A 144,179-nucleotide genomic window follows, 5' to 3' on the forward strand; every position below is an offset into this window, starting at 1 on the left:
CTGAGCAGTCTTATTTCTAAATTCTGGAGAGTTTGTTAAATTGTTTGATACATATATATTGCTGTAGTTACTGCTGAATCTTTGGGAATCTTAATTATTACTTTACAGGTTAGTTGTATATACTTTTCTCAAATTATTTTAATAGTCTTAGAGTTTTTAACAGAGTATGCAAGATTTGGTTAGCTTGATTGATTGAATGGAGAAATGAATCTGTAGTGTGAATCTGATCTTTATGAATGATAAATACAATTAATTAATCATAAAATGCTTTAAAGTCATTAAAGATAGATAAATGATTAAAATATTAAATAATCTTAAATAATAGATTATAATGGAGTGAAATGATATAAAACAGAAAGAAAGAGTTTTCTTGTGTAGAAATAAGAAGTAGTTAAATGGTAAAATATTCATTTAAAAACCTTTATTATTTTTAGCATCTAAGGGAACAGATTTTCGTATGTTTAGTATGTGTTCATATAATGAGGTCATATTGTAAACATTGAACACATTAATTATAAATTCATATTTATCTTCAGGTTAATATTTGATGATGTAACCATGTGATGTACATATAAGTCTTGTGACCTTCAAATTAACACTTGAGGTAAGCAAAGAGTTGTATTATGTAGTTTTATAATTTAGTTAATAATTTGCTAATTTTGCTTACTATACTTTGCTTAGTTGATGCATGTAGATATTTTAATGCTTTGCTGTTTTGTTTCATTTACTAATATTTATGAATTCATGTAGAGTATATTTTTTACACGGTAACAGAATATTTATCGCAGTTAAGTTTATGAGATACATAAACTAATACATGTAAGACTCAGGTTTAAGTTGAGTCTTTGAGACAGAAAATATAGATGTGAAAGAAAATGACAATATTATTTTACTTAGAATGTTATACAGTGCAATGTACTTGTGTTCATAGACATGTCAGAGTTTTTTTTCTTTGCACTAGTATCTAAAGTATTTTATGATTGTGTTTTGTAGGGTCTTTATATGAGACTGTTATTTTGTTGAAGTCACCTAAGACCTTTAATAAAGAATCCACATATATTTATAACCGAGTGCTTGTTATACTCATGCCTATTTCCACCCGGTTTCAATAAGACAAAAATAGTTATATTCAGAAACGGGGGGAATATTAGAGAAGACGAACAATGTTTTACAACGGCAAAAGCATAGAAATAGTGGACACGTTTTGTTATCTAGGATTTATTTTAAACTTCAACGGAAAATTTACAAGTGCACAAAAGAAACTTGCTGAATAAGAAAAAAAATCGATGTTTGCACTGCTTTCTAATTGCAGAAACTGTCATCTAAACATAAATACTCTGTTGTTACTTTTTTATATTTATGTTGGTGGTGTTTTAACTTATGCCGGTGAAGTCTGGGGATTTTCCAAAGCAGATGATATTGAAAAAGTCCATTTATGTTTTTGTAAAAGATTACTCGGAGTGAAGCAATCAACCAATACTGATATGGTGTATTTTGAGCTGTGACGTATTCCCTTGATACTGAAACGTAAACCGCAGATTTTTAAATATTGGCTCAAACTTTTGAACACAAATAACTGTATTCTGAAAGGTGTCTACGAGGATCTTAGAGCTTCTTGTGCAAATACCATTCGCAGGTCGATGAATTGGGTAAAACGGATTAAAGATGAATTACACAACATCGGACTCGGTGAATTGTGGCTACGCAAGACTGAACTGACATTTGAAAACGCTTCTTCACTAATAAAACAGCGTCTACTAGATATAAAAACTCAAGAACTATATTCTTTGCTGGAAAACAGTAGCAAGTGTGTTATTTACAGAAATATAATCACAAACCTAGATTTACAATATTACTTGACTAAATATATCCCTCCTTTATACCGGAAGGCTACTTACAAAAATAAGACTATCTTCACATTCATTAAATATTGAGACTGGTCGTTTTCTGAATGTGTAATGGATCGTTTATGCATAGTATAAGTCAATGTATTGATGACGAGTTCCACTTTATTCTTGTGTGTTCGGCATATAGAGACTTGCGGGCAAAACAATACTACTGGTATAGACCGAGCGTATTTAAACTTATACAGTTGTTTACTCTACAAAATGTTAAGCAGTTGACTTTTTTTGGAAAATTTATTATCGTGGATTTTAAAATGAGGAACAGTTTTTACAAAATAATTAACATTTTCTGTCTACATGTTTTATTGCAATTATAACTTGTTGTTTCTTGTTTGCACCGATGAGCTCTAAAGCTTAAGGTAATAAAGTTTATACTGAGTTTTGCCTTAAACTGTGATTCCTAACAATACAGGAATAAGTCTGCAATAAGTGCCACTAGCAATACCTATAACCTGTTGGTAAACTTTATTGCCGAAATGTATATGATATTGTCAAGAAGAAAATGTACAGTTTAAATCATCTCATCACAGTTCCAGAAAGTATATAGCACATTCACCTTTTTTCATTACGGAAAAAGGCTTTAGATGAGTTGCAGCATAAATTTGCAGTCAGATTTTTCAACAAACCATTTAATTTTATGTAAATAAGAAAACATAAATAAATAAGAAGATGTGGTTTGATAAGATAATGTGAAAGTGTATAGTGTCAAAAGGACATAACTCAGTGGAATTGAAAGGACCATCAAAAGCACGTAATTTACCAAAAACTTCTGAAGAGTTTTCATACTCCAAAAATAGTAATTTCCATAATTTGTATGTGCTTTATTAGAAAAGTTAATATCAGTTCGTTAATTTTAGTAAGGGAACTAGTATAAAGTAGTTAAAACTTCGGAACAGAAAGATAAGAAGTAGAAAATTTACTAGAATCTGAGATGAAACGATATTTGACAGTTTTTGTTTTGTGTAGTTTAAGTAGCCAATACATTGCACGGACCTTTAAATGATCAGAGGAGGCCTAAAGCTGATATGTTGACAAGCAAACGTTTTAGATTATTGAAACAACAGAAAAGAGGGGATAAAAATTAAAAAAAACTGCTACAGTTTGACTCTTCATTCAAGTGGTAATGAATTCAACTTAGCAGGTTTGTCCATGTCATCAACTGAAAAAAACTTAGCAGAGCGGAGCGAGGCGAAAAAAAATTTTGGACCCTTTTTTACAGAAAATGAATCTTTTTTCGATCTAAGATGGTTAATTTTGAAGTGAAGTATGCACAGTTGAGTGTTTTGTTATACTAGTATATCAAATCAAAGACCTAAAACTGACTAAAAAATTCAAAAAACTTTGCAATGCTCGCCAATTTATTATGCTTCAAAGAAAGAAAGGGCTAGAGAACTGGATCCTCTCATGACATATATGTTAACATACGAAAACAAAGCAATTCAAACAATCAATTTTTAATTTGGTGATATATGAATGTGACGTTCGTATGTAAGACCGTGGCGTATGTAAGACTGAAGTTAACAACCGAGGTCCTTTAGGAGAGTAATATTTTTATTTTCCTAGCATTGTTAAACGTGTCAATAACTTCTTTAGTGTCAATGTCAAAATCAGAATGAACGTGCAGCAGTGCAAGTGAAGAAAGTCTTTCTTGTCCCATGGTCGATCTCAGATACGTTTTTATGCCTTTCAGAGCGCTGAAAGAGCGTTCTAGGGGTTGAGGGTGGCATGGTGAGAAGTATTTGCAGAATACAGAATATATTTGGGCAAAGTTCTTTCGGCGTCATCTTCAATATTGCACAGAGATGGTCTGGTTTCTTAGATGGATAAATATCCCATCGCGCAACCCACCTTTTAATTTTGAGAAGAAACTGATCTTCTGATTGAAGATCGGACTCGTAGGTGCGAAATATGCGAATTTGGTGGTCCCGATTCAAACTTTTCAGATTGTTTGGAAGAAGCATCTGGGCAAGAAAACGTTCTTCCGAATTGACAAGACGATCTCGTAGTTCGTTTTAAATTAGTAGATGATATATCTAAAAATTGTATATACACCGATGTACGCACAACAAAACTGAACTGATAGAAAACACGGAAACCTTTCTGACAAGTTGAAACACCTATATATACAAAGTGACAGTCAATCACACTCTTTCTTTTTTTGACTGCTATGATTTTTTAATTATGATTTTTTTTTGGGCCATTTCGTTTGTGCACGCAAGTGCGTCGTTGCGTCAATGGTAGCTACGCCACTGGTATAATTTCATATAATAGAGACTATAAAGATATTTTTTATTCATATTTGGAGAAACGTATTTAATGATAAATGATAAAGTATACATTTACATTTAAATAATAATAAACGATTCGCTGTTTAATAATTTTTTTTCACCCGTGAAACATTTTCCATCATTTGTATTTCGATAATATTTAAAGAAAATGAAAAGGTGGTATATTAAAAAAGTTCGAAATTGATATATTGTCAAATGAATTTTATTATCAGCAGGCACCCTGTCGCTTGATTGTCTTTCCTATCTCCAATTACGATGTCTTATATATGCTCAACAGGATGCCACTGTTTGTTTTATCATGGAAGTATTATATTGACAATATAATACTTCCATGGTTTTATTAAATTGAATCTGATACAATACAACTTGTGTTAATTGGTGACATATGTACATGTAATGAATGTATACACGGATTGTTGTGGAAGTATCATCCTGTAATGACATTACATCAATGTGGTGGAACTATTAAAACAACTTTGAGAACTCGAAAACTAATGCAAAAAATATTTCAAATCACTCTTTTTTAGGGAATCGTGTTCCTCGCTCTTTAGTTTGACCATGGAAGTAAATTGATTAGTGTCATCTATGTATAGATAGTTAAATTTGCTGCTTTTATTTTTTTATTTCTTCTTTTAATTTGTCATTTTCTATATATATGTTTTTTTTAATTACTTAAAGGTGCAATACAAAACACATGTAAGTTGTCTCTCGGTCATTTTAGAAATACACTGTTCAAAATGTTCTTGTGTGAAAAAATGTAACGATTACAACACATTGAATGTTGGTTTCTGTTATAATGATGAATGTGTCGTCATTGTGAATGAATATTAAAAAGCCGATTGCTGAAAACCTGGTGACAAGTTTTAATTTTATGCACAGCAAAAGAGGCCCTTCTTCGTTGATATGTTGGATTTTCCTTGTATTTCAAAACAACTTTTCTCTGGTGCATATGCCACGACTCATAAAAACTAACTTATATTTATTAATTTTGTTTTGTCCGACGACTTTGTGTCCGTGATTTTTTTTAATTTAAATTTTCGATCTTTCTTGCTGTTTGGAAAAAAATCTCAAACAAGAAAAATGTTTCCCAAGTTTTTATAATCAATTGTTCATGAACAATGTAAATTGCTTTTTTTTAAAGGCGATTTATTTATCAAAGACAAACTATGAATCGCATAAATGAGCTTTGATTTAGGGACTACATCAAAAGATCAATGTAGGATAAAAAAACTTAATTCAAATAGTGTGTGTGTGTGGGGGGGGGGGGGGGGGGGGGGGGTAAAAATTGCTCCAAGTTTTGTTTATTTGACATCGATTTTACATATATCTGTATTGGTCAATCAATTTTTCCCAAATTCAGTTAAGAGGGGGTGGGGGTCAGTGAAAAAACTACGTGAATTAAGTTTGTTTATCCTACATAGAACTTTTGATGTCGTCCCTTATTGTCCTGTGAATTTTTATCCGTGACTTAATTCAGGCAAATTTTAAACCTTTCTTGCACTGTTGAAAATAAGGACAGAGGGACATCAGATATAAATACTGTTAGTATTAAATCGCACTGATAGCATTTAGAAAATTTTAGATGGGAGAAAATAAGTTGAAATATTCTTTCAAATAAGAATTACTCCTAAACACACATAAAAATGGAGACCCACTATAAAAGCGCTTGCGACCTAACTCGCTTCATGATGATGTCTTTAGTTATTACAATTGATAAATCTTCACTTATCAATCAGAGAGAGAGCTCTACTTATCAATATCAATAAAAATATATTTTAACTGTTGAATGACTTATTCTTCAATTATTTAGTCTTAGAATTTATATCTTTAATTTTCACCAATTGTCTAAATTTGATTTATTGAACCTTTTTGTCTGCTTACGCCTTACCTAACTAAAGATGGTTGAGATATGTTTAGCCGTTTTGACATAAAACATTTAAAAAATGAAAAACATCTAGCTTGTAAGTTATTTCTTCAAAAACATATATAGCATCATTTTAAAGCAAACTTATTTGTCCAAGGAATAAATGAATGATTGTACTGAAATGAATGAATGTATATAGCCTATTGTTAGAAAGCAGGACAAACGTGTGTTTGCTGGTGTTAATATGTTTATAAAAAATACAGCTGATATTATGCCATATAATTATTTCATTACTAATGGTGATTAAACTGCAATAAGCTACGGTTCGGTACCAATTTCGTCGTCAGCTCTGTTGCATAAGGACAAATGAAAATATTTAATTTCTTGGTAACAAGGATGTCATATAACCTCCTAAATGGTATTTTTTAAGATATATGAACATCAAAACTCATGAGATACGTTTTATGACTGTTTGTTAAAAAATGCCATTCAAGATCAATTAACAAAAATTATGGATTTTTTCCCTAATTTTTCAAAATAATTTCCCCTTCGTACATTGATTTATAATCTCGACGAGGTTTTGATCTCAATATCATAGTCCTTTTAAAGACCACTAACTCAAGTATCGTAATTTATAACTCCCGTGAAGACACTAATTATTTTTTATCAGAGACATGTCTCTGTTGTATTTAACAAGATTAGTAAATGCAACGACATCTATTGGAAGGAGTTAAGAGTTATCGTTAATTATCTACTGTCCAATATAAACAGATTGGGTTATCTCGCTTGGAAATGTGACATATTCTTGCACGATAGTTAGTCTCAGTTATAAGTAATCTAATCCTCGGTGGTAGAAAATCATTATAACTTTGAACAATTCAAAGTTTTGCAAAACAGTTAATCTATAATTTTGACCATATCAATAAAAATTCCTGTCAACACAGAATTGCTGACTTCTGGGCTGGTGATACCTTCTTACTAGTTTACAGAGGAATCTGTATGACTTATAGAACTTTGAATGTGTTCCACAATATGTTTTTAACGTGTTTTTTTCAAAATTTTAATCATCTTAAAAATAAATTTCAGTGTTCTTTTCTGAACAGAGGATAAATAGTTTAATAATCATGGAAATAATGTTAAAAACAAATTACTTATAAAATGAAGGAAGTTGATATTTGACAGAACAAAATTTTGCTGATTTTACAGTAATGTAAATTATTTCCCTTTAATATTAGCAGATTAGTAATTGCTTTAGAAGAAAAATATCCAAACTACAATTACGCACTAACTTGCTGTTAGAAAACAGATCTATAAATTATTGACCTACAAAACAATGTTTTGAACTATTTATTTATAGAACTTATTTATGATAGAAGTTTTCATGTCAAAGTTATACCTTTTTAAACCAGTGACTCAGTCATTATTTTGTTTGAAATTCAAGACATAGAAACTTACCGACCGTGCGAGGGATGTACATCCAGTCAAGGTCGTTAAACACTTCCAGTTAGTTAGACAGCAACTAACTAGAGCTGGATGGTATTACTTTTTACTTCACTGAAGCAATTTATTTTATCTACCAAATATATTACCAGTTGATGAATATGTGGCACAGGCACTTGTCTCAGAATAAAATTTTCTGATATACCTTAATGTTTTATATCTTTTTTTTTCTGAGACAAGTGCCTGTGGTTTGTGGGACAAGAATTCAAACTGCAATTTGGTAAACTGTTTTAACCATTGCTATTGTGATACCCCAAAGCCCACCGAATAAGCACAGTGATACCAGTAATCAGTAATAATTTAAGGGGCAAACTAAGTCGAATATCCGTCTGATAAGGATCATCAATGCTCCTCAACTTCTTTCCTTATTTGGCCTTTTTAACTTAATTCATTCGATCGTCTTTAATGAGTCTTTTGTACACGAAACGTGAGTCTGGCCATGGCGTACAAAATTTTAATCCTGGTATCTATGATGAGTTTATTCACACATCTTCTCATGAATCATTGAAGAAATTTTAAATTCTAATTCGTAAACTCAAACGAACATAAAATATTTATCAAATAACCACAAACTCTTACATGGCAGACGCCACTTGCAGAGACAAGCGCAAATTTTATTATAAATATGAGTATAAATATGAGTATAATATTGTGGAAAGTTCATATAAATACACAGGTATTAAGTAGCTTGTACATGTACTGGTTTCCCCATACTAGTGGTCTACAAATCTGAAAATAAATAATATAATTAATAATATTATTTTTTGGAAAAATGCTACTGTACACTTTGACTGCAATGGCTCGAATGACTTTAAACCACCTAAGTTCACTCGTGCATGAACTCAATATCCCAATCGAACCGACCTTACTATAATTAACCAAACACTAGTCAACTATAAACAAACAACATTTTTACATGTTCGATTTTTGTACAACTTTGATAAATACATGAAACCAAAAATAAAACGAAACTTGACAAAGATGTTCTTGTAAAAATGTGAAAAAGAGATGTTACTTTTTTAAGTCAATCGGAAATTCACAACTGTCGCCAGCCGAAGTCAAACTCAACAATGAAAGCATTTTACTTTTTTCAACGAAATAAAAACAAACTAAAAAGAAAATCATTTAAACAGTTGATACAAAATTTTATAACAGAAGCTTTCAATAAAACTGTATCCCCATGCTCCTGTTAATCTCTTTTGACTCACCTGAACAGGATTCAAACCCTTGTGACCTGTTTACTAGGGGCTTGTTTTTTTGTTCTCCGGTAGTGAGCCAGAAGAGGTCCATTTCTGTTTTTTGCATAGGGAAGATCTTCTGGCTCTCTTCCACCTCTTCTTTTTTGATAGGTAGTTTAGACGGCAGAGGCACATAACAAACATGGCGTCGTTTAGTCTAAATGACATTAATAAATTTATGAATGCAGATATATTAGAATGTGAGCTGTGTTATAAACGTTTTTATGGTATGACAGTTTAGTAGGACATCCCTGTAGGACGATAAGCTGGATAAATATAAGAACTACACGGACAATAACAGTGAAGGGACGACTATTTGATATTCTAGGGAAGGGATTTTGATTGATTGGTGTTTAACGCTACTTTCAACACTAAGTTGGGCTATTCCGTGGTCAGTGGTCAGTTTAAATTTATAGATGAAGGATGGGGAAGGGAAGAGTGCATTATTAACTTTTTTAATCTGTCGCTAATTATGCCTATTTTTCAGCTCTTACCAGCCAACCATATTCATATATGAAATCCTCCTGCCCCCCACCCGAATAAATGAATGGTTGTTCTTCTTATTTAACACAAGTTTAAATTGATTGATTGTTTGTTTCTAATTTTTGTTCACGCCCAGTGTTGACAAATATGTCATGCATGTTCAGGACTCGGTTCAGGAAACACGAGTTTAAAAGTCAGGTAAATAAATAAAAACGAAGAAATGTATGATTGCTAATGAGGCAACTATCCACCGGAGTTCAAATATGAAGTGGATGTAAGCAATTATAGGCAACCGTAATTAAGGCCTTCAACAATGACAAAACCCGATACTGTCAAAAGGCCCGACGTGAAAAATGTGAGAAACAATTCATACGAAAAAACTTACGGCCTAATTATACATAACAAAATAATTTACAAAATATCAAATATGAGTCGAGACATGAACCAACGACAACAACTAAACTACAGGCTCCTGACTTGGGACAGGCACACAAAGAATATGGCAGGGTTGATATAAAAACGAAGATTGCCAATGAGACAACCCTCCACAAGAGACCAAATGACACAGCAATTAACAGCTATAGGTCACAGTACGACCTTCAACAATAAGCAAAGCCCATACTGCATAGTCAGCTATAAAAGGCTCCGAAATCACAAATGTAAAACAATTCAAACGAGAAAACTAAATTTTTAGACTAACGGTCTAATTAATGTACAAAAAAATGAACGAAAAACAAATATGTAACACAGCAACAAACGACAACCACTGAATTACAGACTCCTGACTTGTGACAGGCACATACATACAGAATGTGGCGGGGTTAAACATGTTAGCGGGATCCGGCCCAGCCAGCCCCCTAACCTTGGACAGTGGTATAACAGTACAATAACATGTTTGTGAGCGTTCAACCCTCCCGAAGCTGGGACAGTGGTGTAACAGTACAATATAAGAATAACCTGCACAAATCAATTGCAATTAGATTAACTCAAAAGATCAGTACGAGACACACAAAAAAACTTACATTAAGACAATAGACACAAAGCACCGAAATAGGAGTATTTGCAATTACTGGAAGTTTGTTCAAAGCTAATTGCAACTATAGAACTGAAATAAATCTTGTTCTCCCAGACTGAAGTATCAATCAGTACACAACCAACGGATTTAGTCATAAACAGTCTGAGAAACGCCGTGACCTTTTATACCTAATGGTGGTCCGAAGGTTATGACCATCAAAATTTTGCAAAAGAAATAATTGTTAGAACCAGCAGATTTTCCTCAAGGACCACCAGGGAAAAAAATTATGAGAACTCGTTGATATCTTTGCTATATACAAAAATAATCCAGTTTGGTTACTTAAAAAAAAAATGATAGACAAGATTTATTAAAAAAAAAGAAGAAAAACAGTCTGAGAAATGTCTGGTATACATTGTATACTTGCATATAGATCCATATACAATGAAAATTTTTTAAAAGTGGTGGTCCGAAGGTTTTGACCATCGAAATTATGCAATAGAAATAATAGTTAGGACCAGAAGATTTTCTTCAAGGACCACCAGAGAAAAATGATATTGAGAACTTTCCGATATCTTTGCATTATACAAAAATAATCCAGTTTGGTTACTTTAAAAAATTGGATAGACAAGATGTCCTTTTTGATCATATTCGAGACAAACATTGACGAATTTTTGTGCAGTTTAAGATTATTCTTAAAATTCGAGTAGTGGGTGTTTACGCCTGATTTGTCTAGCAAAATTGAGTTAGAGGAAAGAACAAAGAAAAATGTCACGAACAGAGCACACTTTTACAGTCATGTCTACCGGACGTATATTAATTTTCTATAAACTTCATTTAATATGTCATCCAACATAACAAAAATCTGCTATATTCGACGGCAAATTGATTTTTTGTTTTATTGATCTTCCGTAGAATATCTCCAGAAGAGGTCCAGATTCATTTTTTTGGACTCTTCACCAGAAGACATTCTGGAGATGTGCAGAAGAGACCAATAAAACACGCCCCTACATACACCTCTAAAATCACCTGTTACATTTAAAACTACCAAAGGGAAGGTAATACTCTAGGGGACTATAAGTCCAACAGCAGAAGTATCAAATAAATGTTTCATTTTTTTTTGCATTAAAATTATATTCCATCTATTACATATTAGGCATTTCACAAGAACTTCCTATACAGTCACTAATATTAGAAGAAAACTGGAGAATGCAAAAGGGACATTCAAACTAATAAGTCGATGACAAACTGACAAGGCCATGGCAGTAACGAAAAACGACCAAAAGACAAACAACAGTTTACAAAACACAACAAATAAAACCTGAAGTGTAGTTCGACAAACAAACCAAATAATGCTAAGGATAAGCGCTTCTGAGCATTATTTGATTTGGTATTGTTACTCACTTTGGTTTTCCTGTATTGACTTTTCTGGTATATTCTTTACTGATTCTTATGTTATTCTTAAAAAAAAATAATAAAAGAGCGTGTGTGTGTGTGTGTGTGTGTGGGTGGGGGGGAACAAAACCAAAAACCAAAATAATATATGTACATTTGAAAAATAACATAATCCTTATCGATTTTCTGTTATTGATAGCAGATCTTTTATAGCCTCTTTTTCATGTCTTTTTCAACTTTTTTCAGACAAAGGGGGATTTAGAGCTTGATATATTAATAACACTTGTTTATTGTTATTGACCTCAAGATGTTCATTGTTTTTTTGTGTTGATAGATTATTGTCTCATTGACTCATACCCAACATAGTCAATTTTTTTTAGAGCACCAGTTTTAAACTAATAATAGCAAAGGCTTATAACCAACAAATAATTTATTTGTTTGTGACCAAAAATAAGACAAATGTAAGATTTGAAAAACAAGAATATGTGTCCATCGGATATCTTGCCAAGCTCACACTATACTGGATCTCATCTATGTTCAGTGAACTATAATATCAGGTTCAAAATTGTAATTTGACATCTAACTTCAAAATTTCCTATCATAATGAACATTTGTAATTAGTTTCAAGTTGATGGGACCACACCTTCATGGTTAACTTCCTTAACTCTAAAACTTGACATGGGACAGACAAAAAAAACAAAAACAGAGACACAGACCAGAAAACATAACACCCTCCACTATCCTAGGCAGGGCATAGAAAATAGTATTCAAAATATTTTGCAACAAGATGTCTTATGCAAAGACATTTATGTGAATAAACATTTTTCTTTGGTGAGGTACTGACTTATCTCTAATTTGGCCACATAATATATGTAAAATGGCCACTTTAATCAAATATGTCATTACAACATTAATGATGTCATAGTGACCTTACAACTAACAATTATTTGTTTAAGGTGTCCAGATTATATCCTCCTGTTCATTAATGAATAGAACTGATATAATTTTAAAAGGGTTATCTACTTTTTTGAATTTCCAGTTTAAAGTTGAAGGGATTTGACAGATGATGGCTCTTATCACATCTTCTCCTTTTCAAAAGGATAAAAATAGGCAGATAATTTGAAATGATTGAGTTTGTATATATTTAATAAATAAAACAAATATCAGTCAATATCACATTATTTATACAATTATAAAATGCTGATTTTCATTAAACTACAGAAAAATATAGTAATATTTACAATATCATTTTCCAGGAATATGCTGTAACAAGAATTAGTTTTGCACTGGAAGTGATTCCAATACTTTAATGTTTTTTTAGTTAATCATATACAAATGCCTATGCATTTTCAATATCTGAATTTTGAAAAAGTTTTTAGAGATTAGATTGAAAGGAAAACTAAATTAAATTACATCTGAATGCGTTCAGACTTTTTTAATTCTGTTTATGACTATGTTGACTTAGTCACAATTATTTCTACAAAATCTGTTCAAACTCCATTCTTTTCTAAATCTACTTTTATTTCCGAAAGAGTAAAAGTGAATCCCATTCTTAAGTAAGATTGGAGCTGATTGACACAAACATATATGGAGACCACCATTCTGGGTATCTTGCTCAGCCATGCTATTCTTTCTTTCAATTTGGAAACAGTCAAATAAATTTAGAATTCTTTCCCCCCCCCTTTAAAATTGATAACATATCTTATATTCCTTAAATATTAAAACTTGTTCTTGAAAAGAAAAATGTTTTTTTTTTATATTTCCTACACACATCAGAATAAAATTCTTTCTCGTAAATCCAAGAATATTGATTTTGTCAGGGGGCGTGATTTCTTCCGGAGAGATAATTCAGCTTGATTTTTTTGTAAATCAAACACTATTTTGTTGAAACAACAAGAAAACAACAATAGTGATAGCTACTACATGTATTCTACCTATTTCCTAAAAGAAGTGTTCTAAAAAAACAAAACAGTTTTTATGGGTAAATTTTTGCTTACTTCTCCAAACCCTGGTAATCTATATAAAATCATTTTTGTTCCAAAATGATGTCACACAATATATTTGAATATTTCTGGATATGGTACATATACAGATATATAAAATTCATGTTCAATTTCAAATAAAAAATTAAAACCCAGTTTATACCAAACTAAAGAGCCTAAAAACAGAAGAACAAGTATTTTTTTTTTATTTCGGTAAGATTTTTTTTTTTTTATACATATAAAATATAAACATCAATAACATCTTAAAGTACTAGAATGCATACTGACCTATATACTATAGCAGCAAATCAATACAGATAATTGAAAAATGCAGAAGCTATACAAAACAACTTTTAAAATTCATATTGAGATAAGCAGACACTTATATTTACATGTAACCAGGAATAATATCAGTAATGCTAATATTTAAGTCATAATCGACTAATTCTTGCATTTTTTTTTTATTAAAACAAACAAAAATAAACAATGTCTTAGAAGCTAAATATTAGCCTAACCTTTCAGCCTTCCATGTAAATATCAAAATCTATACAAATAAATTGCACATAAGATAATTAGTTTCTCAGCAGTTAATAATTTGACACAACATTTATTTTAAATCTCATAGAACCAGTTTGGCATAATCATATTAAAAAAAAATATAATGTTAAATCACAGCAGAATCTGAAGTCAAAATCACAGCAATATTTGGCAAACTTAGTTATCCAAAAACAACAATCACCATGAAAAAATATAATGAAAAACAAAAATACTTAAAATAGTAATGTATATATATTTCTATCAATAATACAATATTTATTGAACAAAACTGTATCCAAAAATTAAAATAACAAAAAATTCCCCCAAAATGTACATTGTCATAGAAAAAAACATGAAAATGAGTTAAAATCCGCAATACTATAGAGCCACTCAATTGGCCATTTAAGTACAACAGCCATTTTTAATTTTTCAATGAATATTCAATACAGAGATCATTCTGAGATGAATATATATGTTGTTAACTGTGAAGATGAATTATTGAAGATGAACTGCATAATTTTATAATTCAGCATCCTTCACAAAAAAAAGGGTTTCAGATCTTAAATAATCATGTTACCTGTGAAATTTTAGCTGATGGTGTAAAATTAACTGTTTTTTAACTAGACACAGCTAAATACATCATGGTTAAAAATATCATATATATATATATATATATATATATATATCTGCTAAGAATTATTTTGGAAAATAAAACGCTTAACAAAGAAAAAAAATTAAATGAAAAATGAAACTCAAGTTACAATGATTAATAGAATTTAGAACTGAGGATAAAAACCATCTTTGCCTGGAAGTTTTACAACATTCCACGATGAGGAAAGCATAGCTATACTAACGGACTTGGACATATTAAAAACTTAACAATATCACAGCAATAAATCAAATAACAATATTTTGAAGAAAAAATAATAATAGTAATGACATAAAAACTAATGTGCATTTGTAAACACATGTTTCATATAAACCATGTATGCTTACTTTTTTCTCTTGGGGCAAATGTTACGTCATATTTTAAAGTATGTTCAACAAAACAATTCACACTGATAATTTAATGCTTTGAAATAGTTTCAATAAGTTTTACGGTTTCTGAAATTTTGACTTAAAATCCATAAAACTCAATTCCCCAAAACAGCATATCAATTACTAATGACTAACCATTATGCAATTTTATACTAAAGGTTTAAATCAGACATGCACATTTAACAAAGAAATCATCATTTGCTGCCATCCATCTAATAACCTGAGTTCTCATCACACATCATTCATACATGAAGGAAAGGCAGTGATCTGTATGTAATTTCCTCCTATATCTTGAGTGGTGCAGGAATAGAATTTTTTTCTACTGAATGTTCTATATAACTCCATGTTGAGTAATGTTTTGTAGTCTTGCACAAACATCTGGGTCATATTCATAAGACTGAAAAAATAAGAAAATAATGTTCAACAAAATTTTAAACACTTTACAATATTCAATTCTCTAATTATGTGTGCATTTAAAGCAGTTCTGGCCATGCAATCTGACAAGTTTTGACCTGTGTTTATAAACTTAGACCAAGACTTGTCCCCAGCACCATAGTTGACATTAAAACAAATGTCAAGTCTCAGTGGTGACTGTTTTACTGTAAAATATGTGTACATGAACTTTATTTTCAAAGAGAATCCTTTTCTTTCTTACCGAAATTTTTCAGAAATGTGCTGCTATTGAATTATTGTCTTCCGGTACTCCGATAATTTGCCGATAGCTTTTTCGTATGCAGTGACCTTAACCACAAGACCTTAATGATAGGACTTCTGCAACCACACAGTGCAAATGCGCGGGAAAAACCATGATTGAAAGAATGTAAACAAATGTGCACTGGAGGTTTAATAGATTCTGAATGAACAATTTTATATACCAAATCATGGAAAAATTATTACGACAATGTTTAATTTAGAAATAGTAATGTTAGGGCAATTATAAAAAAATATAAATATTGCATGTCTATCCTCTCATTTATTTTAACCAGGACTCTGTGTTGACTGTTTATCAAGGTTACGTTCATTAAACTAAAATCAACAATATAAAAATATAGCAAAATATTATTTCATTAGTACAATACCTACTTTTGAGTAATACTTTTGAGCATCTGCAGGTTCTTTCTTGACGCCATGTCCTTCATGTAAACACCGAGCATAGTAAAAACAACCCAAAGCAATGCCCTTAGAAATATAACCAGGTAGACAGCCAGTTTCATTGGCAAGTAATGGAACATCGTGGAACTGAGCTACTCTATAAAAAATAATAGTCTTAATCATAATATTTAACTTCAGGAAAAATTAAAATAAATTAATCAACATAGTTCAAAACTAACATAATTTGATATCATAAATTGTTTACACAGAGATATGTTTTATCTTTATGACCTAATCACAACCGTAAACAATTGTAGACCGTAGTAATGATGAAAAAGTGAATACCCTTTATTATGGTTCAAGGCTGCCCTACTTATTCTCTTACTGCTAAATGGTTAATGATGAAGCAGCAAATACAATCTTTAAACTCCTTAATCTTTATGTAATTTCAACAAAAAGAAAAATCTTTATAATTGTAAATTTGCATTAATTGAAGTTGTCAACAACAAAAAATCTTTTTTTTTTGGTTTGTTGATAAGATATTTCATAGATACATTCAAATATAAAAAAAATAAAGGGTATTGGTGCTGTTTCAATTCCAGAAACATCATTTTTTTTTATAAATATTTACCGAATTCAGGCTTGTATAGTCCACGGTTTTATTTTCAAAATTGAACCTGCCAGACAGGAGTGCGGACTATAGAGTACGATAAGCAAGAAATAAGAGAAAAAAATTGTGAGGTTTGTTAACGTTCTGCCATGTTTGTTATTGAAATTGTAGAGGGCGCTCTTATCATTTTGAAAACTAATAATTTTATCTAATCCATATTAATATGTAATTTTTATTCAAAATCAAATATAAACTGTTAAATTTCAAAATTAAATGCTTCACTACAAATTTATAGTTTCTTTCCACTGCATTGCTTAAAATAAACTGGAATCTGCTTGAATTTAACAGAACAAAAAAAGTGTACAAGTCAACCGGGAACCAGCTTATGCATAACGATGTTTAAACTACAAAACGTAATCAGTTATTCATTCCGTTTTGTGTTTTGTTTTAGCTTAAGATCCTTCAAACATTAATGTGATAGATATGTTAAACATTATTTTACTCAAGGATGGACATGTTTTACTTTCAAAGTCGTATTCTAGTGATATCTATTAAGTACGGATTTTCCGTACACTCTCACGGTATTTATTTTCATTTACAAGTGCTATTCGAACTTCCGGTTTAAACACACACAAGTTTCTAAATTGGTTTTTTTTGTGATTTTGACTTATTTTAACACTCGTGAAGGGTTCTAGAATCATTTACAAGCATTTTCAACTTCTATTTGATGATGGAAAACGGGTTTTTCCATGAAAATACCGCAAACGATCACATACGATTTGAAATTACCATAGTTTCATTAGACGTTTTCTGACAGTTACAAAAGGTTTTTACCTAAATTCTCGTGGCGAGAAGTGGGGTGCGGACAATGTACCAGTGCGAACTATACAAGGCCGATTACAGTATAAAGAATAGATAGTGAAATTTCTTTTTAATTACAGATTTTTATTATGAATATAAAGATATTTTATTTGGTCTATATTTATTTGAAATCTGGAATACTTTGGCCATATAGATATGCCATACTAAAATCCTAAAATATTTGGGAATAATTGTACTATGTGCCTTGCTCTTTCCAAATATTCAATGATTTATATATATTTTATTGTAAAATTGAATAGAGGTTTATTGAAGTTGAAGTTTTGAAAGCTGATTTTTTTTTATAAAGTGATTAACATATCAATGTCCAACAAAATTTCAACTGTAACCTTTCATCCCCAAAAGATATTAATAAGTCTAACTGAACCTTTATGCATAACTAACCTTGAAGCCAAATCCGCAGCTTTGGTATATAGTTTTCTCCTGTAATAATGACCGACTAGATTTCCCATGGCGTACACATTTCCACGGTCGGAGGCTTCCTTCAAACAAACATATGCTGAATCCATGTCTTGTTTTACACCAATTCCAAATTCATACATTATCCCTAAACAACCTAGAATATAAAAACAATGTGTTTATAAAATCTGCATCGACTTTAAAAGATCAAAATTTAACAAAAAACTCAAGATTCAAATTAGATTATCCTCTTGATTTTTAATGCATTACTCATACAAAGAAAACACAGATTTAAGTCATAACTTGTTTGCACATTAAGACCCTGATTTTTCGTAAAAATTTATCACTTGCTAAAATTTGAAATTTAGTTAGTTTTTGCAACTGTAACTGAACCAAAAATTAGAAAAAATATTCTTATGGTTATGGCCTGTTATTAATTTCCTGCATGAAAGAATATTTCTTGTATCACATCGACATGGGTGATATGGATAAGTGAAACAAAAATGTGTTAATTTGGTAGTCTTATCCTGCAATGTGTTACGAAATTGCAAGGATTTCCATTGGGTATTTTTTAACATCTATGATGACCATCAAAGATCACAATGGACCCTTGACAACAATTATTTGTGATTTGTGAATGATATACAAAACATTCACATGTTTTACCTGAAAATATAATTTGGTCAAATTTGAATCCAATCTAAAGTGACAAAATAGAAAATGTCTGATTAAAAAGTAGGCTGGGTTCCTGACACAATATTCTTACTACCTTAAAGGGAAACTCCGCAAAAAAATGAAAAATTGATATTTTGTTCTTTAAGCATAAAAAACCACATGTTCATGGATAAAAAACTTTTATTCTCTATGTAAAGAGATCAAAACCGATTTTTGAAATTCACTATCAGTTCTCGACATATCGCCATCTTGTCGGCATGTTCGATCTAAAAAGTCACGTGATATCTATAAACTACAAAGAACAAAAAGAATCGGGGATTTACCGACCGTGCGTTAAAAACTCCCATCATCAATTGGGGATTACCGTAGACAGTTATTCAGTGTCAAAATGTCAAAATGTCTTGTCAAGCATACGGTTGTTATGTCAGACAAGGTTATGACAAAAGTCTACATAGTTTTCCCAATCCCACAAAAAAAGAAAGAATTGTATCAGACATGGTTGTACAACCTTAAACTAACAGCAAATAGTTGCATCTATAGCAAGCACAAGTTGGTGTGTGTTTTGTCATGATTCTGGACCATATTTTTGAGAAAAAAAAATTCTTCATGCAAATACAAGCTTTTGTCGATTGGCAAACATGCAGATATATAAAGTAATGCAGCACTTATAGTCACTATCAATATTAATTCATTGAAGATAAGAGAGCCCCTTCTTTGTCTAATGTCCCTATCTTTATAAGGATTAGGACGACAGGGGAAAAAGGAGCGGAGATAGAGTGGCATAGTGAAAAAAAATAACAGAATAGAGAACAATATAGAGAATGATCGACGAAAAGCGAAATAGTTATTGTAAAAGAGCGGAGATAAAGAGAGGCATAGTGAAAAAAAATGTTTGCTTGACAAAGTTATTGCTCGCTTTGATATTTTTAGTTATTCAAAATCACACATCGTGTTCCTTATTGGTATTCACGTGCACTAACTTGATGCTGGGAACAGTATATTAATATATATGTTCCTGCCTGATGTATTAAGTTTCTGCATAGCATGGTTAAAATAATTAGTATCCCATTTGTTATATCGTAGTGTGTTAAATTTATTTAGTTTGTTAATGATTGTGTAAATAAGAATAAATCTGTATAAAAACTTCATACCATTTTAGTGATTGCCTATAGGCGTTTGATTATTGTTACATTTAAGATATATATATATATTTAGAGTCTTTCATACATCTTAAAGTAAAAGATGTGTGTCTGAGTTAAACGACACAAGAACCCTGTAATACTAGATCGAGAGTAAAGCATGTAAAAATTTCTACTCAATATGGTTGTATTGGAAATCTTTTCATACTGACTGACAACTAATGGTCCGACATGCATGTAATATTTGCCACATGACGCTCATAGTTCTTTCTACCATCATCATCTTATTCATTAAATATTGCTGTAAACATCGATGGTTCACACCCAAACAAAATGGGAGTAATATACCTTCAGATCTTCTCCGTGGTATACACTTGTGAAATATATAGACGAAATTCGGTATTGAAGTGAATCTACATCTCACAAACACAATTTTTGAATTACGATTTTGAGTGAACACCCACCAAACCAAAACGAACGTATGGCAAGATATAACCATGCAGGCATTTAGTTTTCGACAGACACAAGATAAATAATCACTCTCATAAACATATATATGCATGCAGTTTCAAATATCAAAGAACAAGCGGTCGATGTCTATAGATCATTGTTAAGTCCGTTTACTAACTGTTCAGAGTCAGGCATGTCAATAGTTCATTCTTGGAACCTTCATATACCCCACTCGACGATGGGAACTTTTTCTGATAGTGTTGACAACATAAGCTTGTTTATCTGTACAAGTGGTTGCATGGCCTCTCCTGCCCCAACAAACAAATACGCAACTAGTCTGCTATCTCTGGAGCTCATCCTCAATGGCGCTTATACGTCAGGAAACTTACAAGTATACTAGTAAAGATTGTTTCAAGAACAACGAGGTTGGGACGAACTGTTCTAAAATCGTCAATATCAGTAATACATTACTAAGATATGCCTTTAATTACAACAACTGTATTACTAATTTGGATTAATGACGGCTATCCTAAAAAAAATCCTCAAACAAATTAATGTATTAGCTTAGATTTATAATGTATGTATATATTCATTAATGAAATAAACGATAATTGGTATTCTTTTCACAAACAATTTGTCTAAGTGATTGTCAAATGAATTTAATTATGTAAGAATGAAATGTTAATAAGAAAATTTAAAAAAATCATGCATGTTGTACTGTTGTATTTTTTCAATTAAAAACTTTAAAATTGCGATAGTTTTACGATTGTTAGCATTTAAACATCGCCAGATTTAAATACAAGTTAAAGAATTCCGGTAAAGTAAATTAAACAGATGTGCAATGATTACTAATTGGGAAATGTAACATTTAATTTTTAAGATTAAAAGTACTATTCTTTTAACTTCATATCTTAACTTTATGCTAATTGCATAGAACGTAACCGAAAATTTTTCCATTTTAATATTGTAACACTTCCGGAATTAAAAAGTTGAATGTTAATTTTCAATTAATTTATACAATTTAATTATTGTTTCTCTGTTGTCATCGGGTATTTCATCTGGGTATATTAAACACGCTATACTCTTTCTGTTAATCCATTCAAAATGACAATATTCACACCTGTGTACACTTGAATTCACACCTGTGTACGCCTGAGACTAAATTGCTGCAAGGTAAAGTTCAAACGAATTCTCCTCAAATCGAGAAATAAACAATGACTTAACAAAATAATATACACACTCTGTTCACAAATATTTTGCATTGAAATGGTTATCAAAGTTATAACGGTAAATAAAACTTCATTATATTTTCAGTTCAATATCAGTAAAAATGTTCTATAGATATTTTATGAAAAAATCTCAATAATTTATGAAATTAATTCGAAAATATTTATATTTAGATAACTTCATATAGGAAGTTTTATTCAATCAATACAAAACGGTACACACATATTCATTTTCTTTCATTCTTATATTGTGGTTATTAACTACGACCAATGGTCATCTGTGCACTTTTAATAAAGTAAAATTCTGATAAGCAATTAAGACTTTAACAGATTTTATTTTTTCCCATGATTCAACAAATCGGGTTAAAACGTCACAACCCAGTGACATAGGTCAACCAAAAAAGTTACAAATACTTGATTTTCTCGGTTATTAGAAAGAATATAAATTTAAAGCTTTGTGAATGTGTTTTTTATGTAAAGATGAACATATTTAGATGATAAGTAAAAAATCGCGGACTTTCCCTTTAAGTAGACTTATATTTGAAGCTTGCAAAATCAAAATATTTCACCAGAAATTTGTTTTTACCATAAGAGAAATAGGTTTAACGACTCAGGATAATTGAATATCACTTGATATCAACTCTTGTTTTTTAGTTTCAATAATGATAATAAACTCACCAAAGGCTTGTTTATTATTATCATATTGAAATTAAATAACTCAAGTTGATATCAATTAAGCCATATCCAATTCTCATTCATTATGAAACCTGTAATTCAAAAATTAATGCATGATGTCTGTATAATGATTATATTTCTATTAGCTATAGAGACATCTAAAGAAGTGATATACCTTATACATAAATCATAAGTAACAGAAGTATTAGACATGTAATGTAACATAGTTCAAATTGGGTTATCTCCCTTTTAACACAAACAAATCTCAACTAAAACTCAAATTCAAATGTAAAACATGTTCCATTGCCCATTTCAAATGCATTATATGTTGTCTGATATATCATATCATTAAGTTAAGTATCACATTTTACTTGTACAGACCCCTCTTATTTTTACATCAATATGTTTTTTTTTCTATTGTTTCTCTAATGTTGTCAAACATGCTTATGTATCATTTTAAAAATTTTATTAAAACAGGCCTTTGTACTAAAAGATAGGTAAAACAGATCAGCAAATGTTGTGAATAAGGAAAAAATATTGATTTCACAATAGCTCTGACTAATCACTTTCAGATGGCAATACGTATGTGGACTATATATTTATTTGTAAGGTCTTAAAGGTGGTAATTAAATGCCATGATTAATTGATTATACTTTTGATTGTAAAGGTTCCACTATCTGGGAACATTTATCTTAAACATATTATGTAAAAACTTGCCCTGAGACTCAATACTTCCATTCCCACAAGCCTCTGAATGCCAGAAGAAAGCTTTCTTCAGATCCTGAGTATCAGCACGTGAGTAATACATCCCTAATATTGTCTGAGCAAGTATGCTGGCTTTAGGATTTCCATCATCAGCAGCCATTAACCAGTACCTAAAAACAATTTGATAAAATTAAATACAAATACAAAAAAAAGATCATATGGTACGATTACCAATGAGACAACTTTCCTCCAAAGACCAAATGTAGCAGAAGAATGTACATTGTAGATTGCAGCTGAGAAATGGAAGGGTAGTAGTTTTGACTTGTTGTTGCACTGTAGTTAAGCAAAGGCATAACTTAGTGAAGTTTAAGACTTGTTTAGCTTTTCTACTGTTTCGTAGCAAGTACAAATAAATTTTATATCTTTCGACAATATATGATTGATTGATTGTTAGTTGCCTAACGTTCAGTGGCAAATATGACAATGAATGATTATTGTTTTTATCCTGCACTATCATATTGACACTAAAAAATGTTTAGTTTTTAATATCCACAGTCATTTAAGCAATTACCATTACATAGACACAGACTGTGTGTGAAAAGACCACCATTATGAAGTGATATAAACAGGAAGTTGAATGTGACAAATCAATTGCCACAGGAGAAGAATATATCTATACGTATATCTCTTCAAGTAAAATGTTAGATTGCAGGATAAAACAGTATTTCTAAAGCCAGTGTTTCAATGCTGTTGCTTTCCATGTAATTGATGGTAAAATAAAATGCCTTAAATCTTATACATGGGGAATAATAAAATTTCCCTGCAAAAACGTTATCAATATACATGATATAAGTACATTAAAACAATGGCCAGAAAAGGGGTAACAGAGAAACTGGCCTTGAGTAAATACTTATGAGTTAAGCCCTTTTCAACTGATTTTTATAATTTGTTCTTATGTTGTGCTTAACACCACAGTCCCAGGTTAGGGGGATAGTTGAGTGTTCACAAACATGTTTAACCCAGCCACATTCTGTATGTACCTGTCCCAAGTCAGGAGCCTGTAGTTCAATTGTTGTCGTTGGTTTATGTCTATCATATTTGTTTTTCGTAAATTGTTTTGTTATAAATTAGGCTGTATAAGTTTTCTCAATTGAATTGTTTCATATTTTTCATGTCATGCCTATGGTAGCTGACTATACGGTATGGGTTTTTCTCATTGTTGAAGGCCCTACGTTTGTCTATAATTGCTTACATCCACTTCATTTGAACTTTGGTGGATAGTTGTCTCATTGGCAATCGTACCACATCTCCTTATTTTTATAAGCTGAGAAAAACCAGATTTCATTACATTTATTGGATTTGTAAACAGAACATGTTTATCTCCCAAGACCTTACCTTTCTGCCTCTTCATCAGACTGTCTTCCAACTCCATATCCTTCAAAAAAAGCTCTCCCTAGATTGAACTGTGCTGCTCTTTTTATGTGTTGTGTTTGTCTGGAATCTGAGTGAGCAATCTTCTTTAAATATTCTACTGCACATTTCTGTAATTTATGTGAAAGGATTCAGCATTATAAATACACAAAATTATAGAATGAAATTGACATATAAATGTGATTTACAAAAATTGTTAGTTAAGGACAATTCAGTCAATATTAAAGCTTATATTAAGCTAAACTTAATTAAAATAACAATGTAGCAATAGCCAAAATTGAAGGATGGCACATTTCTGAGAATTGGAATTTTTTCGTTACATAGTTATCATTAGGAAGTATTTCTTATAAAATCAAAATTCTAAAAGGAATTATTTTGTTACCTCCCTTAAAATTAAATTTATACTGCCAACAGCTAAAATCAAATTTCACTAACTTATATCAATCTTAGATTAAAGTGGAACTATGGAGCAATCTTTTAGATTCATTTTCAATAAGGAAACTTAGTCATCAAAAATTTATTGTGTCATATATCTTAATTTTGTGTAGTATTTTTACCTTTTGAAAAGACTGAAAAAAACATACTTTTGATATTTTTTCTTTGAGGTGGTAGCACGGCAGAATTTTATTGATTTTATACTTATTCAGAATCAATATTATTAGAGAATGAGGCTAGCTATATATATATATAGTGATCTGAAGATTGTTTTGCCAGTAGATATGGAAATTGATTTCTTCAATATACCTAGCTGCAAATTTATATATGGTCTGCAAAAAATATCACAAGGACAATAATAGCTACGATTCAGCAGCTATGATATACCTTGATAATTGATATATTTTGTTAGTCCTTCTTCTGGTAACATCTTGAAGTAATAAACATTTTTTAACTAACAGAAAAAGAGTTTTAGTTCATGAAGGTTAATAAGTAGAATGGCTAGGGAGTTTTTCTTTTAGATAAGCAAACCTATTTGTGAATAATTACTAAAATGCTTGGAATTATTCTTAACAAATGATGAATATACTCAATATAGTATAAGATACCTGCTAATAAATATATGTTAACCTAAATTTTTGTTAAAAAAAAACCAAACTATGTGAATATACTACTTTAGCAAAACCTAATGTAAATTTGTGATTCTATGGTAAAATTGAGAATGGAAACAGGGAATGTGTCAAAGAGACAACAACCCGACCAAAGAGCAGAAAACAGCCCAAGGCCACCAATGGGTCTTCAACACAGAGAGAAAATTCCACATCCGGAGGTGGGCTACAGCTGGCCCCTAAACAAAAATGTATAGTAGTTTTAGTTCTGATAGTTCAAAGTCTAACAGTTTATAAAAACATATCCTAGGAACATTAGTTTGCTTTTAAAGTATCTGACATATTTCAAAACTTGAAAAATGAACAATGAAAATTATGTCAAGGTCAGATGAATTCTGCAATATACATAGGAATCAATGCATATGGGATAGATATATTCAATAATAAACTTAAACATATGTGGAGGGGATAAGTAAAGCTACATGGATGATTTAGTAACTATGATTTAAGTAAAATAAAATGCAAAAACAGTGATAACTCTATATAAGAGATAGTTGGTCTCAGAAAAAATAGCAGGCTTTTAGTGTTATTCATTAAAATAGTATATAATTAAAACTGTTGTCATAACTAACCTTACAGTAATCCTGAAATATTGTAAAAAGTTAACTACAAAATACCCCAAAGAACACCTTTTTTAAATTTTACTTCTTTTCTTAAATTGTTACCATACTTATGAGTTCTCTCTGTTACATGATAGGTTGACAAATAACATTTTTATGATTGATAGATTGGTGTTTGCTTTACACCGTATCAGCATTTTTATGCATTAGATAGTTATTTTTGATACTTTAAATGGGAATGATCAATGGCTATGAGTGTGAAACAGAATTTTTAGCATATGTACTATAGTTACAAATGCACACCAACATCAATCTGCAATAAAATGCATCCAGAATTTTTTTCTGAAATAAGTAATATATATTTGTACAGAATGTATACAATTAATCTGTGAATTAAGTTTATTAAGAAGAATAGAAAAGAACGTTATTGATTGACAAAATACATTAAGATCTGCTGAATTGCACAACTCTTTCTTTGATTTTAGCAATAATGCCCACTAAACTCAGTGTATATTGCATTTTTGAGCTAAATTTACATTTAGCAATCATCAATCAATACCAGATAATTCCAAGCATTGATCTGCAAACAACAGTGTATTGAATTCATTTTTACATATTCGTAACTCGTAAATAATTTTTGATTTTTAAGGAAAAATATTTCCATAACTGTAAATAACAAAAATGAAATGGGAATTTTTTAAAAGGCTTCAAACTCCATTATCCCAATTTTTGTTTCTCTAATTCCTGAATTATTTATATCTTACTTCATCTGCCTCTCCACCGATTCCATCATACAACATACATGATAGCATGTACAGGGACTGGTAATCAAAATCTTTAGATCTCTCAAAATATGTCCTGGCCTTCTCAAACATGTCCTAAAGAAAAACACAGAATTAATTTATAAATAAATCCCAGTCCATTATCCTGTTCTTCATCCAAGTCTTCCTAATCTGCAGGACTTTAAAATTAAATAATTGCTTAATATGTACTAGTTTTGAATATACATGAAATATAAGTCAATGTTAGAAAATTTAAGCAAACAGCAATCTTGTAAACACTGAATTATCTCCCATTTTTGTGATAAATATCATTTTTACTCAAACCTGTTTCTTTTTAGCCCTTCCAAAAAGTTCATAATATAATAAACATAAACATGTGTATTGAGTTTCAAATTGATGTTTTAACATATTTTATTGTCCAAAAACATTGACAATAGGATCAGACACAAGTTTTGCAACTTAGAATGTCTTACAAACTTACCACAACTTCATGGTAAACTAACTTTATCCTGACACAGGAAGGAGGGACTAGCAGACAGACACACACAAAAGAAAACATCAAGACTCCCTATTATCATAGGCAAAGCATAACAAATTGGCAAAAGCAACAGATATATGCCCTGCAGTCTTCATGGAAGGAAATAATGAGTTCCCCTTTTAAAGGAATAACAAATCAGCAATCCAATATCCCTCACAGTTTACAAATATTTTATCTCCCTAATGGCAATATTAACTAAAACATTTTTTTCTTCTTTTTACTTTTTAATAAATATCTTACAATAAATATAAGCATGAGATCAATAACAATTAACAAAATTAACTCTTTGAAAAATAGTTGATTGGCACTGATTTTCAAATTTTTCGGAGGCATTGCTGATATAAAATTTTAATATAGATTTCCTACATATTTGGCAAGAATTGTAAACTTGAGAGCACATACATGCAATTTTCTATAGAATTTACATTTCTAACAGACACAACTCCTGTAAAAATAATTGATCAGCACTATTTTAAAACTTAAATTTGTATCTGAGACATTGCTGATATAAATTTCATAAATATCTGGAATGAATTGTACACTTGAGAGCACTCACAATGCAATTATCTATAGCATTTATATTTCTAAAGGACATAACTTAAAAGATCAGTGCTGATTTTAGATTTTTTCCCAGAGATTGCTGACATAAACCTTCAACATAAATTTCATAACAATCCTACAAGAAATGTAGGCCTTGAGAGTGCTTACAAATTTATGCAATTTTTCATAATTTGTTTGGAACTGGTTTTTGAACTCGTCCAAGACATTGCTGATAAAAACTTTTGATACGAATTTCATAATAAACTGTTAACACAGAAATATGTCTTGCCTTTTTGTTATTTTGATAGTAAAATGCAAATGATGAAGTTAAAATAGCAATACTTTAACATGAAAGTTTGTGACAATATGATGGGCTTAAAATATATATATATATTTATATATATATATATTTATATTTATATTTATGATTATATATTCTCAAAATGTTTATTAAATTGAATAAAATAAATACAGGCGAATATCTATTAAGAAAATCATGACCTTGGGAAAGGTTGTTTTAATTGACCACTACGTTGCATATAACTTTAAAAACATGTTTACATGCAAACCAGATGGTGACATGTTGTAATAACAATTAGTTAAAAGACTGGACATACGTGTATTCTACAACTATCAATTTCCAGCTTGGTCAAAACATGTCAATTAGAGTCAACTTAATAGATATTCATCCATGTACCTTTAGAATTAAAACTATTATTGTCAAATTAATAGAAACTTTGACAAACTGTTATATTCTGTATATATACCTATGTATTTACTGTATGGGGCACATCGGCTCATTTGGCGTAAATAAATAAACTGTTAACTAACTATCTTGTTGTGTTACACAGTCTTTGTGGTGTACCGTGCCAGGACAAATTCTAAAGAAAGGTACAGTGAAATTTTATTTGATAATCTTAATTATTATATTCTCAAAAATGGCTGAACAAGAATTTAATGTAGGGTTAGTTTTTCAAAATTTAGCAACACAAGTTCAAAGTCTTACTCAAAAATTAACTGCAAACGGTGTCAATTCGATAGTTGAAGGCTTTGATGGTTCAAATTCAGAAAAATATTCTCAATGGATTCGATCCATAGAAAAATATGCAATGATTACCAATTTAAATCCGAACGATTGTAAAATGGTATGTTATCAAACTTCTGTAGGGCCAGTAAGTGACTTCATTGCTAGGTGGTTAAGAGAAACAGATGCCGGAAATAACAGTTGGGATAATCTAAAAACTCAATTGAATTTTCGTTATGGGCATATTCCTGATGCATCATATGCATTTGAACTTCTGAATAAGGTTCATCAGAAAGTTGGCGAAAATGTTCCCATATTTGGAGAACGAATTTTAACTTTAGCAACAGATGCTTTTAGAGGGCAAGATATCAATCAACCAATTGTTCAACTTCAATTAGTTAACTTTTTCATAAACGGGTTGTATCAAGATTATTTGAGAATGAAAATAATGCGTGAAAATCCACAAACTTTGGCTCAAGCAGTAAACTCGGCAATGGCTGAAACGCAATTAAGACGAAAATTTGACTTGAAAAAAAGTAACGGTAATGAGCGTAATATTACACCAATGGACGTATCACATTACCGAGAAATAGGTGTAAAATGTAACTATTGTAAGCGATTTGGCCATAAGGCAAAATATTGTAGGGATAATAATGCAAAATTTCATGTAAACACAGTAAGTTCGCGTGCCGAATTACATGTGCCCCGAAGGAATTTTAATGACAACACGCTAAGTAATAATGTAAATTCATATCCTCCTAGAAGGTTTAATTCTGTCCAAAATAAACCTAACTTAACAGGACAATCAAGAGGAACATTCTTCTGTTGGAATTGTGGTAAACCAGGTCATTATCAAAGAAATTGTAGAGCAAGACCAAATGAACAATTCGGGAAACCAAGGGAAAATTTAAACTAAGACGGTCTCTTTATGCTGAAGCCAATAGGGAGACTTTTAAGGGAATAAGGGGAAATAAGATGTTTGAGAGAAAAATTAATTATGGAAATACAAAACCTGTATATAATATATATGAATCATGGTTAAAAAAATTAAATAACAAATCAACAAACTTTAATAATGCATGTTCTAACAATTTTACCTATCACTGGAATCAAAGTTATTATAAACATTCTAACGATCGTAATTCAAAACCGGAAGTAAACAAAGTAAAAATGGCGCGAAATTTTAATTCAAAACCGGAAGTAAACAAAGTAAAAATGGCGCGAAATTTTAATTCAAAACCGGAAGTAAACAAAGTAAAAATGGTGCGAAATTTTAATTCAAACCGGAAGTAAACGAAGTACAAATGGCGCGAAATTCAAAATTTAACAGAAATAAAGTAGTTAGAGCGCGAAATTCAAACGTACAAAATAGAAACATTGAAATTTATCATGAACAAATACCTTTGGGTAACATAACCGAAAACATAACTCAAAGTGAAACTGATCAAGTCGAAACTTATGAAATTAATTTGGCGGGAAATCCAAATTCTTGTTTGATTAAAATAGCACATATGAAAGTTAGAAGTTTAATTGACAGTGGAGCTTCAGTATCTTTATTGCATAATAAAATTTACAATTCAATTAAAGGATTACCAAAATTAGAAAAAAGAAAAGTCAATTTACAAGGAGTTAACGGGGCTTCTTTAAATGTTTTGGGAAGTATAAATTTAGACTTTAACATGAAAGGAAACAAAATGAATCATACCTTTTATGTGGTATCTGACATGAACAGAAATGCAATTTTGGGCCGTGATTGGTTAGTTAAATTTGGTGTTAGAGTTTATTTTGATTTGGGGTGTTTAAGGGTAAATAAAACTTATGTACCATTAGTAGAAGATATTCACATAGCTTCAATTGTTAGACTTGCTCGTACCACTGTCTTTAAACCTCAGACTAGCAATATCTGTTATGTAAAAGGTAATAAAAATTATACCTTTTCAAGTTCTAAATCTTTTGAAATTTCACCAATTACTAAGGGGCATTTGAGTTCTCAACCAGGTTTAATGGTTGCTAATTCAGTTGCAAAGATTAATGAAAAACGTCAAATGCCAGTTCTTATAGTTAATACTACGAATAGAACTTATAAATTTAGAAGGGGCATAGCAATAGGCAGGGCTTCACCGGTTTTAGAAGAAAATGTTGTCTCACTTGAATCTACTCAAGAACACTCTGAAATTGAGAATGTTTTTGAAACTGATCTTAATGTTCCTGATGCTTATAGGGGTAGGGTGTTACAAATATTGAACAATAATAGAGATGTTTTTGCTTTTAAGGATACTGAATTAGGTCAAACTGACACTGTAAAAATGAGGATTGACACGGGTGATAATCCCCTGGTTAAATTGAAACCATATAGAACTCCATTACATAAAAGGGAAATAGTCAATAAGGCAATAACTGACATGTTAGAAGCAAACATTATTCGAAGGTCTAACAGTAATTATTCGTCACCAGTAGTATTAGTGGATAAAAAGGATAAAACCACACGTTTCTGTATTGATTTCAGAAATTTAAACTCTAATACATTAGCGATCCGATATCCGTTACCGGTTATCGACGATATATTGACCCTTTTAGGGGCTGCAAAGTTCTACAGCCTAATCGATCTTCGCAGTGGATTTTGGCAAGTCCAGATGGCAGACGAAGATAAATCAAAAACAGCATTTGTTTGTCATCGAGGATTGTTTGAATTTAATGTTATGCCATTTGGGTTACAAAATAGTCCTGCTGTATTTAGTCAATTGATGGAGATAGTCTTACAAGACCTAAAATTTGCTATCTCGTATATAGATGATATTTTGATATTTTCTGAAACTCTAGAAGAACATTTTGATCATATTCAGCAAGTATTTGATAGATTAAGGCAACATAATTTGAAGTTGAAATTAAAGAAATGTCAATTTTTACAGAAAGAAACCAATTATTTAGGATTTAAAATCAATATCGACGGTGTAAAACCGGACGATGGCAAAGTCGAAGCAATTAAAACTTTACCAAACCCTGTTACGGTTAAGGAAGTAAGAAGTTTTATAGGGGCGTGTTCATACTATAGACGATTTATTCCAAATTTTTCAAAAATTTCTATACCTTTAGTTGCTCTAACAAAAAAATATGCTAAGTGTCAATGGGATGAAGAATGTCAAAAAGCTTTTGATTTTTTAAAATATAGTTTAACTGTGACTCCTTTATTAGCATACCAAGACTTGAAGAAACCTTATGTTTTATATACTGATGCGTCTAATGATACCATAGGTGCATGTCTTACGCAACCTTGCGAGGAGGAAGAAACTCATTTACCATGTTTAAGAAAAGAAAAACCTATTTATTTTTTATCTCATAAATTGTCTGATACACAGTCTAGATGGTCTACTATCGAAAAAGAAGCATTTAGCATTCATTATGCATTACAGAAATTAGATCATTATCTTCATGGGGCTGAATTAATAATCAGAACTGACCACAAACCTTTAAAGTACCTTTTGCTCTCGCCACAATGTAACAAGAAATTACAGCTTTGGGCTTTAGGTATTGCAAGTTATAATTGCAAGATTGAATGGCTTGCGGGCACTGATAACACTATTGCTGACTATCTTTCAAGAAGAACTCCGGGTCAAGAAAACAATCAATACCAAAATGAAACAATTGAAGTAGATATAAGTGACAAGGCTTTTCAGATCAATACTTTGAACTCAAATCAGTTCAATCCAAAAGATTTTGCAAGTTGTGACTATAAGGAAGATGACCAATTAAGCGTTAAGGAATGCACGATTCCTGGTTATGACATGAAAATTGAACAATCTTTAGACATAGAACTTTCGGAAATTATTAATCAAATTAACACAGGTAGAGCTTCAAGGAGTGTTGATAATAAACATATTATTATCAATGATATACTTTATTACATTTCTACCCCGATGATGATTTAAAATTAAGGCTTTACATTCCATTACAATTAAGAAATGAGGTCATTAAAAGTTATCATGACAACCTAAGTCATTTAGGCATCGACAAATGTCACGATTCAATTAGGCAAAAATATTTTTGGCCAAAGTTATATAAAGAACTAAATTCATATATTAATTCCTGTGTTATCTGTCAATCTCAAAGTGCAGGTAAAACAAAACCTTTATTACAAATATCTGATGTACCACCATTTCCATTTGCTAAGATAGGGGTAGATCTATCTGGACCTTATCCTACATCATTGTCAGGAAATAAGTATATTGCTAGCTTTGTTTGTCATTACAGCGGGTGGCCTTTGGCTTTTCCTGTTCCAAATAAAACTTTGGAAAATGTTGTTCATTTATTAATTGAAGAAATAATTCCAAACTTTTCTGTGCCTTTGGTTATAGTGTCAGACAATGGCGGCGAATTCACCTCCAAAATATTTGAAGAAACTTTAAAAGAATTGAATATAAGTCACATAACAACTTCTTTTTATCATCCACAGGGAAACGCGAAAGTAGAAAGATTTCACAGGACGCTTCATGACGTCATGGCAAAGAAATTGCAAAGTGACGCGTCTACTTGGGACGTATGCTTAAATCAAACAATAGCAGCTATTAGGTTTCAAAAAAATGAATCAACAAAATTTTCTCCATTTTTTCTTTTATACAATAGAGATCCTGTTCTTCCAATTGATAATCTGTTAAAACCTAGAAGGAAATATGTAGGTGAAGATCCGCACAAGATTTTGTTAGAACAACAACATAAATCTTTCGTTTTAGTTCATAGAAATTTGAAGAAATCTAAAGAAAAACAAAAACAAAACGCAGATAAAAATAGACAAGAAATAAATTTAGAAATTGGTGATCCAGTATATTACAAAAATCATTTAAGAAAAAGTAAATTAGACACTAAGTGGAAACCTTATTACAGAATAATTGAGAAAACTTCTCCGGTAACTTTTGTCCTTAAAAACCAATTAGATGGGTCTGTCGCTAGAAAAGTCCATTTAGAACACCTTAAAAAAGCTAAGATTGATGAATGGGTTATTCCAACAAATATAGAAGGTAGGCAATTAAGGAAAACAAATTATGTTGTACCTCCCGAGGACAGTGACGGTAGTGAAAGTGAACTTCCGGACGCTAATCCTCGAGAAAGACTCATAAATCGTTACCGACAAGAACGAGAAACATCGTCCGACGAGGACAATATTCCGCTCGCTGAATTAAAACAGAAAATAGCAAACAGAAACCGACGCGAAAAGGAGGATGAAAATTCTTCCGTTACTTCCGGTTCCGGTTATAGAATGTCAGATAATAATAGTTCCGATGGGTATAATTCAGAAAGTAGTCAAAAAATGTCTGTTGATGAAATTAGAATACCAAAGAAAACTAAACGAATTGTTAAAAAGTCTGCAAAGAAAGACGAATTAATTTTAAGTTTTCTCTCAAACATTTCTTGTTATCTTAATAAAATGCACGACTAACACGACGTAGACGTAGGCTTCGTGATGATTGTTTTTAAATAAATATATGTGTATATAAAATAATTTTGTTTTGATTAATCATTCTAATTCTCGCTTCAGATGGATCGCTGAAAAAATGTTGATTGTTTAGAAATCCTATTAATATCAGTAATCTCTGAATCACAGCTTTGTTTATGAAAAAGGAAGGAAAGTGTTGGTTGAATATCAAATCTTATTCAAACCATTTTCAGTCCTTCCGAGAGAAAAAAATATTTTTTATTTTTTTTCCATAAAACTTTAGAGGTTTTTTTTTTTGTTCTTATTTAAAATAGATAACACATTGATAATTTCATTTGCCAAATTAAAGCAGTAAGAACTTATTGAGGATGACTTTGAACTATCAAATTTATTAAATGCATTAATTTATGTTTTGTTGCTTTTAAAAACTATAGGGATTATGTTATATTTATTTTGTAAATATCGTCAAAATATTAAGAATAGGTGTTTAGCCAAGAGAATGAATAATAATAAAGAGGTTCAAATAGTCACAAGATACCTTGGTGGCGATCAAGTGGTGTCAACTAATGTTGAGGGCGATGGTACTGCCTCCAGAGATGTTAAAATAGCTTCTGCACCACTATTAGAACCAGCCACTAAGAACCATTATCCAGTACTCAACTTGTCAAACAATGAGTAGTAGCAATCAAGTTAACTGACCACAAGAATGATGATTGGAAAAGAACACTGGATATTGGCTTCGATTTTTGGACACAACGCAGACGTTTAGATGTAAATAAAACTATACGATCACATAACTTTATATTGGTAGAGGGAATCGTTCTACAACATCACAGGTAGATTTGCCTGAATTGTTTCAGCCGGTGATAACTGAGCAACCTAGTCAGGGACCCTGAATCAACAGGGTAGGTAAGCTAGGTCAGTTAGGAGTAATATCAACGACTAATGGTGGATCACGTGGAGGTCGGAGTATATCAACGACTGATGGTGGATCACATGGAGGTCGGAGTATATCAACGACTGATGGTGGATCACATGGAGGTCGGAGTATATCAACGACTAAGGGTGGATCATATGGAAGTCGGAGTTATCAACGACTGATGGTGGATCACATGGAGGTCGGAGTTATCAACGACCGATGGTTGATCACGTGGAGGTCGGAGTTATCAACGATAGTCGGGGTAGTTGCAGTACTTCTGAATGACGGGAATTGGCGTTGCAGATAAACAAACGGATTGTTGGAGTTGACAACGACGATCGGAGGAGAAGTTCACCGGAGTCTGGGTTATGAAGACAGTCCGCAGTTGATAGTTGCGCCTTTTTCTAGAATTAAGAAGTTCCGATATTTGATGTTACGAGGAGTGTTATGATAGAACTATAACAACTTAGTTATTCACACAAGAATTGTATGAACTATACATTGCTGGACATTTAGATGTTGTTGAACTTTTGAAATGATTTTGTTTTTTTTTGTGGAATTTGTAAGCATTCATATTGTCACCGATTTAAACTAAAATATAAAATTATATTTCTTAAGAAAGAGAGGAATGTGACAATATGATGGGCTTAAAATATATATATATATTTATATATATATATATTTATATTTATATTTATGATTATATATTCTCAAAATGTTTATTAAATTGAATAAAATAAATACAGGGGAATATCTATTAAGAAAATCATGACCTTGGGAAAGGTTGTTTTAATTGACCACTACGTTGCATATAACTTTAAAAACATGTTTACATGCAAACCAGATGGTGACATGTTGTAATAACAATTAGTTAAAAGACTGGACATACGTGTATTCTACAACTATCAATTTCCAGCTTGGTCAAAACATGTCAATTAGAGTCAACTTAATAGATATTCATCCATGTACCTTTAGAATTAAAACTATTATTGTCAAATTAATAGAAACTTTGACAAACTGTTATATTCTGTATATATACCTATGTATTTACTGTATGGGGCACATTGGCTCATTTGGCGTAAATAAATAAACTGTTAACTAACTATCTTGTTGTGTTACAAGTTATGCAAACTCAGCGACTCATTTCACAAAAAATCTGAACAGAAAAAATACTCATAAGTCATGAACAGTTTAGTATAATGTATGATCAATTTTTATTGTAAGATTTTTGTGAAAAGAGCCCCAAGCCCCCCTCCCCTCCCTAAATCCGCTTATGCATTCAACTTAAAAAAAGTTTCAAAGTCATTAGAACCAGCTGACAGATCAGGGCCAAACAGTCTCCATAGAAATTAGATGTGTCAAGGCTAATACAACTGAATACCAAATATCATTGACCTACCACTAGTGGTTCCCTATAAACTGACCTAATCACAAACTAATACATGTTAACTTAGCAAAAGTTTCAAAGTTAATAGAGCATGACTGAGGGGGCAGGGCCAAATAATCACCATGGAAATGAGACGTCCCAATGCTTATATAAATGCATAACAAATATCATTGACCTACAAATGTACCACTAGTGGTTCCCCATAATCATAATGATGATTATCTGACCTAATCACAAACTAATACATGTAAACCGCCTCTGACACCGCCTCCAGAAACAGCATACCTATGTCTCAGTTTTTACCTCCATCAAGGCAAGACAAAAAAATGGGCTAGAATTGGACATGTTTGAGCGCTAACTGTTGAAGACCAGAGGGACACCTGGTATTTCTATGTCCCCTGTCCTTCCAACACAAGAAAAAACAAAGTTGAAACAATATAATCACTTAAAAGTTTTCATTAAAAAACCTATATGAATGGCATTCTATGAATATGACATAATATAATTTTTATTTTTGTCATTTTGTGAATCAAGATGACTGCCTGGATTATGCAACTCATTCAAATTCAAATTTTACCTGTTCATAATAAAATAATCCAAGCTGGAAATAAGCTTTTTTGTCTCCATTTTTTATTCTCTCCAACAGAATAGTTTCAACTTTCTCCATAAGTTCTTCTTCAGTAAGGTTTCCATAGCCAGGTTTGTCCTTAGTTTCCTGAGCAATGTCATTCAGGATACTCTTTTCCTTTGTGAATGGCACCTTCTCCGCAGACAAAGTTCCCTTCATATCCATCTGTAAAAAAAGGAAGGTAAATGGATTATACATTTGTACATTTGTGTAGATGTCTGAGGATTGAAGTTTTCTGTCATTGGGTTACTGTCTCATTGACGTATATACATGTATACCACATGCACACCACTTTCATTCAGACATTTATAAATATGTATAAGCCCCTGCTTTAAAAACAATTTTTAAATGAAAAACCTTTCATTTTCCTAAATTTTGTAAGGCAGTTCAAAATATATATTTTCAGATGAACCAGTGAGGCCCTTTTTACATTCAAATATATACTATTTTACATCACTCAGTAAAAACAACACTTGAATTTTAAACTCCCAACATGCATTTTTTTTCATTTAACATGTTCAATGTCAACAATTCTAAAGATTTGATCTTGACTTTCATATCAAAATAAGAAGAAACATGCTAGCATGGTTGCCAATGATACACTATCCCTTGATGAAAAGGACAAAAATGTGATTACAAATGTACATGTCACTGTTTCATTTTAAAGCTGATTTTCTACTTCTATTAGTATGACAGCAAAAAGCATTTAACATGAAAATTATTCAAACGGTTTTAAATGATTCAAACTGTTTTATGGTCGAACAAATAAGTTTCCAAATTGTAAAAAATAAACTTAACAACAAAATGAAACATTAAAAATATATAAATGTTACCTGTAAACAGTACAATTTAATATTGTATCCAAGTGGAGATAGAGATAATCTTTTTTTTTAAACTAATAGTTACAGAAGTTCCTTTTAAATATTTAATATGGTAACATACATATATAAATTACATTAGATGTCATTTTAGTCAGGATTTAAGTCAATAAATCACATCGATTTTAATGCATAAATTTTCTTTTCGAAGTATTTATGTCAAGTGTAGCAACATTGCCATTTAAATCTAATTTTATGATATGGAGTTATAATGAAATTTAAAGTTAAAGTTACATTGTACTTTATTGGAATTAACTATATCTTTTGAATTTAAAAAATCAAATATTTACACATAGCAATTAACTCTGGTGGGTTAGAAAGCCTCAATTTAATTATCAAATGGGTTTTTAATATCTTAGAATGAATTTCTTTTTCAAAATAATTGTTTAGGAAGTTCTTATTAAATAAAATAATATTGAACAGCCGTTGTCGGTTAAAGATTTTTCCATGCAAAGTTTGATGTCTGTTGACGTGCTACAATGTACATAAATGAGGCATGTACTAAAAGGTTGAGTGGAGTGGAGTGGAGTATTGGAGTGGAGTGGTGGAGTGTTGGAGTGTTGGAGTATTGGAGTGGTTGATTGTTGTAGTGGAGTCATGGAGTGAAATACTTAACGAATCCACAAATCAATCACACTTTGTATCAAATGAAATTTTTAACGAATTCAAATGAAAATCTCAAATTAAAATCATTTATAATTGTTTTTTTTTTTCTTCTTTTTTCTTTAATTGCAACACACAATGATTTTATATTATTTCATTTTTCATATTTGATTATTCATCAAAGTCGGATAATGTTTTGGGTAGCATTTTATGACAGCTTACATGTAGTTGGAGGTTTGATAATATTGTCCATCTAGTAATTTTTTTGGCTATTCTGAATTGTAGTGTATTTCTTATTAGTAGGGAAAAAGAAAAGCAAAGGCCCAGTAGCCTATGCTACTAGAGTTAATTTTTTGACAAGCTCACAAAACTTATATCATAATGCACATAGTGCTTATGTTAATTTTCACATTGTGGCAGGTTTAGCCCTAGTTAAAAAATGTATAATGTCTTATTCCCGGCAAAATATGTCAGAATCAAGCAGAGGCTGAAAAATCATCTTGTCGTAAAGATATTAAATTATTATTATTTTTGTTAACAATGGACTATGATATACTAGTAATAAAATTTTGTTATAATAAAACACCAATGCAACCACGCATCCCAAGATTATCCCCCGAATCTGATGTGAAGGCCAAGATTCTTAAATATTGAAAAGTAGAAAAAATCATTAATGGATCATTGAATAAAAATATATCATTTATTTCAAACATAGAAAGTTTTGATTCTTGATTTAATAAAAGAACAGAATTCCAATGCCACCTGCGTTGCACACATTTTATATTTCATATATTTATATGGTAAACGGACAGAAAGTCACAGGACAAAATGTCACAGGACAAAAAGTCACAGGACAGAAATTCACAAAATTGATAGGACAAAAAGTCCCAGGACAAAAAGACACAAATAGTTTGTTGACAATTATTTGAATATATAAGAGAAAGATCTTCAAATATATTCTTTTTATTTTATATATTCATTTTACAGAGAAGGAAATTGTTCATTAGCTGTGATAAATGAAAAATTATTAAATTTTAAACATGCAAAGGATAAATTTCTTGGCACCATGAAGCCATTTGAGTACCAAGCCACTTTGAAAAAAATTTTCTTAACAATTATTTGATACTTATTGAAATTTATTAAAAAAAAATTAATGACAAAGTTGTCTTATATATAATAGTTCCAAGAAAAAAACAAAAATGATTTTATAAAAATAAGTGTTTTCTAATTTAAAGAAAAATAACCCAAAAACTGAATAGTGACTTTTTGTCCTTTGACTTTTTGTCCGTGACTTTTTGTCCTCTGACTTTCTGTCCTGTGACTTTCTGTCCTACATTCATTTATATAAGGGCATAACTCTTTTAAAAAAAGGCGATCGTCCACCATTATAAAATGTGTCCGAGATATTACAGATATTAACCTATAGTATAAGTTTTATAAAAATCTGGCAAGAATTGTACCCGTTAGACGCTAACAAGACCAGACGGACACACAGACGGACGGACGTTCGGACGCCCTGTATTTCCATGCCCCTCGCAACGTGTTACGCGGAGGACAAAATAACTTAAATGAATGATATATTGATCTCCATAGATACATAGATCTTTTACCAACTAATCAAATTCATACCTTTTTCAAATGAAACATACAAAATCCAAGTGTCTTTTTTCTTTCAAAAGACTGTTCTGTTGATGCTGTTGTTTTGTATATACTTGAAGTTTAAAACTTTAACTTTGCCTAGCATGTAAAATTGTTTACACCAGAATGTTGTTAATTAAGGTAAAATTGCTGAAAGACCCCTCCTAAATTATAGAAATCTATCATTTAACATTAATCATAATATTTTGTGGTGTAAATTAGATATACCTACTCGGGCTAAGGCCCAAATGGTGCATCTTACACATTTCAGGACATCTTTAAATATGTGTGACTGCATGTTTGGAGATATAACCTTAAATAATACCCATGACACATCCAAGATGAATTATATTGGTATAATTCACATGAATGCAGTTGGATGCTGTTGAGACCAAACATTCATTCTATGATTTTTATAGCTACACATGTATAAAAAAATTATCTTATAAATTGGTTTAATTTCAAAACTATTGACCCCACAACTCAACTACACTCCATTTCCTAACTCCATGTTTTTACTCCATGACTCCACTCCAACACTCCACCACTCCACTCCACTCAACCTTTTAGTACATGCCCATAAATGATCAAACATGATGAAATATACGTTTTATTATCAACTTCCTTTTGCAGGAGTTCTGACAGACAAAATAAAATAAATGAGAATCATTAATTGGTAACAACCTCAATTTAATGTGATTTCTTTGTTTTATTCTCACTGCATTGTGCTCTAACATGTCTTTGGCCAAGTTAAGTGCAAATAGGATAAACTGACAATTTAAGCCAAAATATTTTTCAAATTCATCTTTGACAAGCTATTAATTTATGTTCCTAAATGAACTTAATGACCCTCATCAATTTAGACATGCAGGATAATTGCATGTATGTGCTGAGCAATAAAGTGCTTGGAATTTAGATCACATTGCATAATTAAATGATGATGTCATAATAGTTCGCTGATATCAGTGAATCCTCATATTTCCAGGTCCTAAATGATTGGAAACTCATATAAAACAACTATAAAAACTATAAAATCTATGATAATATGGCAAAATCCTTTGAATTCATTTTCCCAAAACAAATGTTTATTAAACCTGATGATGTCTTAAAATGAAGGATATATCATAGAAAATTTTAATTTGAGTTTCATTCATGAAGAAAAAAAGAAAAGCAAAAAAGTCTCAAATTTCCCTCTTTAATGATCATGATTGGGAATCTTATGGGTTTGAGTATTTTGACAGTTTTTTGTTAAAAGCCAGCTGAAGCCCCCTCAGGGTGCAGGATTTCCTCACTGTGTTGAATACCAACTGGTGGCCTTGGGTTGTTTTCTGCTCTTTTGTTGGGTTGTTGTCTCTTTGACACAATCCCTGTTTCCATTCTCTATTCTATTTGTTGAAAATTGTGAATTTTTACTGACATTGTAAAGCATAGATTAATTCTTATTTTTAATCAACCTTTCTATGATTTTTTGTCCATAGAAAACACCCCTGATATTATAAACTCAAAGCCTATGAAAGGATATAAGAAATGATAAAATAATTGTTCTCCTTACTATTGGACATCCTTGCTTACATTTTCAGTGGGGTTTAGCTTTGCATATTTCTTGGACTAAAACTTTACTATGCTAACATGGATGGATGCCCCACATGTTAAATGTTTTTTCTATTCTAAATGTATACATGTACATGTATATAAAACAGTAACTATTCTATAACAGTAACAAACATTTTTTGTTGGCTTAGCACAAAATTATTTCATTAAATTGATTAATAGCTTCTCTGGACAGATATTAATTTTGCATTTAAAAAAGTAAGTCATGTGCATAAAATATTTATGAAACTTATTTTTGAAAGGTTTTCACCAAAAATAACACTGTAACAGTTTTAAATTTTTCAAATGACAATTTGAAATTTTTTTACAATTGATTGATTTTCAAAAATAATCTTTTAATAATGGATACTCTGAATATCGCTTTTTTTGGTATTTATTGTTCAGGCCTTAATCACCATTGTGAAGCCAATGTCATAGGTTGATAACTTTCACTCATGTAAGTAACTGATTATTGGTACATTTTGTATTTTTAAAGTTTTTATAAAATTACAGATGTGGGTCTTACAATACATAAACATTTTTAGCGCCAAAAAGCTACTGTAAAACAAATTTCAGTTTCAAATAAAATGCTTCGCAGAGCACAGCCTGATATGGCCGCAGAGGTCGAACCCTGAACAGTTGGGGCAAGTTTGGAAACAATATTCAAGCTTGATACTGTCTGAATTTGGATTGTGATCAAATTTTTGACATAATATAGGTTTCTGACACAAAATAAATGTGGTCAAAGATCTTAAAAATTTGAAATGGGACATTTAATTTACCTAGAATGGTCTGATATCCAAAATCTAACAACATGGTTAGATTCAGCATATAAAAAAACACCAAAAATTTAATTTTAGTTGAAATCAAACAAAGTTTAATTTTGGACCCTTCAAACCTTAATATGGACTAATTTGAAAACAGGGCCCAAAATAAAAATCTAAATGCACAATAAGATTCAGCATATCATACAGCCGCAATAATTCAGCTTTTGATGAAATAAAACAAAGTTTAATTTTGGACCCCTTTGACCTCAATGTAGACTAATTTAAAAATGGGACCCAATATCCAAACTAGTAATACAAGATTAGAACCCCCAAAAATTAAAGACTTTAAATTAATCCCATTGAAATTGGTTAAAAGATTTGTATTTATTTTTAATTGAAGATTACTTGCTATTGCACAATACTGTGCTATTGCGCAATACTGTGCTTTTGTGCAATACTGTGCAATTGAAGATTTCTTGCTATTGCGCAATACTGTGCAAGTGAAGATTTCTTGCTATTGCGCAATACTGTGCTATTGTGCAATACTGTGTTATTGCGCAATACTGTGCAATTGAAGATTTCTTGCTATTGCGCAATACTGTGCAGTTGAAGATTTCTTGCTATTGCGCAATACTGTGCAATTGAAGATTTCTTCTGGAAACTTTTCAAAAAATTTGAAATTTCAAAAATTTTGAAGAAAAAAAAAAAAATCCAAACTTTTTTACCCCCCCCCCCCCCCCCCCCCCCCCCCTTGGAGTAATTACCCCCAAACTCAATCCGAAGCCTTCCCTTTGTGGTATGGAACCTTGTAGTACAATTTTAGAGAGATCCATACACTTACACACAAGTTATTGTCCGGAAACTACAAAAATGCTTGTTGTTGGCCACTTTTTGGCCCCCAATTCCTAAACTGTTGGTACCATAACCCCCAAAATCAATCCAAACCTTCCTTTTGTAGTATTGAACCTTCTGGTAAAATTTCATAGAGATCCATTCACTTAAACTAAATTTGTCTTCGGACAACAACGACGATAGCATTATACGAACCCAAAAAATTTTTGCATTAGTATAAAAATCTAACCATGAATTATATTATATTCACTTAATACATATAAAATAAATAATCTTAATGTCTTTTAATATATATTATACTTGTATTAAAGTGATTTTCAATATTTCATTATAATGACAGAAGATTGAGACAATGAACATTTGTTGAAAGGGAAGTTGAGTTTTTTTATTATCAAGGATATTTATAAGAAAATTTAAGTATTTATTTCATCAGCCGTTCAAAAAAGCCAAACCTTATCAATGTGAACATTGTGCTTTCACCAGTAAATTTAAATTAGACATACTTATTTATGATGTAATCTCCAGAGAAAATATGGCATGGAAGAAATATATTTAATTAGAAAGGACACTTCTGACAACATATGTGATCAGTGTGGAAAAATATATGTACGACAATAGGGGAATCCAGATGCATGTAAAATATATGCAATTCTGGGTAGTACTCAATTCAAATGTTCAATATGTTCGAAACAGTATATGTCTCAAACTGGATATGTAGGGCTCTTAACTTCTTGTCGCTTCTTTGAAACTAAAAGGTCACTTGTCACTAATAGTAGAAATTACACTTTTGGGTATTTATTATAGCTGAATTTGGGCCGAATATGCTTCTGACGTCATGCAAAACTCACTTATAATTATGACATCAAATGTTTTATTTGTGACTCAAAATTTTGCAGGAACTTGTTTGACTTTTAGTAAAATGGTGGACAAATTTGCATACAAGACTTAGTGTAAATATGTCTAAACACAAAATTTCAATTTCAATGTAATATGAATGACCTGCCCTTGTTGACTGTAGGTAATTTGGAGGAAAATGTGTCATAGGATATTGTGACTTGAAATTTTTCTGGGAAAAGCATATTAATACATGTACACCAATCACAAGTTTTTATGAAAGAATAACTCCAGTTGATCAGAGGTCAATCTGTGTAGATGGCATAATCTAACAATCGGTTCTAACTGTGACATAATAACATAAGCATTGTGACCTACAAAATTTGAAATTTACGGGAAAGTGCACAAATTCGAAAGTTGTCTATTGGAAGATCGGATCTCCTGTAGTTGGTGATCGCAATACTAGTATACTAGTATTGTGCACAATACTGGTATAAAAATTTTGTACCAGTATTGTATTCCAGTATTGTACCAGTATTGTGTTTTTTTAAAATAAACAATACATATAGGTAATTAATCTTTCATTAAAGGTGTCACATATATATGCATAATGATATTAACATATGACATGACAATTTTATATGGAATGATTGTATGTTTAACTGATGATGCCATTGATGGTACACTGTGATTGTAATCAAAGAAAAATTTAATTTTTCTGATGTTTTTTTCTTAAGGGAACTGTACTGTCTCAGCATTTTAACAAACTCTTTACTTTCTTCTATGTTTTCTTCCAGCTCTCTCCTTCAAGTCTCAATAGTATATTTCAGTGAATTTTATATTGACATTAATGCTGTTATAGCTTCTGTATCATCAGCATTGGTATTGTTTATTTCTTCTTCAGATGGCATTTCAGCAACCCCCACTTCCTATATTGATATTTATGTATTCAGTCTGTGGACTTTCTCTTACGCTTACTAGATTACAGGCTTGTTTAGATAGCACCTGTACGGCTCTCTTACTGTAGGAGTGCTTGTCTAGTATTAGTATTTGAGTATTTGTACCAGTAGATATATCTGCTACAAATTGTATTGCCCATGGTTCTGAATCAACTGCTTTAACTACCCTTAACATTCATGTAGACAAACTAGTTAATTTAATTATAATCAGGTTCCCCTATTAAGCAACTTTTTATGTTTAATGGATATTGATATCTTTTATCATGTTTATTGTGAAAGATTGATAAGAAAATAAAGACAAACAAATGCTTAGAATCTTAGTATACATGTATTAAAATATCTGTAAAAAATATACGATGGCATACATGTAAATGCTGAATTTACAGTGTTATAGTGTAAAAATTTGCTTGAATTTATTAAATAATAACTCAGATAATAAAGCTTTTATTTTTTTATCTGAATTGAATTAAATAAAATATAGAAATATGATAAAAATTTTAGCAATTATTTATATAATTAACAATTGTTTGAATAAGATGAGTTAATTACAATAATTTTTGTTTATTTGTACAAGTATAGTTATTATTTTTAACTGGTTGTTAATTGATTTCACAATTATCCTCTATAATCTTTTTGAGTTCATTTAATCTCCCTTTGATCTTCAATATCTAATTTTGCTTAAAATTCATTTTTCATTATACACCTTAAAGTATAGTGAACAATACAACTACAGTACTGGTATATCAGTAATGTACCAGTATTGTTGTTTTTTAAAAAAAAAGTTACAATACTGGTACAAAATTTTTATACCAGTATTGTGGACAATACTGGTATACCAGTATTGCGATCACCAACTACAGGAGATCCGGAAGATCTGACATGATTCGATCATGTTAGACCTTGATTTTTTGTAATTTGTCTGACTGTGTGTCATTTTTCATTGCAAGTCCGTTAATTTAGTATGTTTTGAAAATTTTGTACATAAGTTAATAATGTTATTGTAGTAAACAGCCCAGAAAAAAACCTCATATCCAACTATTTTGTCATTATGATGCATCCCATCCTATTCCTAACTTTAATCTATTTTATCAGTTTATGTTTTGGCTCTAAATTTTTAGAATACCTCTGACAGTTTTTAAATTGGCAGACAAGACATTACTGATCTTATGTACCTTTGAACCTATAATTTATCTGGTCAATTTCATAGTTTATCACACCAAAACAATAGTACTGTGTCTGTCAAAGCGTGCCTGGCGACAAAGTTCATGACCCCGTTTAGCAGGACAGCAGTGAATTAATATAAAATCATAATAAATCAAAACAAAGCTTGTTTTATAAAAAAAAGTACAGATAGAGAATATAACTAGCAATCAATTAAAAATTAAATCGAACAATTAAATTTTTATCAGATTTATTTTATATTTTGAAGCTCGGAATATCCGGAAGTGTAAATTTTGCAGATGACACATGTCAACAAAATATTTTTTGTAGGATTCTGTAGCTTAAATATATAGTATGGACCGTTGTTACAATGGTAAAATTGAAATGTTTAAACATATGCCTGCGTTATTTTCACTTTTTCATTATTCTAGCAATGCATTTTTTAAAAGTAGTAGAGCTAGAGCTCAATGTTTACCACAAACAAGTTTACATTTTCAGTTGATATTTTATTAATAATCAGGAAATGTAAATTATCTTCAAACTATGTAACGAGATCCTGTGATTTTATTGAAATATCGAAAAACCAACAACAAAAAACTGTCGTAAATGAGGCAGGTACCACCTGATGATCTTCCAAACGTTATTGATTTTTATCAAGTGGATTTTCCATGTTTGTTTTTCTTATTATATTTTTAGCAATCAGATACATTTTTACCTTATCATGTGATTCTGTGTCAAAAGCAATTTTCTGATTTAAATCAGAAACCGTTAACAACATGATCAAGCCCTTTTAAAATATATACACGCAAATTTTAAGTTTACAGTTAGTACATGTAGAAAATACAATATACATTCTGACTTAAAAGTACATGTAGAAAATGCAATATACATTCCGACTTACAAACTTATTTACACATACATGTATATGCCACACCATTAATGTTAAATGATAATGACTAGCACATAATACCAGAGCTGTTGATAATCGTCAGATCTGTCTGATCGGACCCAACCAACAAAAATTGACACAGTCTGATTGACATTGTCATGTTTGACCATTTGTCCAGTAAACAATTTCGATCTATTAGGTTTGATAAAAAAATTATATAAATCCTAGTTTTTTTTTAAGTCTGCGTTCAAGATTTCAGTGTTGACAGATAATTTTGACAGGTCCTGCAGTCAATATTGTGCAAACAGATAAGTAGAACATACAGTGCAAAATTTGACATCTGGGATTCAGTGCATTAGGTCAATGTGCACAATCAATCAATATGTACACTCGAGTCATCCTTAATCACAGTTCCTACGTTTGTTCTTGTAAATCTGTCATGATATGTCTCCAATATTGTTCAACACATAACATGCATAATATCACATTAAAATTCTGAGTTTTAAACATGGTAACAATAAAGATATCAAAGTTGAAGCATCATATACGCATTTTGTCGTTTTATTTGTCTTTTCCTTATAACTTGTCCATCAATAGATGCCAGAGATTTACAATGAGGCGAGTGTTACATATTTGAAAATATGTTGTCACCAATTGAAAAATGACTGCCTGTCAGTTTTTGTCGAGCCTGCGACTTTTGGTCGCAGAAAGCTCGATATAGGGATAGTGATCCGGCGGCGGCGGCGGCGGCGGCTACGGCGGCGGCGGCGTTAGCTAACTTCTTAAAAGCTTTATATTTCAGAAGGTGGAAGACCTGGATGCTTCATACTTTGTATATGGATGCCTCATGTTACGAAGTTTCCGTCAGTCACATGTCCAATGTCCTTGACCTCATTTTCATGGTTCAGTGACTACTTGAAAAAAAAGTTAACATTTTTTGTAATGTTAAATTCTCTCTTATTATAAGTAGTAGGATAACTATATTTGGTATGTGCGTACCTTGCAAGGTCCTCATGCCCGTCAGACAGTTTTCACTTGACCTCGACCTCATTTCATGGATCAGTGAACAAGGTTAAGTTTTGGTGGTCAAATCCATATCTCAGATACTATAAGCAATAGGTCTAGTATATTCGGTGTATGGAAGGACTGTAAGGTGTACATGTCCAACTGGCAGGTGTCATCTGACCTTGACCTCATTTTCATGGTTCAGTGGTTATAGTTAAGTTTTTGTGTTTTGGTCTGTTTTTCTTATACTGTGTGCAATAGGTCTACTATATTTGGTGTATGGAATGATTGTAAGGTGTACATGTCTAGCTGGCAGGTGTCATCTGACCTTGACCTCGTTTTCATGGTTCAGTGGTCAAAGTTAAGTTTTTGAGTTTTGGTCTTTTTTTCTAATACTATATGCCATAGGTCAACTATATTTGGTGTATGGAAATATTTTATGATCTATATGTCAGTCACGTAGGTTTTATATGACCTTGACCTCATTTTCACGGTTCATTGATCAGTGTTAAGTTTTTGTGTTTTGGTCTGTTTTTCTTAAACTATAAGCAATAGGTCAACTATATTTGTTATATGGAAGAATTGTTAACTGTACATGTCTGCCTGGCACGGTTCATCTGACCTTGACCTCATTTTCATGGTTCATTGGTCAATGTTTAGTTTTCTTGGTTAATGTTAAGTTTATGTGACAGTTGTAATAAAGCTTTATATTTAGGACTATCAACATAATATCAATGATTAGTAAAGAAGGCGAGACATTTCAGTGTGTGCACTCTTGTTGTTTGTATTTACTAGTTTCACCTTTCTTTAGCAAACTTGACCAGTGTTTTTGTCAATTTCTTGAAAACTAGTACAGTAAATGACAGTGAGTTCCCTAGTAATTTTTATTTATGATTTTTAAAACTTTCTGCAATCTGAATTGGAGCAGAGTGTGATCTATTTTGCATCTGGTAAATCATGTAAATCTTCTGTTTTTAGGCAGTTAAGCTGCCTTATGCTAGCACACTAGATTTGCTTTTCCCCTTGGGAAGTCTGAAATATGTGCCATTGCCCTTATCTAACAGGCTGGTAGGTTATATTACTGTTATTATGTATGACTAATTGGACACTTTTTTCATGCTTTTAGCTCTGGAACACAAAAAATATGTCTAGAATAACCTTATTGATAAATGATTGTCAAAGAACCCAAAATCTTTGACGTTGCACATTGGAAATAGTCCTCAATGGATTGCCTTACTTTATTTTTTTTATCCTATGTGATTTTTAATTTAATAACGATGTTAAAGAACAATTGTATGAAATATTTCATTGCCAAAAATTTCTATATACAAGTCGTTTACATGGCCCTAACTGTTTAAGAACTAGGGGTCAAAAGGGTCGAAAAACAAGCATTTTATAGAACTTTGTTAATATTGCTTATTTCTTGACCTATTTCAATGGGGTTCTTTAATATGCTGGATCTAATCCTGTTTTTAGACTTTTTTTTACTGTATTTTGGTTACCGTTTTCAACTTGGTCTAAATTGGGGTTTAAAATTGAACTTTGTTTTATTTCAACAAAAAATGAAATCTTAGCATGCTTAGTGTTCTTTGATATGATGATTCTAACCATACTTTTAATTTTTCGATTTTGAACCCGGTATTCATATTGGTCCACATTGATATCTAAAGAATCCAAAATTAAAGTTTGTTTTATTTCGACAAAAGTTGAATTCTTAGTGTTTTTTAAATGCTGATTTAAACCGTATAATCAGAATTAAAAATTTTTGGCATCCTTGTCCAAAGGGTTGAAAATAAACTTTGTTTAATTTCAACAAAAATTAAATTCTTGGTGTACTTGAATATGCTGAATCTAACCGTGTATTTAGATTTTGGATATTAGACCATAATAGATAAAAGTCCAATTTCAAATTTTTCTGTTCTTTGACAACATTCATTCTGTGTCAGAAACCTATTCTGTGTCAAATATTAAATCAACAATCCAAATTCAGAGCTGTACCAAGCTTGAATGTAGTGTCCATACTTTCCCCAACTGTTCAGGGTTTAACCTCTGCTGTCGTATCAAGCTGTTTCCTGCGATGTGATGAATAATTAAAGCAACTCTTCCACAATTTTCATCATTTCTTTTGCCTTGGTTTTCTATTAACTGCCTACAGCACTCACAATGCTTTGATTAATTCTTTCAAGTGATTCATTAGTCTATTTTGATTGCATGTTGTTGCAACTACCAATGGTTTATTTTCCGCTATATTATTATCTCTTAACAGGTCTGCTCTACTTGTAATAAATGTCTGCTTACATTGAGCTGAAAACACACGAGAAGAATTCATTCTCTGAAAAATCAACAGCAAATCATAGCTGTCCCATAAATTCTAAATTTTTGAAACTTATAGCATGTATAGTACTTTGAAGTGGCTTTTTGGTTAATTTTTATGATTACATGACTTGATCCATTTCTTATGTTGGTAATGGGGGTGTGTAAGATTCAACATTCAAGATTTATTGACCCATCATGCACTCTTTGTTTTTTCCTTTATCAAGTTTATTGTAATACTTAACTTATTAACTTCAACGATGCATGCAAGTATATGTCTTATTGAAATGCTTCAATTTATATAAAAAACTGTAGGTCTAGCAAATACTCAAAGGGTCTGACAAGGTGGACAAGTCTGTCAGATCCATTGTCTGACAGACCAACAGATTTCAACAGCTCTGTAATACAACATGTATATGTAGGCCTAGGGTATACAACAACTTGTACCTTTGCCAACTCAGCACTCAACCGACCCATACTTTTACCAACTTGTCCTTCTACCAGCTTGTACCTATTTTTATAGCATTGTTATGTATCATTTTTTGAGGTAAATTGTCAACTTAATGGTAATTTTGTATTGAATTATTGATCTTGTCTGAGACATGTATAGTAAACATGTCTAGGGTCCAGTAATAAAAAAAAAAAAGAAAGAATTATTGACAAACATGACTTTGTGGAATGCAGCTTAGATATCTTGTGAAGTAACAAATTCATCAGTTTTCTCCTGCCTTGTTTGTACCTGAGAATATACGGCACTTCATCTTGAAGCTTGAAATATGCAGAGAATTTTAGAAATTAATTTTTTGACCAAATTCTTTGTTTGATGTGTGCTTAAGAAGATTTGTTTAAATGAATTTACAATGACAAACTTTAATACCATACTTTTTCTTTTTCGATGAAAATGATGATTGTAAAAGTCTACTTCAATCAGCAAAGTTTGATATTCAAAGTGCTGCGTTTCCTCTGAAATTTATGTTTTTATTATCCTCTAAGTTTGTTTTTTTAATCAACCCCAATCTAATCATTTTGTTGGTCCACCAGAATGATTCCTTATAAGTTTATCTTATAATTATAATTTCAAATCAACATATATTTTCTATTTTTTTTTTTTTTATTTTATGGGTTAGAAAATAACTTTCATGATACATATGAATAATATCTAATAAAAGTATGAGTTAGTAATAATTCAGTTAAAGTTGGTCCAGTTCTAGTTGACATGAATCCTATTCATGCTATAAGTATATCAACCTTGACAACTCTTTTTGTCCCTAACACACAATGGATGTAGTTTTAATATTTTTGTAGGATAATGGCCACTGAAGCTGCAACAGATAGTAAAAAGTTATTGAGGAGATCGTCATCAAATAAGATGGGACTGAAAGAAAAAGTTGTACAGATTTATGAAATATTCTTTCAGGTGAGAGAATTTATACAGCAATCCGATAACTTAAAGAAGAATTTAATATTCTAGTTTTAAACTCTTTATTTATCTTACTAATTCTAAAGATGTTTTTTTTGCGAAACAAAAAAAAAATCCGAAGATGTAGCATGATTGCTAATGAAACAGCTCTTCACCAGAGAACAAATGATGCAGAAGCCAATAACTGTAGGTCACTTAAGCCTTTAACAATGATCAAAACCCATACCACATAGCAAGCTATAAAAGGCTTTGAAATGACAAATGTAAAACAATTCAAACGAGAAAACTGACGGCCTTATTCAAGTGCAAAACAAACGAAAAACAAATATGATATGATACTAGAATGCAGCAACAAACGACAACCACTGAATTACAGGCTCCTGACTTGGGAAAGGCACATACAGAATGGTGCAGGGTCAAGATAAGTGAACTTAGATGTTTAAAATGAATTCAAGTTATTTCAACTTTCTAAGTAAATGAGGAAAAGTTATAAAAAAATACATGTCAATCTTTGAAGGCACTATCACAGAAATGTATATACTACATTTGTAGTTCCTTTTTTTACCCACTTATGTTTAATGATTGCCCCTTGGTTTCCTTCTTCCCTTTTTTAAATCCTCGGGTTTTGTGTATGGTTAAGAAAATGGCCCAAATGCAATGTTCATCCATATTATATTTTTGCATTGAATTGAACACATTACTAACTTTTTTATCCAAAGTACAACCTAATATATACATTTCAGGGAGATGACCCATCCTGCAACAAACCAAATTTCTGGGATGAATTTTTCCTTCTTAAAGTAAGTACTATATCTATCATATATATGCAAGTCTTTCACTTGAATGGATGCATTCAGTATTACAAGTTCAACTGAAAGGAATTCTGATAGAAGCATCAATGACATAACGAGTGAAAAGTCCCAAGTTGTATGAATTTTTATAATTTTAAAAAGGGGGAATTCAAAATATGTATTCTGACTAGGGTTGACTGAACTTACAACTGATTTAAGCAGACAAGGGGCAGGTAGAAGAGGCTTTAGGAGGTTTGGGAAAATTACAGAATAGTGCAGGAACTGCAGTAAGAAAAAAATGTATGAATCTCTTCTTTATGATGAACATCAAAGTATAAAAAAAATCATTCAATACATGTTCAATGAGTAAAAGTAGTTCAATCATACCTGTCAGCCTTTGGAACTACAAAGTGGGAGATTCACCTCTTTCCAGCTCAACTTAAGGGGAGATTATATGTGTAGACTTTTCTCATTCAAAATTTTGTTCTATGGTATAAAGTATTACAATATTCAAGCACACAAGAATACAATTTAAGCTACGACTATAATGCCAAAAAATATTTTAGTACTTTTAGGAAAATCTCAAGTTTACCAAGTATGACTTCAAGAGATCAACACATTGTCTTGCATGCTGAACAAGTGCTCTTATTATATGCATGCAAGTTTTGAAAGAATGCAGAATTGAAGACCAATGATCTGAAATCAACACCTAATTTCACATTTACTTGTGATGCTGTTTAAAGCTTACAAATATTCCTGTGAAATACTACAATATTTAGTATGTAAAATATCAATCATGTGACTTGTCTTTGAATTTTTGTGTTGTCAAAAGTTTGTTTTCAAATTTTTTCACATATGTTTATTATTATTTTATTATCTTATTTAGGTTAACATTGGTCACATAGAGAGTGAATTTGATAAACTGTCCAATGAAAGCCTGCTTGGTTTAAAGGTAATATGTGAAAATATACTTTCCTATAAAAATTCCTGCATACTAAAAGTTTACTATATAATATTTCTAAAAGGTTTTGGCTTCATGCATTACATGTATCTACAAGCTCATGTTTGTTTTTTTTTTTATGCCCCACCTAGGGGCATTATGTTTTTTGGTCTGTGCATCCGTTCATCCGTCCGTCTGTCCCGCTTCAGGTTAAAGTTTTTGGTCAAGGTAGTTTTTGATGAAATTGAAGTCCAATCAACTTGAAACCTAGTACACATGTTCCTTATGATATAATCTTCCCAATTTTAATACCAAATTAGAGTTTTGACCCGAATTTCACAGTCCACTGAACATAGAAAATGATAGTGCGAGTGGGCCATCCATGTACTATGGACACAATCATGTTTATTAGTCCCCTACCGACGAAGTCGAAGGGGACTTTAGGTTTGCACTCTGTCTGTCTGTCCGTCCATCCATCCGTCTGTCCGTCCGTCCATCCGTCTGTCCATCCGTCAGTCTGGCAACTCAGCTTTCCGCACTTTTTTTCTTCTTTCTTGAAGATATTGATTTGATATTTGGTATATAGTTTTATCATTACAAGTTATAGATCAAGTTCGAATTTTGTTCCGGTCTGATGATTTAGTCCAGAGTTATGGTCCATAAAAAAACTCCATAACTAATGTTAGAGTACTATGTTAAACCATATAATCTATACAAAGGGAGATAACTCATTTTTTAAAAGACATTCTTTGGTAAATTGTTTGAGGAATTTTGTGGCAGGTTTATATGTTATTTTGTATAAACTAATTTTCTGAATGCTACATGTATATATATATATATTTTTTTTTTTTATTAAGTGAAATCCTTTAATTAGATAATAATCTATTTTTATTAAGGTATATATTTCATTACATTACATTGTGTAGATAAAAGTTGTTGACATTTTATAGATAAGTTACAAATCTATATTAGTTTGTGACAAATGAAAGAAAAAATATTTGGAACTATTAATAATATTTGATTGTAATTTGAAAATAGATATACATTGTATTACATCATATCTAATTTTAGAGAACTATTAATCATATCTAATGTTAGAGTGTTATAGGTTTTCCACACTTTTTTTCATCATGCTTGAAGATATTGATTGACAATTGGTTTATAGTTTTATCATGACAAGTTACAAATCAAGTTCAAATTTTTGTTTCGGTCTGATAATTTTGTGCAGAGTTATGGTCCTTAGACTTGAAAAAATTCATTCATCTATTCAGTTTTCCACACTGTTTTTAGTCATGCTTGAATTGACTTGATATTTTCTTTTTGTTTACACCATGACAAGTTATAGAACAAGTTAGCATTTTGTTCCAGTATAATGAATTTTTACCCTGTAGGGGACTATGTATTGCCATGCAATACTCTCAGAATGCTTGTTATTCATCAAATCACTTAAAATTTTTAGGACCACAGTAAAAATATTGTACTTTTCATTATTGAAACTAGAGTAAATGAATATGATAGGAGTGTAGTGGCTGACAGAACCAATTACATTGGTTGATTGATTGATTGTTGTTTGTTTAATATCCAGTGGCAATTATTTCATGCTTATTCAGGACAAGAAACTTTTAACTATTAATATAATACATGTAGGTAGGTTCTTAAAATTGGATCACAGGGATGATTTAGACTACCCTGGAAAACAATGGTATGTTGGATCGGGACAGACATTTTGTCTTTCAACAGGTCACCTACAGACCCATCAAAGTGTGGTTGCAACATTGGTTAACATCTGACTACTAGATGGTTATATCTCTCAGATAAAGGACATTCCATTGATTGCTTGAAAAGAGATTTAATTTACTTGACATGAATTTTCTTTTTTGAATTAGATGTAATTTTAATTAATGCCTTTTAATGCACCATTTAGAAATAAAAAAAGGATGAATTTTGTAAATGTGAATAATATTAATAGATGAAACATGTGCAGAAATACATTTTATTTTCATTTTTCTTTGCAGGAGAATTTAAACTTGCTGTTTTATAAAGCTGTACAGGCACTGAAAGAAGAAAATCCAATTAGAGTTATAAATGCATTACATGTAAGAAAAAAATATATTGATAATCAGTGTAAGCTTAAATATAATGAATATGAATAAAATGAAAATTGATAATTATATCCAATACTAAATTTGTTGTGCAAAACAGAAAGTTTTATAGAAGGTCAAACACAGATAAATCATTGATTGATTGTTTGGTGTTTAAGGCCACTCTCAGCTGCCAGGTTTCATTGGTGGAGGAAGACTGAGTAAATGGAGAGAACCAAAAACTTCAGTAGAAAAACTAACCTAAACTAAACAGCTAAAAGGCAAGAAAAATTCCAATTAGACTGCAACATTGCACAAAATTGTCAAAAAATAGAGTTCTACAGGTCATTTAATTTTTATAACCACAGACAGGAAAATGTCTCGCCTTCAAACACGCCATCATACATTTCCCATGCTTACTATATGGACAGTTGAATTTTAAAAAATGTTCAAACTACTGCTTACCTGAAATTAATTGCACATATTGACCCATATATTAAAAACTTGCTATAGAAATCCAAGTTAAATCTGTATACAAAATACTTGTATTTGTTTGGTTTTCAGACCTTATGTGCCCTGATCAGAGGTGTGTTTAAGAAGAGTGTAGGTGATTTTGGATTTGATGTTATTAATATCCTGATAGGATTTGATTCTGCTGAGACAGTAATGCAGGTAAATATAGTTTTTGTGAGGGGGTATTTTTTCACTTATAGTAATATGCTGTTCAGATTAAAATTTAGAACATATTGTCTTTTGTCTCATAATTGTGTGGTTGTAATTTTCGTGGATTCTTTGGGTATAGGGTAATTTAACCATGAGTTTGAGTGTTAAATACAATACAAATTTACAAATGATTTGTCTGCAGTATTTGTTAAACCATAAAATTTAAGTATGCATGAACACAATTATCATTGTATATTCATCAGTCCACACTTATTTTTAAATGAATTTATCAAGTATGGTATTTAAAAAAATTGTTATGAAACATAATTTAAATAACATATACTAAAAATGACCTTGTGACAGTTTAAAAGATCAGAATGTACACGCAAGACATACAATTATTATTCAGACTGTTAAATAATGGACAAAAATGCAAGATAAATTATTGCAATTTTAAGAAAAATGCACATATAAATAATGCCTTCAAAATATAAAATGTGAGGTTTTATATTTGCTTAACCTATCCTGCTGCAATTTCTGCAATACAAACATCACTAAGATTACTGAATTAACAGTAACAAATTCTGTAAACTTTGGTATTTTTGGCAAGCATGAAAACCTGTACATGTCTTGTTTATTTATATAGAAACTCGAGGAGAAAGTCTAGTACTAAAAGGCTTAATTAAGTTTTAAATTATAACAAAATGTTATTGGAAATGTAAAATTAGATTGATACAAACCAAACAGTATGTAATGCCTAATTAATACTGGTTTTTATGACATTGTACATTTGTATTTTTATTACAGCTAATGGTGGAGAATTTAAACAGAATTTTAACAGAAGAATATCCAGTCATCTTAAAGCTCCAAGTTTTGAAGTTTTTACAAGTTTTAGCCACAGTAAGTTGATGTCTTCCCAAGAACCTCACCAGTGTCACATGCTATAAGATTTAATTGTAGAAATAAAGTAGTTCATGTAAATCTTAATGTATCTACATGAGCCATCTTGATTGACATATTATTCTTAAACTCCTTGAACTTTCCAATAGTTACTGTTTTTTTTTTCTGATTCTGTTGTTTTGGAATTGGAGCTAAAGAAACCAGTAAAAAAAGTTGGTTAAATAAAGCTTTAGGGTTTAATAGTAACCAACAAAAACTTATTTTTTTAATTCTTTGTTTTATCACTGGAACTATAAGTTGTATAAATCATACATAAGGGGAAATAACTCTAGAAATAAATAATTTATTCTACTAAAAAAATGTTTTTAGCTACTAGGTCAGCAGAAGCAAAATACTTGACATTATAAAGAAACCTTGGCAAGATCAAAATTATATTGGTTTTTAAAGATTTTTGATTTAAAAATTTCATTTATTACTTGATAAGAACAAATCCTGAATATGTATAGATCTTTTAATTAATAGTCTCATCCTTAATATGCATGAAATATTTGCCCCTTGACATTAAGCAAACATTATCTAGGAACAGAATTTGTTTCACAAAAAAGAATGCTACTCTAAAATAATGATTTTTCTTTTGTAGGCAACAGATAACATTAGCCAGAATACTCTTTTAGAATATATTTTAATCAACAGTGTATTTGAATCTTTGATCCAGGTAAATATTTGTTAAGTAATATTGTATTACCTGATTGTAAAATGAAACTATTTCCCGATACAAGGGTTAAGAAATATATACTGAGTGCCTTTAGAAACACAAGCAAATTATATTCTTAGCTGCTATTGGTCCTTTTTTGTATAGCTTGCGAAGAAAGTCACAGAAACTAGACATAGAGATCCTACACTCTGTCATCAGTGTCGTCAATATTTAGGTTTAGTTTGTGGTTAAAATCTTTGAAAACGTCAATAAATTTGTTCAAAATCTTAGTAGAATTTTATGAAACATGGGCAGAAGCTTTTTCGTAATCCAAAAATAGTATAAAAAATAAAATTTTCGAATTTATTTTTTCATTTTCCCATATTTTACTGGTAAATGAACTGACTGTTTTTGCTGTTAATATTTAGACAGAGTCTATCATTAAAGTATTTGAGACATTTATAACTTTTCAATTTTCATGGAATTTTATGAAGCTTGGACATCTGGTTCTTCATGATGAAAAGACAGCATCAATGAAAAATTTTGAACAGTGCAAATATACTCAATAACTTTATTTCAAGTAAAAGATAACATCCTTCAGTTATAATCTACATTGAAATTTCATTCCATATTATGTTGTTATTTACATGTATATTATTCTAAATACTGCATAAAGATTCCATAACCTATTCTATTATATTGTATTGTATATATTCCATGCAAACAATCTATAACACCAAAACAATGGTAAGAGATAAATTCATAATTATATTGAATGATATTTTTGTAGATTTTAGGGAATGCTGCATTAAGACAGATTTTGGGTCATGACACTGTGTTGGTTCTAACACTTTTCATACAGTACAGAAAGTATGAGGTATACCAATTTATATAGAGTAAAAAGATTTTTTCAAGAGAATTATTTTATTTTATTTCATTTCTGAGATGTTTTTTTTTTTTATTTGTAAGTTGATGTAAAAGGTCACCTTTCTTTTATCACTTCATCATTATATTCATAAATGTATACTTAATATTGAGTGGCAAATATTTAATGTGTATTCAGGAAGATCAGATGTCAATGAAAAAGGAATATATCCTTTTGTATACAAGACAGATATGTTGAGTCAGCTTTTAACATGCTAGCACATTAGGTTACAGTCAGCATTTAACATGACATCATATCTTGACACTTTGATTAAACCCGTAGATATAACTCACTGTAACAAAAACGATTTTCAAAACAATTTTTATGCCCCTGCCGTAGCGGAGGGGGCATTAAGTTTTACCCTTGTCTGTCCGTACGTCCCCAAGTTGGTTTCCATTCTCTCAACCAAATGTTATGAAACTTATACACAATGCTTATTACCACAAAATACAGATCATGTATGAATTTTGGTGGTGTCACTTTTACTATTATAGAGTTATGCCCCTTTATAAATGGAAAAATTGCTGAATTTTTTCTTTCTGTACTCTAACTTAAGTTTGCCTCAACCAAATATTATGAAACTTATACACAATACTTATTACCACAAAACTCAGATCAAGTACAAATTTGGGTAGCGTCACTTTTACTGTTATTCAGATATGTCCCTTTATAACTTTATATGATATGCAAGCGGGGGCATCATCTGTGTCCCATGGACACATTTCCCATTTTTCTTTTTAAGTCATACCTTCTAGCAGGCCAATTACTTCATGATACATTTTATAAAGCAACATGATGAACAGTTTTTTGTACATTGCCCAGAGTATTAAGTGCAAATATTGGAATAAAAAAGAATGATAGACCTGATTAGTTGCTTTTCAGTATTAAGTAAACATTTGATATTATTAAATTTTTTGTTTCAGTCTGCAAATCAGTATATTGTAAAGTTGTCAATTTTGGATGATGAACTAGCTCTTACGGTAAGTTGAAGTTAGTTGTAACAAATTAGTTCTGCATGCTTATTTTTGAGGAATCCAGCTTGTTGCCCATCTTAAATACAATTTTCACATAAAAATCATGTCTAAACTTTTCTTGAAAAAGTATTGAAAGAACTTAATGTAAAAAATGTAAGAAATATAAAATTAATTTCAAAAATTGCAAACCAATTTTGTCCATTGTGTTTTAAAAAATGAAACCTAGGAAGTATGCATTTTTTAGGAAGGTTTACCGTAGTAACAATGTATGTTGATTGCTTGATTTATTGTAGGCTTTAAATCTAAAGACCACTTAAAGACATAAGAGATATATCCTTGTGAGAAATTTTGGAGAGATGAAAATATTTATTGTAAATATCCTTAATGTCATGGAGGTTGATTCCACAAGTTTTATATTTTAGTTAATTACCATTGAAATACTGCAAAAGAAGTGGAAAGAAAAGAAAATTTCATGTACATAATTATATAAGTTATTTGTTTTCTTTCAGGGTTATGCACAAGTGGTCCATAATGCATTGTTTGATTTCAATAGGTATGTAAATTATTAGGTAGTTTTAGCTAATCTTTTTAGGTCCCTCTTGTTCATATAATTCCTCTAGTATTTATACATCCATAGTTTCTGGTTTTAATACTTCCTGATGATGAAGGTAAATACAGAAAAGTGCATTGGACACACTAAATTTATAAAGTGTTAATATACACTTGGTATATAAATTCATTGACTTTGCCATTGGTTAATGTAGGGGTGGGGATATAAATTTATGAGCTACTGGTGGACTGTTAATCCCCAAAGGTATCATGAGCCCAGTTGTCAGTGCTTTGCCGCTGACATGATTTTCATAGACATTTCTTAAAGGTTGAATTTCTCATTTATAATTACATTTGTATAAAGAAACTAAGCTTCCAACTCCCTCAGGCAAAGTTGACCTTCGACTTTTTGGCTCCTTTTTGTCATATTATTTCCTCAAATATTTACATCTAAGGCTTTTGAATATTATATGGATTTAAACTTTCCTGATGAAGATAAATCCAGAAAAGTACATGTGACGCACCAAATTGATAGGGCCACCCTTCAAAATTCTTTGTTTGATGTTGCCTACCCATGCCTTGTAGAGTCGGGTAGGTAGGTAGGGATTTTTTTTTTACCAACAACATAAGTTACATGTTTTAGACAAAACAAACAACGTCAGAGCAGATACAAATCTTTAAAAAAAAATTGAAACGATTTGTGTAATGAATTTTTTTGGGGTAGGCTGCTTTTTAGGTGGGTAGATGGCCAACTTCAAACAATTTAAATTTTATTTTTTGGCCTAGTTATATTCTCTTTATGTAATTCATAGCATTCCTTATTTCCAGTTTCTGTTTCTGTTTCTGTCGCAATTCAATATTTCAAAAGATTTAGAGTTTGGAATGAAAATCAATATTCAAGTTTATGCAAAAAATCCTAACAATTATGTTATAATGTTAATGTAATTATACATTACACGCACTACTTCATATACTAAGAGTTTGGCTTTATTGCAATCACATTTTGTTCAACAAATATGTAAGTAATGATTGTCTCAGATAGTAATGATTATAGTGATTTCATATTTGGTCAGCAGCTTTACAGTGTGGAGTTGTAATGTAGGAGCACTTTTTTTGATCTGTCAGACACCTATCGTTTGCTAATTCGATTGTTTCAATATGTTGAATGAACTAAATAATTTCATCACACATTTCTAGTTCTACTGAGCAGAATGACTTCATATCTGGTCAGCAGCTTGACCATTATCATGAAAACTATTATGAATACACACAGATATACCAAGGTGACTAATTTGTTAGTTGTTACACATCTAATAAGGCTATGTTTGTTTCTCAGATACTGTAAGCAATAGGTCAACTTCATTTTGTGTATTGAATGATTGCATCTTGTATATGTTGTCTGTCATGGTTTGACCTTCACCTGATTTTCATGGTTTTTTGGTCAATGTTTAATCATGATAAGCAAAGCAGGCAAGACTTTTCAGTGTGTGCACTCTTGTGTTATATACAAGTATATAGTGTTGTGGAAAGGGCTTACATAGGCTTGGCCTGTTGCCCAATCCAATTCAATTTATTTTAATATTTAGGCTTTACTATGTGATTATAACAAAATTTTACATATATGATGGAAAGACTGACAGAACAAATAACTTTTTTATATACAGTCAAACCTGCCTTAACGGTCACCTTGTTTCAGCAGTCACCTACCTCTAACGGTCACTTTCAGACCCTCCTAAACGTTTTCTATATATAATTTAACTCTTTTAAGCAGTCACCTAATTTTCACATGAAATCGTCATTTTCATGTTATATACAACCAAAATATAATCATGACGAAAATATATGTGTTCAGTATTGAGGTCAAAATGAGAATTGGAACCCGTTTGAAACCAAGATCAAACAAAAGGAGGTGATTTTTTTTGGAAACCTCATTTAAAAGGTCACCTCTCTTGAGCGGTCACTTCTATACTTCCCATGAGTGACTACTTAATACAGGTTTGACTGTATATATATGGTATATACATAAAAATATACTTTACCTACAACTTCTTATCCACAGCCTTAAAAGTTCAAATGACCTGTCCCTTCTTATTGTCTCACATCGACAAGGTAAAAAAAGTGAGGCTTAAGCATGCTGTTTCCGACAGCAGTGTTGGCGGCTGCAGCAGCATCAACAATGTATTAGTTTTTGATTAGGTCACATTTATGGTGAACCACTAGTGGTAGATCAAGATATTTGGTATGCAGTTGAATTAACATTGGCACATCTCATTTCTTTTTGGCCCCACTCCCTCAGTCATGGCCAATTGACTTTAAAACTTTTTCTTGTATACAACTGCAAAAATTTGAAGCCTTATAATTGTATGGCTATATCGTCATCAATGCTGAAGACATGGTTTCCAGACAATAACTTGAGTATTAGTGTATGGATAATAAGGAAATTGTACTGCAAGGTTTCATACCACAAAAGAAATGGCATTTGGTGTGCAGTTTTATAAGCATTGGCATTTCACATTTCCATGGAGGTTATTTGGACCTGCACCTTTAATCATGATTCATTGACTGCATGATTTGCATAGTTTACATGTTTAAACTATGCCATTTTAATTTCAACATTTGCATTATACCATCAAAATTACAAAATGTGAGACATATCTCTGTGTCAACAGTTAATTTTATTTACTGTAATCAAGATGTTTTATATTTGATGAAATTCTATTCCAAAAGAAAGTTCATTTACATAGTTGGAAGTTATGCGAGGAAAAACTGTGTATGAAACACATATGAAAATAGTCAACAGACCATTACCATGAATGTTTTTATTGGATGATTGAATGGTAATTATGATTTTACAGTTGAGATAGCAAGCAAGGTAACCAAAGATACTACTTTTACCTACACACTCAAGTAATATAATTTTTCATAAAATAAAATCATAAACATACTCATGACTAAGCACACAATGACAAGTAAATGATTTTCTTTACTTCTAAAAACTATGATACAATGTTGATTAGCTAGTATGGTGCACTGGGCATCAAGCTGAATCAGAATGGAACAGTCTTGTTTACAATATATGCTAACAGCATAATGTTCTGGTGTTGATTTTGTTGTCCCAGTTTCTTGTTCTTTTTGTTCCTTCAGGAAATTGATAGAAAGGGAATAATTTATAATTTCTTTTGCTATTTACTAGTTGTTTGACAAGTACTTGGATCCTTTATTTGTTGTTAGTTCACTCTCATTCCAGTTTTCCATTAAATATATATGTATGAATATTATCAGGACCTATTTTATTCATAAGATAAACTGAATTTTGCCAAGTTTGTGGCACTGTTATTACAGATATAACCTTTAGACTCATTTTTTTTTAAACAAACACACCTGAGTTCTTTTAGTCCATCCTCCTCTTCGCTAACAAGTACTTTACTATCCTGTCCATCTTTTGATATTACTATTATTCTGCGAGCGTAATAGTCTACTACAATGACATTACCAAAGGTATCTATGCAAAGTCCTGCTGGTCCTAATAAATCCTCTTCATATTTCCAGATCTGTTGACCTGATTCATCAAAACAGGATACTGCTTGGCCTTCAAAATCACTATAAATTACTCTGTTATTACGGTAAACAAGGTATTCTGGTCCTGAATTACTCTCAATTTCTATTGACTTAAGTGTATTTCCTTCCAAGTCTATGATACGGATTTCATCTTTACCCAAACCTACAGCCAAAGAATTATTTGAGAAGGATAGACCACTGCATAATTTGTCAAATGGGATAACTGTGGTAACTTTTTCATTCTCCATATTGAAGAACCTAATGGCTTTCTTCTGAGGAAAAGTTAAGGCAATAGTGTCGTGATTGATCTGTGTTGCACTCCAGGATTCATCAGGTATTGGTAACTTTTTAATAAATTTGCCATCGGCAGTAAGTAAGTCAACATTACCTATTCCTTCACCTAGAATAACTCTTCCGTCTATCAGACAAATGGTCTCACATATACCAGCAATTATGTTCAGCTTTATCTGTTCCTCGATATTCATTTTCATCTTGTTTATGTTAGATTGTTTTTGTACTTGTACTTGTGCTTCTTTACTCAAATTTTCTTCTGTGTTCAAGTTGTTTTCTTTTTTAACAACGATTACTTCTCCTAAGGATTCTAATGGTCCTAGTTCGCTTACTATCATTTCTATCTCATCATTTTGCTTCAATTTGATGTCAACTTCTTTGGCTCTCTCATCGTTTTCGAGACCTTCAGCATATTGCTGACATTGATGCACTTCTTGTTCAATCTGATGGACACCTAGAAAAGATTGGAGTTTTGATTTATGTGTTATGACTGTATGTAAATGGTCTTTCATTTCCTCTAAGTTTTTCTTTTTTCCTTCAATTTCAGTAATGAAATCTGTTGCTTTTGACTTTTCCTTGTCCCAGATGGTATCTGTCTCTTGACAGAACTTCTTCTCTAGGTTGTCTAAATGTTGATCCATTTCATTCCTGGGTTCAACTACTGATTTCTTTATGTCTTCACATTGCTGTTCTATTGTTTTGATGTTTCTTGATTTGTTATTTACCATTTCAGCCAAGAGATGTATTAGGGAGTTGATATCTTTCTCTAAAGATTCTTTTGATTTTTGAATCGTTGTTTCCTCCACTACCCTAGCTAAACTTTTTATTCCAGTACACTTTGAATGACTGGTGGAAATACATTCATCACAGCAAGGCTTTAAATGACAGGGGCAGTACCAGTTGAACTGTTGACTATGTTTGTCACACTCTGTGTTCAAACAAGGTGTAGGTTTACTGGATGCCATGACCTAAACATATGCAAAATAAGTTATTTAACTATTGTAACTAGGTCTACATGGTTCAGATTTAATTAATGCTATGAAATATAAATAAAAGATACCAAAATAAAATATTTATAAGAGACAGTTACTTCCATCCTTTCTTTGAATCCTGGATCCACAACCCCTGTGAATGTAGCCTGAGAGACAAGCTTTTACCTCAGGAATAGATCACCTTAGCTGTATTTGACAAAACTTTTAGGAATTTTTGGTCCTCAATGCTCTTCAACTTTGTACTTTATTTTGCCTTTTTAAATTTGTTTGATTCGAGCGTCACTGATGAGTCTTTAGTAGACGAAACGCCCGTCTGGCGCAAATACAAAATTTCAATCCTGGTATCTATGGAGTTTAGTATGGCGTTCATTATCACTGAACTAGTATATATATTTGTTTATGGGCCAGCTGAAGGACGCCTTTCCGGGTGCGGGAATTTCTCGCTGCATTGAAGACCTGTTGGTGACCTTCTGCTGTTGTCTGTTCTATGGTCGGGTTGTTGTCTCTTTGACACATTCCCCATTTCCATTCTCAATTTTATCTATGATGAGTTTATTTATATGCTACAACATTTTTTAAGCCATGGTAGAAAAACATGTAATTTCCTATCCAGCTGCATCATATTGTATCTGCTTCTTAGACTATCCAAGGTCGAATTTTAAAAAGGAATTGTCTTAAAAGTATGTTTTGCCTGGATTTTTTTTAATGCCCACCTGGCCAAAAACAGCCAGTGTATACATGAACTTGATTTATCACTTGGCATCTTTCATCCCTTTTTCAGTGTGAATTTGTTAAAGTCATATACTCAAAGTGTCTAGTTTGAAAATTTTCTCTGATATTTCTGCCAATTTAACAACAGCAGCTGTGACAAAAATAGAACATTGGAGTTACATTATTGAAAAATTTGATTTAAAATTTGTCAAAGGTTATATAGCTACTTAACTTCAGGAAAATACTTTTTGCATTGTAATCCCTTGAAAGGACCATGATTGATGACCCCAAATTGCTTTCAAACATGATAAATCTTTTAAAGGTTGTATATTGCTGCTTAACTGTGGAAAATGATACAGTGATGATATCTTTACAGAATAATAGTTGATGGCCAAAAAACGATGACATAATCATTGTCGGAGGATGTACCGTGACCTAAAGTTGCTTAAATCCATGTCATTTGGACTTCAGTGGATAGTTGTCTCATTGGCAATCATACCACATTGATTTCCTTATTTATAATTACTGCCATCATATATATACAGCTGACACAGTTACAAAATTTTGGAAAACTGGCACAAAAGTTCGTTAAAAAGATTCTGTTAAGTGATACCTCTATGATGCTTTTTGAGTATTTTGGTTGATTACCCATCCACCAAACCACTTAAAACAGGATTGGCCTCTTACTATTTATAGAAAATTGAACAAAAAAATTATCATTTAATAGTACTATTGATGACAATTCAATGGCTGCTGTAATCGTAAAATATCCATCAATTTCATTGAATTGATGGCGAAGTACAATGATTTATTAAATGACGAAACATTCTTGTTATCAGTCATCAAGAATCATATGAGTTGTGTCCCTAAGGAAGTACATAAATTTTCATTAAAAATTAAGAGCTAGGGAAAATAGCATACTGATTGGAGTTTAATCTTTATGTTTTTTCAAAACATTTAATCACACTTGTGAAGCTAAAAACTATTGAAGTCAATAGTTATATTTCATTTAAAATTGGTTAAAAACATTATATTACTTTAAACTTATCATGCTTTGCATGGAAAGCAGCCCATATTGTCCAGTTTAGAACTATTTTACTATTGGCAAAGGGAAACAAGTTGTGTTAAAAGTGTGTAAAAATTGAATCAACTCTTTAATTGACAAAAAGGCTATTTTCATACAAATTATCTGTATGTACAGCTACTTATATATGACAAACAAAGATCTGTCATCAGTGTCATGTTTAGGGTCAGGCTATCCATAGGGGGTGGGTAGAATGGGATCACATTCCCAATTCCTGTGAAAATAAATACCAAATCCTTAATTCCCATGAAAAAATGTGTCCGTTCCTGAAACAGGATATAATATTAAATCATGAATTCCTGAATTCCTGCGAAATAAACGGCTCAATCGAGAATTCCTGAAAAATGTCCGTCAGCCCCTCTTTTCTATTTTTGATTTATTAAAATATTCTACTTAGGTTCTTTACACAGAGTAGATTTTTTCTTCGTAGAAAATGAATAGAAAATAGATATCTTTGGCTTCTAGTAGATTTAATAAATTTTTTCACATTGTTTATTACACAGTAAAAGTCAATATTTAGTTCAAGTGGTCCAATGTGCATTGTTAGCTATTGCTATCACATGGCCTCCATTGTTGTTGATATTTTAATTTTTTTATAAAAAATCTTCTCCTTTGAAAACTCATGACGAATTTCAGCAAAGCTGGCTGAATGATCCTTGGGATATTTAGTATAAAGTTGCGATTTTTGTTCCTCCAAGTTAACCAACATGGACACCATGATGGCTATAAATAGAAAGTATGGGGAAATTGCAAATCATTGCTTAAAATCAAGAAAATCATAAAAGATAGAAAAAAATCTGACCGTTTATTAAATGCTCGGAATTTCATGGTCTATCTACCTCTCTTGTCCAGTTTTATTATCAGATGACTTTAAATCACAATTTTTTACCAATTTTAGTGGATTTTGCAGATTGTCTTAAAAAGTATGATTAGATACTCAGAAACTACAAAAATGATCATCAATATAAGATCTATAAAAACCCTTATAGAGAACAATCGGGCATATTAACAAAAACATAAGTTTCAAGTGATTTTTTCTTTTCTGCAGGAGTTATGCAGTTAGGAACATAGAGCCACAAGGAGGATGGTTTTCAGCATTAGCCTCAATGGTTGGTATATAGTTTTATTTTATGAAAGGCTAAACCAGTGCAATTTTCAGTTCTTGACATTTTTTGGATAAAATTATGAGTAAAAATGAGAATTTATTTTATTAAAATTTTTCCACAGAATATTTTTAGAGGTAGTGAGTGGTAAAATACTCTGAAATATTATTTCCACTGGAGGAAATATTACAGCATTTATCAGAGGAACTTCTTTTAAGAGAAACATATATATTGACAGACAGATATATGCTTGTGACAAAAAGCTTTGGAAATTGAATATTAATTGTTCCAAAGCACCAAACTGCAATTGCTATATTCTTATATCAAACTTTCTAAATACTTTGTGAACAGTACTTTGTAATTTCCATTAAATAGGTATGAAGTGTGGGTATTCTTTAATATTTCTATTCTTCATGCTGCATTACATCCAGGAGTTTTTATACCAAGGTCTTTCCTAATTTATTCTAGTGAAATCATTGAGGGATAGAAGTATTTTAAGAAGTAATGCCTCCTTGGTTATTCAGATGGGTTCATGCCTTCTGCGTAACAAGTTAGAAGGAGACATGTCTCATGCAGTCACATGATTACCCTATTCATCATTATGTATAAACCAGGAAGGCCATTACAAAGTTATAATAGGTTGTAAATCCATCTTATAATTAGCATATATCTTACTGAAATAGGTGGAGAATGAACATCCAATTAGCTAAAAACTTTAGACAAATATGTATAAACTGTAAGAAGTCATATATTTCAATAGAATAGAGATATTTAATTGTAATTAATACAATAAATTTTCAAGTTTTTACTTTTAACTTCAAGTTATTCCTTTCTTTGAAAAAAATACAAAGGGAGGTAATTAATGTTAGAAATTTGATAACAACAAAGATTAGAACTGGTATCAACTATATTATCTATTTGAAATGTTAAACAGTGTTAAATCCTGGTGCCCAATTATTACTGAAAAAACCTATGCATGTAACTAAAATGTTATTTTTTTATTTGTTAAATTATGATCCTTTTAAGTTTTATATGGCATATAGGATTTAAATTTCCAAGCTGTGCTTTTGGACTTAAAACTGCAAGTTTAAAAAAAAACATGCATTGACAGGTGATCATAGATAGATGTCTTACATAAAATTGTATTTTACTGTAAAAAAATATATATAATCTATACCCTATAGTTAAAAGCCTGTCCTGCCCTTTTAAAATTTTCTTTCTAGTTGCTCATTTTTATTGTTATCCTTATCGCTATTTATTCCAATCTGGATAAGTTCTGAAATTACACAACGTTTTCATCCAGTTGAAGCTACTTGGGGCCCTGTTTAAACAATGTATTATACATAAAACTTCTCAAAGAGACATGTTTAAACCATTGAACACACCTCATTCAAAGCATTTAATTGATGATTTTAATTTGTGTTTTAAAAAAGTCGATTATAATTTTTCATAGTTCCAAAATGTCCGCTTTCGAACATTTCCTTTCTCATCTCATTACTGATGACCTTTATTTTTGCAACACTTGACCCAAACAGGAAGTTGGCTAAATGGTGTTTTTTACCGGATTGGACTAAATAGCAATAGGGTGTATTAAGTTATAGAAGCTCTTTGAAAAAATACTTACAGCTGTTGCAAAGGCAATTAATATTTGAGTCAGTAAAACTAGATTGCTTAGTCATTTTATATTTCAATTATCAAACTATTTTTCATAACTAGATTTAATAATTTGAATAGAATTGACCATATCATGATGCTAACAAATTGTTTTAGGTACGGTCCAATCTTTATGGTAATATAGATTAGGCTTTATATGTTTAATATTTATTTTAGGTTGGCAATATGTTTGTAGCAGATGAAAAGCAAATTGCTGCAGTTAGGTAAGGCAAAATAAATGTAGGTGTTTCTTGATGAAAAATTATAGAGTCATTAGGTGGAGAACAATTATGTTGCATATTTTGATAGAATAATTAAGCTAGCAGATAGAACAACTGATTTGTTAAAGAAAACTTTATGGTTAAGAAATCATCATAAAAAAGTTAGTAGTCACATTGAACAGTTAAAAAATTACTGACAAATGTCCCCACAAAAGAAAAGAGGTGATTCTGAAAGTTATTTGAATGTTACATCAAATGTATTTGATACATCATTGCTATGGCTGTAGATGCCATTTACTCTTTTAAAAGAGCAAGAGTATGTGAGAGCCCGAGTAATAGTAAAACATATAAGTGTACAATGTTTATTTCCTGTTTTCCTGTTTGTCAATATATTTTTGCCTGGCATGATTATTTTTTAGGTTAAATCATATATATGGTTCATAAAAAAGAAGAAAAATGAGGAATAGACGTCTATATATAATTGTATTTATTACAGGTCAAATGACTCAATATTACTGGCATTGTATGAAGCTATCCATCTCAACAGAAATTTCATTACAGCTCTTACTCATGTAAGTTAATCATAGCTTGGATAATATTAAATTTCAGTTTCCATGAAATTATCACATTATTGTTTCAGAATAATCTGACACCCCTTTGAAAATTTTTATCTCTAAAAACAGACGTAACCAACCAGTGATGAGGATTTTTTTATTCATGCTCATGCAATGCACCAAAAATTAGTGGCCAATTTTTATTTTGAAAGAATACAATCCAATGGTTTCAGAAAATGGAAAAGCAAGTGTAGATTTATAATCCTATTCAAATGCTAGACTTATCAGCTATCAGTTTAAGAAACTTTTTCATTATACCTGCCTTTTCGGTAACGATCACAGGGTCATTTGGAGCAGGCTTACCAATGATGTAAGTAAAACAATGTATAATTGATTTTTTAACATAATATAGCAGGTCTGTTGCAGCATATAATTATCCCAAACTATTTAACTTAAAAAAAGTAGAAATAATATTGCTGTACTATTTATCTATTTTTTCCTCTTTCAGACTCATACTCCATCTACCCCTGCCACACCCCCATCATCACCTGTTCTCTCACCTGGAAATCCTTTACTCAATCAAGGTATGTTTTTATATCCATTAAATTTTAATTAGGAACACTGATATTCAGAAAGTTCTTCATTAGTGTTGCAAAGGCGTAAATGCCAGGTGTAGTCATTTGAAGAATAGGAAATTAACAAATATGCTGAACATTCAAGGAATTTTACCTTTTAAGAATCTAATGCATTCTGGGTAATGTTTTAAAAAATGTACAACAAAACATTGTGATTGGTTAGATATATTCACAACACTTGCAGTATTTGTATAGGATTTTTGAGTGTTCAGTGAGTAACGTCTGATAAATTATGATAAATTCTGTATTCAATTTAATTTTAAATTTAATTTAGTTTAAATCAATAAAGTTTTTGTGGATAAGGTGACAGTTTTAAGATGTATAAAAAATTGCTGAATATATTATACTACTTTGTTTTATTGAACTTTTACCTTATTATTGATTAAATATCTTTTTCTCTTTATAGTGCCCAAAACAGATCCGGCTTTGTTAGAACCAACATGTCAGCCCACAAATTTACTGGTTACATTCCTGGAATATAGTTCTGTAGTCCTCCAAGATACCAAAGGTCAGAATTATTTACAAATATTTAGACCATGTTTGATTTTCAATGGTCAACTATTAAAATAACTTTTCAACTTACTGGCTGGAAATACATTTCACAATATGTTACAGGAGAATAGGGAACTTTTAACTGGCCTAACTAGGTTTTTTTCCCAGTATTTATATATGGTATTTTGAACCCCATCTGCCCTGAAAATTACCCTGGGCATCAAAACACCATATGACAGTGGTCTGGACCATCAGGCTTTTGGCTAATCATGAATACTGAGTTATACATGTAGCACATCAGAATAAAATACTTAACATCGGTCAACTGAAGAAGCCATCAGAAGCAAACACAAAATATTCTTGAACAAAAACCATAGAGTGTAGTTTGATAAACTGTGATTTACCTTACATAGATTTTTTGCCACAATTAAATTAACTCAGATTGAGCCATTCTAAAGTTCATGATAGAGGCTCAGTGGCAGTTATTTTACTTCAAAATCTTATATAACATTATTATTGGTATTCCCTATATTTGATTTTTTCACAGCTATCACACTTCTCATCAGATTCTATTTATAGTGCCATCTGTCTAAAATTGCATTAGCCATTGGGAACCATAGGCAAATACAAAAAATCCTTCCAACTCTGTAACATTGATTTAAATGGAATGACACAAAATTAAAAAAAATAGTAATGTATCTTGAAGTGCTTGTGTCATAATCTTATTATTTGAAATTATTTTTTTTCATTGCAGATGAAACACAACACAACAATGCCAAATTATGTTTGATTATTTTAACTTGTATATCTGAGGTAAGTTATGGTAAAGTTTGAAATCATAATAGAAAATGCTCTTTGATCTGATATATAAAATACCACTAGATGGGTTTATTTTATTATGAATTTACCATGCATATGAAAAGTTGACGATCATTTATATGTTGAAAAGTGATGTCAACATTTGAGAAAGAAAATAACACTTATAATATATATATATAATATAAATGTGTTGCCTCCGCAGCACTTTTCTGGATTAACCTTCATTAGGAACGCTCATACACCAAAAATTGGAAAGCCAAGGATGTATAACTATCTAAATAGGTGAAGAGCTATATGATCAAAGGAGAATACAAAAATAACCAAATCCATGTAAGGTCAGCTTTGCCTGAGAGAGTTGGAACATTCAATTTTTAATGATTTAAAATTTTCTCAAACAAGGGAGAATTTAATAACAAAAGTATTTTGTAAATCATGTTAGTATAGAAGCACCTACTACTGAGCTGATGATACCTTTGGGGACAAACAGTCTACCAGCAGGGGTATCGACCCAGGGATTTAAGGGTTAATTGCTGAATGTAATTCGATGGAAAGTATACATAATAATCCTCTTTAATAATTATGTTTGTTGAGTCCAACTGCCATCAAACATGCAGGCCTCTGCTGGTGGACTGATAGTCCCTGAGGGTATCACCAGCCCAGTAGCCAGTACTTCGGTACTGGCATGAAAATACGGATTTTGTGTTATTAAAATTTGCTTTTACAAAATTTTGGAAATTATTTAAAATTAAGGAATGTATCTCCCTCATGCAAAGCTCTGATTCCTTGCCCAGCTTTGGCTATACTTTTTGTCATTTTGGTTTATTGCTCTTCATGTTTTTAATAAGCTTTAGATTTTCAAATATTTTGGCCTCGAGCATCACTGAAGAGACATTGATTGTTGAAATGCTCATCTGGTGCAGAAAAATTGGCACCGTTTATGTTATTAAAGATAAAAAAAAATGTCCTAGAATTCCTTTAAATGGCCAATAATTACCAAATTATTGGAGTATTTACATTTGTAATAACCTTTCAGAATTATTATTGATAACACCAATTACTAACTTTCAATGCGACCAACAGTAACAGAAATGAAAAAAAGATTGATCAAAAAGTGATTTTTGAAGAAAAAAAATGAAAAATTCTCCTAGGAAAAATTCTACTGGGAGATTGTAAGCTTTATTGGGTGGATAGAATGTTCATTCTTGATATAGGGGAAAGATAGCAGATGGGTTATAAATATTCTTTGGAGCATTTAGTTTTACATAGTATAAAATATGCCAAATTATTAAACTTGCAATATTGCTTTTTAGGATCAGTATGCTAATTCACTGATGCATGACATCAATATGAACTTCAGAGTTCCTTTACACAGAATGGTATGTTATTTAATGGTTTCTTATAATTTTCTGTACACATGCTTGTTGCTCAGTGCATTTTTTTTTCTCTCACTAATATGAAAATACGGGGATGTGGTATGATTGTCAATGAGACGACGTTTAACAAGAGACCAAAGATGATGATGTTATAAATAACTATAGGTCCTTGTAGGGCCATCAACAATGAGCAAAATTCACACTGTATAGTTAACTATAAAAGACCCTTGCATGTCAAAATGTGAAACAATTCAAAAGAGAAAACCAGCAGACTGACTTAAAGCTCCTAAATTATAGTTGATATCATAAAAAAGTTAAACAACCATTTGAATCAATACAGAAACATGCATTAAAATAACAAAATAAGCAAGTGACTATTCCTGAAAAAACAAGGGTACAACTTATAAACTAAAAATATATCATCCACACACAAAAGTTTGTAAATTTGTTAATGATGTCTGATGATTTTGAAAATATTTTATTTTTTATCTTTTAAAGATTCACTTGTTTGTTCTAAAATTATTTTTATTATATTTTATAGCTTTAAATGATTTTATTTCCTTTTAGCCTATGAGACACAGGAAAATGAAAGTAGAGAAAGATATTTCATCAAGACCATTAGTGTGTGCAGTATTAGGTTTGTTTGCTTTAGGTCCATTGTGTCTGTTCCATAAAAACATTGACATTCATTAATAATTTCAATGTATTACATTTGCCAATAGATTCTACAAGTTGAACTCTTCTTTAAAGTGGTTCCTTTCCTCTAAACTAAAATCAATAGAATCTTTAAATTTTTAACTAAAATGGTTTTACCTCCATGTTCCTTTTTCTATGGTGGGTCTCGTTGGCAATTATACCACACATCTCAATTTTTATAGCATCATCTAATTAAAAAAATTAGTTAAATAAATAAGTCCCTGACCTTGTTTTTAAAGGCAGTGCTTTAATGCCTTTCTGGTTGCCGGGTTAATCCTTCCTTCCGCGATAGCCAACTTATCTACGTGGGGGGTCATTAGGCTCCAAGTAGATCCGGAAATGTTGAATTCTCTCCTCTTCTTATTGTGATATAAAATGTTTTTTGTTTTATTTCATTTACATTGGGAAAAAGAGAAACGATCATTGTGTTTTGTTAGTTTTAAAAAATTTTGATATATTTGTATTTTGCATTATAAACAGTCAACCGATTGACAAACTAGAATTATTTGAATTCCGTGTGGAAAGAGCTCGGGTTAATTTCGAGTGTTATCTGCAATCTATATGTTTATAAATCATTTCAGTCGTTGATATAATAATAAAAGGTCGACTGAACATGAATTATATTATACAATTTTTAAGCGCATTTCTGTTTTACTTTATGCACGTGAACCCGTCTAACATTATTGTTATTTCGCAGTTATATAAAGTAGCAAATTATCGTTCCTGAATAGGTGGGCGCCGTGGTAGCCGATCCTGTTCCTCAACTTCCGGTTTCTGTACTGTGCAACTATTTCAGTTACATTTTTAATTAACGATGCCAAGTACTTGTTGTTGTGTACCTGGATGTCATTTAAGAGGAGGACATGCATTTCCAAATGACTTAAAAAGAAGGAAAAGTTGGATCAACGCCATGGCCCATACGCAGATTGGACGAGAACACGATGAAATCGTGGAGTCCATCTCAATCAGCTGTTGTTTGCAAGGCACATTTTACTGAAAAAGACTACGTGCAGGAAACTATTCATGGTAAAACTCTATTTAGTTATATATGTAATCGCCATGCGAATTTAAACCAAAGTCTGTTTACAACCGCAATTATCGTTTTAGAATGAAAGGCCAAAGGGGGTGGTTAAGTCAAGACGTCATAATTTTTTGGATTACGATTCAATGTGATCTGTTTGAGATTTTTTGGTGATTGCTACAAATATAATGATTTCTTACAAGAGGTATATCATACTGAGAATTATTTTAGCAGTAATTATGCTAATGTAGTAATGACAGGAATGCATAAGCTATGCCTCATAGACTTTCTTGAAAAATATCAATGACAATGTTAACAGGAACAAAACAATGACATGCTCTCATCTATATTATAGTTATTTAGGTACAAACAATGTACGTTTGTTGCATAAGTCTCTCATTGTTTGTCCTTTGGATTTACATAACATACATTGATTTGAATCAGGCAAACATAGTTTTATCCAGATTGTAATGAATAAATCTAGTTAATATTTCGCCAGGTAATACAAAGTATACATTGCTAATGGAAGTTCATTTAATTATCAAAAAACTAATGTTTTATAACCATTTTCAGGGCGCAAATCCACCATACAGAGACTTAAGTCTACTGCCATTCCCAGCCTATTTTCCTGGACCAAGCAAGAGACTGAATCGTCCGCAAAAAGAAAAATCAGGGCAGTTTCCTGTGAAAACAAAAGAACTAAACTTGATGAATATTGTAGTAGAAATCTAGAGGAAAGTTTTGATTGTAAAGTTGGTTTTCCTGAAGAAGTCATTCATACTGCAGAAAGGATTTATGACTGTCCACCACCAACTGCCGGGCTAATGTTGAGCTTCACAGATGGAATTACGCAAACACCATCAATGCCTATGTTTTCAGCAGAGAATTTTGAAATGAAGACACGTGACACAGCCATGCATTTTTATACCGGTTTAGAGTTGTATACTAAATTTTTATTTGTTTTGACCACACTTGGTCCAGCAGCACATTGTTTGAGATACATATATTTTCAAATTGATAGACATAATAAACATGTGCACATAGAGCGAATTATTGGACTTGGCAAAACATACAAAATTCTAATAAATCCTATGAATGGAACTGAAACAAAACTTTCATCTGAAATAACATTTAGTTGTTTTATGTTGTGTAATTTTAGAACTTGTATTGTGCCAAAGGATGCATAAATAAAAGTGACGCAATGAATTTTGTTCTGATATATATATATTTATAATTACATGCACATGTAAATTGTAATGCATATAAAAATAAGGAGATGTGGTATGATATTCAGTGAGTTTATCGAACTAAAGTGCATAAGAAATGGGTTTAAGCAGTTACAGGTGTTACTGTCACCGTACAATCTCCAACAATGAGAAAACTTGTACCGTGTAAAAAACGTCAGAGATCTTACCACTAACTTCTTAAAAGCTTTATATTTTAGAAGGTGGAAGACCTGGATGCTTCATACTTTGTATATGGATGCCTCATGTTACGAAGTTTCCGTCAGTCACATGTCTAATGTCCTTGACCTCATTTTCATGGTTCAGTGACTACTTGAAAAAAAAGTTAACATTTTTTGTAATGTTAAATTCTCTCTTATTATAAGTAGTAGGATAACTATATTTGGTATGTGCGTACCTTGCAAGGTCCTCATGCCCGTCAGACAGTTTTCACTTTACCTCGACCTCACTTCATGGATCAGTGAACAAGGTTAAGTTTTGGTGGTCAAGTCCATATCTCAGATACTATAAGCAATAGGTCAAGTATATTCAGTGTATGGAAGGACTGTAAGGCGTACATGTTCAACTGGCAGGTGTCATCTGACCTTGACCTCATTTTCATGGTTCAGTGGTTATAGTTAAGTTTTTGTGTTTTGGTCTGTTTTTCTTATACTGTATGCAATAGGTCTACTATATATGGTGTATGGAATGATTGTTAGGTGTACATGTCTAGCTGGCAGGTCTCATTTGACCTTGACCTCATTTTCATGGTTCAGTGGTCAAAAAAAAAGTTAAGATTTTGAGTTTTGGTCTTTTTTTCTAATACTATATGCAATAGGTCAACTATATTTGGTGTATGGAAATATTTTATGATCTATATGTCAGTCGCGCAGGTTTTATTTGACCTTGACCTCATTTTCACAGTTCATTGCTCAGTGTTAAGTTTTTGTGTTTTGGTCTGTTTTTCTTAAACTATAAGCAATAGGTCAACTATATTTGTTGTATGGAAGAATTGTTAGCTGTACATGCCTGCCTGGCATGGTTCATCTGACCTTGACCTCATTTTCATGGTTCATTGGTCAATGTTTAGTTTTCTTGGTTAATGTTAAGTTTATGTGACAGTTGTAATAAAGCTTTATATTAAGGACTATCAACATAATATCAGTGATTAGTAAAAGAAGGCGAGACATTTCAGCGTGTGCACTCTTGTTGGACAACAACTCAAAAATGCTTTAAGCAGTTCGCATGAAACTTTGGTGAATTATTTATAGCTATTGATGTAATCTCCCTATAGATTTTCATAAATTTCAAATATGACATTGAGAAGAAATTGAACTTTATTTGTTTATAGTCTGGCAACAGATTTATTAAGTATTGCGCAACAGCACAGTGTATTGCACAACAGCAAGAAATCTTTAATTGAATATAAATTCAATTCATATAACCGATTTCAAGTTCTTTGACTACATTTATTTAGAAACTATAATATGTCAAATATTTGATTACAATCCAAATTCAGACCTGTATCAAGCTTGAATATTGTGTTCATTTTTGCCCCAACTGTTCAGGGTTGGACCTCTGCGGGTGTATCCAGCTGCGCTCAGCGAATCAGTTTATTTCTTAATTAAGAACTCCTTTTTTCATTCATAAATTACTTGAAACTTGGAAATATAATTTTGCTTGGAGTTATAGTTTCTAAAAAAAGTATTGTCATTGAAAGAGTTGACATGTTGCAATGTACATTTATTCTACATAGTTCTATGGTACCAAATCAAAAGTTTATATAAAAGAAAGAAGTCAAAGGTTTCCCATCATAGTTTAGTTACATACATTTGTTTTGTACCTGAGGTCGTTGAATATAGATCATTATATAAATAAGGAGATGTGTTATGATTGCCAATGAAACAACTATCATCCATACTTAACAGAAACAAACCACATTTGCAGAGTTGAATAAAATACAGTTGATAACATTTACTTATTACTAAAAAGAAAATGCCTAACTATTATAAACAGTATTTGAATATCAATTATATGGTCATTTTTAAGTCCCCGAGGGTATCATCAGCCCAGTAGTCAGCACTTCGGTGTTGACATGAATATCAATTATATGGTCATTTTTATAAATTTCCTGTTACAAAACTTTGAATTTTTTCGAAAAACTAAGGATTTTCTTATTCAAGGAATAGATTACCTTAGCCGTATTTGGCACAACTTTTTGGAATTTTGGGTCCTCAATGCACTTCAACTTTGTACTTGTTTGGCTTTATAACTATTTTGATCTGAGCGTCACTGATGAGTCTTATGTAGATGAAACGCGTGTCTGGCGTATTAAATTATAATCCTGGTACCTTTGATAACTAATTTGACTATAAACAGAGATAAAAAAAAGGTACAAACTGGACATAATGCACTAGTTCATAAACAAGTGAGAACAATCACCTTCATATAGTGCTCAGAATATGACATTCATATAACTTGTTCCTGAAAGCCACCTCTGATAAGTACACTGTACTATGCAAGATAATGATATAACTGGACTAAAAATACACACAACCTGTAATTAACTGCCTTTACAGCGCTTTCGCGCTTTGATTAACTACAGGTTGTGGAAAGCCCTTTATATTGTTACTATTATGTGGTGAAAAAATGAAAACTATGATATAATTTTAAAATAACATCTGAGGAGGTAGCTTTCATTGAGTATTTTCAGAAATAAAAATAGGGTCTATAATCTCCACTTGCTACACAGAAAAATTGCTTTATTTACAGTTATTCCAAAAATCTGGCATCATACTTTTTAAAATTTTTATGCCCCCCGCGAAGCGGAGGGGGCATTAAGTTTTACCCTTGTACGTCCGTCCGTACGTCCCAAAATTGGTTTCTGTTCTCTAACTAAAGTTTGCCTCAACCAAATGTTATCAAACTTATACACAATGCTTATTACCACAAAACACAGATCAAGTTTGAATTTTGGTAACGTCACTTTAACCGTTCTAGAGTTATGCCCCTTTATAAATGGAAAAATTGCAAAATTTTTCATTTCTGTTCTCTAACTTAAGTTTGCCTCTGACATCCAAATTGCTAAATTTTTCATTTTTTTTCTAAAAATATTAATGTCATTTTTCAAGTAACTTTTAAAATTGGAGTTATCTTCCTTTGTCCATGATTATAGTTGAATCAACTACAATCAATGCTTTATACAATGCAATGTTTAATTTTGCCTTCCGCTGATAAAACACAGATCAAGTTGAATTTGGGTAGTGTCACTTTAACCCATGGCTTCCAAAACGGTCATATATTCCGGACTTGACTGAAATTTATATAAAAAGTCCGGCTGCTCTCAGCCTCAAACGGTCAAATATCATAGGTTTGCCACTTTTGTTATTCAAGGCATTTTCATAAAACGGTCATTTCACTTTTTTTACCAACTATCGATCGGTAAAAATGTCCGTTTGGGCATTATAGTTTATAATTGTGGCAATCTATTTCACAAAGATATTTCGGTCATATTTGGGTTTAATTAAACAGATGCAGCATATTTCATACTTTGAAGTGTCTCAGTTAGTCTAATCATCTGGGTACACAAATGCACAGCTTGGTACATCAATAAAAAGTAGAAAAAAACATTTGTTCTTTTATTTAAAAAACAACAAGCTGTCAAACAATTATCCCTTCAATAAGTAATATTGAAGCCATAAATCATTCACTGATTACAGGTTATTACCTTTGATGAGAGACCTTAGCTTGTCTTAATCAATAGAATTGATGATGCATAACAAAGAACATAAACAGGTGATAAAGGTGATCAGGTAAACGAGGTCAAACATGTAAGCGTGTATGGAACAACATCCTATTTAATTACGCTTTGTAGATATTATTATAAATGAGCATTCAGTTTTAAAAAAGTATCCTTAGATTTTAAGATAATTCTTCAAATAAGAATATTTATAAATGAATTCGAATTTGTATGATATTCATTATTATATTTAAAAACACTGTACATCGTGTTAAATACTGGGGTACGCTAAAGGGTATTCAAAGTTATTTTCTTACATTTCAGCGGGTTGCATCTAATTAATTTAGTCTAAAAGATTGAAATTATAAGAAATACGTTAATAAATATGATTTGATGAAAAATTTGAAAAGGTTTTAAACTAATAATCGTCAGAACCACGTTGTTTGAACTAATACACGTGTGCGCATGTGTCTATTGTCCGCTGGTTGGAAATTTAATTATGCATCCTAATTCTTCAATAATGCTAAAATTATCATTGGTACCTTTATCTAACGTTCATTTCGAGTATTTTCTTGAAGAAAAACTTGAAAAGGCTACTTAACTCAATTGTAAACTTACACGGATATTACGTATCCGTCTCTGATCCGTGATTTACCATTATCAAGTCAACATCCGGCATTAGGAAAATGTGATTTTAAAAACAAAAGTAAGGCTTTTGACAGCGTTATTTTGCACAAATAAAGAGTCTAAAGCAGAATTAAGCAGAAATAGTACGCTGATGTTGCACACTTCGAATGCTGCACTTTCAATTTAACACTTTACGCCAGAACATCGAATTTATATCAAAGTAAAGTTTAATATCGTTTTAATGTCAATCATTGGTTTTATCATATATGATGGCCAACTGATTATCATAGTTGCCTTATTTACTAAGTCTAAAGGGATAAAAAATCGGGATAAGATATGAAATGTCCGGCTGGCTCAAAAAAATTTTGGAAGCCCTGCTTTAACCATAATTGAGTTATGCCCCTTTATAAATCGAAAAATTGCAAAAATTTTAGTTTCCATTCTGTAATTTAAGTTTGCCCCAACCAAACATTATAAAACCTATACACAATACACATTACCACAAAACTAAGATCAAGTACAAATTTTTTGTTTCCATTCTCTTACTTTAGTTTGCCTCAACCAAATGTTATGAAACTTATACACAATGCTTATTATTACATAATACAGTTTAAGTACGAAATTCTGTGGCGTCACTTTTACCATTCTTGAGTTATGCCCCTTTATAAACATAAAAATTGCTGAATTTTTGTTTTCTGTTCTCTAACTTTAGTTTGTCTCAACCAAATGTTATAAAACTTATACACAATGCTTTTTACCACAAAACTCAGATCAAGATCAAATTTGGGTAGTGTCACCTTTACCATTCTTTGGTTATGTCGCTTTATAACTGTATGATATGCATCATCTGTGTCCACATGTGGACACAATCCACATTTATTTATTATGAAATCAAATTGATTGAGTTACCTCCCTTTTTCGATTCAAATTCTTTATATTTCTTAATTAGTCCAAGCAAAATTCTCTATATGTGTTACAAAGATAAGCATCAGATGAAAATGTAGGTGTCTTAGATATATCAATTTATTGAATTTTATATTTAAGTTAGTAACTTTCAGTAAAAATCTATATCAGCCATTTTGCAACCACAATTTAAACACCCAAACCTGAAATATTTTTTTGGGACATAGTATTACTAGAATTGACCTAATGTGAACATATGCGGTTTCCATTAATCCTCCTTTAGATAAATATAGTTTAACATTTTTTTTCAATTTTACATTTCAGATTTAATGGTTGAATTTATAATGAGTCACATGATGAAAACTTTTCCATTAGAATTATATCTGTAAGTAACAATGTTAAAAAGTGTTCATCTTCCTGAATAAGCATCAAATGTTTGCCACTGGACTTTAAGCAATCTACAATCAGTCAATATAAAGCATTCCAGAAAATGTAATGGCAATTTAATGAAGTTCATATGGTCTTAATAGTTGTACTGCTTGTAACTTACATTGATGAGAACTTCACTCACCATTTTTACTTTGCATTCTACATTGATTACAAGTTTTGGAATATCAGTATTGTATTTGAAGAGTTGCTGTAGTCACTCTCAAATTTGATAGGATGCAGATGCAGTTGCCCTGGCAGTATCATAGATAAATTTATGCATGTCAAGGTGATTTTGAATATATCTAAATACTTTCATATGAAAATGAAGAAAGAAATGAAAAGAAAACTCACCACTTTTAAATTATAAATCAGAAAAAAAATTGAGATTAATGTGATTCAGGAAAGGTTTTAAATGCAGTCAGGTACAATTTTTTATGTTACATATGCTGTGAGTTTGATCCTAGTTCTTGTATAGAATTGTGAGGTATGATTTATTGTATGATTGATTTGTTTGTTTGTATTGACAGAAAATGTTTAGGGATTACTCACAGGGTACTGTGTTACCAGAAGAAATGTAGAGTCAGAATTCAGTATCCATGGAAAGAATTATGGACTGGTAAGATTGATATTTTGGTATACTCCTATGGTATTGATAATACAAGTTGTAGCCTAAACATCAAATGAGTTGTCTATTTTAACCATTTTTTTGTATGTCTTTATTTTTAAACAAGATCAACTGCTTAGAAAAGCCAGACTTGCACACAAATAAATGCATTCACAATAAACAAATTTACACACACAAATTTTGAAATTCTTCTGTTGACCTTAAATATAACAATTGGATTGGAGAATAAACACATTACAACTTTACTTAGGCAGGTTTGATGTTTGTTTACAATTTCCTTTAGTTTTTAAGGTATATATTATGTACATTGTTTGTTTTCTATTGAAATTTGTAAAAATATCAAATAGAATTTGAAATGAAAACATTTAGTAACAGGTACAATATTCTACTCTTTCTGTAGACATCATTGGAAAACTAAAGATTTATGCAAAACAAGTAATTACTGGTCACAATGATAATAAAAAATCACTTGAAACCCCTGATAATGGTTCCTGGATACTATCTTTATACTTTCTGCAGTTGAATGAGAAATTTATCTTGTTCTTGTTCTGTTATTTCAGCTTTAATCAACTTACTGAAGTTCATTCTGTCAAATGAAGGCAGTCTGGTGAAGAGACAGAACAATATATTCCATCTTAGTTCTAAGGTAAATATGTTTTTCACTCTAAAATTGATAATTCATCCCACCACACAATTATTTCTACATTTTTTGTTTTCTCTATTACAAAATTTGTAGGAGCATTTAGTCCAGTCCTTCCATGCCTTTATTTATTCGTCTGTTTGACTAATACAAAAAGTTTAAAGATGATAATTCAAGCTTGCCTTTTTTCAATATATTTTGGGGTAAAAATGTTTTTATTATAAAATAATAGTTTAAAAGTAAGGTTATCAAGTTTGATATCTATTATAACTGCTTATCTTTCAGCTGTTATGTTCCTCGAAATGGGTAAAAATAGCAAAATTGATCATTTCTAGATGATTTATTTTATACCCCTGCTTTAACAAAGTGGGGGTATACTGATTTACCTCTGTCTGTCCACCCATCTGTCCATCTGTTAGTCCGTCCATCCGTCCCATGAATATTTTTCGTCGCATCTTTCTCAGGATCTACAACATAAGGATTACTGAAATTTGGTTTCAGGGTTTATATAAGTCAGCTATACCGTGTGATACGTTTTCAGATTTATCACTCAACAACTTCCTGTTGACCGAATTATTTGGGCGGGGGTATCATCAGTGATCAGTAGCTCGCAGTTTCACTTGTTATTTTTGGGAGTATCAAGTAACAATAAAAACAGTTCAAGTTTAATTTTCAGCATTGCAGTTTTACAGCATAGGAGTTTCTAACAAAGTATTGCAAATTGGCAACAACAAACAGATAACTCAAAAACCCTTTTGATTGTTTTGATCTGACAAGAGCTTTAACATTTAAAAACAAAGGATAAATGTTGTTTCAACTTGTTCTTGCTCCATTATTCTTCCACTATATTATTTAGGTCATAAATAGACCATGTTGAATTCAGGGAACATTCTGACTAGATTGTAAAATACCAGAATAGAGAATCTTGCAAAATGAATATAAGAGTACCTGCATAGTCAACCAAGAGAAACTTCTATATGCAGAAAAAAGAATGAGCACACTCTTATTGGGAATAAATAAATGGTTCTATGGTGCTTAATCAAACTTTTTATAACCCCTTATGTGTAAAACTAGAACACTTTCAAATGAACTTTCTGTGAAATTAAAACTGTGAATTTTTAAAAGAAACTGGAACTAGACGAGTACAGTCTTTTTACATAATATATTACACTTCTGCATTACTTAATTATATCTTCATTCTGAAATCACCAGAAAATTATGTGGTTGGAAAGTTTATGTAATTGGGACAGTATAAAAATAAGGAGATGTGACATGATTGCTAATGAGACAACTATCTACCAGAGACAAAATGACAAGAATGTTAACAACTACACATCACAGTATATATGACCTTCCAATTATGTACAAAACCTACACTGTATAGTAATCTATAAAAGGTCCTGGCATGTCAAATGTGAAACAATTCAAGGGAGCAAACACACAGACTCAGTTCAAAGTTCATTCTTTTTTTGCTTTATGATATATAGGGTATGATATTGCCTACTGGACATATAGCTTGCAGTTGTCTATTTGTTTGGTTTTCTTTTTATGTCTAAAGTTATATTTAAAGAACAGTTATTGTTTTGTTATTTATGTTTTGTTTCATTACAGATAATGAATATTTTTAACACCTTTATCACCTATGGAGACACATTTCTGCCAAACCCAAACAGCTATGATGAACTGTATTATGAAATTATAAGAATGCATCAAGTATTTGATAATATTTATTCAATGGGTGAGTTTTGTTGATCAAATATGTGTTCATTTCATCGTTTGATCTATAGATGGCCTTTTGCAAGGCAAATTTCTGTCCCTATCCAATATACCCTCATTTTCAAGTGGCAGTCCAAATTTCCCCTTTCTTCATCCAGAACAGCCTCTATTACAGGACCTACCTATTGCATTTATTGTCAAGTTTATTCTCATCCTGAACATGCATGAAATATTTGCCACTGGACTTTAAGCAACCAACAATAAATCAATATCAGATCCTGATAGACAGAAAAGCTTTAAATTATCTCCTCTTGATTTATACTGGGTTGAAGATTACTGTAAATTCAGAAATTATTGCGAGTTTTTTTATTAATGCGAATAACGCGACTACTTGAGTATCGCAATAATAAAAACTCGCATTCTGATATCAAATACATATATCTGTATGTAGTTTTTCCAAAATTCGCAATAGTTAAACTCGCATTTTTGTTAATTTTTCAAAAATCGCAATAATAAATGCACGCAATAATTTCTGAATTTACAGTACTTAGGGGAAAAAATGTATATAATTTCATCGTTTATTGAATTGACAATCAGTGCATGAAGAAAATGTCATAGTAGTTATGTCAATATATTGTATGTATTAAGATATTAATTTAGCTATCAATGATTTGAATTATTTATGATATAGGGTCAAATAGCTCTGTTTAAGCTGTTAAGGTTTTATAATATTACAAATGTGAATAACTGAATAATAATACGCATTTTATAACGGACGCGGGTTGTAGAAGCAGGGGAAAACTTTTTCTGCCTTCTACCTCGGGAAGAAATTTTCATAGGTGGACGTGGGTCTCCAAAGCAGGGGAAAAAATAACTCATTACAGGATCAGTAGGATTGTGTAATTGTTTAAACATATTTTCCTTGTTTTAGCCCTTCGTTACACAACCAATGATGGTGAAAGTAAAGATTCTGCTGCTAGGCTGACTAATCATCTAGTTAATATAAGGTAGGTCAAGAAATTTGTTGTTTTAATTTTATATACTGTGAACCAACTTATTTTCACATAGTTTAGTCCTTTTTAGCCAACTTTGGGCAATTTATTATTGTGATTTTCCTACAGTGTTGAAGTATTCATATTTGAGAAGATATATCTAATATTTACATTATTCATCTATTGAATAGTGTAAGAAGTGTAAATAAATCTCTTATGTAAATTAGTTGGTTTACAGTATATACAATGGTGACCACCTCCTTGAACTTTTGAACATAGTAACAGAGACAAAAATAAAGCAAAAATTCTTAGAATGGTTTGAATTAGGATTTTTTAATAATCCCCCTTTCTTTCAGATTGAAATATTGAAGAGTAATTGATTGAAAATTAACATATTGTATTATGCAATTACAATCGCTTTTTAAAAAAATATAATATTGACCAATATTTTTTATGTGTAGAATACTATTTAAAGTAACAAAATGGCAAGAACATCATGTTTTTCTTTTTTTATAAAATTACCATTTTGAAGTGATATAGATACTGATAGAGGTGCACTCTAACTTTTGGTTATGTACTACAGAGAATAGGACATTGCTATACAATAAATACATATATATAAATTTTTTCAAGGTTAACAATGTTGAAATTTGTGAACTAGCTTTCATATTTATAGTTTAAAGAGGATTATTCAGTTATTGATAACTTGAAAGCATGCATAACATTTTGTAAGGTAAAATCAACATTTTCATAAAATATCTGCAGTATACATAATTTGTATTTAAACTTTTGGGGAAAATAAAACATTTACTCTGCTGAAGTATTTACTGGGCATGGCATCAAATTTACTCTGTTGAAGTATCTACTGGACATGCCATCAAGTTATCAGGAAAGGTTGTTTAAGATTATTATTTTGTTAACACAAATAGCTATACAAACCCGTTGTATATTTACAGGGCCATTGTCAATCACTTCACTCCAAAAGTAGATGCCTGGTCTGCAGCCAAACAATTGTCTTCCTTAACTGAAGAACAGGTATGTTATTACTGTAATTCAGAAATTATTGTAGGCCTTTATTATTGCCATTTTTGAAGAATGGACAAAAATATGAGGTTAATGTGATTTCAGGACAATCTGCATACAGAGATGTATATATCAGAATGTGAGTTCTTAACATTGTGATACTCACCCAATCCCATTTTTCGCAATAACAAAAACCTTGCACTAATTTCTGAATTTATAGTATTCAGGTTTATCAATTTCTCAGAATGATATATTTATGTACAAAACGGAATATTCCAACAGATTTATAAAAAATAAGTGCTATTTAAAAATGCACACTTTTTAAGGCAGTTCATGGATTTAGATAGGAATATATCCACTTTTGGATTTGCTTGTATTTGCATATTATTTTTTATTTTTTTATTTAAAATGCATGACTGATAAAAAATTCCATTTGCCTGTTTGTACAAATTTTAATTGTATGTTGCTAATTTACTGTCATCCTGATGAATATGCCACAAACTACATGTAGCTACAAGTGAAATATATGGCCATACAAAAATGCATTTGGTTCTCAGATAACACTTCATCATTAAAAAATGCCTCTGGCTGGTGAATTCATTGACAAACATAAATATAGAGCCATGTGTTTAAATTTTCTGCTGTTCAATTAAGGGAGATAACTCTAATTTGCTACATGATGAAAGAACAGCTCATGACTTTTTTTAATTTTAATGTAAGTTTCATGATCTGTGTGATAGCAATATGATAATATGATAATAGCATAAACAGGATGGAAAACTTCATTCTAAATTCTTTGTCTTCACAGGGATTAATGAAAATATAATGATAAGTTTCATATCAATCTCTTTCGGATGATTGCTGTCTGATAAATGCATAAATTAGAAACCCCTTGTTTCTTTTTAAATAAAAGTTATCTGAGAACTTAAGAACTTATTTTACATTGCATATGAATTAAAACTTAAAAACTTAATTTTTATGTAATTTTCATGAAAACTGCATTAAAAAATGTGTCTAAATTTATTCTTGGATGACCTATTTTAAATTGCAACTCTGATTTCATTTTTTCAGTCACCAAAATAAGTTTCTGTTAAAGCATATAACTACTGCTTTGTTATGTTTGTACGTTCTAACTATCCAGTAAGCACATTCTTAAATGTTTTCTTTTTACTATATGTTTGTAGGTTTTAGAAGTTGTTAGAGCTAACTATGATACCTTGACATTGAAACTACAGGATAATTTAGATCAGTTTGATAGATATTCAGAGAAACCAAGAGAAATGGGCTACTTTACACAGCTGGTGAGTTTTTTGTAGCCAAACCTATACAGTAATAAGCTTAAAAAAAAATAATTTCCATATTAACTTTAAGATATCTGCATATTTAGGCAAAGTATGAATAATTTGGTGGTATTCAGATAATTATGAATTCAGTACATGTAACTGCATCGAAATTTCTAAAAATGTAGTAAATGTATTTCCAGTGATACTATCAATTAGAAATGTGTGAAATAGATCAACAAATGTATAGAATACACATAAAAGTGTCATAAAAGATTCAGACAAACCCTACCGGAAAACAAGAGACATCCTTGCTTCAGGCCTGAATATGCCTTCTTTTCATAATGAGCATAATGTCTTGACAGCATCACTTTTTTATCATGATTTACTCTAAGGTTTGAGTAGATTATGAAAAACAAATGATGCTGTCAAGACATTGTGCTTAATTAATGAACTTGATGATAAATTATAAATTTTATATCCATAAAATGGAAATCTTCATAAGAATAACATGTTGTATTTTTAATAAATTCTGTGGAAAGCAGTTGGAGAAATTGAGAGATTTCGGCTCGCTGCTTTTTCTAGTTTCTTTCATCAAATGGTTTTTCTTTTGTAGGTTAGATCAATCACTGTAGAAGTAAGGAAAACAACAAACAGTATCTGGACTACACAGACTGAAGTTCTTCATAGCCTGTCTTCCATTACATGAATTATTTATTAGGAACGAACCATATTATTGCAATATAATACCTTCAAAAAAATGAACATAGCCATAATAATTTATAATTTATTCTGCTAGTCTTTCAGATGTGTTCCTTATCATGATAACAGAACAGTAGGAATTAGTTATTTATTGGTTTTTAATAGTGTGTAAATATTGAATATTAGTCCTGTCCATGAAATATTTATGATGCAAAATAGATGAGAATAGCACAAATCTGAATGAGTAAGAAAATTTAGATTCAGAATTGTATTCAGTGTATGAAGTTGATCGGGTACAGTACAGATATATATGGGATGTATTTAGCTGTGTAAATTTGTTAACATAATAACAGTAGCACAGACAAAATCTTTTAATCATTAATTTGAAAACTAGGTATGAAAGGTGGAGATATGATAAGAGCTATTATTTAGCCCCTGAATTTGCCAAAATAATATTATTAAAGAATAGTTCTAGCTTTCAAAATTGTGTAAATTTTATTGATAATTGAACAAGTTGATATAAACTGGACACATTAGTGCAGAAAGGTCAGTTGTAATGTAAACATGTTGAAATAGTTATATTTGACCTAAAAATATCCTTTATATACACAGTTTTTGGTCAAAATTAATGTGAGCCAAGGCCACCCAAAAGAGATATTTTTGGCACATTAGCATCTTTGTTAAAAAAAATCTTGTAGCAAAACATCTTTTTGGGTAAATGTAAAACTGAGATTATATCAGTAGTTGTTGCACTCAATGCAAGAAATTAAAAGCTAAATGGAAATATGTAAAGCAGAATTCAAAAATATGAGTATTGGTGTATGACAGGATATTACATGTTTTATGAACATCTGAAGATATGCTAGGCAGATTTATAATACTTTTTGCTGTTCTGGGCCAAAAAAAGTGGTCTTATCATACTTTCTCCTTTAAAGGAAAATATTTTTTCCAATGTTTGTTATGATGTTTCACTGTACCTTGATGTCAACATTGTCAGATCAACATAAATGTGAGATGACAACATTTGGTTGAATTTGTAAATTGTGCAGCTCTAACTTAAAACTAAATTTTAATAGGCTAGATTGTGATGAGATTAAAAAATTGATAATATCTGGGTGCACAACATCATTACATAATATTATTTCTCAAAATTATTAATGAAACAAGTCATTTTATTATTTGTTTTTTTCAAATATTTCTGCAACTATAGAGGTCTTATCTTTTGACTTAATTGACTTGGATTGCCAAGTTTTGTGCTGAAAGTGAGTAGTTTTCTCCAGGTTCTTGGACTGCCTCCACCAACAAAAAATCTGGTCACTATGATGTAGCCAAGAGTGATGAAAATGCCATCAAACACAAACAAACAAACAATCAATGATACTAAACTATTCTTAAAAACTTTAGAATTAATTGACTGGGGGACTTTGGAGGGTAAATATATAAGACCAGTTTGAAGGATACAGGTTCCATTAAACCCATATGTTCACATTTGTCATATATTAGTGTCTGTTTGTGTCAGGATTAATATGTTTTCTTTGGTTGGTGTCTCATTGATATATATTCATTTTATTCATGTCTATTATCTTGTAATGATATCCCTTTCATTTTATTGAAGATATCATTTGATTTTTTACCTTTCATACTAATTACTGAACTTTATTGAAGTTTAATTCATTTCCTTCTGCTTAAGTTAGTTCCAACAAATTATGTTTTATCCACATGTTTCCTGTGCTTGCAATGGTAAAATAAAAGTAATTTGAATTAAAGAATGTGTGATCACAAATATGTAGACAGATTTGATTTGAAGTAAAACACGGAAGAAATCTGTCATATTTTCTTATTTTCTATACATCTGATCATGTCCTCAATTTTGAACTTTGGATGCTTTCTTACTTCAGTCAGTTATGACCTTGGAGACCCTGCAGGGTAGTCATGGCCACTAAACACCCCCATAGTTGTAACTGAGCTATTGTCTTTGTTAATTCCTTTCATGAGAATTCCAGACACAAGGTGAGCTAAGAATACCGCTCAAGCCGGTGCCCAGTGCCGTCTTAAACTTGCAGTGAGTTGAGAGTTTTTTTGTTCCGTGTTGAAGGCCGCACTGTGACTTTGAGATGAAGAACAGCAATAAAAGCGCTGTTTTTTTTGCTGTGCATGTACTGATTTTGTGTCATGGATGGATACCCCATATCCTTTGTTTTTCTATTTCTATAATACTCTTTAATTTTGTCAGTATGACATTGTATAGTTTTTGATAACAGTTGATAATAGAAGTTAAAAGTCAGAAACCTATTATAATTTATCAAAACTCAATTATCCAATCTTATAAATTGTGGACCTTATCTTATATAGGATTGGTCTGTGAATTCAAAGGATCCTGGCATTAGTGATGAAAATTAGATTTTTTAAAACTATTTTTAAAGGGTAAATGTAAATTGTTATATTTGTCATAGAAAGAGTTGACAGTTTAACATACTGTAAATTCAGAAATTTTGTGATGCTTTTATAATTGAGAAACAATGTGATGACTCACACTTCAAATAGTGATAGCAGTTCCCTGAAAATTTAATAACTAATCTTGCATGTGTCTACTGTTTGACAATATTAAATGCCCACCAAAATTTCTGAATTTACAATTATTGATAGCTAAGGAAGTAACCTTTTAACTTCAAAGGGGGATGAGGGTTAGGGTTTTTTGTCTGAGTCAGAAATATTTTCGCGCAAAGCACGAAATTTTTTTTTTTAGTTTTTAATGCCATCAATCAAATTATTTTGTTCAAAATTTAACACTTTATGGTATGGGGAAAATCTGAATTCAGAACATTTTTTTTGTCATCTGCTTGACCACTATTTTTTCTCATCAAATTGGGGATCAGAATATTTTTTTAGGAAAAAACCATACCCCCCCCCCCCCTTGAAGTTAAATGGTCGTTCCCTAAGTGTTGCATTTAATTGGTAAAAGTATTGTTTAGATGTACAGATAATCTATGTTATTGTCATTATGGATACATACTTGTATACTTGTGTTGTTGTTAGGTTAGAGGATTAATGTTATTGTTTAAAGATGCAATGTTTATTTGGAAATAAATGTCTTATTACTAGACTGTCATCCACAAGCATGTTCATAGTTTCATTGACATAAAAATCTCCTACTACAGTTTTTGAGACATGAAAGAAAGAAGGTGGTTAGATAAGACTCGCGTAGTAACCAAGAATAAAAAAATGAGAGCATGCGGAGATTTAATTTTGATTAGATTGACACTGACCTCAATTTCATGCTTGTTTGGTCAACATTAGTTTTTCTGTAAATAGGTATATCTCAGATACTATAAGAAATATGTCATCTATTTTTGGTGTATAGAATGATTGAAAGGTGTGCATGTCTGTCCAGTAAGGTTCATGTTACCTTGAATTCATTTTCATGGTTCATTAGTCAGAATAATAATATCTTGATTAGGTCTATTTCTCAGAAACTACATATTGTAAAGGCCATGATCTATGTTTGTAGTAAATGAACTTCAGGGAGGGGAAGTCATTTCAAAAAGAGGGACGAAAGATACCAGAGGGACAGTCAAACTCATAGATCGAAAACAAACTGACAACGCCATGGCCAAAAATAAAAAGACAAACAGACAAATAATAGTACAGATGACACAACATATAAAACTAAAGACTAAGCAACACGAACCCCACCAAAAACTGGGGGTGATCTCAGGTGCTCCGGAAGGGTAAGCAGATACTGCTCCACATGTGGCACCCGTCGTGTTGCTTATGTTATTACAAATCCGGTAAATAGTCGAATTCGGTAGGTCACATTCGTGATAAGGGAAGGGTATTGAAGTTACAACATAAGGAACATATCCAATATCATCTGTGAAACGGTTATTCCATAACGGTCAACCAACTCGTGATGGCGTCCATAAAATTTACGAAGGGATGATTTCAACTTCACCATTTGGAACTCTTGGTTTAATAGCTTCCGTGTGAGCAGCAATCCTCTATCAAGGAAATCATGATAGGCAATACAAGCCCGGGAATATCGTATCAATTGGGAGATATATACTCCGTATGCAGGCGCTGCTGGAATGTTGCTACATAGAAATGGAAAGATCACAATTGGGAAGCTGAAATCATCTCTTTTGTCGTAAAGTTTTGTTTTCAACCGACCCTCATTGTCAATTTCTAGATGTAAGTCAAGATATGAGGCAGACTTAACTGTATCTGTAGTATCCTTTATCTCTAGTTCGATGGGATAGATTCGTTTTGTATGAAATTATTTAAAATTTATGTAATTTAGGGAAATACCATTTAACTCTCAGGGAGGGGATTATGGTTATTTCCGAAAAAACATTAAAGAAGAAAAAATATTATGATGCAGGTTTTCATATGAACAGTTTAAACAGAGAAATACTCATTACATTATTACTGGTGATTTGTCACCCTGTTGCCCTGCAATTTTTAGTTTTTTCTGTGTCGTCCCTCGAGCTTTGCTCTGTAATGCAATTTTCCTCTTATATTGACAATCTCTGCCATAACATGTTGCACAATATCGTCTGGTTTTATCGCATGCTTCGGATCCTGATCCTAAGGTCAAAACGTTGTCAAAACATGTCTCATTTTCAATGGTACTATTAATTTCATCTTAATCTGGTGCTCTAATTTCTCTTAGTAATAACTCGCGGTACATATGTACTTTGGTATAGTTTTTTTAGGCGCAAGATACAGATTCAGGGCTTGCTAGATCTCGAAATCGCCTTGTCGCCCTGTACTAATATTCTCATATAATATAGGTCTCTTTTGTTGATGGTGCCAGTAGTGTTTTCATATCTATCGGGATGTTCAATGTGTCCAACATTCTCATAATTTCTTTTCTTGTTGGTATCTTCTTTTTTTTCTTCACCACATTCACAATATGGCGTGAGGGATCGACCTATTTGATGGCCGTGTTTATTTAGCCTGTTATAGCCTGTGCTTAGTTCTGACAGAATTCTTCCTGTTTCAGGATTCGGGTAATCAAAGTTGGACAACAATAGGTACCAGCTCTAACAGGTGTCTATCAGTTTCACTCATGATCTACTACTCTGCAATTTCATTTTTGTTGACATCCTGACTGTGCTCTTATATCTGACATCGTTATCACATTGTTTTGGTCATTTAAGGCCTCCTTTGCTGCATCTTTTGGCCAACTGGTCAGCTTTTTCGTTCCCGGCTATATTAGCAGTCTTAGCATGACCTGGGATCCAAGATAGGGCAGTGGGTATGCCGTGTCTCAGGAGTGTCCCCATACTTGCCTTAATGTTTGTAATGGTGTCAATGTAATTAGTAGATTTCCAATTGAAAGTCAGGATGCCAACAGCTGTCTGGCTATCTGAAAGTATTTTTTTACCTCCGTGAACTGGTCTCTGATTGTGACAATGCTTCATTGCTTTTCTACCTGATATCCCTGGTAGTCCTAGGCAAACTGATAGGCCTTTTCTTTGAATGGTTTAAGTTTTTTTCTGTTGATGTGATCTGCCAAAACTGGACATGTATATTCGATAATGGACCGCACCATGCTGTTGTAAATTTGTAGTACTTTTGATTTTGATATTTTCCCTCCTCCTTTTATTTCTCTGATTGCTTTTATGGCTCTTTTCTGTATCTGATTGGTGTGCATGTCAAACTTTATTTTTTCATCCAGAATTACACCGAGTAGTTTGGGCGTAGAACTGTATTTAAATGTGAAAGGGTTGACAGTAAGTGTTTTCTGTGCCATATGCAGGTCGTCTCTCGGAAATAGACACATTTCACATTTTTCCATGTTGACATTTATTCTCCATTTTTCAGTCTATTTTAAGATTATATTAACATCGTCTGCTGTCTTTTCTTTTAATTCCCTGATATCTTGTCCCTTGTGCCATAATATGCCATCGTCTGCAAACTTGCAGTTTTGTCCTGTAGTGTTGTCCAAAGTGGCGTAGCTAGACAAAAGTTGAAGCTGAAGCCCAAATCGGCAGGGAAGCCCCCCTTTAAACTCCTGGATTTTAGGGTTTTAGACCCACAAATATGAAATGAAAATATTGTGAATATTAAGGTGTAGTCAAAAGCATTTTTGTTTGATACAAGTCAAATAATTTTGTGAAAAAATTTTTTTTTTCCTCAAAGAAACTGTAAAAACTAGGACATTCGAGAGGGGTAAAAAGGTTATATTTACTGAGACCAGTATAATAAAAACCACAAAATTATAAATTGTTTGGAGATTAAATGTAAACAATATATCCAGTATAGTGGGTACCCAGGTTAGGACAGGGTTGGCGCCTTCAAATTAGTTTAACAACGCCACATTCTGTATGTGCATGTCCCAAGTCAGGATCATGTCATTCAGTGTACTGGTTGTCGTTTATTGCTGTATATCATATTTGTTTTTCTTTCATTATTTTGTACATAAATCACGGAAAACAACTTACGAGGTCAACTAGATGGAAAAAGACGAACAAATGGATATATAGGTGATGGTTTGCCCTTGCCTTTGTCTGTATTAAGCAAACATCGTGTAAAAGCTGAGCAATATTTATGACACATCATTATGCGTGAGTCTAAGTTTCCTCCCTTTTTTTCAGTGAATAAACTAAAAAATCTGTTTTGTTTTATGTCAAAAATACAAACTCAGTAAGGTAATTGTTCTAGGAACATTTCACTTTGTAGATAGCCAGTCAAAACCTTATGCGTTGATATGAATTATTATAGAATCACGAGTCAATCTCTCTCACCAGTGACTTTAAACAAAGAAGCCTCCTGACCTTTTTGGTTGCAAAACAGTCAATAACTTTATCTATGTCAATGGGCGTCTCATTGTATGCGTGAAGTATACATAGCCCCGAGAGTGGTTCTGTTGTCATCGTAGAACGCAGATATGTTTTTACCCGGCGCATGACACTGAAACTGCGTTCAGCGGTGGCAGTGGTCACTGGCATTGTCAAAAGAATGAACAAACAAGTGTAAATGTTTGGAAACAGGTCAACATTGGTCAAATTCAAGCTTTCTGCAAGAGTATCAGGGATTTGTCCCTCTGCAATAGCCCACCGTGCTTTCCACCTTTCTACCTCGATGTTAAAAGTTTCATGGTCAGATAGAAGGTCATCCGCAAATGTGTTGAAAAGATGGCCTACAACCTGTAAAGAGCAACTCTCTTGACGGAATCAAATATTGCGCTACAAACCTGTCTTCATTTTTTATTTACCTATCTCTTAGTTCCTGAAGTAGATGGTCAATAAACGGGATCAATAACGCTCGTTTCAAATACTCCTTCGGTCCGGCAGCTGGAACATTTACCCGATGCTGTTGTCTTGTTGCCCCTCGTGGCATCGACGGTACTACATCAACTCTATTAGTAAGTGTTACGGCACTGTTGAACAATTGGTCCCAATTGTCGTCGGATTCGCGTTTTCTTGGCAGCATTTCGACAACGACTTTGCTTTCCTCGACAGCCTGAATTAAGTCCGAAAGTCTTTAGTTTGCAAGATCGCAGACAGAGGATCCAAAGGTTGTAAAATAACCTGAGCGACAACAAGACCAACAATGAAATCAAATTTAGTTATTGAACATCGATAACTTCTGGCTTTAGCATCCTCATCTTGCTCGAGATCCTCAAGAGAATCACATACCACAGAGCATGCATGAAGAAAAGTGAACAAAGAATCAGACCTACTAGCCCACCGTGTCTCGCATAAGGTCTTCAACTCCTGTCGTCTACCCATTTCCTCCTTAACCTCATTTGGGGCAGTACCTAAACTTTCTTTGATTGAGGTAAAACGCTTCGCTGAATAATTAAAAGCGAACGCGATCGCCTGCACGGTTTCCATAAGATTTCGAACGAGTGCTTCCTTACAAGCATATACTAAGGCTAAATTAAGATTGTGTGCTTTACAGTGTACATATGAAGCAAGCGGTACTCTTTCGCGTACTCTAGCCTGGACGCCACGATGAACCCCTGACACATTTGCCGCACCATCGTATCCTTGTGCTCTCATGTTTGCTATGATAATGCCATATTTCTCTAGTTGAGTGAGAAATATATCTGATAACGCTTCTCCTGTAGTTTTCTTACCTTCTGCAAACCTAAGAAATCCTCGTGAATGAGTTTGTCCATCCTATCATAAAATCTAACACAAAGTGAAATTTGTGTTTTTGTGGAGCAGTCGGTTGCCTCGTCCGCGTGAAATGCGAGGTAGCGAGAACTGTTGCATCGGGCAACAATGTCAGATGATATTTGATCCGCACACAGCATAATAAGGGGACGACCATTTGATATTCTGGGGGGGGGGGAGGGGCCAGGAGGATTTGTTTTGGATCGGTTATTTATTTTTGTAAACTAAGAGGACAGATTATTTATTTTCTGCACTGTTGAAGCAAGATTTTTCATTTTCATTAAAACAAGGGACTGATTATTCATTTTCATAACTATATTGATAATATTTGAAAACATACAATTTTTATTATAAATAATACATGTACAGTCAACTTGAGTCAAGTCATTAATGTACCATTTAATCAGAATTAATCATCATCCTCTGCGGAAATGAATCTTCTGAATTCCAAACTGCATATACATGTATTGCATACATACACGGTATTTGAGTTGGGGCTGTGACTAGCCTCTTTTAAAAGTATTGCCAAATATATATACGCCGAGCGGAGCGAGGCAAAAAAATTATGTAGGGTTTTGAAGCCGCTGAAGGCCCAAAGAAACTATAGAACAAATGATGCAAAATCGTGCTTTCTGGGCATTCCCAGACCCTTTCTTATTCTGAAAACGCAAGTTCTGTTTTAATAATTTTTTGACAATATTTTGGTCTCAAAGCAAAATGTATAGATTCAGCGTAAGACTTAAGTTTTTATGGACAACATCAAAAGACCAATATGAAGAATAAAGTAAAAATGTAATTCACATAGTTAAGTATGTGGCTGCTGTTTTTTTTTTTTTGTTTTTTTTTTTGTTGTTGTTTCGGCATGCAGAATTTAAATCTTTTATACCTGTAAATTATATGGGGTTTTATTCAAATTAAGTTAAGAGGGGGCTGATTATCAGTGATATAACTTTGTCAAGTAATTTTTAATAACACATTTCAATTACAACTTGATGTAGCTCTTAACTGGGATACAATTTAAAGTAGTTAAGTTGTAAAATTAGCTAAAAAGTCTTAAATAAAATAAAACTCATGATCAAGTTGAAAACAAAATTACTAAATCACAAAACAAAAGAAATGTAACACTAAGAGAATACAGAAGGGCAATCAATGAACAAAAGAAAAATTTAAAGAAACATTGATCCTGAAAAAACAGGTGCTACATCCAAGATTCAAGTAATTCAAGTAATTACTAAATAATTAATATTATAACTAATTCATAGGATTTAGAATTCTAAATTCTTATTTGTAAATATATCCAGTTCCCACTTAACTTATTCTTACACTTCAGCACATTATGAATATTATTTTAAAAATTTTATGATGACAATCCTATGAATTAGTTATAATATTAATTATTTAGTAATTACTATTGCCTAAATTCAGTCATCTGTACATAATTAAATGGTTCCTTATGTTCTAAGGTGTATATAGTTGCTACAATTATACCCTATGGGTAGTGCTCCACAATTAATGGAGGAATATACATGAAACTGAACTGAATTACCAATTAGCAAATTAGCCAATAATTAAAAAGATTTAAGAAAGTTTTAAATTAAAAATATTACAATATTGTTATTATTAGATGAACAATTTGATCATTTTTAAATAATAACTTTAACTTTTTCATTTAAACTAATTAATTTAAACGAACACGTTATAACCATATATATTTACACCAGGTACGAAACGTCTCAGTTACAAAACAACGTAGTTACGAATCGACCAGGTACGAAACGACCAGGTTACGAAACGACGTGCATTCAAATGAAACCCATTTTCAGACATTTCAAGTATATTTGAATAATATTTATACCTTTATTATTAAAAGATTTGGGAAGTGTTATCCCGAATTTTTTTTTGAAAAAAGATGAATTTTATGAAGAATCTGGTGCCACCTCATACTTTCGAATAGCATTTATAAAATGGCTTAAAGACCAGCCGAGTTATTCATTTTCAATACATTGTAAGTCAGGTTATTTATTTTCGAACTACCACAGGACAAACTATTTATTTTTGTGATTATCAAGGCTGAGTTATTTATTTTCAAAATCCTCCTGCCACCCCCCCCCCCCCCCCCCCCCCCCCCCCCCCCCCCCCCCCCCCCCCCCCCACCAGAATATCAAATGGTCGTCCCCTAAGTTCGTTTTGTATGTCGGGAGACGTATTTTTGGTTCTAAGGATCGCAATATGCTAAATGATTAGCCAGAACTTCGTTACCCTTTGTCTTGTCGTGAAGAATAGCAATGAAATTGCTATCCTTTTCCTAATGACCCCTGAGCGCTTAATTCTGTTTGCCGTATAACAGGATGACTTCAATGATACTCTTTAAGATATTTCGATTTTTTAATAACTACTTGGTTATATCTTCTAGAAAGTTACTGCAAAATATCATGTGATTTTCCACTTCTTATACGAATAAATGACATAACGTACTCGTGATGCTTAGAGCCCCGTTGCAAGTGACGGCTGATAGATCGGCCGACATTGGTCCAATCAGTACACGGGGACTGAAACCCGAATATGTTTTCTCTTTTGTGTCGGATCTTTGTGAGCCAAATAAAACATAGGGAGTGCAGTATAATGCGTCAAGGGATACAGAATACTTCAACCAAGGATTAACTATCAACTATGACAACTGACAAGCGCGGCCGGTCCTCCCACATAGGGTTCTGGAAAATGAAAAAAAATATATCAGAAGGTCCAAGTACACAGTTATTTCGTAGTGCATTTCTTTTAGACAATAAATGAAAATAAAAAAATCCCACCTGCGCTTTCTCAATAATAATTGTACAGTGTGTAGTACTACTTTTGGGACAAATTATATCAAAATTATAGCTTCATCGGCTCTAACTCAAAATATGGACAATTTTATGTTAATTAAGGGGGTCTTGAAATCTTTTGACAGCTTCTGAAGTGCTAATTTTTAACCTTTTTCAGCTGGACCAAATCACCACTTGACTTTAAAATTCATGACCCAAATTTTTTTTACAGTGTAATTTCATCCCCCTACTTGCTATTTGAGGCATAAAACATGAAGAAATACATTTGGAAGAGGTATAAAAAAAAAATTGGCAAGTAACACACTGTCCACACTAGGGACTATAACTATTTAAGGTTAGGATGAAGGATGCTAAGTGTTGGTATTAAGCTACTTTTCAGCAGAAATTGTGTATTTTGTATGAAAATGAATGTTTTTTTTTTTTTGTTCAACTGATATACAAGACACAATCAATAGGCAATACACAATCTGTTCCTTGACCTGCTTTTTCAAATTAACATGTGACACAAGTCACACAACATACATGTACACACACTGGCCTTTAAAAACACTGCAAAGGATCTCATTTGTGTGGAGAGCACAATGTAGCACAAAAGTGAATAAAATGCTGCGCTGGGTGCAGCTTGATACGACCGCAGAGGTCGAACCCTGAACAGTTGGGGCAAGTATGGACACAACATTCAAGCTTGATACAGCTCTGAATTTGGATTGTGATCGATTAAATAGGTTTCTGACACAGAATGAATGTGGTCTAAGAACTTAAAATTTTTTAATTTACCTATTATGGTCCAATATCTAAAACTAAATACATACACGGTTAGATTCAGTATATCAAAGAACCCCAAGAATTCAACTTTTGCAAAAATTTTTGCGCTCGTATAATAAACAAGAGTGCACACACTGAAAAGTCTCGCCTTCTTTACTGACCATTTCATGTTGATAGTCCTTAATATAAAGCTTTACTAAAAGTATCACATAAACATAACATGATCCAAGAAAATAAGGCCACGGTCAGATAAACCAAACCGAAAGTACATGTACACCTACCAAAGATCTTTTAGAGTACATACAATCTAAGACTCTCTCATCTTGCAATAGTATTAAACATTTGACTTTTCTACACTTTACACAAGTATTCCCCATTCCAAACTAAAAGACAAATTGAAAGAGTTGGTATTACTTTGTTTCATTAAAAAGAATGGCGAACATAGATACAAGTATCTTGTCTTGGGGAGGGATAAATCCTACTTTGTAAAGAATCACTCTGATTCAAACAAAAAATTCTCTGAAACTGACATTATCAAGATGCATGATTTCTTGATTGATAACATATTTGTTACGTTTGGAGGACATGTTTTTCAACAGACTGTCAGAATTCCAATGGGAACCAATTGTGCCCCTCTTCTTGCCGACTTGTTTCTTTATTATTATGAGGCTGACTTCATACAGGAACTTCTTAGGAAGAAAGATAAGAAGTTAGCAATATCCTTTGACTCTACGTTCCGCTATATAGATGATGTTCTCTTACTAAATAATACAAAATTTGGTGACTATGGTGAACGAATCTATCCCATCGAACTGGAGATAAAGGATACTACAGATACAGTTAAGTCTGCATCATATCTTGACTTGCATCTAGAAATTGACAATGAGGGTTGGTTGAAAACAAAACTTTACGACAAAAGAGATGATTTCAGCTTCGCAATTGTGAACTTTCCATTTCTATGTAGCAACATTCCAGCAGCACCTGCATACGGAGTATATATCTCCCAATTGATACGATATTCCCGGGCTTGTGTTTCCTATCATGATTTCCTTGATAGTGGATTGCTGCTCACAAGGAAGCTATTAAACTAAGAGTTCCAAATGGTGAAGTTGAAGTCATTCCTTCGTAAATTTTACGGACGCCATCACGAGTTGGTTGACCGTTATGGAATAACTGTTTCACAGATGATATCGGATATGTTCCTTATGTCGTAACTACAATACCCTCCCTTTTCACGAGCAGGATCTGCTTACCCTTCCGGAGCACCTGAGATCACCCCCAGTTTTTGGTGGGGTTAGTGTTGCTTAGTCTTTGGTTTTCTATGTTGTGTCATCTGTACTATTATTTGTCTGTTTGTCTTTTTATTTTTGGCCATGGCGTTGTCAGTTTGTTTTCGATCTATGAGTTTGACTGTCCCTCTGGTATCTTTTGTCCCTCTTTTACAATCATTCAATACACCAAATATAGTTGACCTATAGCTTATAGTTTCTAAGAAACAGACTTAAACAGGAAAACTAAACATTGACCAATGAACCATGAAAATAAGGTCAAGGTCAGATGAACCATGCCAGACAGACATGTACACCTTACAATCAATCTATGCATTAAATATAGTTGACCTATTGCTTATAGTATCTAAGAAACAAACTTTACCATGAAAACTTAACATTGACCAATGGACCATGAAAATGAGGTCAAGGTCAGATTATACCTGCCAGACAGACATATACACCTTACAATCATTCCATACAACAAATATAGTTGACCTATTGGTTATAGTTTAAGAAAAACAGACCAAAACACAAAAACTAAACACTGAGCAATGAACCGTGAAAATGAGGTCATGGTAAAATAAAACCTGCCAGACTAACATGTACATTGTAAAATATTTCCATACATCAAATATAGTTGACCTCTTGCATATAGTATCAGAAAAAAAGACCAAAACACAAAAACTTAACTTTAACCACTGAACCATGAAAATGAGGTCAAGGTCAGATGACACCTGCCAGTTGGACATGTACACCTTACAATCATTCCATACACCAAATATAGAAGACCTATTGCTTATAGTATCTGATATATGGACTTGACCACGAAAACTAAACCTTGTTCACTGATCCATGAAATGAGGTCTAGGTCAGATGAAAACTGTCTGACGGGCATGAGGACCTTGCAAGGTATGCATATATTATATATGGTTATCCTATTACTCATAATAAGAGAGAAATTAACATTATAAAAAATCTTAACTTTTTTTTCAAGTAGTCACTGAACCATGAAAATGAGGTGAAGGACAATGGACATATGACAGACGGCAACTTCATATCATAAGGCATCTATATACAAAGAATGAAGCATCCAGGTCTTCCACCTTGGAAAATATAAAGCTTTTAGGAAGTTAGCTAACGCCGCCGCCGCCGCCACCACCGGATCACTATCCCTATGTTGAGCTTTCTGCGACAAAAGTCGCAGGCTTGACAAAAACCACAAAGGACCTAAACGTGTTTTTATCCCATATGTATGCAGTGAGCGTCTTTCAAAATATTAACTTGAGTCCATTTAAACAACTTCTACAAGTTCATAAGTTGTGGCTATCCCTTTTGTCTCGTTGATCAGAAATAAATTAGTCATAAACTAAACTAAACCGAGTGACTGAAAAATAAAATCATGTGAAATACCCCTAATTTCAGAAAGCTCTTTCCTGTTACTGGCAATTGCCATCCAGATTCAAACTAGAATAAGTGATAAGATCTAATAATTGAGCAGATACACCTGCTTGCAGAAAAAAAAACAGTAAATGAAATACCAAAATTAAAAATGAATGTGACCAGTATTTTGTGTTTCATAAATTAAGTGTTAAAATCAAAAAAGCTTTTGTCAAACATTACTTCATTATCATCTGGAAATAAGAAAGTTAAATGTTTAAGGTAACTAAGGGGCATAACTCTTGAACGGTTATTCTCAAAACCATCAAAATGGACCTTGAACAGTTTTTCGATGATCCATGATATTATGTATAATTTCAAAGGATTGGGTCAAGTGGTACTATGATTATCATCCAGAAATCAAAGAAATAACATTTTCAAAGGCAAGCCGCAAATCTTGCATAGTAATTGTGAAAAAAATCAAAATCTAACTTGACCTGTACTTTTATGGTCCATGACATTCTCAAATAAATTTCATTATCGAGACTATTCATATAATATTACTATAACTTCTATCCCTTAAATATTTAGGCTTAAACAAAACTAACAATATATTCATGTAGCTGATAACCCAGACATCTCGTCTGGGCACCAGATTTTAATGATTTAAAAAAAAATATCCATGTATACAAATTGTAAGCATATATACATAAAAGATAATCATAAAAGTCATAATTGATGAAATGCTTCTATGCTATATTTTAAGTTAAATACCAAATAATGACAAAATCTCTATCATTAACCATCTCCTAGTGCCAGGAAGAACCATGACGACCAACTAAAACGAGTGAACTTGGTAAAACTTCTTTAAAAACTGAATTTGTAGTGGGAAAATGTTGGAAACCTGAGTCCAAAACCTAATGCTCTGAAGACCGTCTCAGGAAGTATACTTTAGACAGTATAAAAAAATGTATAATTATTCAGAACAAAACAATTGATAAAAAAATAAACTATATCAAACTCAGCTAAAAAATAAAAGAAGAATGTGTCTGAGGACACGATGCCCTTCCTCAAGATTGGCAATTTTTTAAATTGTAAAATGGAGCATAACTCTAGAAAAGTAAGTGACTCACTGCCCAAATTTGCAACTTTCCAACTGATAAAGGGGCATTACTCTTAAAAGTTAGTGCGGAAACAAAAATGGAACAAAAGGAACAACAAAAGGACAGAAGGATGTCAAGGGTAACACTTAATGCCTCCTTTCCCTATGGCAGGGGCATAAAAAAACGAAAGATTTCCGAAAAGGTATATATTTAACAAAGGTGAAAGCCAAAATATACATTTCATTTTTTCTTTCATTTTAAGATTCTCCATTCTTAACTTCTGGAAGTGTTTTGACTAGACATGGACTATTATTAATATATCTAAAAGAGTAGGTCTTCAAATAAAAGTCCATTTCAATTAAGTTTCAAAGTACCAATTAAATCTAGCCACAGGGGAAAAAAAATAATGAATACAATCTGAACTATGAACTCAAAACAAAACTATACATACCAATAAACTGTTAACACAGAGATATGTCTCGCCTATTTGTTATTTTGATAATGCAAATGTTGAAATTAAAATAACAATACTTTTACATGTAAGTTATGCAAAAATTCAAAGTCAATGAACCATGACTAAAGGTACAGGGCTAAACAATCTCCATGGAAATGAGATGTGCCAATGCTAATACAACTGCATACCAAATACCATTGACTTTTCATAAGTCATTCCCTTTAAAGAAACCTAAACACAAACATTAACTTGTAAACTAAGCAAAAGTTTCAAAGTCAATAGACCATGACTGAAGGGGCAGGGCCAAAAAATCTTCATGGAAATTTGATATGCCAATGCTTATACAACTGCATACCAAATATCATTGACCTACCACTAGTGGTTCCCCTTAAACTGACCTAATCACAAACTAATACATAAAAACTAAGAAAGTTTCAAAGCCAATAAACCATGACTGAGGGGGCAGGGACAAATAACCTCCATGGTAATGAGATATGCCAATGCTAATTCAACTGCATACCAAATATCTTTGACCTACCACTAGTGGTTCACCATAAACTAGACCTAATCACAAACTAATACATTGTTGACGGCGCCACTGACGCCGGAAACAGCATACCTATGTCTCGCTTTTTGACTCCGTCAAGGCGAGACAAAAACCAGTTCAATATCATTATGCATGACAATAAAATTGTCAAGAATTGACATGAGTAGAGCTACCTGAATATATCCTTTGGTTTTAATGGTAAAAAGAGAGATTTTAAAATTCAAAAGTTATCTATAACTTACAATCTTGTTGAAAATGGAGAATCTTTACACTATTTTTTTTTTTGTAAAAAATTATAAACATTTTCTCAAACACACACAAAAATTGTCTGAATTACATTCTTTACTGGTACAGTCACCCAATCATTTTCATGCAGCCACAGTTAAAGTAACCTGAAAAAGAAATATTCATTCTTAATTTAACATATCTGTCAAAACTATGTGAAAATAATTGAAACAATATTTGATGCAAAATAATTATTAAGAAAATAAAAGAATAATTAACTGGACATTACAATTATGATGCATATAACATTTCTTTACCTAGCTTTAAAGTGACTCGTGGACATAACTTTTAGACTACCAGTTTTTGTTGGCAAAAAAAGATGAAAAAAAAGTCGTTGTTTGTTGTCTATCATATTTTTTGTTTGTTTGTTTTATCCTATATCAAGTCATTGGTTTTCTCATATGAATTATTTCACATTTTGCCATGTTGGGGCCTTATATAGCTTACAATACAGAATAGGTTTTGCTCATTGTTGAAGACCATAAAATGGCATTCTATAGTTACTAACATCCTTATCGTGGTTTCTGGTTGATTAATGTCTCATTGGCAATCATACTACATTTTTTAATTTCTACATAGTGGCATTAATTTAGATAAGAAAAAAAACAGAGAGAAGATATCCAAAATTCAAATCTTTGACTTCTCTTATTTGTATCTTGATACCCCCTTCCAAATTATACATACACTTATAACATGAAAAATTCTAGCGACATGCTCTAAGTTGAATAGTTCATAAATCTATGTACTGATTCTTACCATAAAAGTCAGCTCCAATGGCCATTCCCAACCTCAATCCTTACGGACAAGCTGTGATGTTAACCTGAAATATAAAATGCCTCATCATCAACAATTGTTTAAACTGATCATTGTTGGTATACTTATATATATTTAATATAAATACTGGTAGTCTATAAATGTGTAATAGATGTTGAGAACATGTGGATTAGACAGCAATCCAGAAACCCAGCAAACTTTTATGTAATTACATCAGATCCTAAAATTAACTTATATACTGGTACTGATAAATGAGAGAGTAGACCTGACCAACTCCTAAAGCCTAGAGAGAATTTTCCAAAGAAATTTTATAATACATTTGGTTTTTTTTTCTCTTCAAAACTAGAATAACATTCTGGTACTTACCTTCCTTTTAGATGTATTAGACCCCAAAGTCTAATTCCCAACACCATGAAAAACATGTCACAGAAAGAACCTAAAAAGGAATTAAAATGGATACATTATTATATATTTTATAAATCCATTTCTGTCAAAATAAACATTTACTAAATCTTGTTTTGATTTCTTACTACATGTTCACAATAGTATAACATCAACACCTAAGTTTGTAAAATTAATATAAAGATGGAAAAAAAAAGTCAAAGAATGATGATTTGAATTTCAACTGCATAAAATCTGCATATTTTACAGAGTTATCTCCCATTGAATTAACAAATCTTGTATATTGAATTTGTCTCCCCTTGGAAGTTCTATTCCAATCTCAGGATTTACTATTGCTATTTTAATAGAAAATCTTGTTAATATACTTGGTACATGTATTTTTTAAATATTAAACTGGTAAAATAATTCTCGGATGGGTAGCTAGATGTTTTCACAACTTTTAGTTATCAGTTTTCTGACTTAATATGTTCTCACCCTTAACATGGCTACTGTTAGAAAAACATTAATAATGTCTAATACAGTTATTTCTTAATTATTTTTTTTCTAATTATCCTGATAAGAATTCAACCCGCCAATGTACATGTAATGGTGTATAATATCATACCATTAGTCTATGCAGGTATTTGAAGTTGATTTCTTCTGTGTGTTTTTTCCCATTGAAATCAATAGTCAATACCATATTCTATTTCTTTAAGACAAACAATTACACACATAGGACATATAAAGACCATCTGAAATAATAAATACAGTATTGTAACCTATATATCTCCGTAAGAACTCTGTAATGGAAATAAATAATAAAGATTAGTGATGTTTGAAAAATTGTTGTCACTTCTATCAAAGCAGGCTCTCTTAAAAGCTTACAGTAGATTTAGCTTCATCTGTGATAAAAATAAAATATAAAGAGTATAGAGTTAAGGAAATCTATATGCCACTCTCCCTGGTCTGTTACCCATATTCAAGGTCGACTACTGAAACATTCTCTCTAAGCTGAATCAACAAAAATCCAAAATTACAAATTAAACATCTGTGAGTGAACTCTGAAATGAAATATATATATCTTAGGTCCTTATGATATTTATTGAACATAGATGGTCCTCAAATAGTCTAAAAATATCATAAAGACCTAAGAGCTACAGTTCCACAGCTACCTTACCATCAATTCTTTGAAGTAACCTATATAAAAAATAAATATATATACAACCATACACATGAAAATATATAAAATGAAATAGATTAACCAACCTTACTATTGAAGCTGCAAACTGTAGCACTCAAGTCCTTATGATATTTATTGAACATAGATGGTCCTCAAATATTAAAAAAAAATCATAAAGACCTAAGAGCTACAGTTCCACAGCTACCTTACCATCAATTCTTTGAAGTGTTACCTATATAAAAAATAAATATATATACAACCATACACATGAAAATATATAAAATGAAAAAGATCAACCGACCTTACTATTTATGCTGCAAACTGAAGCTCTTAGGTCCTTATGATATTTATTGAACATAGATGGTCCTCAAGTAGTCAAAAAATATCATAAAGACCTAACAGCTATGGTTCCACAGCTACCTTACCATCAATTCTTTCAAGTAACCTATATAAAAAATAAATATATATACAACCATACACATGAAAACATATAAAATGAAATAAATCAACCAACCTTACTGTTTATAGCTGCGGAACCATAGCTCTTAGGTCCTTATGATATTTATTGAACATAGATGGTTCTCAAATAGTCAAAAAATATCATCAAGACCTAAGAGCTACGGTTCTGCAGCTACCTTACCATCAATATCTGAAGTAACCTATATAAAAAATAAATATATATACATGAAAATATATAATATGAAACAGATCAATCAACCTTACTATTAGCTGCGGAACCATAGCTCTTAGGTCCTTATGATATTTATTGACCATAGATGGTCCTCAAATAGTCAAAAAATATCATAAAGACCTAAGAGCTACAGTTCCGCAGCTACCTTACCATCAATTCTTTGAAGTAACCTATATAAAAAATAAATATATATACAACCATACACATGAAAATATATAATATGAAACAGATCAATCAACCTTACTATTTATAGCTGCGGAACCATAGCTCTTAGGTCCTTATGATATTTATTGAACATAGATGGTCCTCAAATAGTCAAAAAATATCATCAAGACCTAAGAGCTACGGTTCTGCAGCTACCTTACCATCAATATCTGAAGTAACCTATATAAAAAATAAATATATATACAACCATATACATGAAAATATATAATATGAAACAGATCAATCAACCTTACTATTAGCTGCGGAACCATAGCTCTTAGGTCCTTATGATATTTATTGAACATAGATGGTCCTCAAATAGTCAAAAAATATCATAAAGACCTAAGAGCTACAGTTCCGCAGCTACTTTACCATCAATTCTTTGAAGTAACCTATATAAAAAATAAATATATATACAACCATACACATGAAAATATATAATATGAAACAGATAAATCAACCTTTCTATTAGCTGCAGAACCATAGCTCTTAGGTCCTTATGATATTTATTGAACATAGATGGTCCTCAAATAGTCAAAAAATATCATAAAGACCTAAGAGCTACAGTTCCGCAGCTACCTAACCACCAATTCTTTGAAGTAACCTATATAAAAAATAAATATATACACAACCATATACATGAAAATATATAAAATAAAATAGATCAACCAACCATACTATTTATAGCTGCGGAACCATAGCTCTTAGGTTCTTATGATATTTATTGAACATAGCTGGTCCTCAAATAGTCAAAAAATATCATAAAGACCTAAGAGCTACAGTTCCACAGCTACCTTACCATCAATTCTTTGAAGTAGCCTATATAAAAAATAAATATATATACAACCATATACATGAAAATATATAAAATGAAATAAATCAACCAATCTTACTATTTAAGCTGCGGAACCATAGCTCTTAGGTTCTTATGATATTTATTGAACATAGATGGTCCTCAAATAGTCAATAAATATCATAAAGACCTAAGAGCTACGGTTCCGCAGCTACCTTACCACCAATTCTTTGAGGTAACCTATATAAAAAATAAATATATACACAACCATATACATGAAAATATAAAAAATGAAATAAATCAACCAACCATACAATTTGTAGCTGCTGAACCATAGCTCTTAGGTCCTTATGATATTTATTGAACATAGATGGTCCTCAAATAGTCTAAAAATATCATAAAGACCTAAGAGCTAAGGTTCCACAGCTACCTTACCATCAATTCTTTGAAGTAACCAAAGTATACAAAAAATATATATATATACAACCATACACATGAAAATATCATAAAGACCTAAGAGCTACGGTTCCACAGCTACCTTACCATCAATTCTTTGAAGTGTTACCTATATAAAAAATAAATATATATACAACCATACACTTGAAAATATATGAAATGAAATAGATCAACCAACCTTACTATTTAAGCTGGGGAACCATAGCTCTTAGGTCTTTATGATATTTATTGAACATAGATTGTCCTCAAATAGTCAAAAATATCATAAAGACCTAACAGCTATGGTTCTGGAGCTACCTTACCATCAATTCTTTGAAGTAACCTATATAAAAAATAAATATATATACAACCATACACATGAAAATATATAAAATGAAATAGATCAACCAAGGATACTAGTTATAGCTGTGGAACCATAGCTCTTAGGTCCTTATGATATTTATTGAACATAGCTGGTCCTCAAATAGTAAAAAAATATCATAAAGACCTAAGAGCTATGGTTCCACAGCTACCTTACCATCAATTCTTTGAAGTAACCTAATAAAAAATAAATATATATACAACCATATACATGAAAATATATAAAATGAAATAAATCAACCAATCTTACTATTTAAGCTGCAGAACCATAGCTCTTAGGTCCTTATGATATTTATTGAACATAGATGGTCCTCAAATAGTCTAAAAATATCATAAAGACCTAAGAGCTAAGGTTCCACAGCTACCTTTCCATCAAATCTTTGAAGTAACCTATATAAAAAATAAACATATACACAACCATATACATGAAAATATATAAAATGAAATAGATCAACCAACCATACAATTTGTAGCTGCTGAACCATAGCTCTTAGGTCCTTATGATATTTATTGAACATAGATGGTCCTCAAATAGTCTAAAAATATCATAAAGACCTAAGAGCTAAGGTTCCACAGCTACCTTACCATCAATTCTTTGAAGTAACCTAAGTATATAAAAAATATATATATATACAACCATACACATGAAAATATCATAAAGACCTAAGAGCTACAGTTCCACAGCTACCTTACCATCAATTCTTTGAAGTGTTACCTATATAAAAAATAAATATATATACAACCATACACATGAAAATATATGAAATGAAATAGATCAACCAACCTTACTATTTAAGCTGCAGAACCATAGCTCTTAGGTCCTTATGATATTTATTGAACATAGATGGTCCTCAAATAGTCAAAAATATCATAAAGACCTAACAGCTATGGTTCTGGAGCTACCTTACCATCAATTCTTTGAAGTAACCTATATAAAAAATAAATATATATACAACCATACACATGAAAATATATAAAATGAAATAGATCAACCAAGGATACTAGTTATAGCTGTGGAACCATAGCTCTTAGGTCCTTATGATATTTATTGAACATATATGTTTCTCAAATAGTCAAAAAATATCATAAAGACCTAAGAGCTACAGTTCCACAGCTACCTTACCATCAATATCTGAAGTAACCTATATAAAAAATAAATATATATGCAACCATACACATTAAAATATATAAAATGAAATAGATCAATCAACCTTACTATAAGCGGCAGACCCATAGATCTTAGGTCCTAATGATATTTATTGAACATAGATGGTCCTCAAATAGTCAAAAAATATCATAAAGACCTAAGAGCTACGGTTCCACAGCTACCTTACCATCAATTTTTTGAAGTGTTACCTATCTAAAAAATAGTACATATACAACCATATGCATGAAAATAAATATATGAAATAGATCAACCAACCTTACTATTTAAGCTGCAAACCATAGCTCTTAGGTCCTTATGATATTTATTGAACATAGATGGTCTTCAAGTAGTCAAAAAAATCATAAAGACCTAAGAGCTATGTTTCCGCAGCTACCTTACCATCAATTGTTTGAAGTAACCTAAATAAAAAATAAATATGTATACAACCATACACATGAAAATATATAAAATGAAATAAATCAACCAACCTTACTATTTATAGCTAGGGAACCATAGCTCTTAGGTCCTTATGATATTTATTGAACATAGATGGTCCTCAATAGTCAAAAAATATCATAAAGACCTAAGAGCTACGGTTACACAGCTACCTTACAATCAATTCTTTGAAGTAACCTATATAAAAGATAAATATATATACAACCATATACATGAAAATATATAAAAAGAAATAAATCAACCAATCTTACTATAAGCTGCGGAACCATAGCTCTTAGGTCCTTCTGATATTTATTGAACATAGATGGTCCTCAATTAGTCAAAAAATATCATAAAGACCTAAGAGCTACGGTTCCACAGCTATCTTTAATACCATCAATTCTTTGAAGTGTTACTTATTGAACATAGATGGTCCTCAAATAGTCAAAAAATATCATAAAGACCTAAGAGCTACAGTTCCGCAGTAACCTTACCATCAATTCTTTGAAGTAAGCTAAGTATATAAAAAAAAAATATATATACAACCATACACATGAAAACATCATAAAGACCTAAGAGCTTCGGTTCTGCAGCTACCTTACCATCAATTCTTTGAAGTGTAACCTATATAAAAAATAAATATATATACAACCATAGACATGAAAATATATGAAATGAAATAAATCAACCAACCTTACTATTTTAGCTGCAAACCATAGCTCTTAGGTCCTTATGATATTTATTGAACATAGATGGTCCTTAAATAGTCAAAAAATATCTTAAAGACCTAAGAGCTACGGTTCCGCAGCTACCTTACCATCAATTCTTTCAAGTAACCTATATAAAAAATAAATATATATACAACCATACACATGAAAATATAAAAAATGAAATAGATTAACCAAGGATACTAGTTATAGCTGTGGAACCATAGCTCTTAAATCCTTATGATATTTATTGAACATAGATGGTCCTCAAATAGTCAAAAAATATCATAAAGACCTGAGAGCTACGGTTCCGCAGCTACCTTACCATCAATATCTGAAATAACCTATATAAAAAATAAATATATATAGAACCATATACAGGAAAATATATAAAATGAAACAGATCAATGAACCTTACTATTAGCTGCGGAACAATAGCTCTTAGGTCCTTATGATATTTATTGAACATTGATGTTCCTCAAGTAGTCAATAAATATCATAAAGACCTAAGAGCTACGGTTCCTCAGCTACCTTACCATCAATTCTTTGAAGTAACCTATATAAAATATAAATATATATACAACCATACACATGAAAATATATAAAATGAAATAGATTAACTTAAACCTTACTATTACAGCTGAAAACTGTAGCTCTTAGGTCCTAATGATATTTATTGAACATAAATGGTCCTCAAATATTCAAAAAATATCATAATGACCTAACAGCTACGGTTCTGAGCTACCTTACCATCAATTCTTTGTCAATATGTCAAATAGTCAAAAAATATCATAACGACCTAAGAGCTACGTTTCCGCAGCTACCTTACCATCAATTCTTTGAAGTAACCTATATAAAATATATATATATATATACAACCATACACATGAAAATATGTAAAATGAAATAGATCAATCAACCTTACTATTAGCGGCGGAACCATAGCTCTTAGGTCTTTATGATATTTATTGAACATAGATGGTCCTCAAATAGTCAAAAAATATCATAAAGAACTCAGAGCTACGGCTCCACAGCTACCTTTTTACCATCAATTCTTTGAAGTAACCTATATAAAAAATAAATATATATACAACCATACACATGAAAATATATAAAATGAAATAGATCAACCAACCTTACTATTTAAGATGAAAATTGTAAGTCTTAGGTCCTTATGATATTTATTGAACATAGATGGTCCTCAAATAGTCAGAAAATATCATAAAGATCTAAGAGCTACAGTTCCACAGCTACCTTACCATCAATTCTTTGAAGTGTTACCTATATTAAAAATAAATATCCATACAACCATACACATGAAAATATATACAATGAAGTAGATCAACCAACCTTACTATTTAAGCTGAGGAACCATAGCTCTTAGGTCCTTATGATATTTATTGAACAAAGATGGTCCTCAAGTAGCTAAAAAATACCATAAAGACCTAAGAGCTACAGTTCCGCAGCTACCTTACCATCAATTCTTTGAAGTAACCTATATAAAAAATAAATACATATACAACCATACACATGAAAGTATATAAAATGAAATAGATCAACCAACCTTACTATTACAGCTGAAAACTGTAGCCCTTAGGTCCTAATGATATTTATTGAACATAGATGGTCCTCAAATAGTAAAAAAATATCATAATGACCTAAGAGCTACGGTTCCACAGCTACCTTACCATCAATTCTTTGAAGTAACCTATATAAAATATAAATATATATACAACCATACACATGAAAATAAAATGAAATAGATTAACCAACCTTACTATTACAGCTGAAAACTGTAGCTCTTAGGTCCTAATGATATTTATTGAACATAGATGGTCCTCAAATAGGCAAAAAATATCATAACGACCTAAGAGCTACGGTTCTGAGCTACCTTACCAGCAATTCTTTGTCAATATGTCAAATAGTTAAAAAATATCATAACGACCTAAGAGCTACGTTTCCGCAGCTACCTTACCATCAATATCTGAAATAACCTATATAAAAAATAAATATATATAGAACCATATACATGAAAATATATAAAATGAAACAGATCAATCAACCTTACTATTAGCTGCGGAACAATAGCTCTTAGGTCCTTATGATATTTATTGAACATAGATGGTCCTCAAATAGTCAAAAAATACCATAAAGACCTAAAAGCTACGGTTCCACAGCTACCTTACCATCAATTCTTTGAAGTAACCTATATAAAAAATAAATACATATACAACCATACACATGAAAATATATAAAATGAAATAGATTAACCAACCTTACTATTGAAGCTGCAAACTGTAGCTCTCAAGACCTTATGATACTTATTGAACATAGATGGTCCTCAAATAGTCAAAAAATATCATAAAGACCTAAGAGCTACGGTTCCGCAGTTACCTTACCATCAATTCTTTGAAGTAGTCTATATAAAAAATAAATATATATACAACCATACACATGAAAATATATAAAATAGAATAGATTAACCAACCTTACTATTGAAGCTGCAAACTGTAGCTCTCAGGTCCTTATGATATTTTTTGAACATAGATGGTCCTCAAATAGTCAAAAAATATCAAAAAAGGCCTAAGAGCTACTGTTCCACAGCTACCTTACCATCAATTCTTTGAAGTGTTACCTATATAAAAAATAAATACATATACAACCATACACATGAAAATATATAAAATTAAATAGATCAACCAACTTTACTATTTAAGCTGAAAACTGTAAGTCTTAGGTCCTTATGATATTTATTGAACATAGATGGTCCTCAAATAGTCAAAAAATATCATAAAGACCTAAGAGCTACGGTTCCACAGCTACCTTACCATCAATTCTTTGAAGAGTTGCCTATATAAAAAATAAATATCTATACAACCATACACATGAAAATATATACAATGAAGTAGATCAACCAACCTTACTATTTAAGCTGCGGAACCATAGCTCTTAGGTCCTTATGATATTTATTGAACATAGATGGTCCTCAAATAGTCAAAAAATATCATAAAGACCTAAGAGCTATGGTTCCGCAGCAACCTTACCATCAATTCTTTGAAGTAACCTATATAAAAAAAAAATACATATACAACCATACACATGAAAATATATAAAATGAAATAGATCAACCAACCTTACTATTACATCTGAAAACTGTAGCTCTTAGGTCCTAATGATATTTATTGAACATAGATGGTCCTCAAATAGTCAAAAAATATCATAACAACATAAGAGCTACGGTTCCACAGCTACCTTACCATCAATTATTTGAAGTGTTACCTATATAAAAAATAAATATATATACAACCAGTCACATGAAAATTTATAAAATGAAATAGATCAATCAACCTTACTATTAGCGGCGGAACCATAGCTCTTAGGTCCTTATGATATTTATTGAACATAGATGGTCCTCAAATAGTCTAAAAATATCATAAAGACCTAAGAGCTACGGTTCCACAGCTACCTTACCATCAATTCTTTGAAGTGTTACCTATATAAAAAATAAATATCTATACAACCATACACATGAAAATATATATAAAATTCGTAAGGGTTCCGCGGAACCCAGTGTCTCGCCTACTTTTTCTGTTAAACGCAGGCTCAACAAAAAAGAACAAGTAAATCAATTAAAATATTCCTCTTAATACTATCTTTTGATTGTAAGAAGCTTCTGTCCAAGTTTGGTAAAAATCCAGGATAGTTTATGAATCTAATAAATGTTTAAAAACTTAAACTGCAGACTGAATGTAATGTTAACTGGAAGAAAACAAAATTTCCTTCTAGATACTAGCATTTGATCATAAACAAGCTTCTGTCCAAGTTTGGTACAAATCCAAAATAGTATAAGAAAGTTATTAAAATCTTAAAAACTTTAACCACAGAGTGAATGTGTTGTTTCCTGGTAGAAAATCTAAGTCCATTTAAAAGTAAAATACAGAAAAAATGGAATTTTTTTTTTACAAAATTTACTTCTGGATACTATCTTATGATCATAAACAAGCTTCTGTCCAAGTTTGGTAGAAACCCAGGATAGTTTAAGAAAGTTATTAAAATTTTAAAAACTTTAACCACAGAGTGAATGTAATATTTCCCGGCAGAAAAACTAAGTCCATTTATAAGTAAAATACGGAAAAAATGGGAATTTTATTTTTACAAAATTTACTTCTGGATACTATCTTATGATCATAAACAAGCTTCTGTCCAAGTTTGGTAGAAATCCAGGATAGTTTAAGAAAGTTATTAAAATTTCAAAAACTTTAACCACAGAGTGAATATTTTTGGACGTCGCCGACGACAATGCCGATGGAATGTAGGATCGCTATGTCTCACTTTTTCAACTAAAGTCGAAGGCTCGACAAAAATGAAGTAGATCAACCAACCTTACTATTTAAGCTGCGGAACCATAGCTCTTAGGTCCTTATGATATTTATTGAACATAGATGGTCCTCAAATAGTCAAAAAATATCATAAAGACCTAAGAGCTACGGTTCCGCAGACTGAATGTAATGTTAACTGGAAGAAAACAAAATTTCCTTCTAGATACTAGCATTTGATCATAAACAAGCTTCTGTCCAAGTTTGGTACAAATCCAAAATAGTATAAGAAAGTTATTAAAATCTTAAAAACTTTAACCACAGAGTGAATGTGTTGTTTCCTGGTAGAAAATCTAAGTCCATTTAAAAGTAAAATACAGAAAAAATGGAATTTTTTTTTTACAAAATTTACTTCTGGATACTATCTTATGATCATAAACAAGCTTCTGTCCAAGTTTGGTAGAAACCCAGGATAGTTTAAGAAAGTTATTAAAATTTTAAAAACTTTAACCACAGAGTGAATGTAATATTTCCCGGCAGAAAAACTAAGTCCATTTATAAGTAAAATACGGAAAAAATGGGAATTTTATTTTTACAAAATTTACTTCTGGATACTATCTTATGATCATAAACAAGCTTCTGTCCAAGTTTGGTAGAAATCCAGGATAGTTTAAGAAAGTTATTAAAATTTCAAAAACTTTAACCACAGAGTGAATATTTTTGGACGTCGCCGACGACAATGCCGATGGAATGTAGGATCGCTATGTCTCACTTTTTCAACTAAAGTCGAAGGCTCGACAAAAATGAAGTAGATCAACCAACCTTACTATTTAAGCTGCGGAACCATAGCTCTTAGGTCCTTATGATATTTATTGAACATAGATGGTCCTCAAATAGTCAAAAAATATCATAAAGACCTAAGAGCTACGGTTCCGCAGCTACAATACCATCAATTCTTTGAAGTGTTACCTATATAAAATATAAATATATACAACCATATACATGACAACATATAAAATGAAATAGATCAACCAACCTTACTATTTATAGCTGGGGAACCATAGCTCTTACAGGTTCTTATGATATTTATTGAACATATAAGGTGGTCCTGAAATAGTCAAAAAATATCATATAAAGGCCTAAGAGCTACAGTTCTGCAGCTACCTTACCATCAATTCTTTGAAGTGTTACCTATATAAAAAATAAATACATATACAACCATACATATGAAAATATATAAAATGAAATCAAACAACCTTACTATTTTAATAAGCTGCAAAATGTAGCTCTTAGGTCCTAATGGTATTTATTGAACATATATGGTCCTCAAATAGTCAAAAAATATCATAAAGACCTAAGAGCTATGGTTCCACAGCTACCTTACCATCAATTCTTTGAAGTGTTACCTATATAAATATAAATATATATACAACCATATACATGAAAATATATAAAATGAAATAGATCAACCAACCTTTCTATCAATTCTTTACTTAGGGAAGGTTTGAAATTTTTTTTAAAAGTGTTAAACCCATCCATTTGCTCATGATTTGTCATAATTTGGTGTTCATATAAATTCTTTGTTTTTTTTACTATTCATTTTATTCACAACTCTTTTAGACTTGAATCAAATTTACACCTTATCGCTATTTGTCCACCATTACTGGATATCACAAAGGTTCACGTAAATTTTGACATCACAATAGAAAATATCTGTTGTCAATAGTTCAAAAGGCGCAGATTCTCAGGTCAAGGGGCGCAGATTTGCAAATTATAAGCTATAAGGTCTTTTGTATATACAACGGACTATAGTTGATCTCTATTGTTTCTTTGGCTATTCATTTTCATTGGGATGGTGCCTCATTGATGAATACCCTGCATTCCTTTTTTCATAAAAAGCATAGGTACTTGCATGGGGATAGGACAATTTTTTTTCAACCCTCCCCCTTTTTTCTAGAATCGTTTTTTTTATATATTATATAGAGAGAAGGACAGTATCTTACTTCGTAACCCATCACCTATCTTCCTACATGAATTCTTTGAGGAATCCCAAGTCTAATTCATTTAATATCCTTCCGGTCAGTAGGCATAATTTGTTTCCAGCTATCATTTTTCATTTTAAGCAGGAGCACTTTTAATGAAATTCAACATCTGTTGGCAGAAAGGATCAATTATGTTCATCTTATTTTGATTCTTAAATGACAGAAGTATGATTGTATGGGCAACACCTCTTAATTCCACACCAACTCTGGTTCCCTGAAACAAATATCTTGAATGTTATTGTACAGCACGATAAGGTACTAGAGTTCACCATATTAGTATAAAGTATAAATCGACACGACCACGTTTACGGTTTATTTATACTTCATACTGTTATGATGACCTCTCGACCTTATTGTGCTGTACAATAACAATCGGGACATTTGTTCAGGGAACCGGACTTGGTGCAGAATTAGAGTTGTCGCCCATACAATACTTCAGTTATTTAAGAATCAAAATACGACGACACAACAAACAAAATTGATTCGTTGTGTAGACATTCCAACTTCAAATTTCATTAAAAGTGCCTACTGCTTAAAATGAGGAAAGATAGCAGAAAAGAGTCATGCCCACTGACCTGAAGGAAATTTAATATATTATGAATTCGACTAGGGATTCCTCAAACAATTCAAGTTGGAAAATAGGTCATGAGGTACGAGGTGAGATACCTTCTCTCTATGTAAATGTAATATATATCAGTGACCGCTATGGATAGTAAACTTGAAATTGATAAAAAAATAGCAACTAAAAGTTATTTTTAGTATATTTATGTTCATACAACAGAAAAGCGCAAAAATAATTGAAATTAATAGATGAGGTTCTTACCATACCCTTTGGTAACTACAAAGATAGCTGTTTTACTGTAAACATTGCTTGCTCTTCAAGGTCATTGAATACTGTTCTGCTCTGTTCAGTTGTTGGGTTCCTCTAAAATATCACATACGTATAAAATATTTGAAAGTTGAAAGGATGGAAACTTAAAACTTTATTTTATTTATAGTTCTTTATAAATAATGTTTATTCAATCTAAGACATTCATATAAAAAAATAAGGGGATGTGGTATGATTGCCTATGAGACAACTATCCACCAAAGTTCAAATGAAGTAGATGTAAGTCATTATAGGCAACTGTTAGCCTTCAACAATGAGATAATCCTAAATCATATGGTCGGGTTTAAAAGGCCCTAAGACACTAAAAATATGAAACAATTCAATTGAGAAAACTAACAACCTAATTTATAACAAAACAGTTTACATAAAAACAAATATGACAAAACTGAACCAAGGACAACCGCTGAAATTTCAGGCTCTTGACTTGTGACAGGCACATTAAGAATGAAATGTGTCGGGGTTAAACATGTTTGTAAGTGTTCAACACTTCCCCTAACCTGGGACAGAGGTGTAACAGTACAACATAAGAACAAACTATAAAAATCAGTTGAAAAAGGCTTTACCCATCAGATGGATACAAATAGAAATTTAATACATCTAACATTAACACAAAGTAGACGTAAACGGGTACTTATACATAAGTACAGATCTGAGAGTATTCGCACTTACTGACAGCTAGTTCAAAGCCAATAACAACTAATAAAAACATATCATAGGGAACATGTGTACTAAGTTTCAAGTTGATTGGACTTCAACTTCATCAAAAACTACCTTGACCAAAAACTTTAACCTAAAAACTTTAACCTGAAGTGGGACTGACGGACGAACGAACAGAAGGACGAACGAACAAACAGACAGTTGAACGAACAGACAGACAAACAAACAGACAGACTAACGACCGAAAAACATAACACCCATAAATGGGGCATAAAAGTCATATTGTAAGGCTTAAATATCAATCGGTACACATCCAACATCCAATGGATTAAGGGTAAAGACGTCATTAATAGTCAGAGAAAAACATGACCTAGCTTGTGCAATGCCAAACTATAGGTATTGACAGATTGTAGAACCGTGAAAGTACATTTGTGTAATATTTAGTATGATTTTAATTCATTGATGACAAAATCAATATTTACACCAATAAAAACAATATTCAAAGATTAATTTACAGTGTTGAATAGGTAACCTTTTAGAATAAGTTTATTTAAAGGATTGATAAGTGTAACCTGGATTGTTTATGTTTTCTTTAGTACAAAAAATTCTCCTTTAATCAATATATATGTCATATTTCAATCAATTTCTAATATACTTATTATCTCAACAAGAATAAAAACATACCCAACCAAATATTAATATTATCCTGAAAATCTTAAACCATAAAACATTTCTTTGCATGTAAATATCATTAAGTAAGATTAAGGTTATTGTTTCGTGACCTATTGCGGTTCATATGGATGTAGATGTAGATGACTATAAATTATTTGTAAATACTGAATATCAGCTCATAACTAAAGCAAAGAAACAGACAGATATTATTATGTTGAAAAGATATGTTTTAATTTATATCTGATTAATCTTTTTAGCTACAAGTATCCAAAAGGTAAAACAAGAGTTCACACACTGTAATGTCTCGCCTACTATAGTGACTGACCATTGATTTTATGTTGATAGTCCTACATATAAAGTTTTACTACAAGTATAACATTAACATTTATGATCCAAGAAAATGAGGTCAAGGTCAGATAAACCAAGCCGGAAATACATGTACACCTTAAATACAATCCCTTCATACACAGAATATAGATGACCTATTGCTTATAGTATAAAAGAAACAGACCAAACCATGGAAATTCTATACTGACCAATGAACCATGAAAATGAAGTCAAGGTCATTTGGACCCTGCCAGACAGACATGTACACCTTAAAATCATTCCATGCATCAAATATAGTTGACCTATTGCTTAAGGTATCTAAGAAAAAAAGTTAACTATGAAAACTGAACATTGACCAATCAACCATGAAAATGAGGTGAAGGTCAGATGATACCTGCCATACAGACATATACACCTTACAATCATTCCATACACCAAATATAGTTGACCTATTGCTTAAAGTTTAAGAAAAACAGACCAAAACACAAAAACTTAACATAAGCAATGAACCACAAAAATGAATTCAAGGTCAAATAAAACCTGCCAGACTGACATGTACATCATTAAATATTTCCATACACCAAATATAGTTGACCTACTGCATACAGTATTAGAAAACCTGACCAAAACACAAAAACTTAACATTTAGCAATGAACCGTGAAAATGAGGTCATGGTCAAATAAAACATGCCAGACTGACATGTACATCGTAAAATATTTCAATACACCAAATATAGTTGACCTGCATACAGTATTAGAAAAACAAACCAAAACACAAAAACTTAACATTGAGCAATGAACTGTGAAAATGAGGTCAAGGTCAATTAAACCTGCCAGACTGACATGAACATCGTAAAATATTTCCATACACCAAATACAGTTGACCTATTGCATACAGTATTAGAAAAACAGACCAATTAAAACACAAAAACCAAACTATGACCACTGAACCATGAAAATGAGGTCAAGGTCAGATGACACCTGCCAGTTGGACATGTACACTGAAATGCAGTCGAGTTTAGCGTTTGATAGTTCATTGATAACATTCTGGCGTATCACAAACAAACAACTTGTAACGTCTCATTTCATTGGCTGAAAGATTCAAATACAACAACAATCGTAATGTGCACGTGAATTGACACAGGTGATCTGACCGACAATGGAATGTACTATGTTACTACGAACGTAAATAGTTTACAAATCTTTGGTCAAAAGAATTGAATAAATGTTTTCTGAATTTCAAATATTATACTGGAGTTCTTTATGCAACACAATTATTTTGTACCCCATGATGAAAAATGTAAGGATAAAATAAAATACATGTGCCGCTTTTATACGGATGAATATATGAACCACTTTTAATTTCTTTCACACTGACGATAGGTTATTATCCTGACAATGTCGTAGTTACTTATAATGATTAAGGATCTCATAATACTGATGCATTACAATAATTTTTGATGGGTTGCACATTCCTCTTTTATTATTTTCATGCTATAAAACAAACACACAGTAGCTAAGCGTTTGGTCATTCAGAAATGACGTATCATAAACAGAGAAAATTGTCCCCAAAGGTAGAAACAAAACAACAATAATCGTATCATTTGTGCACGTGAATGAATTAAGCGAAGGCATGTTGGTGTAAAAAGGATTGAAATGTTACATCGGCGAAGATTATTTCTTTTGCATGTGTGGAACTAAATAATAAATAAATACGTGTGAGAAAAGTCGTAGTTTATAAGGAACAATACAAATGTACTGTTTTCGATTTTAATTGGATGAACAGTTATCTTTTAATTTCATACCGTAAGAATAGAGCTTTACATAAAATTGTTGAATTGTCCGCCAAAGTGATCTATGGTAGTATGCATGCGTATTTAAAATGAAATACAAAATCATCACAAAAGTCATGTATGATAAACTGATAAACAAAATATCAAGAAATCAAGGATGACTAAATGCATGTACAAGAAGGAACTCACCTTTTTATCAATACATTTAATGACTAAACACGCTTTTTAAAACTAATTGTTTTCTATGTTTCTATTTAAATATTTACAGTATAAAATTTACGTTCGTTTTTCAACCGAGAATAGCAAAACTGTTAATTATAAATTCATGAAGTATATCGCTGGAGTTTATAAAGTACATTTCCTTCCGCTGTGCCATGGTTTGCCATCTCCATTTTTTCTAAACAAAGCATGGTTGGTTACATGTTCTGAATTTACTTAGAATTTCGGGATTTTTTTTTCAAAATCAAGTAAACTGAATCAGAAAAAAAAAATCACACTATCCTATGTCGAATACCTAAAACTTGCGAAAGAATATGAATAGTGAACATGAAAGTTTATAACACAGACCCATTTACTAAAAAAAATCGAGCAATATCTTAAGTATGTAATTTGGTTATTTGTGTAGTTAAGTACGGTTTCATTTCAAGTACAACCGTTAATTCATCGAGTCCATTGAGTATACTTGAAGAAAAGGCAAGATGAACAACTTGGCAAAAAAAGGCAGGATGACGATTTATGTAAAAAAAAAATCAAGATAAACTAGTAAAAAAGGCAGGACTGAATAGGCTGAAATTTTAAAAGACGGGATAGAAATTACAACTAAAAAAATGCAGGACAAAATGTTTCATTCAAGTCCCCCCCCCCCCCCCACCCCAATCAAAATAAAATGGTAGCTCCCTTACGGACGACATCAAAAGATTAATGTAGGATAACAAAAACTTAATTCGATTAGTTTGGGGGTTAGGGTGAAAATTGCTGCATTTTTTGTTTATTTGACACCGATTTTACATATATCCATATTGGTCAATCAATTTTCCCCAAATTAAGTTAAGGGGGGGGGGGGGGGTCAGTGAAAAAACTATGTGAATTAAGTTTTTTTCATCCTACATTGAACTTTTGATGTCGTCCCTTAAGGTTCATGTGGACCCTTTGGCTAAAATGGCTGCATTTTCACCTCAAAATTTACTCTGAGTACAGACAAACCTGCGCATCTGGAAAAGTTTTAAGGCATAGCATGCCCTAGATAAATAAACTTCTAATGCATTGTATGTTTTAAAAAATTTAAAACTTAACTGGATTTAGCAGTGCACTTTTTTTCGTTCCTGCAGAAGATGATAAAATTAACAAACAGTTGAGTTTCACTTGATATGGTCCACTCAGGTACACAGTTTAAATCACCAATTATTGTCAGGTATCTATTGTCCATCTATTGTCCATGTCAATCAAAACAGTTCACTTCAATTATTACCTGTGGGGAAGTTCTCAAACCACTTTCCCAACTTAGTTTATTTTGGCACCTTCTGGAGGAATGAAAAAAAGTGCACTGCAAAATCCGGTTAAGTTTTTAATTTTCTAAAACATAAAATATATTTGAATTTTATTTATCTAGGGCATGCTATGCCTTAAAACTTTTCCAGATGCACAGGTTTGTCTGTACTCAGAGTAAATTTTGAGGTGAAAATGCAGCCATTTTAGACGAAGGGTCCACATGAACCTTAATCCAGAGAGGAGACAGTTGAATTAAATATTTCGATGGGAAAAAAGTTCAGATTTTAAAGTTTGAAATTTTACTATTCCTCAAAATTATAAAATCAATGAATTTTACACGCACATGTATAAAAGCTAGAATAACAAGAAATGATTGTAACAGGATGCTGTTACGAAGTCTCCCAAACGAAGCTCCCATAATTCGTAATTCCCAGGGTCTCCTGACATTGGGCAACGTCCAGTGAAAATTGGTTTGGTCCAGTAAAGTTATATGCATTAGTGATGCCTGGGGACTAACCTTGTATATCATTCAAATCATCTTGGCATGACAAACCAGAATATATATGGTTTAGGGGTGGGGATCTCAACCATTTACAAGATATTAGAACTTTCTTAAATGGCAGGGGGTGGGGGTGACCCCTGGAGACTAACCCTGTATTTCATTTGATGTGCTTTCTCATGACAAACCAGAATATATATGGTTTAGGGGTGGGGATCTCGACCATTTACAAGATATTAGAACTTTCTCAAATGGCAAGGGGTGGGGGTGACCGCTGGGGACTAACCCTGTATAACATTTGATGTGCTTTATCATGACAAACCAGAATATATATGGTTTAGGGGTGGGGATCTCGACCATTTACAAGATATTAGAACTTTCTCAAATGGCAGGGGGTCGGGATGACCCCTGGGGACTTACCCTGTATATCATTCAAACCATCTCAGCATGACAAACCAGAATATATATGGTTTAGGGGTGGGGATCTTGACCACTTAGAAGATATTAGAACTTTCTTAAATGGCAGGGGGTGGGGGTGACCCCTGGGGACTTACCCTGTATAACATTTGATGTGCTTTATCATGACAAACCAGAATATATATGGTTTAGGGGTGGGGATCTCGACCATTTACAAGATATTAGAACTTTCTAAAATGGCAGGGGGTCGGGATGACCCCTGGGGACTAACCCTGTATATCATTCAAACCATCTTAGCATAACAAACCAGAATATATATGGTTTAGGGGTGGGGATCTTGACCACTTTCAAGATATTAGAACTTTCTTAAATGGCAGGGGGTGGGGGTAACCCCTGGGGACTAACCCTGTATTTCATTTGATGTGCTTTATCATGACAAACCAGAATATATTTGGTTTAGGGGTGGGGATCTCGACCATTTACAAGATATTAGAACTTTCTCAAATGGCAGGGGGTCGGGATGACCCCTGATGACTAACCGTGTATATCATTCAAACCATCTTAGCATGACAAACCAGAATATATATGGTTTAGGGGTGGGGATCTTGACAACTTAGAAGATATTAGAACTTTCTTAAATGGCAGGGGGTGGGGGTGACCCCTGGGGACTAACCCTGTATTACATTTGATGTGCTTTATCATGACAAACCAGAATATATATGGTTTAGGGGTGGGGATCTCGACCATTTACAAGATATTAGAACTTTCTCAAATGACAGGGGATGGGGATGACCCCTGGGGACTAACCCTGTATATCATTCAAACCATCTTAGCATGACAAACCAGAATATATATGGTTTAGGGGTGGGGATCTCGACCATTTACAAGATATTAGAACTTTCTCAAATGGCAGGGGGTCGGGATGACCCCTGGGGACTTACCCTGTATATCATTCAAACCATCTCAGCATGACAAACCAGAATATATATGGTTTAGGGGTGGGGATCTTGACCACTTAGAAGATATTAGAACTTTCTTAAATGGCAGGGGGTGGGGGTGACCCCTGGGGACTTACCCTGTATAACATTTGATGTGCTTTATCATGACAAACCAGAATATATATGGTTTAGGGGTGGGGATCTCGACCATTTACAAGATATTAGAACTTTCTAAAATGGCAGGGGGTCGGGATGACCCCTGGGGACTAACCCTGTATATCATTCAAACCATCTTAGCATGACAAACCAGAATATATATGGTTTAGGGGTGGGGATCTTGACAACTTAGAAGATATTAGAACTTTCTTAAATGGCAGGGGGTGGGGGTGACCCCTGGGGACTAACCCTGTATATCATTCAAACCATCTTAGCATAACAAACCAGAATATATATGGTTTAGGGGTGGGGATCTTGACCACTTTCAAGATATTAGAACTTTCTTAAATGGCAGGGGGTGGGGGTAACCCCTGGGGACTAACCCTGTATTTCATTTGATGTGCTTTATCATGACAAACCAGAATATATTTGGTTTAGGGGTGGGGATCTCGACCATTTACAAGATATTAGAACTTTCTCAAATGGCAGGGGGTCGGGATGACCCCTGGGGACTAACCCTGTATATCATTCAAACCATCTTAGCATGACAAACCAGAATATATATGGTTTAGGGGTGGGGATCTTGACAACTTAGAAGATATTAGAACTTTCTTAAATGGCAGGGGGTGGGGGTGACCCCTGGGGACTAACCCTGTATTACATTTGATGTGCTTTATCATGACAAACCAGAATATATATGGTTTAGGGGTGGGGATCTCGACCATTTACAAGATATTAGAACTTTCTCAAATGACAGGGGATGGGGATGACCCCTGGGGACTAACCCTGTATATCATTCAAACCATCTTAGCATGACAAACCAGAATATATATGGTTTAGGGGTGGGGATCTTGACCACTTACAAGGTATTAGAACTTTCTTAAATGGCAGGGGGTGGGGGTGACCCCTGGGGACAAACCCTGTATTTCATTTAATGGGCTTTATCATTTTGAACATTTTCAATTAAAAAGTTTATGTCTATCACGAACGGTTTTCAATTTATAATCATTTGAAAATTTTAAAAAATAAAATCCCATAGGGTTCTATAGTAAAACCCTCTTTTCTTTTTGCCCCTCAAAGTACCCCTTTATAAACCCCATTGCAAAAACAAAACCCTGATTGCACCACTAGACATGTTAGTCTAACATATTGTGAAACCCTAAGTTAATCCGACAAGCGGTTTTGGAGAACGGGTGCGGACAAGTTCAAATTTAAAAGCGGCGGAAGAAGAAGAAGAAGAAGAAGAAGAAGAAGAAGAAGAAGAAGAAGAAGAAGAATAATAATAATAATAAGAACTGAGCAAAAACAATAAGTCTTCCCAAACTTCGTTTGGGAGACTTAAAAATTAGATAATCAAGAACACAACCATGTACGCGAATACGACGATGGAAGCTTTTAACGACCTTGACCAGCTACGTGAACATTGATCAGTTCATTCAACGTTATAGTACGTGTGTTCTATTTTCGCAGGTGTGAGGTCGAAGGTTTGAATGACCAATGAAAACGACCGTTCCTTAAAGAGTTAATCTAAAAAAGTTTGTTTGACTGATTATGTCGCACGACCTTTCGCTAAGCTTGGTCGCAGTTAGGTGTACACCTTACAATCATTACATACACCAAATATAATAGACTTATTGCTTATAGTATCCCAGATATGGACTTGACCACAAAAACTTAACCTTGTTTACTGATCCATGAAATGAGGTCAAGGTCAAAGTCAAGTGAAAACTGTCTGACAGGCATAAGGACCTTGCAAGGTACGCACATACCAAATATAGTTATCCTATTACTCATAATAAGAGAGAAATTAACATTACAAAAAATCAACTTTTTTTTCAAGTAGTCACTGAACCATGAAAATGAGGTGAAGGACAATGGACATATGACAGACGGCAACTTCATATCATAAGGCATCTATATACAAAGTATGAAGCATCCAGGTCTTCTACCTTCTGAAATATTAAGCTTTTAAGAAGTTAGTTAATGCCGCCGCTGCCAGATCACTATCCCTATGTGGAGCTTTCGCGAAAAAAGTTGCAGGCTCAACAAAAACCAGGGTTTGTAAAAGTTTTTTTTTTATTTACTATTAACTATTATACCTGTATACACTTGGTCTACCATTGTTGAAAGTCTATATAATGGAGTTGTAATAATGTCTGGCTATCCTAAATGCATCTGAATACAAAGTTTGACGACTGTAAGTTCATAGTACTCCAAGAACTGAAAAGAAACATTTAATATTAAAACAGGTCATAAAAATTTTTACATACCGGTAGACTAGAACAATCTATACTTGCTGATGAGAGAAGTCAAACTCGTCTCAATACGTCATTCCGATTTTCATTAAGTCAAATGACCCTAGAAATATTAATAAATATTAAGGTTTTCAGATCCAGGATTTTGAAAAGGGGGGCCCATAAATGTAGCTCCATAAGGGGAAGGGCACCCCCTTAAATCAGCCTCTGCTTTTGCAAAACTTGTAAACTTGAAGACATGTACAGACATTTGGAAGAGTGTTTTACAAAATTCTCCAATATATAAACATTTGTGAAGAAACTGTAATAGTCATCATTTTGTTTCACATCCAACCTTATTCTGCATGAAAATTTCGTGAAATCTTTTTGATTCTACAAAAGTAATTTTCTAGAACTAAAAGCTTTCAAATCCCAAAGTGATCGCATTGAAGCAAATAATTATAACTAAATAATACCTTCATGACCTTAAACTCCTCATAAACCTCTGAACATATTTGGTGTACCAACAAAGTTCTAAGGAAATAATCCATATCTTTATTCAAGGAAAGATCAAACTAATTTGGAGTCAAATTCTAACCATTTGATCACATGATCATACAGGTAATAAATCTGTTCACTCACATCTACTCACTTCACACTTGAGTAACTAGCTGTGTACAAACATAATTTAACCTGACAAAGGTATTTCACCAAATTATGTAACAGAATTTTGTTCAGATAATAAAACATTCCCCTAAAGGGAAAAGTTTTAATATAAGTTGTACATGTATACGACTTTGCCCCCAGCATAGCTATAGAAAAACAATACAATAAGGGGTGTGTTACAGGACACTTTTTATGAAGATAGTACAGGACTCTTTTTATGAATGTCACTCGTGCATTCATTGAGTTCATTTTTATCTTTTATCACTTTATCCTTAACGTACACCTTGTGACCTAATTACCTTGATCTATAAATATAATTTATCAGGTTGGGAACAACCCTCCAAATGAGGGATATCCCTTAAATGAGGGATATCCCTTAAATGAGGGACTGTCCCACAGACAAGGGGTCATTTTGCTGTTGTAGAAAAGAAAAAAGAAAATCTTAGCTTTTTTAACTTAAAAGTGGAAAAATTCATTATTTTTGAAACAACTTTTCTAAATAAACTGCTTCGCTGAGTGCAGCTGGATACGCCCACAGAGGTCCAACCCTGAACAGTTGGGGCAAAAATGGACACAATATTCAAGCTTGATACAGGTCTGAATTTGGATTGTAGTAAATATTTGACATATTATAGGTTTCTGAATAAATGTAGTCAAAGAACTTGAAATTGGTTATATGAATTGAATTTATATTCAATTAAAGATTTCTTGCTGTTGTGCAATACACTGTGCTGTTGCGCAATACTTAGTTAATCTGTTGTCAGACTTTAAACAATTAAAGAACCTTTAAGTGAGCACACTCACATACCCCACGTCCCCACATTGTCATTGGAGAAATAAAATAAGTGTAAGAAAAAAAAATTGTATCAGAAAAAAAAATTGAATCATAATTTCCTGTCAATATGCACATCTACATAGTATGTCCTTATTATCTACACAGTTTCATGAAATTCTGTTGTGTGGTTTGAGAGAAGTTGTGATGACAAAAGGTTGCAGTAGTATATTGGGCAAATAATTTCAAAGGGGCGTCACTCCTGGAAAAAAAATTGAATCGTAATTTCCTGTCGATATGCACATCTACGTATACGTAGTATGTCCTTATTATCTGAAAAGGTTTCATGAAATTCTGTTGTGTGGTTTGAGAGCAGTTGCGATGACAAAAGGTTGCAGTAGTATATTGGGCAAATAAGTTCAAAGGGGCTACTCCTGGGAAAAAAAATGAATTGTAATTTCCTGTCGATATGCACATCTACGTAGTATGTCCTTATTATCTGAAAAGGTTTCATGAAATTCTGTTGTGTGATTTGAGAGGAGTTGCGATGACAAAAAGTTGCAGTAGGCAGTACAATTTCAGAGAGATCCATACACTTGAACACAAGTTATTATCTGGAAACTAGAAAATGCTTATTTTTGGCCCCTTTTTCCTGAACGTTTAGGGCAATTACTCCCAAACTCAATTCCAGCTTTCCCTTTGTGATATGGAACCTTGTAGTACAATTTCATAAAGATCCATACACTTACACACAAGTTATTGTCATGAAACTAGAAAAATGCTTGTTTTTTGCCCCTTTTGGTCCCTAATTCCTAAAATTTGGACAATTACCCCCAAAATCAATCCCAGCATTCCCTTTGTGATATGGAACCTTGTGGTACAATGTCAGAGAGATCCATACACTAACACACAAGTTATGTCTGGAAGTTACAAAAATGCTTATTTTTGGCCCCTTATTCCTTAACTGTTGGAACCATAACCCCCAAAATCAATCCCCACCTTTCTTTTGTGGTATTGAACCTTATGGTGAAATTTCATAGAGATCCATTCACCTAACTAAAGTTAGAGTGCGAAAACCAATGTGTCTTCGGACGACGACGATGCTAAGGTCATACCAATATACGACCACAAAATTTTTTTGCGGTCATATAAAAACTGCAAAATTTCCTTAAAATTACCAATTAAGTGGCAGCACCCAAACAATGGGTTATTAGATTCATCTGACAATTTCAGGGCTGATAGAACTTCACCTAATGAACACTTTTACCACTGTCAGATTTGTTCTTACTCTTTTGGTTTTTTAGATATAAGCCAAAAACTGCATTTTACCCCTATCTTCTATTTGTAGCCATGGTGCCCATGTTTTTTGACGAACCAGAAAATAAAACACGAACTTTATATTAGATACCCTAAGGATCATTCAGCTTAAGTTTGATTGGAATTGGTTTGCTAGTTTCAGAGGAGAAGATGTTTGAAATAGTTTACACCAGACGGACCACAACGACGAGCGACGATGACGGACGACGTTGGACGCCAAGTGATAGCTAAAGCTCACCGTTCCAAAGGATAACCCATTTAAATACTTCATAAAAGTCTAAAAATAGAAAATGACATACATAATCATGGCTAAAATTAATATTCCTTGATCAGCATTTTTAAATAGTAACTTCTAAAAATAAATTGACAGCTAATCACCTAAAGACAATACATTTCTTTATAAATAATTTACAAGCAGTGTAAGGGAGGTAATTTGACAATATGTGTTTGAATTACCTCCCTTACACTGCTTTAAAATTATGTTTTGTACTTAAATAATTGTCCATTAACCTGAAAACCCTTGTTTTTTCCCCCTTTTTTGCCCCTAATTCCTAAACAGTTTGATCCATAACCCCCCAAAGCAAATTCTAACCATCCCTTTTTGATATGGTAACTTGTGGTATAATTTCAGAGAGATCCATACACCATTTCACAAGTTATTGTCTAGAAACTAGAACTAGAGGCTCTCAAGAGCCTGTGTCGCTCACCTGTATTTACTGATGCTTTGGAAATCATGTAAAATAAGGTTAAAATCATAATTAATAGTATTAGATATAAGATATTATAATGATATCTAAGATAATAACAAAAAACTGCAAAATTTCAGTAAAATTACTTACTCAGGGCAGCAACCCAACAACAGGTTTGCGGATTTGTCTGAAAATTTCAAGGCAGATAAATCTCAATCTGATGAACAATTTTGTCACCTGTAAGATTTGCTCTAAATGCTTTAGTTTCAGAGATATAAACCAAAAACTGCATTTTACCCCTATGTTCTATTTTTAACCAAGTCGGCCATGATGGTTGGAAGGCGGGGTCATCGGACAATGTTTTTAAACTAGATACCCTAATAATGATTATGACCAAGTATGGTTAAATTTGTCTCAGTAGTTTCTGAGAAGAAGATTTTTGTAAAAGATAACAAAAATTTACGAAAAATTGTTAGAAATTGACTATAAAGGGCAATAACTCCTAAAGGGGTTGACTGACAATTTTGGTCATGAGACTTATTTGTAGATCTCACTTTGCTGATCGTTAATGCTGTTTACAGTTTATCTCTATCTAAAATAATATTCAAGATAATAACCAATAAAATGCTCCGCTGGGGCGCAGCTTGATACGACCGCAGAGGTAGAACCCTGAACAGTTGGGGCAAGTATGGACACAACATTCAAGCTTGATACAGCACTGAATTTGGATTGTAATTAAATATTTGACACAGCATAGGTTTCTGACACAGAATGAAAGTGGTCTAAGAACTTAAAAATTTTTAATTTACCTATTCAAACCATATCATTATTATTTGCTTTTATATATAAATCAGAAATAACCAATTTAAAATGGAAAATTTTAAAGAAAAAAGAGGAAAAAAAAATCCCCCCCAAATTTTTTGAACCCCCTTATGATTCATCACCCCCAAACTCAATCCCAGCTTTCCCTTTGTGGTATGGTACCTTGCAGTACAATTTCAGAGAGATCCATACACTTGAACACAAGTTATTGTCTGGAAACTAGAAAAATGCTTGTTTTTTGGCCCCTTTTTGGCCCCAAATTCCTAAACGTTTAAGGCAATTACCCCCAAACTCAAACCCAGCTTTCCCTTTGTGATATGGAACCTTGTAGTACAATTTCATAAAGATCCATACACTTACACACAAGTTATTGTCATGAAACTAGAAAAATGCTTGTTTTTTGGCCCCTTTTTGGCCCCAAATTCCTAAACGTTTAAGGCAATTACCCCCAAACTCAAACCCAGCTTTCTCTCTGTGATATGGAACCTTGTAGTACAATTTCATAAAGATCCATACACTTACACACAAGTTATTGTCATGAAACTAGAAAAATGCTTTTTTTGGCCCCTTTTTGGCCCCTAATTCCTAAAATTTGAAGGCAATTACCCCCAAAATCAATCCCAGCATTCCCTTTGTGATATGGAACCTTGTGATACAATGTCAGAGAGATCCATACACTTACACACAAGTTATTGTCATTAAACTAGAAAAATGCTTGTTTATTGCCCCTTTTTGGCCCCTTATTCCTAAAATTTGGAGGCAATTACCCCCAAAATCAATCCCAGCATTCCCTTTGTGATATGGAACCTTGTGGTACAATGTCAGAGAGATCCATACACTTACACACAAGTTATGTCTGGAAGTTAAAAAAATGCTTATTTTTGGCCCCTTTTTGGCCCATAATTCCTTAACTGTTGGTACCATAACCCCCAAAATCAATCCCCACCTTCCTTTTGTTGTATTGAACCTTATGGTAAAATTTCATAGAGATCCATTCACTTAAACTAAAGTTAGAGTACGAAAACTAATATGTCTTCGGACGACGACTACGCTGGACGACGACGCCAACGTCATACCAATATACGACCACAAAAACTGCAAAATTTCCTTAAAATTACAATTCAGGGGAAGCATCCCAACAACAGGTTGTCAGATTTGTCTGAAAATTTCAGGGCAGATAGATCTTGACCTGATAATCAGTTTTACCATCTGTCAGATTTACTCTAAATGCTTTGGTTTCAGAGATATAAGCCAAAATCTACATTTTACCCTTATGTTCTATTTTTAGCCATGGCGACCATCTTGGTAGGTTGGCAGGGTCATCGGACAAATTTTTTAAACTATATACCCTAATGATGATTGTGGCCAAGTTTGATTAAATTTGGCCCAGTGGTTTCAGAGGAGAAGATTTTTGTAAAAAGCTAACGACAACGGACGACGGACGCCATTTGATGAGAAAAGCTGAGGTAAAAATGCTTATTTGGGCCCCATTTTGGCCCCTAATTCCTGAACTGTTAGGACCATAACCCCCAAAATCAATCCCAGCCTTCCTTTTGTGGTCATAAACCTAATGGTAAAATTTCATAGAAATCCATACACTTAAACAAAAGTTATTGTCTGGAAACCAATGGTCTTCCGACAAGGACGACGACGTGATACCAATATACAACCGCAAATTGCGGTCATATAAAAACACATTTGAACCCAGTATTTGGACTTAAACCTTATAATGAGTACAAAACTTCTATTTCTTCAAGTAAAACACAAAACGGAAACTTTAAACATAACCACTCTTATGGTTGACAAAACAATGACAATCAGTCTTACAGGCAAAACTACATGTACAATGAAAACCAAAGCCCCTATAACTATTATACCGGTAGTCAACAATATCACAACGCTAACAATGGGAGATCCAACAAAAGTGAGATGAACCTACTTCTCAGTAGATTTATTGAACTTGCACGATAGTTCAGCTATAGATTTAACTGAAAAGCTATATAGTTCAGTACATTTAGCCATATACTTTAATTATGGCCAATTAGAATAATTAGCATTTATTATAGTTGTTATTTTTATTTTTGTACAAAAATTACAATAGTATGTTTTCATTTTTTATTTACGTTGCTTGCAAATGTCATTAATTACATGTATATTGTAATATACACTCTTTAAAAGTATACTGTAGTCTAGGCACTATACATACATATTAATGCTATCAATGTTTTATGATACATAAAATTAGAACACATCTCATGAAACAGAAAAATTTAGATTTACTTCCCTTGTCCCATGTTTGAAACTCATTATTGTGTTTTAAGTTAAAGTAAAAGAAAACTTATATATTTATATACTATTTTGATAACTAAATGAAATAGAAAATAAACACATTACACATATATATCAATGACTTATATGTCCCTGCATATATTAACACAAGAGTGCACACACTGAAATGTCTCGCCTTCTTTACTAATCATTGATATTATGTTGATAGTCCTAAATATAAAATTTATTACAACTGTCACATAAACTTAACATTAACCAAGTAAACTAAACATTGACCAATGAACCATGAAAATGAGGTCAAGGTCAGATGAACCATGCTAGGCAGGCATGTACAGCTAACAATTCTTCCATACAACAAATATAGTTGACCTATTGCTTATAGTTTAGGAAAAAAAGACCAAAACTCAAAAACTTAACTTTGACCACTGAACCATGAAAATGAGGTCAAGGTAAGATGACACCTGCCAGCTAGACATGTACACCTTACAATCATTCCATACACCAAATATAGCTGACCTATTGCATGCAGTATTAGAAAAAAAGACCAAAACTCAAAAACTTAACTTTGACCACTGATCCATGAAAATGAGGTCAAGGTCAGATGACACCTGCCAGCTAGACATGTACACCTTACAATCATTCCATACACCAAGTATAGTAGACCTATTGCATACAGAATTAGAAAAACAGACCAAAACACAAAAACTTAACTATAACCACTGAACCATGAAAATGAGGTCAAGGTCAGACGACACCTGCCAGCTAGACATGTACACCTTACAATCATTCCATACACCAAATATAGTAGACCTATTGCATACAGTATAAGAAAAACAGACCAAAACACAAAAACTTAACTATAACCACTGAACCATGAAAATGAGGTCAAGGTCAGATGACACCTGCCAGTTGGACATGTACACCTTACAGTCCTTCCATACACCGAATATACTAGACCTATTGCTAATAATATGTTAGATATGGACTTGACCACGAAAACTTAACCTTGTTCACTGATCCATGAAATGAGGTCGAGGTCAAGTGAAAACTGTCTGACGGGCATGAGGACCTTGCAAGGTACGCACATACCAAATATAGTTATCCTATTACTTATAATAAGAGAGAATTTAACATTACAAAAAATCTGAACTTTTTTTTCAAGTAGTCACTGAACCATGAAAATGAGGTCAAGGACATTGGACATGTGACTGACGGAAACTTCGTAACATGAGGCATCCATATACAAAGTATGAAGCATCCAGGTCTTCCATCTTCTAAAATATAAAGCTTTTAAGAAGTTAGCTAACGCCGCCGCCGCCGGATCACTATCCCTATGTCAAGCTTTCTGCGACAAAAGTCGCAGGCTCGACAAAAAATGATCTGTAAAGTAATAATAATGGAGTTATTTCCCTTTCCCCATGTCCTTTGTAAATAGATAGATTTTTGACTTACTATATGAATATTGCCTTTTGGAATATCCATGGTTTAAATGAAGATAAATTTCAGGATGATTTGTTTATTGAAAATGTTTGTAAATAAATAAGTTTGTTTTGCTGAAACTGATGTTGAGAGACAAATGAGAGAGTCTCCGGGAAATCTTCCGGGTTTTACATCTCCCTATATAGTTAAGCCTACTAAAGCCAAAAAAAAGGGGGAGACCATCAGGTGGCAAGCTTGTATTTATAAAAGCCAAATTTAAAAATGTAATTTCTTAAATAAAACAGAACAACTTCTCAATATATGGTTAAAAATACTGTAAATTCAGAAATTATTGCGTGCATTTAATATTGCGATTTTGTCATTTTAGACTAAAATGCGATTCTAAATTTTGCGATATTGAGAAAAATCTTGTTTAAATCATATAAAAAATTTCAAAATGCGAGTTTAAATTATGGCGATTATAACCCTGTCACATTTTTCGCAATAATATAAACATCGCAATAATTTCTGAATTTACAGAAGATGGAACTTTCCTCAATTTGGAGAAAGACATTTTTTTATGTTTTACTTACAATGTATATCAAACCATATATTAATAAGGATGTTTCTGAATTGACATTCACAAAAATGGAAAATGATATTTCTTTTTTTCTATCTAAAGGTGAGGTGATTTAAAGTGGTGATTTTAATGCACGCACAGGAGGGTTAAATGACTTTATTCAAAATGATGGTGTTAATGACAATTTTACAGACTGTCCAGTACCTGAAGATCATACACCTGATTTACCCTTAGACAGAAATCAATTAGATCAAAAAAACAATTTACATAGGAATCTACTAGTTGATATCTGTAAGTCCTCTCAAGTGAGAATTGTGAACGGAAGATTTCTTGGTGACTCACTTGGCTACTTTACATTTTGTAATAGTAATGGTAAGAGCACAGTAGATTATATGCTGACATCACAGAATTTATTTTATACCATCAATTACTTTATGGTAAAACCACCTACTGATCTATCAGATCATTGTCTAATAGCATTGAATATTTTTAATTTTAAACACCCTAAAGAAATAAAGAAGGAAGAACTATGGTCCTTTCCTGGTACTTTTAAATGGACTGATCAGAGCAAGGACATTTATATTTGACGCTTTTTTAGAAGAAAACAGTGTAGAAGACATTCTATCTTTAAACAAACTAATTGACGATAATAGTTTTAATGATATTGATTTCTTAGTTACCAAAACTAATGAAATCTATTTAGAAGCTGCAAAAAAATCAGTTTCTTTCAAAGCAAATTTTAAACAATCCATCATGCAAAGACCCACAAAAAAGGCAAAACCTAAAAAAGTATGGATGTCAAATGATTGCTTACTCCTTAGAAAAATAGTTCGCTCCCTTTGAAATAGATTAGCTAAAGCACCCAATAATAATGCATTAAGATTGACTTATTGCAACTGAAAAAGAGAATACAATAAACTTAAAAATAAACTAGAAAAGGTTTTTTTTTCAATCCTTGATAAAACAAATAAATGATGTAAATCCAAAGAACACCAAAGAATTTTGGGGTAGCATTAATAATTACAAAAAAAAGAACAATAACTGTGAGCCTGCTATTTCTGCCAAAGAATGGGAGATTGACATTATAAAAATTTACTTGCTTCAAGTGAAAATGATAAAACTGATACTAATCAAAATATAGAGAACAAGACCATAACTTTATTAATACATCCCTTAATGTCCCTATTACATGTAAAGAAATCAAAGACAGTGCATTAAGAAGTTAAAAAAGAGAAAATCTGGAGGTCCTGATCTGATAATTAATGAGTTTCTAAAGGTAGGGTCAAACACTTTAGTTTTACTTCTGACAAAACTTTTTAATAAGATACTTAATTCAGAAAAATTTCCCAAAATTTGGAACATTTCTCTATTGACATCAATTTATAAATCTGGTGACCCATCTGATTGTGGGATTTATAGAGGTATAAGCATAACAAGCTGTCTTTATAAAGTATTTACCTCCATATTACAAATAAAGACTTAGTGATTTTCTTGAAACAAATAATTTATTATGTTCAAATCGAGGTGGTTTTAGAAAAAATTAAGGAACTGTAGATCATGTCTTTATTTTAAAAAGAATAATAAACAAATATTTGATTAAATGCAAAAAGAAACTATACATGTGTTTTGTAGATTTTAAAAAGGCTTTTGACAGTGTCTGGAGATCAGCTCTCTTCTTAAAATTACAAGATAAAGGAATCCAAGGCAAATTTTATAACATACTGCATGACATGTACTCTAATATGTTATATTCATGTAAATATCAGAATATTTTTACTAAGCCTTTTCTTGCTAATCAAGGAGTCAAACAAGGAGACAGTTTAAGTCCTACTTTATTTAATATATTTGTCGATGACATAGGAAAATACTTTGATACCAAATCAACTAGTGCAGTTAATTTACATGATCAAAAATTGAACCATTTATTGTATGCTGATGATTTGTTATTGATATCCGAATCTGCAACTGGTCTCCAGAACTATCTTGATTCTTTGCAAAAATATAGTGCTGAATGGAAACTGGATGTGAACTTCAAAAAAACAAAAATTATAATTTTCTCTAAAAAAAAGTCAATAAAGAAAATTTCTACTTTTATTACAGTTCTAATGCAATCGAAATCGTTGATTGTTATAAATACTTAGCAGTTGATTTTCATAGCTCTGGAAAATTTATACAGGCAGTGTCAAGCCTCTCAGATAAAGCTAAAAAAGGAAATTTTGCGTTGGTCTAAACTCCCATACAGTGAAACCTTGTCTGTTTAAACTTGTCTCCAGCTTTTTAACTCAATGATAGTTCCTATTCTAACTTATGGATCAGAAGTATGGATATCAGAATTCAAACCAAATTTTGAAGCATTAGACAAAGAAATTTGAAAAAACACAAAACTCCATATTTAAAAACATACTTGGGTTCATGGAAAGTCTTCCTATCTAGCAGTGCGGTGCGAATTGGGTGCATTACCTATTAGCATTAAATGTTATCAACTTATGTATAAATACTATGTGCATCTCAGTGATATTGGTGAACAGTCTGGTGGTCCACATGAAATTCTGAAGGCTGCTTTTGAAGTGGACAAAACTCTAACAAGTAGAAAAAATTCATGGTCTAATAAATTATCTGAATTATCAAAATATATTGGAATATCCTTAAACAAGCATTGTAATATTAATTTCAAACAGAAACTAGAAGATTTCTACAAAAAACTAAATTATATTTGAACTTTCTAAAATAAAAGATGAAAACTTTTATTTTTTAGTAAAATTTATACTAAAGGAGCTACCATTTGATTTTTATGGGGGGGCTAGGATGAAAAATTTTGTCCTGCCTATTTATTTTTCCCTCTATTCGGTCCTGCCTTTTTATTTTTCACTCTATTCGGTCCTGCCTTTTTTTTTTAGTTTATCCTGACTTTTTTTTTACATAAATTGTTATCCTGCCTTTTTTTTTTGCAAATAACCTCATCCTGCCTTTTTTTTTTACTCAAAACTCCTGTCCTGCCTATTTTTTTCAAATTTCATCCTAGCCTATGACTTGTTGTTACATTGATCTTTATTTCATTTATAGTAGATGTTATTGTTGAATATATTATTGTCTGTACTTGGATCACGCCTCTATTGTGCTCTTTCCATTAAAATATTGAATTGAATTGAATTGAATATTACAAAATTCTTGGACATGTTTAGACCATATAATACCAGATAGATGTATAGTTCTTTGGGAAAAGTTTCTTCAAAGAATATAAATATGTGCCCTTTTGTACTAAGAAGTGGTTTTTACAAAAAAATATTTTTTTATCACTTGAAATGTACCCCTCATAAAAGGGATAGTCATTACATTGAGGGGCTACACCTCATTTGTGGGGTTGTTCCCAACCTGTTTATATGAAAAGTGTTCATAAGAATTATATTCATAAAAAAGCTAACTATGTACCAAAATGCTGAAATTAAATAATGTGTCAACGAACAAATGACGAAGTTACTGACTGCAAGAGTAAACTGCAACGATAAAATATTTCCATGTACAAACCGTTTCACATCTGCCAGGGACGTTAAATGAAAAAAAAATAGTGTGTCACGTGATCAGTACGTGGGTCTACTCGAAAAGAATAGTAATTAGGCTGCAGGGGCGTGTTTTTTTGTTCTTCGGTAGTGAGCCAGAAGAGGTCCATTTCTGTTTTTTTGCATTGGGAAGATCTTCTGTTTCCCTTCTACCTCTTCTTTTTAAATAGGTGGTTTAGACGGCAGAGGCACATAACAAACATGGCGCCGTTTAGTCTAAATGACATTAATACATTTATGAATGCAGATATAATAGAATGTGAACTGTGTGATAAATGTTTTTACGGTATTGCAGCCTTAGAACATCCCTGTAGGGACGATAAGCTGTATAAATATAAGAACTACATGGACAATAACAGTAAGGGGACGATTATTTGATATTCTGGGGAGGGGGAGCTAGCAGGGGGATTTTATGCGGATTTATTAATCATTTTAATAGGTCCCTAAGCATGCCTATTTTCAGCTCTTACCAGGCCAATCATATTCCTATTAAAAATCCGCATGTCCCCCACCCCAACCAAAAAAAAAATATCAAATGGTTTTCTCCTTATTTAACATGAGTTTAAATTGATTGATTGTCTGTTGCTTATTTTTAACGTCCAGTGACAAATATATCATGCATTTTCAGGAAAAACACGAGTCTAAATGTCAGGTATATAATATAAAAATAAGGAGATGTGGTATGATTCCCTATGAGACAACTATCAATTGGGGTTCAAATGAAGGGGATATAAGGAATTATAGGTAACCGTATGGCCTTCAACAATGACAAAAATCCATACCGTATAGTCTGCTATTAAAGGCCCGACATGAAAAATGTGACACAATTGAATCCAAAAAAACCAACGGCCTTATTATATATAACAAAAACAATTTACAAATATCAAACTTAGTATGAGTCAACACACATGAACCAATGACAACCCCTGAACTACAGACACCTGATTTGGGACAGGCACATTAAGAATATGGCAGGGTTAAACATGTTTGTGATCGCTCAGCTCTTCCCTAAACTGGGACAGTGGTCTATCAGTACAACATAAGAACAAAATGTAAACATCAGATACAATAGGATTAACTCAAAAGATACGAGACACAAAAATCAACTAACATTATGACAATAGACACAAAGCACAGAAATAAGAGTATTTGCAGTTACTGAAAGTTTGTTCAAAGCCAATTACAACTAACAAATAAATCTTGTTCTCCCAGACTTAAGTATCATTCAGTACACAACCAACTGATTTAGTCATAAACCGTCTGAGAAACGCCATGACCATGCATACCTTGTATTCAATTAAAGTTCTCAACAAGTCGTGGTCCGAAGGTTTTGACCATCAAAAATTTCGCAATGGAAATAATAGTTAGGATCAGCAGATTTTCTTCAAGTGCCACCAGGGAAAAAGATTTTAAGAACTCTGCGATATCTTTTATATATACAAAAATAATCAGTTCTTTACTTTAAACAAATTTGATAGACATGCAAGACGTCCTTTTCGATCATATACCAAACAAACATTGACAAATTCTTCTACAGGTTAAGATTATTCCAGAAAATCAAATGATCGGAGCTTTAAGTCCGATTTGTTTAGCAAAATTGAGTTAGGAAAGTATAAAGAAAAAATGTCACGAACACAGCGATTTCTTCCAACCAATTTTTTTTTTACACTTCTTGTATAATTACACCAATGCTGAAACATAGCACACTATTACATTCATGTCTACCGAATGAACTGATGTATCATAATTTTCTAATAAATCATCGTGAACTTCATTTATGTCATCCAACATAAAAAAAATCTG

At 31.9% G+C, this 144,179-nt stretch overlaps 4 protein-coding genes and 1 long non-coding RNA gene across 6 annotated transcripts; 2 read left to right on the plus strand and 3 right to left on the minus strand.

The window, feature by feature from the left end:
* Positions 1 to 15,211: 15,211 nt before the first annotated feature.
* Positions 15,212 to 46,822, minus strand: LOC127735471 (LRP2-binding protein-like). 2 transcript variants are annotated; one of them, XM_052245635.1, is made up of 8 exons: positions 46,725 to 46,822; positions 37,381 to 37,596; positions 26,950 to 27,063; positions 24,487 to 24,632; positions 23,104 to 23,261; positions 18,207 to 18,378; positions 16,325 to 16,490; positions 15,212 to 15,638 (listed from the first exon to the last, which is right to left on the minus strand). In XM_052245635.1, exons 2-8 carry the CDS (start codon positions 37,594 to 37,596, stop codon positions 15,573 to 15,575), a joined length of 1,038 nt encoding a protein of 345 aa, XP_052101595.1. In that variant the 5' UTR covers positions 46,725 to 46,822; the 3' UTR covers positions 15,212 to 15,572. The 2 variants fall into 2 exon arrangements, with proteins under 2 accessions (XP_052101595.1, XP_052101596.1); XM_052245636.1 differs by lacking the exon at positions 46,725 to 46,822 and adding an exon at positions 38,265 to 38,315.
* Positions 46,823 to 47,005: 183 nt separating this feature from the next.
* On the plus strand, positions 47,006 to 93,075 carry LOC127735469 (armadillo-like helical domain-containing protein 3). The gene is made up of 27 exons (XM_052245632.1): positions 47,006 to 47,086; positions 52,226 to 52,337; positions 53,084 to 53,140; positions 54,018 to 54,083; positions 56,087 to 56,167; positions 56,717 to 56,824; positions 57,623 to 57,715; positions 58,356 to 58,430; positions 59,200 to 59,286; positions 60,258 to 60,314; positions 60,818 to 60,861; positions 68,542 to 68,602; positions 70,427 to 70,473; positions 70,967 to 71,042; positions 71,533 to 71,608; positions 72,066 to 72,167; positions 72,906 to 72,964; positions 74,281 to 74,346; positions 74,911 to 74,980; positions 82,877 to 82,937; positions 83,509 to 83,597; positions 84,167 to 84,252; positions 85,858 to 85,984; positions 86,894 to 86,969; positions 87,911 to 87,989; positions 89,162 to 89,278; positions 89,874 to 93,075. Exons 2-27 carry the CDS (start codon positions 52,230 to 52,232, stop codon positions 89,964 to 89,966), a joined length of 2,061 nt encoding a protein of 686 aa, XP_052101592.1. The 5' UTR covers positions 47,006 to 47,086; positions 52,226 to 52,229; the 3' UTR covers positions 89,967 to 93,075.
* LOC127735470 (uncharacterized) lies at positions 63,821 to 67,087 on the minus strand. Its single transcript, XM_052245634.1, has 2 exons — positions 67,023 to 67,087; positions 63,821 to 65,674 (listed from the first exon to the last, which is right to left on the minus strand). Exons 1-2 carry the CDS (start codon positions 67,059 to 67,061, stop codon positions 64,148 to 64,150), a joined length of 1,566 nt encoding a protein of 521 aa, XP_052101594.1. The 5' UTR covers positions 67,062 to 67,087; the 3' UTR covers positions 63,821 to 64,147.
* LOC127735474 (uncharacterized) lies at positions 75,797 to 77,266 on the plus strand. Its single transcript, XM_052245643.1, has 2 exons — positions 75,797 to 76,065; positions 76,634 to 77,266. Exons 1-2 carry the CDS (start codon positions 75,981 to 75,983, stop codon positions 77,245 to 77,247), a joined length of 699 nt encoding a protein of 232 aa, XP_052101603.1. The 5' UTR covers positions 75,797 to 75,980; the 3' UTR covers positions 77,248 to 77,266.
* An 11,928-nt stretch (positions 93,076 to 105,003) lies between the features above and the next one.
* Positions 105,004 to 108,052, minus strand: LOC127735476 (uncharacterized). The gene is made up of 3 exons (XR_007998430.1): positions 107,850 to 108,052; positions 107,466 to 107,529; positions 105,004 to 106,816 (listed from the first exon to the last, which is right to left on the minus strand). It is a non-coding gene; the product is annotated as an uncharacterized LOC127735476 (long non-coding RNA).
* Positions 108,053 to 144,179: the final 36,127 nt, after the last annotated feature.

The sequence above is a fragment of the Mytilus californianus genome, unplaced genomic scaffold (assembly GCF_021869535.1).
Source record: "Mytilus californianus isolate M0D057914Y unplaced genomic scaffold, xbMytCali1.0.p SCAF_3, whole genome shotgun sequence".
Taxonomy (NCBI): domain Eukaryota; kingdom Metazoa; phylum Mollusca; class Bivalvia; order Mytilida; family Mytilidae; genus Mytilus; species Mytilus californianus.

Bases quoted from the DNA above. Each gene is read 5' to 3' on its own strand.
- LOC127735471 (XM_052245635.1), bottom strand. From the start codon at position 37,596: ATGGATATGAAGGGAACTTTGTCTGCGGAGAAGGTGCCATTCACAAAG. The intron at 18,379-23,103 runs GCAAGTTTTTAC...TTTATATTCTAG, and splicing joins TGGAAGTATTGAGTCTCAGG to GTTGTTTAGGGATAATGTAT. The intron at 16,491-18,206 runs GTTAGTTATGCA...TATTTTTTATAG, and splicing joins GCTGCGGATTTGGCTTCAAG to AGTAGCTCAGTTCCACGATG.
- LOC127735469 (XM_052245632.1), top strand. From the start codon at position 52,230: ATGGCCACTGAAGCTGCAACAGATAGTAAAAAGTTATTGAGGAGATCG. The intron at 56,825-57,622 runs GTAAATATAGTT...TTTTTATTACAG, and splicing joins CTGCTGAGACAGTAATGCAG to CTAATGGTGGAGAATTTAAA. The intron at 86,970-87,910 runs GTAGGTCAAGAA...GTATATTTACAG, and splicing joins AATCATCTAGTTAATATAAG to GGCCATTGTCAATCACTTCA.
- LOC127735470 (XM_052245634.1), bottom strand. From the start codon at position 67,061: ATGGGTAATCAACCAAAATACTCAAAAAGCATCATAGAG. The intron at 65,675-67,022 runs GTATCACTTAAC...GCATATGTTTAG, and splicing joins ACTCAAAAAGCATCATAGAG to GTCATGGCATCCAGTAAACC.
- LOC127735474 (XM_052245643.1), top strand. From the start codon at position 75,981: ATGAAATCGTGGAGTCCATCTCAATCAGCTGTTGTTTGCAAGGCACAT. The intron at 76,066-76,633 runs GTAAAACTCTAT...AACCATTTTCAG, and splicing joins CGTGCAGGAAACTATTCATG to GGCGCAAATCCACCATACAG.